The sequence below is a fragment of the Prionailurus viverrinus genome, chromosome B2, assembly GCF_022837055.1.
Source record: "Prionailurus viverrinus isolate Anna chromosome B2, UM_Priviv_1.0, whole genome shotgun sequence".
Taxonomy (NCBI): Eukaryota; Metazoa; Chordata; class Mammalia; order Carnivora; family Felidae; genus Prionailurus; species Prionailurus viverrinus.
The window spans coordinates 131998207-132119294 of record NC_062565.1 but is presented as its reverse complement, the minus strand read 5'-3'; the positions used below and the strand labels follow the sequence as shown (position 1 = coordinate 132119294).

Genomic DNA, 121088 nt, shown 5'->3' with positions numbered 1-121088 from the left:
TTTCTTCCTTCCTCCCCCCCTTTTTTTCTTGTTTTGTTCCTTCTTTTTTTAGCTCCAGGCATTCAAGGAAAATTCTGCCAACACAGCGGCTAAATGTAAGCTAAACAGTACAGAGACTATACACATAAAAGAGTACAGATGTTACAAAAATACTTTAGAAAATTCATTCAACAGAGGCCGGGGACCCGATCTGAGGCTGCTAGTGTAGATTCGAGGTTGTCTGGTCTAGTGGTCGGCAGGGCCCAGCCCAGCATAGCACAGCCCAGAGCAGCCCAGCACAGCCCAGCACAGCCCCTCCCAGTACAGCCCAGCACAGCAGCGGAGCCCGGGCTGGGAGAGCAGCAGACCCGCCGCTGAGCCGTATTGCAGACCTCTGCCCACACCTGGGGACCCTCTCCCCGCGGTGCCTGCCACTACCTGGGGCGCCAACACTCTGTCGGCCCACCTCTCTGCGCTGTTCTTGTGCCTCTGCTTCTTTTCTTCCTTACCATCAGTACTTGATCAGAGGGAAAGGAAAGTTTTAAGAAATGCCGATTGCACAGTTGCTGGAGCTATGGAAGAAGATCGCGGTAGAGCCCATGGAAATAGAGACCACCGAGGAGGATCTTAACCTGGACTCGGAGCCCACCATATAAGACACCGTTGAAGAAAGCAAATGTGACTCCGCCTTGCCTGAGACAAAGTCACTAGAGGAGGAAGTCACCGTCAAGGAAATCGACGTCAGCCACCATGTGAGAAGGGTTTGAAAAGGCAGACCCTTTCCAGTTTGAACTGCTGAAAGTTTTAGGACAAGTGTCCTATGGAAAGGTGTTCCTGGTGAGGAAGACCAAGGGGTCTGACACGGAACAGCTGTACACAATGAAAGTCCTTAAGAAAGCTACCTCGAAAGGAAGAAAAGCCATATTGTGTAAATACCATTTTCCCACATATGTTCTGCTGTGGTGTACCATTTGGGAAAAAGAACATGGAGGAGGAAAGCAGAAGCAGGTTGTATGGCTGCAGATGGACCACGAGTCATTCTGAATCTTCAGTCACACAGGATTGCTCAGTTTCCATTAAAACGTAATTGGTGGCTGTATTACATCCCAGTGGCTGGGTGTTAGAATAGAGTCCGACACCTGATGGTAGAACTCTGTACCCCTATCCCCAGGGAAGCGTAAGCACTAAACACAAGGTCAGAATAAAATTGCATCCAAGATTCCCCCCCCAAAAAAAATTCATTCAACAAATGAACAATTACAACCTATGGCAAACTATAAAAGCAAGCCCTAAGGAAGGGGAAATATCTAATTCCCAGAGGTATCAAATTATATTATTTTAAATGTCCAGTTTGCAACAAAAATTACAATGTATGCAAAAACAAAAAGAAAGCATGACTTAATCAGAAGAAGAATTAACTGATAGTGTCCCTGAGAAGTATAGACATTGGGCTTACAACAGTAAAACTTTAAATCAAGTAGTCTTAAATACCTTTAAAGAACTAAGGAACAGTTGAAAAAAAGCCAAAGGAACCCTTAATAACATTGTCTCAACAAATAGAGAGTATTAATGGAGATAGAAATTTTCTAAAAAGGAACCAAATAAATTCTAAAGCTAAAAAGTACAATAACAAATAAAAATTCACAAGAGGGTTTCCATAGCAGATTTGAGCAGCCAAAAGAAAGAATCAGCAAATCTAAACTTAGTTCAGTTGAAATGATTTAGCCTGAGGAGCACGGAAGGAAAAAGGTAGGGAGGGAAGAAAGGAAGGAAGAAACGAAGGAAGGAAGGGAGGAAGGAAGGAAGGAAAGAGAATTAACAGAACCTCAGAGACCTGTGGAACACCATCGAATGTACAGTCATATGAATAATAGGAGTCCCAGAAGGGAGACAAAGAGAGAAGGGCCAGAAAAAATTTTTGAAGAAATAGTGGTCAAAATTTTCCCTAATTGATAAAAGACACAAACCTACATATCTAAGAAGTTGAATAAATTCCAAGAAAGACAAACACAAGAAGATTCACGTGAAGTCACATCAAGTATGAGATACTATTCTGAACTGAAGGATGGCAAACATATGGTGCTATTGCTAAATCTGATCAGTTAATATCCATCACTGTTCTGAGAATTCTATGAGGTCAATCACTATGTCTGATTACATCCTTAGTTTCGAGCAACATGTCTGGGAGGAAATGGTGAAGTAGAGCATAAGTAAAGTTGAAATACCACTGAGATCAATAGAGAAGGAGCTGGATAGAGGAATTTAAAGACAAAATGGGGATTCAACTGAGGGTAAAGTTTTTGAAATTTGTGGCACCAATAGACATATTTTTCTCTATTATTGGCCAACAATTTAAGTTAAGGTGATGAAAAGGAAAATAGTTAGAGAGGCAGATGGAGCAAAATGAAGAACTTTAAAATGTACAGGAATTAGGGCATAGGAAGTATAATCGATAATATTGTAATAATGTTGTATGGTGACAGATGGTGACCGCATTGATCATGGTGAACACCGAGTTGTGTACAGAATTGTTGAATCACTATGTTGTACACCTGAAACTAAAATAACATTATATGTCAAGTATATTTCAATAAGTAATTAATTAATTGACTTCTAGTGTCTAATTTTACCAGAAGAATAAGATCAACAAAATTGAGTTTTTTTAAAAAGTGCAGGAATAACTTTATTTGGTACCTGAAGCCACTCAGGATGATTGAAATGATATGAAATATGAGACTGGAAATTAGTTCCAAATTCTTGATAAGGACAAAAAGGCTAAGCATATATAATTATTTATTATGATAATTTATACAATTTAAAGCTTCAAAAGGGGGAGAAAGAACTTGTAAAGAAACCAACTCTGTTAAAAGAAAGTTACATGTGGAAATATAGCCCCACTCCTGAAGCTTAGGTACACATAACCTAAGACTGAGGATGATCCAGGAGAACTGAAGAAAAATGGTTACTACTACCAAGAGCCTTGCATCAAGTAATGAGACAGCAGTGTTCTGCTGAGGGGGGAGCATGGAGAGTGACCTCCTCAGAGGCAGAAGTGTTCCAGGCCTGCTGAAAGCTGAGGGCACAGCCGTAATACAGAGAAAAATGCTCCCTCATTCCAGGCCTCACAACAATCACAAGAAAAGACCAATCCCCCCTGAGCAATATGGAAACTGTAGTTCACTGAAGATAACTAGGGCAATAACAAACCCAAATCTGGCTTAGCTCCTGACTAATTTAACTCAGTCTTCTGTTGACAGAAAAATAAGTGTGCCTGTTCTGGGTAAAAAATTACTTACCTTAGTCTCTGCTGTTCTTTTACCTATAACGTCAAGTATTCAATAGAAAATTATTAGACACACACATAAAAGCAAGAATTACCCAGTGTCTGCCAATGAAACAGTAAAAAGAAAGGCAACATAGAACAAACAAATTAGAGCCTTGGTGGCTCAGTCGGTTAAGCATCCAAATTCAGCTCAGGTCATGATCTCATGAGTTCAAGCCCCACGTTGGGCTCTGTGCTGACAGCTCAGAGCCTGAGGCCTGCTTCAGATTCTGTGTCTCCCTCTCTCTCTGTCCCTCCCCCATTTGTGCTCTGTTTCTGTCTCTTAAAAATAAATAAATGTTAAAAACAAATTTTTTTAAAAGAACAAATTAGTATGCATTCTGTGTTTAGGCAGTTCTGTTTTTGAATCCTAGATTTTCTGCTGACTTACTAGGTAATGTTGAGCAAGTTACATGCATCCATTTCTCCAACCTCAAAACACAAATAAGAACAGAATGAAATGATTTTCAAGATTAATGAGACTGTGAGCGAACAGTGCCTCAGACTGCCTGTCATATAGAAGGCACTAAAGATGTGATCGTTGTTATAATAGAGAAAAAGGTTAAAGTTATATTTTATTCTTATGGTTATATTTATAGAAAACAATAATTAGATTGAAGTATTTTTTAATATAAATTATCACATATGGAATACCTAAGTATAGAGTATCTTCTACCTTTAACAAAGTCCTAAAAAGGATCTATGCAAATCATAACCAATTCTTTCATAACCCAGAATGGTAACCAGTCCTTTTATATTCTCCTCATGGATGCAAAGAGTTGAAATGCTTTACTGACAACAATGCAAAATTATGCTGTTGAATTGATATAACCTAAGAAAAAACCAAATAATAATAATAATGATGATGGTTTTATTAGCCTAAGTGGCCTTACTATAGGGAAACAAAATCCCATTAGACTTCCTTAAAAATATTAAATTTTCTAGTAGTCCTTGAAATAATCTTTGAGATCTTCTAGTGTTCCCCGGATCCCTGGTCAAGAACCACTGCTCTAATAAACTCTAAGGAGTATGCGTTGCAAAATCAAGTCATTTTAGTGCTAACCAAATGATAAGATAATCCTAGAAAACTAAATTATATAAAGGTGATACCATTACTCTGTTTAAAACTTTTGAGGTTTGCTATTCAAAAATAAGTAAAGACTCCAAATTTAAGAATGAAAGGTTTAAGAACAATGTGAGGGAACATCACCACGAATGATGATGGGTAACTACACAAATAAGAACTGAGATGATACCTAAGAGTGGATTATGGTCAGTCAGAGACTACCTGATAGGGAGAACAAAATTTGATCTTGGTTTGAAAGGATAAAAGGAACATGAATTGGGGCGCCTGGGTGGCGCAGTCGGTTAAGCGTCCGACTTCAGCCAGGTCACGATCTCGCGGTCCAGGAGTTCAAGCCCCGCGTGGGGCTCTGGGCTGATGGCTCAGAGCCTGGAGCCTGTTTCCGATTCTGTGTCTCCCTCTCTCTCTGCCCCTCCCCCGTTCATGCTCTGTCTCTCTCTGTCCCAAAAATAAATAAACGTTGAAAAAAAAAAAAAAGGAACATGAATTAGTAAAAAGACATAACAGAAATGCCTTCCAGATGGGCCATAATATATCTGGGGGCAAAGAGGCATTACAGAGCTGAAAAATAAGATTAGCTCAGAAGAAAAAGAAGACATATATTTGGGAATGAAACCAAGTGTTTGTATGACTGGATAGGTCATCAGTACTCTCTATTGCTTCCCAGAACGTTTATACCTAAATCATCATAACTGCTTTTGTTTGTTTATTGTTCATTTGTTTATTGTTTAGGAGTTCCAAATCAGAAGTTTCACAATATGCTAGGAGCCTGCTCCAGGCTTTATAACAAAAAGGCAGTGAATGTCTCTGAGGTACAAAGGAGTTGCAGTTGGCTATTTTCCCCCATACGTGTAATTTTGTTCTGCTTTGTTTTTACCAATTACAGATTTCAACACAGAAACAGCCTGCTAAAGAAAACAGCTTGGGGATATACGTTGTTCTTAATGACTGGTTACTAAGTATTTTCAGATCTTAATGTTGGGTCAGGTCCTTAATGTAATTATTGATTTCACTTTTAAGCTTAAAAATAAAAGGATTACTGTGCACTTACATATCCATCCTGTATCCAAGTTATTAAAAATCATGTTATTTTATCAGCCATGTTTTAAAGCATTCTACTAATATTTATAAATGTTTCAATAGGAAATGTTCAAATTTTGTCTCAGACATAATAAGGCATACCACCAGAAATTTCAGGAATCAGTCCAGTAAATGACTAAAAGGAATATATTTATCCATTCATTTATTCTTTCAGCAAATATTTATTAAAGGCACACACACACACACACACACACACACACACACATAAACACACACATTCACACTTACACACACACACATGTATATTCAAAACTTTTGGCAGTGATCATTCACTATCAAACCACGTTTTCAGTTTTAATATGCTGATCTTGAAGAACTAGAAATAGCAAATAAGTGGGTATTTAACTCTGACTAAAAGCCAGTTGATCTTCACTCTTTTCAAAATTAGGTTATACATTATATTAACAACATACATCATTCCCCTTCAAAACAGGAAACTACAATGGAAATGTCAACTTAACTTGTGATTGCATTATTCTCAGATAACCCTTACATTCAAACACAAAGTTAGGAACCATGAGAAAAATCCTAAGGGTACTTTGTAAAAAAATAGTGTAATGTTTATCATAGATGATACTCTTCTTTTGGTAATCAAAATGGCTACTGTAACTTTATTTCATCCAAATTTTCATTTTTTATACAACCTCAGGAAACTTATCATTGGCTCTTCAGCAAGGATGTTGAGGATATTGTTGCTATAGTACACAGTGTTCTTTTGAGACACTCAGGGGACATCTCTTTATGGTTTTAGTATTAGTGATGGCCATATTTTTCAGCAACTACTTAACTTCTATATTATAATTCCTTTTCTTTAAAGTTTATTATTTGAGAGAGAGAGAGAGTGGGGGAGGGGCAAATAAAGAATAAGAAAGAATCCCAAGCAGATTCCATGTTGTTAGTGCACAGAGCCCAATGTGGGGCTCAATCCCATGAACGATGAGATCAGGACCTAAGCTGATACTAAGCATTAGACGCTTAACCAACTGAGCCACCCAGGCACCCCTGTATTATATTTCCTTGAATCACAAACAGAAATATGCTTCTGCTTTGCACTGGCTTCTAGAAAACTCAAAGTTAAATCTGTTATTGACTCATAGCAAGTATATAAGGAGAATATATGCTCCATAAGAATAATGCTTACTTCATGAGTAACGTTCTAGAGTATTTGGCTAAACATTGGTATCCTACTAACTACATCAATTCTCCGTAGTTAAATTCTCTGGTGCCTTGCTTTTACCATTGACCATTACTGGTTTTAAATAATTTGCTGTACTTTACTATCAGTTTTATATTTTCTATTTGAGCTCATAGCTAAAAATAAATTAATTCATATGTATCTAAATACTTTCATAAATACACACACACACACACACACACACACTATAGTGCAGACATGACAACTGTGTACTTGATATACAGTCACAAACATATCTATGAGACTAGTTTATTAGACAGTTCACTGAGTTACAAGATGACATAGTTGTTTTGTTTGTTTTTCCAAAAAGCTATACCAAATCTCTCCCTCTAGGCTTGCTTTTTCTTCTGAGGAACTACTCCCTCACCATAATAACCAGATTATATAATTTTTTAGCTACTTTAGTTAGTAGAAGGGTCTAATCTCAGGGTTTTTGAATTTTATTTTTTTTTTATTTTAGAAAGAGCACATAAATGGAGGAGATGGTCAGAGGGAGAGAGAGAGATTGAGAATCTTGAGCAGGCTCTGTGCTCTGCACAGAGCCCAATGCAGGGCTTGATCCTACAATCCTGGGATCATGACCTGAGCCAAAATCAAGAGTGGGACATTCAATTTACTAAGCCATCCATGCACCCCTCTAATCTCAGCTTTGTTGACTTAGTCTTCTTAGTTTTAAATGTTTAATTACATATCTGATTCAAAGACCTTCTTATACCCTCATCCTAACCCAAGTTAGAGCTATGACTCTAGAGGCTTAGATTTGGAGCAGAAGTATCTGCTTTTCACATGCCTCTCACTTCTCTTGGCCTTTTCACTATTCTGATTCCTCCATCATTGAATATACATGAACTAGGTGAGGAATGGAGCCAAATCACATAGGGTCACTGCTTAGGGCTTGAGTCTAAGATACATGTTCCAATTGTACTTTACCAGGAGTTATTGAAAACCTGTATGATCATTGATAATGTGGTTCTTGGATGCTTATTCTGCTAATGTTTCTTAGATGTATCTGTTACTTGCACAGACACCTAGGGAAGGGGGGGAGGTGAGAAGAGATAATCTGGATTTTTTGAGGCTCCTAGCTGAAGGACCACCAAAATAGCACCATTAACCTCTAACAATGTTCATACAACTATTCAGAACCATTGGGTACAGGAGTCTACAAAACCGACCTCCATAATAAGAATCTATGCAACAAGAGCCGAGAATAAGTAAATAATGACAAGTAGTTTCTGTGAGTTCACCTGATCACTTGTGCACATGCTACCAAATAATTCAAGAATTCAAAGAAGCAGATGTGAATGGATATCATTCAGGAAACCAAATGCCAAGCTCCTTCTTGCCGCCATCACAATCTTCAGGCATTCTCTCCCCCCGCCCCCGCCCACCTTTTCTTAGCCTTGAGGAGAATGCAGGACAGCCTTTCTTCACAAACACTGCATTTTTCCAAATCCCACTACCTACTCCCTTATAATGACTATGAGTGATAGGACAGGTGGGGGCATCAGAGCCTCTTCTCAGAACTGGCACATATCAACAAGCCCTAAAGAACGACAGCTAGCTCCAACTGCTGATGAGTATGGATTGTAATAGGTGGAATACTTTTTGTTTTTATTGCCAGCTTTGGGTCTTAGCCATAATTCCAGGACAGCAGAAAAAAATGTTTCTCAGTATCATCTCAGGTCTTCCCTAACAGAATCTTAGTTGTATTCAGATAGTTGGTTAAGATTCCTTAATTTCAGGAATGATAGGCCTTTTTGCTAACCTTAGAAAATGTCTCATGATTAATATAAACTTGTCACAGAAATCCCATTATTCCATTCTCCTTCATTGGGTACTCTTCCCTATATTCCTTGGAGATAGAGGTGGCCATATGACAACAGTCATATTTAATGAAGCATAAGATAAAATCTTCTGGAAGGCTTTGACATAAAATGTTGTTCCCAGTGGTGCCTGGGTGGCTCAGTCAGTTAAGCATCTGACTCTTTATTTCAACTAAGGTCATGATCTCACAGTTCATGGGATTGAGCCCAGGGTTGGACTCCATGTGCTAACAGCATGGCGCCTGCTTGGTATTCTCTCTCTCTCTCCCCCTCTCTCTCTCTAGCCCTCCCCAGCTCTGTCTCTCTCTCTGTCTCTCTCTCTCTCTCTCTCTCTCTCTCTCTCTCTCTCTCTCTCAAAAAAAAAAAAATGTTGCTCCCAGATGAAAAGATAGTCCTTACAAGAAGTTTGCATCCCAGCCCCTTCCTTTCTACCCAGGATACTGGTTGTGTGGCCCTGCTTCCTAAAGCAGTGGCAACCATCTTGAGATCATGAAAGGAAGGCCAATGGAAGCATGGAGATGCTCACAAAGTGCAAGGTTACCCTTGGGCTGTTGTAGCTGCTATAGCCAACCTGTAATTATCTTTTCCAGATTTCTTGCCTTTATTATTTAACCTAGGCTACAATCCATCAGGAATTGTTAATTGCATATCAAACCCCTGATATCTGATAAAATTTATATTTTAAAAATGTACAAATTGTTAATGGCCATGAATTTTTTATTAAAAAAATTATATTTACCTCCGGACAATTTCCTCCCAGATATTAGGACAGTCTGTCTTGACGACAATCTCTCTACCAGTGTGAGGGGCTTTTAAATACTGCTTTCTAGAATAATTATTCATTGGTCTCATTATTTTTAATAGCTATGATTTCAAAAGATTGGGAATAAAGTATTATTTTTCTTTAAAAAAAAAAACTAAACAGGGCCACCAGGGTGGCTCAGTCAGTTGAGCGTCTGACTTCGGCTCAGGTCATGATCTCGCGGTCTGTGAGTTCAAGCCCCGCATCAGGTTCTGTGCTGACAGTTCAGAGCCTGGAGCCTCCTTCAGATTGTGTGTCTCCTTCTCTCTCTGCCCCCACTCCTCCTCTCTCTCTCTCTCTCTCTCTCTCTCTCTCTCTCTCTCTCAAAAATAAATAAACATTAAAAAAAATTTTTAAAAAACAAACAGTTTCTTGTCAACTTATTAGACATCTAGTTCCTATGGTTGGAGCTAGATATGCAATGAAAAAAAATGAAGCAAAATTTAAAGGGTGTTACAAATAGAAAAATTAGAGATAAACATTATAGATTCATTTATTCACTCATTCATTCATTCATTTATCTTTTTTAGGTAGGCTCCATGCCCAACACGGGGCTTCAACTCTTGACCCTGAGATCAAGAGTCACACATTCCACCACCTGAGCCAGTCAGGTACCCCAGAGCTAGACTAACTTTTAGATAAACATATCACATTTTTAAAATCCTATAATTTGAACATCTGTCCTTGCAGATATATATAGATGGTTAAACTTGGGAGAAACTGCTACATGGCATTAATTGCTGTTATTATTTGCTGAACAGGTAAACTTAACAACAAAGTCTTTTAGAATAGCTTATAAGAAAGTTTCATGCCATGTATACTTGTGCAAGGAAAAGCTTTTTTTAAAAATAAATGTAGTCCATCATATATGTGAAGAGAACAATAGAGTTGTTAATTTGTTATAGTGATGATATATTTTCAGCTTATGTTATTTTCCATGTTCTCAGTGATTATTTAAATATATAATTAATATCTTTCTGGCAAACAATACATCTTCTATATCCAGATTTACTTTAGAGACAGAGGAGCATATTCCTATAGCCTGAAATCTAATTCTTTTATATTTAATCTTCCATTTACAACACACATTTCAGATACAAATGAGGTTTATTTGATTTTCTTAAGCTGATTAAATGTTACAGATGACCATAGTTGAATTTACAAAACACAGCTTTCTTCTCTTTCTGCCCAAGGGAGCTATCTATGTCCTTCAGTTGCTCCATAGTCTAGTCTAGTTATTGTAGCTAAAAGTAAACCGTTATTGCATGGTGGGAGATTTGATCTATTCAGGGAGAAATAAAATATTTCTTTGCTTACACAGGTTCAAATAGCTTTGTTTCCACAGATTTATAAGACAGATATTTTTGATGCTATTAATCTCATGCTAAATTTGCTAATATTTCAAAAACAAAATTGGTTTGGTATTTTCTTCTATTACCACTAAGGAATCATTAGGCTGTGCATCACAGGATAAATGTGCACATTCCAAAAAAATGCCCCTAGTCTTCCAGTATATCTATTCCCATTCATTGTCATTCTCAAATTGCTTGCATGGGATTTTCCCTATTGGACACTCAATGCATAAACCTCATATACACAAATCTGGGCATGACTTAAAAAGTAAACCAATTTTTCTCTTCCTTAAGTGATGCCTAACCAATCAAACACTATGTTCTCTGATTATAATGATCAAAAAAGGAACAGACATAAATTGTGACTTAAGGCAATGCTCATTTTTCAATGCCTCCTTTATCTCATCTCTGAAATCATTCTTTCTATTTTCTATACCCCCAACCAACAAATCACTAATACAACTGGTCACTTGCACAAACGCACCTGAGTATAATGGATTTTGCAGGGTCACTGATCATCAAATATGTGTCCCTTCTCTCCCAGTCCCTTACGGTTCTACTGTCCCTGGAGAATCTCTTGACACTGGTTATGGAAGAGCTCCCGGGCCATTTCCATATTATTAGAACCTCCTAAAAACAAAGTAAGTGTATTTTAAAAATTCTAAGTTGTTATGGAAATATAAGCAGCCATTGTCTTATTCTGTTGGCTTTCTGTAACAAACTACAAGAGACTAGGTAGCCTATGAACCATAGAATTTTATTTCTCTTAGTTCTGTAGGCTGGAATTCCAAAATCAGGGTGCCAGCACAGCCAGGTGAGGGCCCTCTCCCAGGTCACAGACTTGTGATTGTATCCTCACATGGCAGGAGCAGTGAGAGATCTAAGTGGAGCCCCATCTATCCCTCCGTGAGGTCTTCACCCTCATGACCTAATCACCTCCCAAAGGCCCCACTTCCTAATATCATCACCTTGGGGGTTAGGTTTCAACACATGAATTTTGAGGTCATACAAACATTCAGACCATAGCAGCCACTGTTGTTCTTAATTCAACAACAATCGGTATTTACTGAGTGACTACTATGTGCCAGTCACTTTTCTAAGTGATTAGAATACGTCAGTGAACTAACTACACACAAAAATCTCTGATTTTACCTTGCCATTTTGCAACAACATGGATGAACCTTGAATAAGTCAGACAGAGAAAGACAAGTACTATATGATTTCACTTACATGTGGAGTCTAAAACACAAAATAAAAGAATAAAGAAACTAGTGAAAAATAGAAACATATCCATAAATACAGAGAACAAACTGATGGCTGCCAGAGGGGTGGGGGAATGGTCCAAATGGGTGAAAGGGAGTGGGAAATACAAGATTCCAGTTATGGAATGAATAAATCACAAGGGTGAAAGGTACAACACAGGGAATATAGTCAGTGATATTGAAATAGCATTGTATGGTATACACCTGTGGTAAGCATAGTATAACATATCAACCCGTTGAATCACTATGTTGTACATCAGAAGGTAATGTAACATTGTGTGTCAACTACACTTCAATTTAAAAAAATAAAATAAAATAATTTTTTAAATCTGATTTTTTTTTACCAGGAAGAAACAAAATAAATATTAAACACAATAAGCAACTAACTTATACACATCACAAGTGCCCTGGTGAAAATAAGAACAGCAGATTAGGGAACAGAAGTGTAAACTGAAAATAAAGAGTGAGATTTAATTTTAAATGGGATAGTCAGGGGTGCCTGGGTAGCTCAGTTGGTAAAGCATCTGACTCTTGATTTCAGCTCAGGTCACCATCTCACAGTTCATGAGATTGAGCCCCATATCAGGCTCTGCACTGATGGTGGAGACTGCTTAGGATTCACTCTCACTCTCTCTCTCTCTCTCTCTCTCTCTCTCTCTCTCTCTCTCAAAAATAAGTAAACTTTTGGGGCGCCTGGGTGGCGCAGTCGGTTAAGCGTCCGACTTCAGTCAGGTCACGATCTTGCGGTCCGTGAGTTCGAGCCCCGCATCGGGCTCTGGGCTGATGGCTCAGAGCCTGGAGCCTGTTTCCGATTCTGTGTCTCCCTCTCTCTCTGCCCTTCCCCCGTTCATGCTCTGTCTCTCTCTGTCCCAAAAATAAATAAACGTTGAAAAAAAAAATTTAAAAAAAAAAATAAGTAAACTTTTTTTAAAAAATGGGATAGTCAGGCGTCATTGTAAAGATGACATTTAAACAAAGGTTTCAAGGAGATGAGCCCTGAAGATACATAGGAGTATTACAAGCAGAGGAAACGTCCAGCAAAGGCCCTAAGGTTTGAGAGTTCTCAGTATGACTGAAGACACATAAGGACATAAGGCTGGGAAAAAAGTGAATGAGGGAGAGATAAGTAGCAGATGAGGTCAGAGAACAAACAGAGAACCAGTTTATATACAGCCTGAGAGGACCTTATAAGGAATTTGGTTTTAATTCTGCATGAAATGGGGAGTCATTGAACAGTTTTGAGCAGAGAAGTAGCATGACCCGACTTATGATTTAATAAGATTACTGTAGCTACTTTGAGAAGGAGTAGGGAGGCAAGAGTGGAAGCAGTGAGACTAGCTAAGAGACTACTGCAATAATACAGACAAAATACAGTGGTGGCTGAATAGGCCAGGCTGGTAGCAATAGAGATGGCAAGAAATGATCAGCCTCTTAATGTATGTAGAGGCAATATGATTTTCTGAGTGAATGAATGGAGGGTGGAATTAAAAAAAAAAAAAGAATCAAGGACGAGTCTAAGATTTTTGGCTTGACAAGCAATTCTTGAAAGGATGGAGTTGTTATCAATAGTGACTCCCAGCAGGCTTAAAAAGTTGCCTCATTACCAGGGTTTGGAACAACTTTTGTTTCTTATCTAGCTTCTCATTTCAAACAACATATGGAAGAGTCAATTCTACACGTGGAAAATGTAACAACATGGAATAATTTCTAGAGTGACAGGAAGGTACAGTGCCCTCCAAAATCCCCCACCTATTGTTTGTATCTGGAATCTACACTGTTAGAACCCTTCTTAAAGGTTTTGAATACTATTACAACACAAATGACCACAAAGACAGATGCCATTTAAGTTATCAATCAACAAATATGTTTATAGCTTTGTATGCAAGAGTTATCAAAGAAATACGAGAAAAAAAACACTGGAAGGGGCCTTCTCAACTGTTATAGTTTAAAAATAAGTAACCTGAAAAACAAATTATGGGACTTGTATAGGTTCATAAAACTTGTTGGGACAAGACATGAGACTAGAACCCAAGTCTCCTTGTTCCTAGTTCAGTGCTTGTTCTGGGTAGATTTGTTAGAGGAACAGAATGAGTAGTGCAGAGTGGATCCCTATTTGGGAAGACAGTGGTGCTGAAGGCAGGGATGGGCACCAAATGCAAGACAAAAATGATTACAAGTTGTACACTTTGAATATACACAATGCATATATGTCAGTCATACCTCAATAAAGCCATTAAAAATAAACAATAAGAGGAAATAAAAATCCCTCCATCTCTTAGTGTATCTCTCCACTTACAAACAACTCCTAAAAATAAATTACACTGGATGATCATTTCTCATCACTGTATTAACTCTTCAGCCCACTGAGAGCAAGTTCCCCTTTCACCACTACTTAAATTCCTCAAGCAAAGTCACTAAAGATCCCTGAAAAGATCCAGGGGATCTTTTTAGTTCTCGGCATATTTGATCTCTCTCCAGCATTTCAGTGCTGCTAACTCCTCCCCCAACAATAAAACTCTGTCCTCCCTTGGTTTCTGTGACTTTAAGCTTTCTGGGGTCCCCATCTTACCACTCAGCCCACATATTCTCAGTCTCCTTTGCAGCTCTTGCTCCTACACTTGCTCTTTAAACAGTGGAGTTCCCCAGAGTTCTAATCTTGATCCTTATCTCTTCCTCCTTTACAAGCTACCTTGGAGGATTCCATCCTTTCCCTTGATTTCATCTACCACCTATGTGCTCATTTCTGTCTCCAGGCCAGACTTTTTCTCTAGCCCCATGCTCATGTGGCCATTCACTTAATCATTCAACTCATCTAAATTAAGTACCCCCTATGTGCATATCTATCCACAGGCATCTGAAACTCAACAACTGAAACTGAAATCATCTTCCTCTTCAAACTGTACCTGCTGATGTACTCCTTATCTTTATAAAAGACACTACCCAACTCACAGATACTCCCCTCCTCTCCATTCCTACTGATATTGCCTTAGTCAAAGGCCTTACCATATCTGAACTCACCAGCTGCAGTGGTGTTCTAATGGTCTCTCTACCTCAAGTCTCCCATCCATTCCATTCTAAATAGCATGACTAAAATTACCCAGTACACAAACCTGACCATATCATTTCCCTTACTGCAATCATTATATGCCCCCCATGTTGATAATGTAATAAATTCCAAATGCCTTATCCAGGTACAAAATGTTACCGATAATCAAACTCTTGGCTACTCCCCCATTTTATTTCACTTCTTGTTCTTCCCTCATCACTTCTTCACTTTCTCTTTTCATCCCATCTATGGCCAACAATCTGCAATTTCTTCAAATAACCAAATCTGCTTTACATTTCCAGGACTTGATACCTAAGGGGCTCTTTTGACTTGAGGATACTTTATCTCTTTGTCTACCTGGGACATATCCATTAATTCTTCAACAGTCTATTATCCTTTCCTCTATGAAGCAATTTCTAACCATCCCAACAAGTAAAGTTTGTCATTCATTCACTTGTGCCCTCACAATAATCTACACTCTATCATAGTACATGCAAAAGTTCATCACACTATTTTTAACATATGTCTGTCCTTTCTTACTAGACAGTGAGAATATTGGCAAGGATTCTACGTCATTCATTTTTATATTTCCAACAGTTTAAAAATCTTTTGACACACAATTCTGTAAAATTTTCACTAAGCAAAATTTATCATATGTAAAATTTTTAAAAAATGAGGATTCCTGCATACGTAGCATCTTTATCCAAAGAAATAAATGCTGAATTATATACTCTTAAGAACCAAGACAGATATGAGAAGATATTTTAGACATGGAGGAGTTGGGGTGGGAGGTGGTGATTTCTATACCCTTTAAGTTATTCTCACATTACTAGTGCTCCTACTGTGTCTGCCCAGGATATATCTGCCTCATGGACTTCATAAATTTTCCTTCACATTATATTGGCAGTAATGTGGCAGGCGAGAGAAGTCAACTCTGTACAGAAATTGGCCTCTGTTCTGACCTTTTCTGTGGATTATTTTTTTTTTTTTTATTTCAACGTTTATTTATTTTTGGGACAGAGAGAGACAGAGCATGAACGGGGGAGGGGCAGAGAGAGAGGGAGACACAGAATCGGAAACAGGCTCCAGGCTCTGAGCCATCAGCCCAGAGCCTGACGCGGGGCTCGAACCCACGGACCGCGAGATCGTGACCTGGCTGAAGTCGGACGCTTAACCGACTGCGCCACCCAGGCGCCCCGTTCTGTGGATTATTTGAAACCTCATTCAAAGTAGCAAAGCTTCCTGTAACTTTCAGACAGGGTCTCTACGAAGCCACAGCATTTTCCTTCAAAGTGTGGGTGAGGACAATTTTCCTATGACTTGATCCCACAATAGCAAGGCACTCAAGTTATTAAATTGTAAGGAATTTAGACTGTTAGAAAACCTGTCGAGACTGACTTTTTGATAACTGCCGCAAATGATTTTAATGCCTTTAAAAAACACTCTGAAACAGCAAAAGAACCCATAAAGAGATAACGCAATAAAACACTTTTTGTTGCTTCCATGTTGTTATATTTATCTCTAATTAGAGATAAATACAGAGAATCTAATTATCTCTATCTATTATCTATTATCTATTTATCTAATTAGAGATAAATACAGAGAATCTAGAAGCAAGGTTTATTTACATCTTCAAACATAGTTTTTTTCCCAACATTCATTTCCATATCTTGGATTTTCTAATGACTGTACAGGCAGTAGTCACTATAGAAATATTCCATTATATTTCCTGTAAGTGTGCACCATAAAAAGGATGAAGACGATGAAAAACCTATTAACTAAAACCGGTCCTTTAGAGCAGAGGAACTTCAATAAAGCTGAAGAGTTTTCTAAATGCATATCTGTACTCAAAATGATTGAAAACACACGTCCATAAATTTCTATTTTACATAAGAGGATGCCTCTTTTGTAATCAGGGCAATAAGCACTGATGATTTAAATTTATTTTAAATACTTGATTAAATATCTCACTTCTGACAACACATCCATTATAAATTACCCTCCTTAATGATAAAAAAAAATTGTACTTTTCAGTTTGATTTTAACATGAAAAATTAAAATCACACTCATCTGGAAAGAAATTGAAGAAATATTCTGCACAGGAGAAAAAAGACATTAAAGTAATAGGACTCCTTCATTGGTTTCTGTAAAAACAGGGAAAACACTACTTCCCATCCCTTTGTCAAACAAAACATAGAAAACAGCTTCTTGTTCGAAATATTAGGGGCAGGCAATGCATTATTGCTATTGTCATACTGTTTGGCTAAAAATTTCTTCTACATAGAAAATTATCTTTCAAAGGATCAAAATATAATGAAATATATAATACCTAGTTGATTACAAATGAATCATTTTTTATAAGAACAGTTCAAATCGGGGCGCCTGGGTGGCGCAGTCGGTTAGGCGTCCGACTTCAGCCAGGTCACGATCTCGCGGTCCCTGAGTTCGAGCCCCGCGTCGGGCTCTGGGCTGATGGCTCGGAGCCTGGAGCCTGTTTCTGATTCTGTGTCTCCCTCTCTCTCTGCCCCTCCCCCGTTCATGCTCTGTCTCTCTCTGTCCCAAAAATAAATAAACGTTGAAAAAAAAAAATTAAAAAAAAAAAAAAAAAAGAACAGTTCAAATTGTTAAAATTTCTCAATGATCAGTCTTTTTCTTCAGTTTTATTGAAGTGCTGACAAATATAACATATGTATTTAAGGTGTACAACCTAATCATTTACTATATATATACATTGTAAAATGATTACTACAATCAATTTAATTAACATAGTTACCATATTTGGGGGCAGTGAGAACAACTTAAGATCAACTTTCTTAGCAAATTTCAAGTATACAATATATTACTCATTAAAATGACCATGCTCTGCACTAGATCTCTAGAACTTATTCATCCTGCATAACTGAATCTGTAAACTCTTTGAACATCTCCCCATTTTCCCCATCCCCCAGTTCCTGGAAAACACCTTTCTACTCTCTGCTTTTAAGAGTTCAAATGTTTTAGATTCTATGTATAAGTAAGATTATGCAGTATTTGTCTGTGTCTGGCTTATTTCACTTACCATAATATATTTCAGGTTCACCCATGTTGTTGCAAATGGCAAGATTATCTTCCATTTTAAAGCTGTGTATACACACTTAGGTTGTTTTCGTACATCAAATATTGTGCATAACTACAATGAATGTAGGGATGCAGATGTCTCTTGGAGACACTAGTTACATTTCTTTTGGATATATACCCAGAAATAGTATTGCTGGATCATATGGTCGTTCTGTTTTACATTTTTTGAGCAACCACCATACCGTTTTCCATAATGTTTGTACTAATTTACATTCCCATCAACAGTGTACCAGGGTTCCTTTTTCTCCATATCCTTGCCAGCACTTGTTATCTTTTATCTTTTTGATAATAACCATTCTAACAAATGTAAGATAATATTTTATTGTGGGTTCAATTTGCATTAATCTTATGAATTGTGATGTTGAGCACCTTTTCATATACCTGTTGGACATTTGTATGTCCTTTTGAGAAATAAGGTCCTATTCAGGTCCTTAGCCCACTTTAAATTGGGTTATTTGGGTTTTTTGCTGTTGAGTTGTTTGAGCTCCTTATATATTTTGGATATTAATCTCTTATCAGATAGATGGTATGTAAATATTGTCTCCTATTCTGCAGGTTTCTTTTCTGCTCTCGATCATTTCCTTTGCTGTGCAGAAACTTCTTAGTTTAATGCAATCTTATTTGTCTATTTTATTTTTGTTACATGTGCTTTTGGTGCCATATTTTTTTAAAAAGTCATTGCCCAGACCAATACCAACAAAAATTTTCCCTATGTTTTTATCTAGTAGTCTTACAGTTTCAGGTCCTATGTTTAATTCTTTAATCCACTAAAGTTGATTTTTTTACATGGTGTGAGAGAGGGGTCCAGTTTAGATCTTTTCCGTGTGAACACCCAGTTTTCCCAACACCATTTATTGAAGAAACTATCTTTTCATCATTATGTGTTCTTAGCACCTTTGTCAAAGATCAGTTGACCATAAATTCATGGATTTACTTTGGGCTGTCTATTCTGTTACATTGGTCTATATGTCTTTTTTATGCCAGTACTATACTGTTTTAATATAACTTTGTAATATATTTTGTAATCAGGAAATGTGATGCCTCCAGCTTTGTTATTCTTGTTCAAGATTGCTTTGGATATCCAGGGTGTTTTGTGGTCCCATATGAATTTTAGGATTGTTTTTACTATTTCTGTAAAGAATGCCATTGGGATTTTTATAGGGATTACATTGAATCTATCGATGGCTTTGGGTAGAATGGACATTTTAACAAAGTTCAATCCATGAACCCACAATGTCTTTCAATTTACTTGTGTCTTCTTTAATTTCCTTCATCAGTGTTTCATACTTTTCAGTTTACAAGGCTTTACCTCTTTGATTAAGTTTATTCCTAAATATTTTATTCTTCATCTTGCTGTTGCAAATGGAATTTATTCTTTCATTTCCTTTTTGGATGGCTTATTATTTTGTGTACAGAAATGTGATTGCTTTTTGTATGTTGATTTTGTATCCTTCACTTTACTAAATTCATTTACTAGTTCTAATAGTCTTTTGCTGTTGAGTCTTTAGGGTTTTCTACATATATGGATCATGTCATCTGCAAAGAGAGATCATTTTACTAATTCCTTTCCAGTTTGGATGCCTTTTATTTCTCTTTTCTTGTCTCATTGCTCTGGCTAGGATTTCCAATACTACATTAAATAGAAGTGGTGAGAGTGGGCATTCTTGCCTTGTGCTGGATTTTCAAGGGAAAGCTTTATTAAATATGGTGTTAACTATTGGCTTTTTCAGCTGGCCTTTTTGTGTTGAAGTAAATTTCTTCTGTATTTATTTCCTTGAGAGGTTTAATCATAAATGGATGTTGACTTTGTGAAATGCTTTTTCTGCATCTATTGAGAACATCAAATTATATTATATATTTATTATATTATTAGCAGTAGTGTTATATATTATTAGGTTGTTTATTTGAGGATTTTCTTGTTTCTTAATGTAGGCACTTATTACTATGAACTTCTCTCTTAGAATTGCTCTTGATGCATCCCATAAATTTTGGTTTGTTGCATTTCCATTGTCAATGTCTCAAGATATTTTTTATTTGTCTTTCGATTTCTTCTTTAAACCATTTGTGGTCAATAGCATGTGACATATTTGTGAATTTTCTGGTTTTCTTCTCTTATACTATCGTGGTTAAAAAATGTTTGATATGATTTCAATCTTCTTAAATTTATTAAGATTTCTTTTGTGGCATAATATATGATCTGTCCTGGAGAATGTTCCATGAGCATTTGAGAAGAAGGTATCTTTTGTTGCTTTTGGATGGAATGTTTCTGTATATATCTGTTAAGTTCATCTGGTATAAGGTGTCATTTAAGGCCAATATTTTCTTACTGATTTTCTGTCTACATGATCTATTCATTGATGTAAGTGGGGTATTAAAGTTCCTTACTATATTTTACTGCCATTTCTCCCTTTAGGTCTGTTAATATTTGCTTTCCATATTTAGGTGCTTCTATGTTGGGTGCATATTTATAAATGGTATATCCTCTTGTTGGATTGACCTCTTTAGTCATCATGGAATGCTCTTTCTTGTCTCTTATTACAGTCTTTGTTTTAAAGTCTATTTTGTCTGATATAAATGTAACTACCCAACTTTTTGGTTTCCATCCGCAAATAAGATCTTTTTCCATACCTTCACTTTTAGTCTGTGTGTGTTCTTACATCTGAAATGAATCTTTCTTGTAGGCAGCATATAGATGAACCTTATGTTTTCATCCATTCAGTCACTCTATGTGACTTGATTGGAGAATTTAGTTTATTTAAATTAAAGTAATTATTGGGGTGCCTGGGTGGCTCAGTCAGTTGAGCATCTTACTTCAGCTCAGGTCATGGTCTCACAGTTCATGAGTTCAAGCCCCACATTAGGCTCTGTGCTAACAAACAACTCAGAGTCTGAGCCTGCTTCAGATTCTGTGTCTCCCTCTTGCTCTCCCACTCCCCTGCTCATGCTCTGCCTCTGTCTCTCAAAAATAAATAAATGTTAAAAGAAAGAAAGAAAGAGAGAGAGAAATTATTGACAGCTATGTACTTATTGTCATTTTGTTAGTTGCTTTCTTCGTTTGTAATTTGATTACTTTCTTTAGTGATCTCCTTATTTCTTGTGTACCTACTATAGGTTTTTGTTCTGTGGTTCCCATGAGGCTTATATATAACAACTTATAGCTATAACAGTCTATTTTAAGTTGATAACAACTTAAGTTTGATCACATTCTAAAGTTCTAGTTTTACTCTGTGCCCCCCCCCATGTTTTACATTTTTGATGTCATATCTTATATCTTTTTATCTTGTGCATCCTTTAACTAATTGTTGTAGTTACAGTACTTTATCAGATGGGTCTATTGCAAATATTTTTCCCAAGCTATGGCCTGTCTTCTAATTCTCTAGATATGTTATTTTGCAGAGCAGGTTTTAATTTTAATGAAGTCTGGCTTATCAACTATTTATTTCATGTACGTGCCTTTGGTGTAGAATCTAAAAAGTCATCATCATATCCAGCGTTATCTAGGTTTTCTCCTGTTATCTTCTAGGGGTTTATACTTTTGTATTTTACATTTAAGTCTATGATTCATAGAGAGTTAATTTTTATAAAAGTAATTTTGGTATTTCTTTTTTGGTTTTTTTCAATTTTCTTTTTTTTAATATTTATTTTTGAGAGAGAGAGAGAGAGAGAGAGAGAGACAGAGTATGAGCGGGGAAGGGACAGAGAGAGGAACATAGAATCTGAAGCAGGCTCCAGGCTCTGAGCTGTTAGCACAGAGCCCGACGCAGGGCTCAAACTCCCAGCCCAGAGACTGTGACCTGAGCAGAAGTCGGACGCTTAACCAACTTAGCCACCCCGGCACCCTGACTTTGGTGTTTCTAAGGTATAAAATGGGTTTCTGGGGTTCAACTCCCAGTTTATAACATCATGGCTAAAGGAAGTAAGGGTTTGATTTATGTGAGCTTGCTTTTTAATCATCCAGAAATCAATTAGGTCATATGTTGGAGTTTATCTACTCAAGTGGTTCCTAAATATCTCTCTTTATTTAATTAGTTTCACTAGAATTATATGAGATAGTTGGATGGATTGGTTTGTTGTTTAAAAATTAATTCTCAGGAGCAAACAGTCAACACAGGAGCAAACAGCTAACAGTTACAGCATGTGGATATGATTGATCATTATATACTATTACCGTGTAGTATTTAAGGTTTTAATTATGTAAATTTCTTTAAGGGCTCAAAGAATACATAAAAAATTCAACAGAGTTTAAAGGAGGTGAAACTCAGATCTATTTTCGACATTACCTCAAGAACTGACCTAAACAATACACCAGTGGTAAGGTCTGAGCATGGTGCTACCCTTCTGGTGGATGGAAGCTTTGGAAAGACTCTATTCTCTGTTAAGTATCATTTTATGCTACTATGACCAAGGTTGAGATTTTAGATTCATTCTGAAAGTGTCTCATAACTATTTTTGTACTTTACAATGACACCTAATAGTAACCCTTGAAATATTCAAAAGACATTTATTTGTATTTTTCCAAAACTGCATAATAAATATTACTTGTCATAAGCATCAGTAGAATCATCTACAATATTCCTGTTGCTTAATGCCTAGAGGCCATATTGAAAAAAATCAATTGGAAAAGAATATTAGAACAAAAGTAACAGTTGGGAATGGAGAGTGGAAAGGGCCATGAAAGGGATCAATGGTACTGATTATGTCATCCTCATTGAGAAACACTGAATATAATCTCACATCTTTCCTTACCCAACAGACTCCGCTTCAGCCTTGCTTTTACTGCTCCTTGCTTTTACTTAATTTATAAGCATTGCTTTATTGACAACAAAGACAAACAGAAAGAAATGATGAATTACCTTCTCCTTAAGTCACAAGTTCATGTCCAGTGCAGCTTTTTGTGTACAGTCTACAAATTTTGTTTTACAAATTATGAGAGGCAGAAGGGACACAGCTTGAGTTTTCATTTTTCAGGTTGAGTTTTCAGCAGGGGAGACAGGACAAACTTTGCAGTTTGAAATAAATCCAACCTGCAAATCATCGTGGGAAAATTAAATTGAAAGTTAATAATTAGACTTATCCACAGCCAGCCCGAGGAAAAGCTGTGAGGTTCTACACATGAAGATTTGTGTTCAGGTCACACACCGCCTGCCCTTCAACATATCCTGTTCACACTACAGCAAAGCATGCATAATCCCTCTGATACCAGTTTTTGTTTGTTTGACCTGGCATCACTCCCTTGGTCACAGCTGATCACCCCTGCCAGAGCCAATTTTGCAAGACTGTGTTTCTTTCACTCTCTGTTAAAACTACACAAATTTTTAACAATGGCCTTCGGCCCTTGCAATTCACTCTGGAATAGTTACTTTGACCCTACTACTTTCATTTGGTCAGGAGGAGAAAAAGTAGTCTGAAGACAGGCTGGTAGTGGAGGAAATGGCAAAAAAGAGTCATCTTTGGCAAGCCTCAGTCATACTGAGTGGCCTTTATCTTCACTTCCAGAGAGCAGGCAATGGTAAGTAGAATAAGGAATAAAGTTCTCAAGCAATTTTATTAGTGATCTATTAAGGAGAAACAGTCCTGGACCCGAATGATCCTTATTGTTGATATACATAGCCCTGTGTCAGCAAATGATTACAAACTTTTTGCCTTCATTTTTTGCAGGCCAACCCAGGAAGTCTGGTGATAATTGCTTATTTTTATCTGATAGCCAAATACATGACTTAGTAATAAGAGGCAACGGCCTACACAGAATAGTCAAGGGAGCTCTATATCCTCTTGTCTCTCAGAGCTAAACAGTGGCAAATCACCAAATTTCTCTGACTCTCAGATTCCTCTTCTGTAAAATGAGAATTTTAAATATTTTAAATTTTAAATTAATTTTAAATATTTCAAAATTCATGAAATTTTAAGTATTTCATAGAAAAACGAACATGAAAGAGCTTTGCAAAATAGAAAGTTCTACTCATAAATCATCAGTTACCTTGTTTCTACCCAGAAAGGGAGGTAAATTTGTTTTAACCCATCTATTCTCTCTCCACCAGTCTTCCTCCTTAAGAGCAACTTATTCAGGGGCTCCTGGGTGGCCCAGTCAGTTAAGCATCCAAATTCAGTTCAGGTCATGATCTCAAGATTGGAGTTCCAGCCCTGCATAAGGCTCTCAGCTGTCAGCACAGAGCCTGCTTCAGATCCTCTCTCTCCCTCTCTCTCTCTCTCTCTCTCTCTCTCTCTGCATCTCCCCTGCTTGTGCTTTCCCTCTCAAAAATAAATAAATGCTCGCTCTCTCTCCAAAAATAAATTAGCATTTTATTTTTTTAAAAAGGGGGAGGGGCATCTGGGTGGCTCAGTTGGTTGAGCATCCAACTTTGGCTCAGGTCATGATCTCACCTTTGTAAGTTGGAGCCCTACTTGGGGCTCTCTCCTATCAGCACAGAGCCAGCTTTGGATCCTCTGTCTCCCTCTCTCTCTGTACCTCCCCCACTTGTGCTTTCCCTCTCAAAAATAAACATTTTTTTTAAAAAAGAACATCAATTTCCAAAAAGATGACTTTAATTAAGGATATGGCTATAATAAAGCTACTGTCCCCGAAAGGAACTTGATGTATAGCTTTGGTCTAGTGAGACCACACGGGAAGCAAATGGTCTGACTGCCATCACATTTATAGTTTTAAGAAGAAGTAGTTGAACTCTACAAACACTGGGTAGTTCATTTATTGGTTTGTATCTGGGTTATACTTGTGAAGTGGCATTAGATCATTAGTATCTAAAAGGTGGATGAACTCAGTTTTGTAAGGGGCAAAAAGGTGTTTCACAGCTGGGAACTTCCAGATACCTAAATGCAAAAATGAACCATGTTTTCTAAAATTAGCTCTGGTGATTCTGATATTGCAACACATTACTCCATAGAGAACATTTTTCAAAGAATATACAGGACACTCTGCAAATATAGGATTGAATATACCATTGGAATATTCAATAGGAAGAATTTTGTTTAACTGTAACTACTGATAGTGCATAGATTCCATCTCTATAGTTAAAATTGAATTTCTGCACACTTACAACTGAATCTCTGTAGTTTAATATTTGTACAGGCTAACAATAATTATGTCTGTAGAGATTCATTACCCCAATTAAGGTGAACAAAGATGAAATGGTGCTGTGTTTATTTTCACATGTTTCTGCCTGGCACCAGTTGGACTTAGCCAAAGTATGAGCTTAATTCTCTGCTCCAATGGTAAGAAGTGACATAAAAATACCAAAGATGACCTTTTACAGCTCAATATACATTTAAACATGAGTTTCAGCTTGCACGTCCAAAAGAAAGGGCCCATCTTTTTGTATTTAGTAAAATGATCGGTTCTCCAAAGAAGTCTGCTTGCCAGTACAAACGCTCCAGCATTTGTACTCCTTTTTCAACTTGCCTCATGAAGCCTGGGAGAATGTAACTGATTTCTACCTAATTTTACCGGGTTTACTTTATGTAAATGGCTTCTTTCAGGCTTAGAAGTCTGTGATGAAGTTCTGTATTGTGTAGGATACGACCACTCTGAACTGTCTGCAACCACAACAGATGTTTTCTTAGACAAGCACTTACTTCTGTGCTTCTGACCACACAGGCCGAGACTGCCCTTTTTGAGCATTATGCTGAATCCTCATTAGGTACTCACTAGTCATTGAGTGCCTGATGTTTCCTGACGGTCATGTTACAAGCTCTTGGCCCTGAAGCCTCTCAGAGTTATTCCAAAGTTAACTAAACGTACGCCTTCACTCATGAGAAAGAGGCTACCTCTCGGAGAGAAAAAGAAAAAAAAAAAGAAAAAAAAAAAACTAAGATATTGGAAGGCCTGCTTCAGTACAATACATGTAGTTTTTCTCTCCTCTTAAACTATTTACTCACTTTTCCTGAGAAGCCTTTTAAAATAACTTTTCTGACAGAGATAAGGTTCATCCATACCTAGATAGCAGCTGCTTTCTAGAAGCAATAGCAAAGGTGCATTTGCAGAACTCTCTTCTGCCTTTTTGTTAAATCCACCAATCACTCCCATCACTAGCTTCAAGCGGAGTACCGCCCCTTCAGCGGGGAGCCCCGCCCACATCTAATACCTGCTTAGAGCCTCGCCTCCTCCTTAGAGGTTCCAGCCAATCCTGTACTCCTAATAGCTTGGGGCAAAGATATCGCGAGATCCCAACGTATCCTCTGCGAGACTTTAACCGTGTGGACTTGCGCAGAAGCGACGTATGAAGCTATTGCTGGAGAAAAGGGGCGGGGCGCTCCGACGTGCGCGTTCACTTTGACCCTACGCTCCAGCGCGCACCCGGTAGCTGGGCGCTCTGGTTTCTGGGCCCCCCGGGAACCCCAACACAAACCAGCGTAAAGCGCGCGTGCCTATCTCAGACGGGTGTTCGGTGGGTGGTGAATGCTTGCCCGGGACTTGTGGGGGGCTTTAGTGGAGCCCCGAGCCTTGGTGCAGAGAGTCTCAAGAGGCTTGGAGAACCAGGTAGGCTCTTGGGTGGTGGGGGGTCAGGGGTCAGAGGTTGGGGACGGAAGACGTCTCCAAACGAAGACGGAGGTCCCTGGGAGAGACGAAGTGGTTGTCTGGAGTCTAGGAAGCTAAAGGGCTGAGAGAGAACCGCAGCGCGAGTCTCCCCGACCCTTTCCCATCCCAGACTTGGGGGCCTCTGGACCGCCACGGCCCCCCCGGGAGAAGGTAGGGCCGTGGGAAAGGAGGCTGTGCTTCTCCCCGGGGGCTGGGGCCAGCGGTGTTTTTAGATCGAGCGCCCGAGGGGCTGTCGCGCTCCTCGGCCTCGCGGTAGCTTGTTTGCCGGGCCTGCTGGGAGCGATCTGGCGCTGACAGCCCAGCTTTGATTCCTTGAACCGCTTTTGAGTTTTGGAGGAAAACGGAGTAGGTATCGCCATTCCTAACACAAACGCCCCTGGAGGCTGCAACTGGGCAGCTGACTACCTAGCTTCTAGGTGCGCGGGGTTGTAATGTGGTAAACGGGAGGCGAGGCTTCTAAGTTAGTCTGAAAGTTCTCAGCTACCTTTAGAGTCAGATTAATTACATTCGCACTCACGACCACCCTTGTACGTTGTACATTTTGGCTCCGTGGTCGCTGCTAGGTTTATGAACAGAGATTTGTTATCTGATGATTGACTGTCATTGTCAGATATACAGTGTTTTAAAATAATGGCATTAATCTCGTGACTTTTTTCTAAGTGACTGGACATTAGCCAGGAGTTAGAAATCCTAGATGTTGGTTTATGATCAGAAACCATGCTGGAAGCTGAGTACTATTGAGCATTAGCGAGATAAGTGTGCCTGTACTGGATAACCTGCTCTTTCTAGAGCTTCCCAGGTCGAGTTAACCAATAAGCTAACAGTGGAGAATAAAATAGTTTACTTTTTAAAGATGCTATTGTGTATATGTCCTCTTTTTGCCCAAGCCTAAAAGAACTGCACTTGTAGAATTATTAAAACAAATCTTTTATTAAGAGTTCAGCCTACAAAGATTTGTGGGAACAGAATGTGCTGGTGAAAAAGCTTCTTACCGGGGCATTTTTTAAGTTTATGTGACATATATTTTGGGGTTCGGTAGATTAAAATACTCTCATCTTGTTGGAGTTATAACTACAGAAGGATCGTGGTAATGCTAGATCATTAAGAGCTTTTCACTAATCAGCAATGATTGGGCTTTGCTTACGTAAGGCTTACCTTGGGCAGCAGGGTGACAGATGTATACTTTTTGCTCCTAATAGCCTAAACCTGGGTCTACCACGGATTTGTCATAATTTAGGATTTGTAGGTGTCTTTTAATAGAGAGATAATAATTCGGAGAGGAAAAAAATCTGAATTTAAGTTTAAGTGGTAGTCGTTTGTTACAATGTCATAGTAACTTAACATTTTATGCTTATTTTTCTAACAGCTGTCTTTGTTTTCTGTCGAAGATATGGGTCAGTCAGTTTTCTCTGTCTCATTCAGGGCCAGAAATAGTAAAGAATAGTTTCACATTACCTATAATCTTCTAGAATGTGGTTAAGAGACTCTTGTCCAAAAAGAAACATGGCACTTAAAAAAGAGGGAGGATATTCGGTATTCAGGGAGTTCAAGATAACTTGTTTCACCTTGTTTTGGAATATCATTTCCATTCTGGCACTGACCTGGCATTGGGTGTACAATGGGGAATAGGATACTGTTTCTGCCCAGCTTTCACGTCCTTCAAGCTAGAGCACTGTAGCAGTTGGGATCAAGGAGGAGAGGCCCTTAACTCAGCATGCCCACTCATGGAAAGTTTTCTGGGGAAGATTGGGACAGCAACAGACAGAAAAGCGTAAAAGGGCATTTCAAGCAACAGGCTTTTTACATTTAAATGCAGGACTATTGTATAAAGCGTGGCCCGTATTTAAAAAACTGTATATAATGTTTTACCCAAACACTGATATTTAAGGGGAAGCGATAAGAAATACAATGACCAAAAATGGGATTCGTGTGGTATGAAGAAAACCAGAAGTATTTGGAATATGATTAGAGATTTATAGAATTTTACCAGTACTTGGCTTCTTGGCTTCCAGTTAACATTATGGTTGTAAGTAGTTTCATCAAATAATATCTTCTTTGGTTCAAGAAATTATCCCTGGATAGAAATCCCTTAGAAAAAGAGTCGACCAAAACAATTTTTTTTTTTTTTTTTTAAATCATGAATGTGTGCTGGGTTCTGGTTTAACGGGCTGGGGTATACATGGGCATCAGTATTTTTTTTAAGTTCCCCAAATGATTCTAACGTGTAAAGTTTGAGACACACAGATCTATGGTCCCTGCCACATTAAAGTTGGATTATTGTAATATATAGCTTACAGTTCTGAGGGTGATGATAATAGCAGCTACCATTCACTGAATATATGCCAGATTTCCGTTAACTATACTGTTGCATTTACAGTATTTTTTTTACATTTATTTATTTATTTTGAGAGAGAGAGAATCGCAAGCAGGCTTTGCACTGCCAGTGCCGAGCCCAGTGTAGGGCTCAAATTCACAAACCACGAGATCGGAACCTGAGCCAAAATCAAGAGTGGGACGCTTAACCGACTAAGCCATCCAGGCACCCCAATATTATTTCTAAGCACAGTCCTATCATCCCCATTTTAGAAATGAGAAAACTGGCACAGAGCGGTTAGATAACTATTCCTCTGCCACACAGTCACTCGATGCCAAAGCTAGAATTAGACTCTTTTCTCCTGTAAGCCACATTGTTTTACAGATGTGAGACTCTATAGCCATTTGTTTTGGGGCTTTCAGGGTTAACAATTCCATAATTACCATGTTATTAATATTAGAGTTGGTGTCATAGATTGTGTAACCCCTACCTCGTATCCACACTCTTTGTCATGAGCAGTTCTACCCAGTAAAGAAGTATGGTATGTTTCCCCACCTCTTGACTTTGGGCCCATTCGTGTGCCTTGCTTTAGCTCGTGGAACCTTGTGCTTTTGCTATGACCACACTTTGAAGAGTACTTGTGTGTTTGGATTTACACTGTTACACCTCACCCATGGCCTTATGCACATTTGTGGGTTGCTTTGCTGGTCCTAGGAGGATTCAAGCCGAGCTGAACTGCTCCTCCAGAAACCTAGCCTAGGTCAGCCAACCCTCAGCTAACCTGCAAATCTAAGAGAATAAGTGATTGCTCTCTCGAAGCATTGAGCTTTGAGATGGTGTGTTATACAGCATATTTGTGGTCATCGTTAACTAATAAGCTGATGAGCAGAACTTTTCAAAGTTCCAGAATAACCAAATTCCAGTATTCTAGCCTGTGTTCTGATGAGAATTGGGCAAAGATAAACACATAGGTTATTAGGGGCTTCCTGTGTTGTTCTTCCAAGATAATAGAGGAGATATGATGCTTATAGTTAACCATAGTAAGAGATTGATTTTTAGTCTATTACCTGCACATTCATAAAGCAGTCACTAGCTAAGGAAATGGAATTCTCATGATTGACTTCGACCAACAATACTTGATAGCCTTTTTGCAGTTTTGTGAAGGTTTTATATTTGCCCTGTCCAGTGTAGTAGCCGCTAGTCACATATGGCTATTGAGCACTTAAAGTGTGGTTGGTGAGACTGAGCAGCTGAGTTTATGGTATTACTTAACTTTATTTAAAGTTAAAAAGCCACATGCAGCATGGCTACTAAGAAAATAAATTTTATTCATTTATATTTTGTTAGTAAATTGCTCACTTTATGTAGATTTTTCAAGTTTATTAGAATAAAGCTGTTCTTAATAATCTCATAATTTTAAATCTTTCCTGTATTTACTTTTTGTGCTTTTAAAATCAGATTTATTAAGGGGTGACTGGGTGGCTTAATTGATTAAACTTCTGACTCTTGATTTTGGCTCAGGTCATGATCTCATGGTTTTATCTGAGTTTGTCTCTGCACTGATAAGGAAGAGCCTGCTTGGGATTCTCTCTCTTTCTCTTTCTCTCTCTCTCTTTCTCTCTCTCTCAAAATAAATAGCTCTCAGAAGTATAAATTATATATTACAGTAATCCAACTTTAATGTGGCAGGATGGGGACCAGAGATCTGAGGCACTTCCTAGCCTCTAGTAACCACTAACCTGCTTTCTATCAGTAGGTGTTTGCCTTTTCTAGAATTTCATGTAAATAGAATCCTACAGTATATGGTCTTACACATCTGACTTCCTTTGCTTAGCATGATGCTTTAAAAATTCATCTATGTTTTATCAGTAGTTGATCACAGAGTAGTATTCCACCGGTTTATCCATTTACCACGTAATGGACAATTGTGTTGTTTCCAATATTGACTGCTAATAATTGACTGCTATTAACATTCAAATTTAAATCTCTTTTGTGAATCTGTGTTTTTAATTCTCTTTGGTAGATATCGAGGGGCAGGATTACTAGACTGCGCAGAACAGAACGTTTGTGTTTAATTTTATAAGAAATTGACAAATTTGTCCTTTTAGAATGTTTGAGAGTTCAGTTCTGGCTGCTGTACATCCTGTCTTTTAAATTTTAACCATTCTAGTGGATACATAGTTTCCTATTGTGGTTTGTAGGTTGAATTTGCATTGGCTTAATGACATGATGGTGAAGATGTTTTCATGTACTTATTTGCCACTTGTAGATCATCTTTGGTGAAGTGTGTGTCATTTTTTCATAAGGTTGTCTTATTGCTGATTTGTAAAAGTTCTTTTTATATTCCACATACAAATCCTTCATCAGATAGTGTTTTACAAATACTGTGCCCTGTCTGGCTCCCCTCTCATTTTTATAACAGTATCTTTTGAAGTGCCAAAGTATATAATTTTGTTGAAGCTTACTTTATCAATTTTTTTATATTCTCTGCTTTTTGTAACCCATTTAAATTAATTTTTTTTTGCCTAATCTAATGTCACTTAGATTTTCCCCTGTTTTCTTCTAGAAGTTTTATAGTTTTAGCTTTTGTAGTTCAGTTTTTGATGTATTTCAAGTTAATTTTTACATGTGGTATAAGGTAAAGATCCAGGTTCATTTTTTTTTTTTTTTTGCATATGGCTGTTTATTGAAAAGGATACTTTTTGCCTGTTGACTGCCTTTGAGTTTCTTTCAAAAATCATTGACCATATGTGTTTCAGTCTATTCCAGAACACTTTATTTTGTTACATTGCTCTATATATCTATCATATACTATTACCATACTGTTTTGATTACCATGTCTGTGTACCGTTACCACACTGTTTTGATTACCATCATTGTAAGTCCTGGAGTCAGTGTAAGTCTTTCAACTTTATTCTTTTTCAAAATTATTTTGACTTTTCTAAATCTTGGGCATTTTAATATAAATTTTGGAATCACTTGTCAGTTTCTGCAAAAATTAAAAAATAAAAAAATAAAAAGCCTATTGGGATTTTGAATGGGATTACTTTGTGGATCAGTATCTAGGAATTGACATCTTGAGTCTTCCAGTCCATAAACATTCCAAATTGAAAATATTTCTGAAACTATCCTGAAGCCAAATTTTAATTGTTTATACATCCTTTTTTTTTTTTTCCCCAACTACATTGTTGGAATAGGTGGAATAGGCATCAGCCATCATTACAACTTTATGATTTAATCTCTGTGAGTTGGTTTGTGTTTCATATAGGAAGGAATTGGCTATTATTTTGGGAAAAGTTTAGTTTGGGCCTACATAATACAGGCTGCTGTCAGACCAGTTCCTCCTCTCAGATGACAAAGCTTTCTTTTTCTTTTTCTTCCTACATTTTTTTTTCTCTTCTTCCTTTATTGTCTCTGCTCCATTTCCCCTGGTTGCCATCACCACCTTATTCCTTCCCAGCTATTCCTGTTACCTTTTTATCTGCTGATCCACAAAAAGAAATACATTCTGGATTTTCATCTTCCTCTTTTAAAAGAGAAAATATTTTTTCGGAATTTTTAAAAATTCTATAAACTCCTTGGAATTATAAAACAAAAATGAACTTTTGTTGTGATGATTATGAGTTCAGATGTTACTAAAACTCTTCAACTATGCATTTCCAGGATATTTGAGAGATTTACCTTACTGTCTTACTGCTCATTAAATGTGTTTTATTTTATGCAGCATGTTAACTTTATTAAATGTATCCATTAAAGTACTGTTATGACCATTAGAATTTCTATGATGTGTGAGATTATGGTCAGTGTGGTCCTTACCTGTATTTGACTTATTTAAAAAAAAATTATCCATTGCTTTATCTCTCCGAAGAGTTCATATTGTGTATGTGGGCTGTTAGTTTGTGGTGAATTCTTCATCTGGGAGCACTTTATTACTAAAATCCTCTGTTGGAATGCTCACTTGTTGCCTTTGTCTTCTAGAGTTCACAGTTGCCAACCAAGAAAACTTGAAAATGAGCAGCCGACGGAAACGTGCTCCCCCAGTGAGAGTTGATGAAGCAAAGCAACAGCAGCTTCGCTGGAATATGCATGAAGACAGAAGGAATGAGCCTCTCATTCTAACTGATGAGGAGCACCCCTGCTCGGGTTCAGATTTCTCTTCTGCTGACTGCATCATCCTCGGTGATAGCCTACAAGAAGAAGTGGCTCACAGAGATAAGAAGAGGTGTTTGGAAGCAGTGAGCATCGCAAAATCGGTTGATAAAGAAGAGACCGGTGGCATTCTTTCTCCTCTGTCTGTAAAGCTGAATATTGTGATTTCTCCCTATCACTTTGATAATTCTTGGAGGGCATTTCTAGGAGAATTCACTCTTCAGCTCCTTCCCGAACAGAGTTTAACTGAAGATTTTTCAGAAAGGAGTTTTACACTGATGAGTTCAGAGTCAAGCGGTCAGTTCCTGATCTATGTTAATTCAGAAAGCGAAGATGCAGAGAAACAAGAAAAAGGACTCAACGAGCCAGTCAGTATTTGTGATAAGGGTATTCGAGTGGAATCATCTTTCAGTGGTGAAATGCTTGAAGATTTGGGGTGGCTACAAAAGAAGAAAAGAATAAAACTTTACCAAAAACCAGAAGGGAATCACATTATTAAGGTACTCAATTTCTGTGGTATCTCTTAAAGTTCTTCTGCATTGGGCAGTCCCATTTTGAAGTTAACGTAGAAGGAAGGTGTAAAAAGCCAGCAATAAGCCTTTCATCATTAAGTTTCAAAGTGTACTTTATTTTGGGCTTTCAGTAGCTATAAGAAATATATACTTCTAGCTGATCGTTTCCAGGCTGTCCTTCTTCAAGACATCCCGGATTCCTCCCTTCCAGCTCTACTCTCAGTGTCTTCTTTTGGTCTTCCTCATCTCTCCCTCTTCCTGTAGCCGTTCTTGATTGCCCTGCTGGCCTTTTCACCTCCATCTGCTTTGTCTCTGGGATGGTATAATATGAATGAAATGAAATTCTGTTCTTTACTGCCTACAGAATTAAGTGTAATCTTGTGTGTAACTCCTTTCTTTGATAGACCCTTGTGTACTCTCCAGCCTTATCCTTTATCACTCTCGTTTTTATTTTGTTCCAGAAATTCCGAATTGATTTGTGTCCTGCACATTTTCTGGCTCTATTTCTGCATCTGTGCTTTTGCTTTCACACTTCCCTCGGCCTGGGTTGTTCCCTTCCTGGTCCCTAATAACTCCTGGACATTCTTTAATATTCGGCTCAGAGTTTACTTCTCGAGGGAGATCTTTTCTTAAACTTCATGGATGGTATTACATGCCCTTCCTCCACAACACTGTACAGATGTTTATTTTTGCCTTGGCCACTTGTAGTGTACTTAGATTTAAAATTTTTCTCCTTCAGTAGACTATGAAGTCATTTTATCTTCACAGCCTAGTAAAATGCCCCATACTGAACAGATTTTCAGCAAATGAATGAGTAAATTTGTAATTCATTTCAGGCTCTTCTGTTTACTAGCCAAGTAACTTTACGTGAATCATTTAATTTCAGCATCTTTCTGTATAAAATGTAAATAATAATCATTCCTTTTACCTCATACAATTGTGTTTGCAATCCGGTGAGACAATGTAAGTAGACGTACTTTATAAACTGTGAAGCAGGTTAATATGCCTTCATACCAAAACTTGAAAGGATAAGAAATTCTAAAATGTTAAGTTCAGGGACACCTGGGTGGCTTAGTCAGTTAAGTGTCCGACTTCAGCTCAGATCATGATCTGATGGTTCACGTGTTCAAGCCCTGTGTAAGGCTCTGCGTTGACAACTCAGAACCTATAGCCTGCTTCAGATTCTGTGTCTCCCTCTCTCTCTGCTCCTCCCCCACTTGCATGAGCTTGCTCTCTCTCTCTCTCTCTCTCTCTCTCTCAAAAATAAATGAACATAAAGATTAAAATTATTAAATTCACCTTTGTTCGATTGAAAACTGTGTCTTTTGTGTCTTTCTCACATTAAAAAACAATTGTATTGGGGGCGCCTGGGTGGCGCAGTCGGTTAAGCGTCCGACTTCAGCCAGGTCACGATCTCGCGGTTCGTGAGTTCGAGCCCCGCATCAGGCTCTGGGCTGATGGCTCGGAGCCTGGAGCCTGTTTCCGATTCTGTGTCTCCCTCTCTCTCTGCCCCTCCCCCGTTCATGCTCTGTCTCTCTCTGTCCCAAAAATTAAATAAAACGTTGAAAAAAAAAAAAAAAAACAATTGTATTGTAGCCCTATCTGTAGTTTCAGAATTGACAAAAGGAAAGGAAAAAAGTTGGAAGCATTAGATTGTAATTAATTCTTCCCTGGACAATGAAACTTTGCAACCACGTATTCCCTCTCCTGGTTGATCATGAAAGCCCAAATTGTGGCTCAGTGATAGGAAGTATGTAAGAATTCATGGCTTGTTTATCTGTGTTCTGTCTATGTTCCCCATAGGCTTGATCTCTTCTGTCTTCTTATCCCAATTTGTATAAATATTTAAACATTTCTTGCTGCTATAGTAAGCTAACTTTAGGTGTATACAAGGCAGAGTACAAATATATACAAAAATACATTCTTTGTTACTTATTCCCATATAATGCTGGTTTGGATTCTTGTTCTTTAGTAAAAGAATATGAGACTCTGCATGATTATGGAATCAGGTCCAGGATAATTTAGGGAAAAGAAAGAAAATGCATTTAGTGAGTATATACCATTAGGAAGTTTAAAACTGTATTACCTAGGCTATCTCATAATAGTCTTCTCTCCATTTTGCAAATGACAGTGCTTGGGTCAAAATAAATCGATTACTTTGCCTGGTTTTTTTTAGCTCCTAAATACCAGTGCTAGTATTCAACTTCAAGTCTTTTGACTATGGAACTTCATGCTGCATTGTTTTACCAGAATTAAGCTATCTTACATCAATCAAGATCTGTTTTCCTATACATTGTAGTGTTTGATCTAGTAATGGCAATTCCCACACCAAACTGTGCTTAAGAATCCTGGCATGTGCATCAGAATCTTCTGGGGCAATCTGCATTTTTAACCAATGTAACTGATTATTCTGATACTCATCAAATTTGGAAATCTTTCGCTTGGTAGGTGGAATTGGTGTTCTTATCACCTTATCTCAGGTTTGGTTCCAAGTTGGGAAGTATTTTTTTCTAGCAACTTGAATGGTGCCTTATACATAGTAGGCACTGCATTTGTACAATGAATTTGTTATTGAAAGTAAAAATTTGTGACGGAGATTTGGTGGGTATATATTTAACGATTGTGGGGCATATACTGTGAATACCTTTAAAAACAGTATTAAAAAACTTTTTTTAATGTCCTCATGAAGAATGTAATAGTACAATTAACACTATTTTTGTGTTGATTAATCCTTTGTAGGTTGGAATTTATCTTTTGGAAGGTGGCCTAGCAAAACTAGACTTTTTGAGTGATGCAAATTCAAGAATGAAGAAGTTTAATCAGCTTATGAAAAGAGTGATGGAAAAGTTGTACAATTTTATTATTCCAGGTAAACTTAAAAGTTGCTATTACTTAGGACACCTGGAGCTCAGTCCGTTGAGTGTCCAACTCTGGATTTTGGCTCAGGTCATGATCTCATGGTTCTCAAGATCAAGCCCCACCATAGGGCTCTGCGCTGACAATGCAGAGCCTGCTTGGGATTCCCTCTCCCCCTCTCTCTCTCTACCCTTCCCATGCTTGTTTATGTGCACACGTGCTCTCTTTCTCGCTCTCTCAAAATAAATAAATAAACTTAAAAAACTTGACATTACTTGAGAGTTGTGGGTTTTTCCCAAGTCCTATACATAATAATCAGAAAAACTATAAAACCATCATAAAATTAAACAGCCTCTGTAAAATCACTGTGTGACAAAATTACACGTATCTGAAATGCCCCCACTAATTTGTGTCTTTATTTGCTAAATACCGTGCTTAGCCCAGACTAGGTTCTCAAGAAATGTTTGCAGAGTCCATAGAGTCCAAAGGGATCTGAGCTGATTGGAATTTTTGCATTATTCTTGTGCTTTTATTTTGTTATGGCCAGAGATTCTTGGCTGGCCTTATTCCACCTCTCCTTTGCAGTCTGACAAATAATCTCAAGAGCCTGCTTCCCATAAAGACCAGTTAACTTTGCTACTGTTTCTTGCCAAGATGTTGCATCCTTGGTCAGGACTGCAGCTTCAGAGTTGTCTGCCATTGGTTCCCAAGGGGAGAGTGTGGATGGCTTGGTGCAGCCCATCAACACTACTGGAAAAACGGCTCAAATTCTCCAAGCCCTGCTCATGGTGGGTCAGCATTATTTCAGATGCAAATTGTAGAACATACTGGAATATTTGGGAAATCCCTTTCTAAGCTTGACTGTTGAGTTGTTTCTGTAGTACATTCTTTGCAAAGCTTAATAATACTAATGAAAGTAGGGGCGCCTGGCTGGCTCAGTCAATAGAGCCTGCAACTCTTGATCTCAGGGTCATGAATTCAAGCCCAGTGTTGGGGGTGAAGCCCACATAATTAAAAAAATAATAAATTACTAATAAAAGTAAATCATTTTGCATGTTGAAGACTTTAAAAGGAGGACAGTCTCTGGTTTCATGATTGGAAGGGATGCTTTTAAGTACATCTAGAATTTTTAAGGGTACGGTAAGAATTATTCTGCTTTTTTAAAAATACTACAAGTTGAACTGTTCAAAGGAAAACATCAAAGGATTTCAAAGGAAAACTTCCAATTTAGTTATCAATACTAGATTACACAAGAATAGTAAGAGTAAATCTCACATGGAATATTTTTTATTGAAAAAAGTAAATTAAGTATTTTGTGGTACAATCTTCATTCTAGGGCATATGAGGTATGTTCTTTAAAAGTGTATAGGTCTTTTTGAAAGAGTTCAGAAATAAATCATAAGCTAAAATGGGTTTGTACATTTATTCAAGATTTTGAGAGTTCTTTTTTTCATGTTCTAGTAGGCACAAAAGTCTCACAGGGCAGTTGTGCCCAACAAATGAATCTGATGTCATTACAAATTTGTGTTAATGGCTTACGCCCTTCTCTCTTAGTTGGCTCCTGCTGCTACCAAATGCCTGTCCTTTTTTAGAATAAGAAATAAAATGGGAACCCTTGTCTTACTAGACAGAAAAATTATGTCTGCATATGGAGTTTTTTTATGTCAAGATGTAAAAGTGAAATAGATTATCCTTTTATAAACTGTAAAAGATATTCACATTCAAATGTTTATTAAATATCTGCACTGAGCAAAGCGTATGCCAGCTACTCTGAGGAGATATAAAAACAAAAGACAGCCTTTGCATTACAGTTCAGTGCACAAGGAAAGAATACACATAAATGATTGCACTACCAGACAGATTGCAATATATTGCTATATCCAAATAGAAGGATATTACATGAACACAGGGGAAAACATTAATTCTAACCAGGGACAACAAAAGAAAATGCCATGGAAAAAATTGAACTATCTTGAAGGATAGATGGGTAGGTTTTCGATCAGTGAAGAATTAACGATAGGGCTTTCTAGTCCCAAAACACACTGAGCAGGACCCCAGAGTTTGGAAAATGCATAGTATGTTCTTAGAATAAGAATTGCTTATAGTTATAAAAAGTGGGTTGTTTTGAGTACATTTGTTGTTGGATGTACAGATGTGTTGGAAGAGGATGAAGAAGATTCAGAGAGTGAGCCAGAGGGACAGGACATCGATGAGCTCTATCAGTTTGTGAAGCAGACACATCAGCAAGAAACACAGTCCATCCAAGTGGATGTCCAGCATCCTGCATTGATTCCTGTGCTGAGACCATACCAAAGAGAGGCTGTCAATTGGATGCTACAACAAGAGCATTTCAGAAGCGCTCCTGCTAGTGGCAAGTATAAGATGCTCAAAGACAAATTGATCTGAGGGATTTCATGAAAGATAATTAGGAATTAATTATAATTGAATGAATTTTCCTGTGAACAAAATGGTAGTCTAAGAAATTCTTTAAAATTGAAAGGCAGAGAAATTCATTTGTAAGTTCCCTCAACTATAAGCGTTTAAACTAATTTTTCCTGCCGAATAAAGACTGCCTTGATTGGAATTTTTTAAAACCAATACATTTTTTACATGCCTTTCTAACTAAGAATTGCTTTTGGAACATGATCAAATGGGAATCTTGCTAATCATCTGCGAGAGGCTTCACAATTTAATGATGAATATTAGCAACAGAAAGCAAATTTACAGAAGTGGGAGACTGGTGTGTGACTAATTCTCCTAGGTTTGCATTTATTTTCTTTACTCCACAAAATAAATAATAAAATAAGATGTTATCTATGTGAAAGTAAGTTTATCGGAGTCATTTATGCCTTTTTATCACTATCTTTAAAGGAACGGGCAGAAGATGAGATTTTTGCATGATTCTAGGAAGTGAAGTGTTGACCATTTCTCTTCCATTCCGTATAGATTTATTTTAATGAGGTATAGCTCTTACTTGTTTCTCCCATAGATTCCAGTTTATACTTTTTTAATCCAGCAAACGTCACTTTTTAATTTTTAATTTTAGAAAATATTCATTTATAACCAACATTATTTCTTCCTACTTCTCATCCATACTCTAAATTATATTGAAGTAATAATTTCACATATCATATAATTTAATCTGGTAATGTCACAGTTTATTTCAATGAAAGAAAGGATTGCTTTAAACAGATATAAAACATATATGTTATGATGGATTTTTAAACCCAGTAATTCTTTAATACTGCCAAATCTCTCTCCTCTCTTCCTTCTTTTTTTCTCCCTTTCTCTCTCTCTGTTTCTCTTTCTGTCTTGCAGTTGATTCAGATTTGAAACCAAATAGCATTCATACATTGGAATTGTTGTCACTTAAGTTTCTTTAATCCATAGATTTTATCTCTTCATATTCTGTATTTTTTTTCTTATAATTTATTCATTGAGGAAATTGTTAGCTCTGTAGTTTCCTACAGACTGGATTATTTTTTCTCCAAAATGCAGTAACTTTTCTTTACATAATTTTATTAAGGTATAACTTACTTAGGGTAAAATGCACAGCTCTTAAGGGCACAATTTGATATATTAGGCTAAATCTATGCATCTGTGTTACCAATGACCCAATTAAGACATAGAACTAGATTTTCTCAGAAGGTACTAGCCACACGTGCCTCTTGAGACTTCAAATGACTGCCCAGATTATGTGTTGTAAATTTAAAATATATACCAGATTTCAAACAGTACAAAAAAAGAGGCCAAGTATCTCATTCATAATTTTATATTGATTACATATGGAAATGATAAGGTTTTGTTTATGTTAAGCTAAATAAAATTGTTAAAATTGATTTTGTCTTTTTATATCTATGATACAGTGCTAACATGAAATATTTCCCTCACCTCAGAAAGTTCCCTCATGGCCCAGTCAATTCTCCTACTTCAGCCCCTTCAGGAGGCAACTACTGCCACCATAAGTTAGTTTTGCCTGTTTTTGAAACAATTAATAGAATGGCAAAACGCGGACACTTGAGGCGGGGGAGAAGTTGGCCTCTTTGAACATAATGTTTTTTGAGATTCATCCATGCCGCATATAGCAGTATTTCATTCTTTTTTATCCACAGAATGGATTTTGTTGATTAAATCCCATGTGCCATTTAGTAGTTATGTTCCCTGTGGTTCCCATAAATTGAAGCTTTTTAATCTTTTAATTTTTTTCATCTTATAAACCCTGTGTATCTATATTCCTACTTCACCTGTTAATCCCTAAAGCAGGCAGCAAAATCACTTGCCATTTCACTGGTAGATACAGACATTCTTCCTAATTTGGCAGTTGGTTTAAACAACTTAAAATATTAAGGGAAAGAAATATGGAAGACTCGGGTTGAAATACACTCAATACTTCAGTGTTTAAGATATTTTTTCTTCAGTTAAATAAGATTTTCCTCCTGCTATCAGACCCCTCTAAAAGGTTAGGTCTGATTTGAGTTAATGTATTAGCCCACAAGCATATGTCTGTTGAGTTATTTAAAGATTTTCGGCAACTTTTTGAAGGAATTATAGAGGATAAGCTATTTTCCTTCGTTGGGTAGGAGTTGTTTTTCTGTATTCATTCTCTTTTCCTGTTAATTCTCTGTGATATGCTGTACTTCGTTTTCTGCATAACACTTATGTGGAAAATATTGGTGCCCAAAGCAAAGGAAGAATAATTACAAGAATAGTATCTGAAAAAAAGAATGAGATCCTAGCCTTTTTCCATGTGTATGTGGCTTCCCGGAGTATTTTGACTATTAACTTATTTTTATTTTAACGTGATTTTCTGGCAGAAAGGAAAACAAACAAAAACTTGTTCTTATGGTTATATTTTTCTTTAGAGAATACCCTGCATTTCTTATGGCGAGAGATTGTCACATCTGAGGGTTTGAAACTCTACTACAATCCGTACACAGGCTGGTAAGGCAAACTTTATGTGCTAGGTATTAAAAGTAAATGTTACAAAAACCTGTATGACATTGGTCGCATATGTCTTTAGCCTTGGCAGTACCTTAGGAAGGAATACTAAGTCGAAGTCTTACTAGACTTTATATTTTTATCATTTTATAGGTAAGACAAATATGAAATTAATAGTACTTGTCATTTTCTATAATGAATGGAAAATAATGGATTTAAGAAGCTTAGTTACTCATATTTAAAGAGATTATAATTTTAAATAAAAATGTCATCTTTCTATGGACCAGTTCTCATATTTTCATTAGATTTGTTAATTTCTATTATTAAAGTCATAGGAATCATTAAACATAGCAACATCATAGGTGAATCAGTAGTTATTTTCCTCGTTTTTTTCTTCACAGACACAGAAAGAAGGCAGACACACCTCCTTTTATTTAAAGAAGAGAAAAGAACGATGTTATTTACCAGTACCACTCCTGTTTCTGCAGACTCACTTGTCAGCTCAGGCAGTTTTTTGATTATCATGGTTCTTTATTCAGTGACCTAGCATTTCAGATTGTTTCACACTAAAATGTAGTTTAAAAAAACTTTGACTTTTATGGATTTCTTCCAGTTTTCTTTAGAAATAGTATAATTTTTACTTGCCTTCCTGTGATATGTTGTTCTTGTTTTCTCCTTCAGCATCATCCGTGATTACCCAAATGCTGGGCCACAGTTGCTTGGCGGAATCTTAGCAGATGAGATGGGTCTTGGAAAGACAGTGGAGGTTTTGGCTCTGATTCTGACACATACCCGACAAGATGTCAAACAAGATGCTCTCACTCTTCCTGAGGTAGGAGTAGTACCATAGGGCCAAGAAAGCAGGGGACATATGTTCTCAAAAAGCATCATATATTGAACATTTGCTTGGCACTTAAGCCAACACTTTTAGTCTCCTCTGAGGCTAATTAATTGTACTAGTTATTAGTTAACCTCAAGTGGGCACAGAGAATAGGATGTTTGTGACCTGGCAGGGTTTTTGTTAAGTGATGTTGGCCAACTAGGAAAGGGGATACGCTGTCACCAAGATTCCTTCTCGTTGGCAGAGAAACTCATAGGAAAGTACTGTTACTCCCTCAAATGTTTTGTCACTACTACAAGCCTCCATATTACCAGTAAATATTTTTGAAAGTAACTTTTTTTAATTGTACAAATCTCAGATATTTAAGTCATAGAATCTAATACTTCAAACTTTGTTAAAGGCTAAATAGCTTTGTAATTAGATTGCTAGATGAATCAAACTCTGAGTCCTTGTTCTAAAATAGATAATTGTGTTTAGAAATACAAATTTTAGAGTTTATGGAGGAAAAAAAGAAACAGCTCCACTGAAGCACGTGCAGCTCATAGTTTATAATTTCCGGTAATAAAACCTAAAATCAACACACTAGGTAAGAGTATCATTACATGTAGGGCTCACTGTGCCCACAACTTTAGGGATAGTGTGATCTTCTGATAGGGTCAAGTTTGCAAAGTTAACCTCGTAGATTTGAGTAGGGAATAGAAAATATCTATTTCGTTGTTAAAAAACAAATGAGTTGGAATATATAGTTTTACAGTAACTTTTTTTTGTTTTAATGTTTATTTATTTTTGAGAGAGAAACAGTGCAGGCAAGGCAGGGGCAGAGAGAGGGGAACAAAGGATCCAAAGCAGTGTCTATGCTGACAGCAGCAGATGATGGGGGGCTCGAACTCATGAACTGCAAGCTCATGACCTGAGTTGGACACTCAACCAACTGAGCCACTCAGGTGCCCCAGTGTTACAGTAACTTCTATATTAACTATATGATTTAACTCTCGGTAACTTCTATGTTAATTCCATATTTAAACAAGCCTTTGAAAAGTTAATTTCAGAAGGGGCACCTGGGTGGCTCAGTCTGTTAAGTGTCTGACTTCGGCTTGGGTCATGATCTCACGGTTTGTGGGTTTGAGCCCTCCGTCAGGCTCTGTGCTGAAAGCTTTGAGCCTGGAGCTTGCTTCAGATTCTGTGCCTCCCTGTCTCTCTGCCCACTCACACTCTGTCTCTCTCTCCCTCTCAAAAATAAATAAAGATTAAAAAAAAAATTTTTTTAAGTTAATTTCAGAAGTTTCACACTTAACATTTAGGTAATTTAAGATAATATGCACAGTTTTCAAGTGATAGCTAGCGGTAGCCCTGAAATAAAACATAAGGTTTGTATATATGAATAGCATATTTAGCTCTTTCTTTCATCATTTTTTTACAACTCTTTTGCATCTCCTAATAGAAGGGTTAATTTTAACAAGCAGCTCCAATTACTGAAAGCAAAGCACTGGGTGACTGTTGAATGTTGTTTATATCAGGGAAAAGTGGTGAATTATTTCATTCCATCACATCAGTCTGGAGGAAAAGTAAAAAACACAGAAACCCCAAATACGGAATTTGAACCAAAAGAAAAAGTTCAGTGTCCCCGTAAGTATGAAATCTCTGAAAGAAAATACCTTTGTACAGTCATCTTTGTCATAGTTCTTGCATTTCTTATAGGGAGAGATCTTGTAGTTGTTATGAATAATTGTTTTCATGGTTTATACTTTGTATAAATGGGATCAATTACAAGTCATATTACCTTAACAAAAGTAAAGATTTATTCTTTCATTTGATTGATTCATTCTTTCTTGGTATAGATCTTGTTCAGTCTGTTGCATTTAAATTTCTTGAGCTTACAGTTTACACCAGGCTTTGTTCATTCTCCAGCATAGCCACTTCAAATTCTGCTAACCAACAAATGTTTCCTTTACTGATGGTAGCATATACATGGACAATTGTGATAAGTTTTTTTTTCCCCGAATATAATTTTAAATGATAGTTGCTTTGGTAGATTAACAAATTAATGAGCAATTCTTCTTTAGGTTATTTCCATCATAGTATATTATTAATACATTGAGATAATTTTTATTACATATTCTTCAAAATGATATACAGACAACATATCTTCAATAAAAATCTTTTTTTTGTCTTAGTTCTCAGTGCATATTATTAATATGTTTCTGGTTTTTTTCTAATTTCAATTATTCTAAGTTAGCATATCCTTTTGCATGTAGCTACACGTGTGATGATCCTGACAGCTGTGAAAGAAATGAATGGAAAAAAAGGAGTTTCCATCCTTTCCATCTATAAGTATGTCAGTTCTATATATAGATACGATGTTCAGCGGAACAGGAGTCTTCTGAAACGGATGCTGAAATGTTTAATTTTTGAAGGTCTTGTGAAACAGATCAAAGGGCATGGTTTTTCTGGGACTTTTACATTGGGGAAGAATTACAAGGAAGAAGATACATATGATAAAACAAAAAAGCAGGTAACAGAACATTTATTAAGTTGCTCTGTGTGATGCCTTATAGAGGGAGTGGACAGATCCCACTTGACACTAAGGCTTTTAGAGACTGAAGATAAAAACCAAACTGGGAAAATCACATATGCCTGTATCATCTCTTTTCTACCTCCTGAGTAGAAGTTTCATCAGAGTAGAAACTGTATTTTACTAGTCCCAGAGAAGAGTGCTTGGCACATAGCAAGTACTCAATAAATATTTGAATGAATTATTTTGGTGGGTTAAGCATATTAATTTTTTAACGTTTATTTATTATTATTGGGAAAGAGAGACAGAGCATGAGCATGGGAGGGACAGAGAGAGAGGGAGACACAGAATCTGAAGCAGGCTCCAGTCTCTGAGCTGTTAGCACAGACCCTGATGTGGGGATCAAACTCACAAATTGTGAGATCATGACCTGAGGCAAAGTCGGACGCTTTACCAACAGCCACCCAGGCACCCCCCGGTGGGTTAAGCATATTAAAGAGTTTAAAATAACACACAAAAAAAATCTTTTTTTAAAAAAGAGAAAAAAGTAGGGGTGCCTGGGTGGCTAGTCAGTTGACCGCCTTACTCTTGATTTTGGCTCAGGTCTTGATCTCAAAGTTCATGCTCAAAGATCCAGCTCTGCATTGGGCTCTGCGCAGAAGCCTACTTGGGATTCTCTCTCACCTTTCTCTCTTCCTTCTTCCATTTGTGTGCCAGCACTCTTGCTCTCTCTCAAAAAAATAAACGTTAAGAAAGGAGAGAGAAAAAAAATAAAACAACTCTCTCCTTATCCTAATGTTGTCAGCAGTTAAAAACCTGTTCTGTAGTTTAAAAATATTAATGAAATACCTTACATTTGCTTAGCTTTTTATATACATTTTCAATCTTTTATGTAAGTTCTCATTTTTCCCATGTCATCTTATAAAATTTTTACATTTTGTTATAAAACTGCTTTTGGGGGCTATTAATTTCAAACTTGCTTTAAAAAAAATAATTACATAGCTGTGCAAACATAAATCAGGTAAATGGGGCACCTGACTGGCTTAGTCAGATGAGATTCTTGATCTCGGGGTTGTGAGTTTGAGCCCCAGGTTGGGTATAGAGATTACTTAAAATAAATAAATAGACTTTAAAATCAATCAATTAATCCAGTAAAGACTAATGACAGTAAATCAAAGTGTGGATCTACTAGCTTATCTACTGTGAAGGAAATGACAGATAAAAAAGTTCATTTTCTGGAGTAGGGAGTCTCCCAACATTTTTCCCCAGCCAGGGTAGAAAGCTGCAATGAACTTCTATGCTTCTAATAATCCTTCTGTCACCAAAAAAGGAAAATCTTCAATTAGTGCCATTCATGGCAAGTGTCCCAGCTCATCTGTTCAACCTCAGGTCTGACATCACTTCTAGGAAGCTCATGCTGGCACCTACCTCCCCATCCCAGCCCCTGTCTGTTTTGTTCTCCTCTTAGGCATTCTTGTACCATTGTTTCACTTTTTATTGTTCTTTCTTTTCCAATAGACTTCGTGGAGACCAGGAACTAAATATTCCCCATATTTGTATTGCCAGCATCTAACACTATGCCTGGCACAGAATTGTTATCCAGTAAATAATTTCAGGAGGGGTACAGGTAGAAAGCAGAAAGAAAGAAGGAGTTTATTTGCTAATTGCAGTAACTAGTAGATTTTCACTTTCTTTAAGTGCTGTATTTTCGTACTTGATATGTTAATTGCCCGAGTTTGTATATTTATGTATTATAAACTATTAGTCTTTTATTGATTTAGACAAAATATGAATTATAAGAGGTTAATGTCAAAATATTAGTAGCTTCCTATCTAATTTTTATTCTCTTCAGCTTTTACTTATACAATAGTAGAGCCTTCCTTTTTAGACCTGTAGACCACAGAGAGGCTTCTTACAGAGGGCAGATTGAAAGCCAGTGATCAGGAGTGATTCTTCTAGTGGGAAAATGATAGCAAGAGTGGCTATTGGATTTTTATGGAAAGCTATAAATAAGGTTGGGGATTTAATTTCAGTATTGTAATTATATTGATATAAATTAATTAAATAATATTTTTCATAGGCAATAGGGAGTCCAAGGAAAATTCAGAAAGAATCCAGAAAATCAGGGAACAAAGACACAGATTCTGAATACTTGCCATCAAACACATCTGATGATGATGATGATCCTTATTATTATTACTATAAGCCTCGGAAAAATCGTAGTAAATTCAAGAAAAAGCCTGTTCTATCCACAAAAAAGGGAAAAGGTCAGCCTAATATCAATCTCAGTTCACAAGATCACTGTCCAGCTACCAGTGACTCTGGAATTACTGATGTTACCACATCTAAAAGTACATGTATCTTTGAAATCAAGGAAGAACGTGGAGCAAAGGACCAAGCTGAATCTTTAAACCCTACCGACGGTGATGTGCCACAATCTAATATCAGGAGTCCCTGTAATTCCTCAGATTATCGCTTTGAGTGCATATGTGGTGAGCTTGATCAGGTAGACCGTAAACCTCGTGTTCAGTGCCTGAAATGCCACCTATGGCAACATGCAAAATGTGTGAATTATGAAGAGAAGAATCTGAAGATTAAGCCTTTTTACTGCCCCCATTGCCTTGTTGCAATGGAGCCAGTATCAACACGAGCAACTCTGATCATCTCGCCCAGTTCCATTTGTCATCAGTGGGTGGATGAAATCAACAGGCATGTGAGGTCATCATCTCTTCGAGTCTTGGTAAGGCAGTTTGGACTCTTTAAATGAATAGGAAAATCCCAATTTTTGCTTCCCTGTGGTAATTTCTACAACCTTTATCACTTTGTTGTTTATTCCAAAAATTAATAAGATAGTTATGAAATCAGAATTTGAAGAGGAAATTGAGAATGGGAAATGAAACAGTAGTCTCTGTATTCTTTTCTGACATCAGAAGTTTAGAAGTTAAAGTGCTTTGAGTTAAAAGATGTGGAAGCTTTTGAAAAAATCCATCATGTAAATGAAAAAGACTTCATATACACATTTACACTCTCAGACAGAAAGGCAGCATTGTGTAATAGTAGCTGCCTGTCTCATCTCTACCTCTTAGATCCAGAGTCATCCTTTGAGGCCTCAGTTACATTATCTGTAAAATAAGAATTTACTCATTCAGCAAATATTTATTGAGCACCTGTAACGTGCCAGGAACTGTGCTAAGTTCTAAAATTAATACCCCTTCATAGACTTACTGTGAAGGTTAAATGAATTGATAAAGTGCTGGCACATAGTCCATTGTAACTTACTAATGTTAGTATTTTGTTTTTAACTGAAGTATAGTTGGCATACAATGTTATCTTAATTTCAGGTGTATAACAATGAATCGACAATTCTGTACATCATGCTATGCTCACCAAGACAAGTGTAGTTACCATCTGTTATCATGCAATGTTAGGACAGTATTATTGACTACCTATGCTGTACTTTTCATCCTTGTGACTTATTTATCTTATAACTAGAAGTCTGTATTTCTTAATCCCCTTCACCTATTTCACGCACCCACCCCCTCAATTCCCTCCCCTCTGGCAACCACTATTTGTTCTCTGTATTTATGATACTGTTTTGTGTTTTATGTTTGGTTGGTTGGTTGGTTGGTTTTTTTAGGGTTCCACATATAAGTGGAATCATATGGGATTTATCTTTCTCTGTCTGACATCTTTCATTTAGCATAATGCCTCTAGGTTCATCCATGTTGTCACAAATGACAAGATCTCATTCTTTTTTGTAACTAATATTCCACTGTTTATATATACCACATTTTTTTTATCCATCATCTATCAGTGGACACAGGTTGCTTCCATAACTTGGCTGTTGTAAATAATGCTGCAGTAAAAATGGGTGACTATATTTTTGAGTTAGCATTTCCATTTTCTTTGGGTAAATACTCAGTAGTGGAATTATTGGATCATATAGTATTTCTATTTTTAATGTTTTTGGGAACTTCCATACTGTTCTCCACAGTGGTTGCATCAGTTTACATTACCACAAATGGTGCATAAGAGTTTCCTTTTTTCCACATCCTCACCAACACTTGTTTTTGTCTTTTTGATACTAGCCATGCTAACTGGTGTGAGGTGATATATCACTGTGGTTTGATTTGCATTTGTCATTAGTGCTGGTGAGCATTTTTTTATGTGTCTGTTGGCCATCGGTTTGTCTTCTTAAAAAAATCCGCATTTTTTTAATTGATTTTTTTTTTTTTTTGGTGTTGAGCTCTGTAAGTTCTTTATATATTTTGAATATTGGCTAATATCCCCTAAATGGATAGATCACTTGCAAATATCTTTTCCCATCTACTAGATTGCCTTTTAATTTTGATGGTGTTCTTTGCTATGCAAAATCTTTTTATTTTCACTGGTCCTAGCAGTTTACTTCTGTTTTTGTTTCCTTTGCCCAAGGAGACATATCTGTAAATATTTGGCTAAGGCCAGCATCTGAAAGTTGACTGCCTATGTTTTCTTTTAGGAATTTTATGGCTTCAGATCTCACATTTAGACTTTTATTCCATTTTGAGTTAATTTTTGTATGGTGTAAGAAAGTGGCTCACTTTTATTCTTTGGCATATAGTTGTCCAGTTTTCCCAGCACCATTTGTTATCTTTTCTCCATTGTACATTCTTGCCTTCTTTGTCGTAGATTAATTAACTATATAAGCATCGGTTTATTTCTCGACTCTATCCTGTTCCATAGATCTGTGTATCTATTTTTGTGCTAGTGCCATATACTTGATTAGTACAGGCTTTGTAGTGTATCTTGATATCTGGGATTGTGATATTTCCAGTTCTGTTCTTCTTAAGATGGCTTTGGCTATTCAAGGTCTTCAGTGGTTCCATACCAATTTTAGGAATATATGTTCTCGTTCTATGAAAAAATGCTAATGGTATTGATAGGGATTGCATTGAATCTGTAGATTACTTTGGGTTCTATGGACATTTTAGCAATATTAATTTCTCCAGTTCATGAGCATGATTTATCTTTCTATTTGTCATCTTCAATTTCTGTCACCAATTTCTTACAGTTTTCAGAGTATAGGTCTTTCACCTCCTTGGTTAAATTTATTCCTAGGTATTTTATTCTTTTTGGTATAACTGTAAATGGGATGATTTTCCTAATTTCTCTTTTTTATTAGTGTATAGAAGTATAACAGATTTCTGTACATTAATGTTATGTCCTACAACTTTACTAAATTCACTACCGGTTCTGATAGTTTTTAGGTAGAATATTTAGGGTTTTCTTTATATACTATTATGTCATCTGGTAATAGTGACAGGTTTTTCTTGCCAATTTGGGTACCTTTTATTTCTTTTTCTTATCTGATTGTTGCAGCTAGGACTGTTCAACTATGTTGCATAAAAGTGGTGAGAGTAGACATCCTTATCTTGTTCTTGACCCGAGAGGGAAAGCTTTCAGTTTTTCACTGTTGAGTACGATGTTAGCTGTGGGTTTGTCATATATGGCCTTTACTATGTTGAGGTATGTTCCCTCTAAATCCATTTTGTTGAGTAATGTTAGTATTCTTCACTCCCTTTGTTTTTCCTTCCTTCTTTCCATACAAATGTTATTTAAGGTGTTCAATATTTCATCTACTACCATAGGAGAGAGAACAGTAATAAGTGAAACCTCCTCTTGGCCATTGAGGAGCCTGAGCTTGCTCAGGCTCTGCAAGTTCTGAGCAAGTCACTTCATGTTTCTTATGTGTGGGATAGGAATAAAAATAACCACTAATGAGATTGTTGCTGAAGATAGGAGATAAAGTGCAGCATAGTGTCTGAAATATAAAAGGCATTCAGGAAATTATAGCTCTTCTTGTTCTACTTCTTCATACCTCTGTGCTTTTGTACCTACCTACCTACCTACCTACCTACGTACCCTTAAGTCCTTTTCCCCTTTCTCCACCTGTGAGAACTCCTAAATGTTCTTTAAAAGCCAGCTCAAATTTTAACTCCTCTGAATTTACCTTCTCAGCCATAGCATTCGTCTTTCCACTGTGCTATCACTTTCACTTCTCTTACATTTCCCTTCATGATGCTTATGGTACCGGTCTTCTACCCTAACATGGCTTTCTCTAGACATGTATCTAGACACGTGAGTCTAGATACACATGGAGTGTATCTCATAGCATGTTTTGTACTAAACTAAACAATGGAAAGAACTCAGTAAGGGTGTAAGAATGAATATTTCCATTATCTTTAATGAGCCTTTCTGCAGTAACTGTGTCTGTGATTGTTTCCTAGGTATATCAAGGAGTGAAGAAAGATGGTTTTTTACAGCCTCACTTTTTGGCTGAACAGGATATAGTTATCATTACCTATGATGTCCTTCGTTCAGAACTTAACTATGTAGATATCCCACATAGCAACAGTGAGGATGGGCGTCGTTTGCGGAACCAGAAGCGCTATATGGCCATTCCCAGCCCCCTAGTAGCTGTGGAGTGGTGGAGGATCTGCCTTGATGAAGCCCAGATGGTTGAATGTCCTGCTGTAAAAGTGAGAGTTTCTGCAGAATCTTCTGAGGGCTGGGGAGTAAAAAAAGGAAAGAGATTGAGGAAGTTGTCCATAAAAATATTAATAATCTAAGTGTAATTAACCTACAGTGTTGACATTGGCCAAAAGTTTGTTGTTAAACATAGTAATTTGCTTTTCTCTTGTGCTCTGAACTACATAACCCTCAGGAGTTATTTTGGTACTGTAGGAATTACTGCTTTATATGCAATGCCCATATGTATTTGAATAAGATGGCAATTTATGTGTGATGCAGATCAAAGTAAACTCTGTTTAGGGACTTCTGCTAGCATCTCTGCTAAGTGGAAAGTTCATTGTGTAGGCTCTGATAACTTTGGGCCAAAGTTGACCTTTTTATCAGAGAGATCATATCATAACAGAAAATACTACTTTAGAAGATAGAGTTTGATTTAGCCTTTGTTCATATGTCTTTATTCCATTTTCTTTGGCCAGTTTGTAATCTGCACTCAATTTATGAATCTTACCTGTTAGTACATTGGTTCACATCTTAAGGATGGGTGGCATTGGGGATGTCTCAGTCATTCAGGGAGCCTTTTCATTCTATACATACTTGAACTACTCTTCCTCTTTTGGGGAGGGCTCATGGCAGCCTTCTGCTAATGAGAACCACTGTACTAGAAGATGGCCCATTGAATATGACCTTCAACTTTGAGTGTGATAACTGTGAATAAGAGAGAGTGTGCCTGACCTGAAGTATAGCTTTTCATGGGCTATTCTCAGGAATAAACATTCCTAATTTCCCCTGCCTTTTTTTCCTTCTCTTTTTATTGCATATTTCTCTCTCATTAGGCTGCAGAAATGGCTCAGCGCTTGAGTGGGATTAATCGCTGGTGTATCAGTGGCACTCCAGTACAGAGAGGATTGGAGGGTAATGTATGGTTTCTTCACATTTTGCATATATTTGAAAAGCTTGCTTGTTTTTAGGAACAATTATTTTCAGCCTTTGTTGAAATCCTTACGTAAGTGATTGTACATATATTTCACTCCTAGTAGTATTAAGCATCCATCTTTTTAAATGCAATCGGATGGTTTTTGTTTTTATGAGAATGGATAGATGGTGAGTAGTCCCATTGTCCTAAGGTGAATGGTCATTGTGCCCTCCTGAGCAGTGTAGATGCAGGTCTAAACTGAACTCAGAGCTCCAAAGTGGTAGGTAGAAAACAGAAAGAAGGTAGCAAGAGAGAGAGAGGAGAAGGAAAAGATGCATAGTCACGATGTTGTAGTTGAAAATGAAAGTCTCATTGGTTTTCTTTTGGTGTTAGAGCAGGATTACTCAACCTTGGCCCCATTGACATTTGGGCCTGGATAGTTCTTTTTTGTTGGGAGCTGTCCTATGCATCTTGGGATATTTAGCTTCTCCCACTAGATGGCAGTAGCACTTCTGCAATTGTGACACCCACAAATGTGTTTTAGACATTGCCTATTGTCCCCTGGGGGACAAAATCATACCACTCCACCTCCACCTCCATTGAGAACCACTGTGCTAGACTGATAGAGATAAACCAGATTTGATGATTTATTAATTAGCAACAACCAGAGATCTTGTGAATCCCAGGTTGACTACACACTGAGCAAGGACATGAGGCTAGGATGTTTTCATTCCATAATTTGTGAGGCCTTTAGTATGTTTCTACAGGCAGGCTGAAATAAAGCCAGGTAGCAAGAATGACTCCCTCTCCTCCCATCCTCCCCACTCCATGTCTATGTAATTATACTTCTTTGTATAGTATACAAAGCACTGGTTTTCAGGATATACGAACCATGGTGACATACTGACTTTTCAGTTGTATGTCCATAAAGAAATGACATAAACATTCAAATTTTTATTTTCTTTATTTGCGAAGTAAGATGTTTTAAGATTAGTTATAATAAAGTATGCAAAGCATTTAGCATGGTACCTGGCAGGTATTAAATATTCAGTGAGTGGTAACTGCTTCCACTGCTGCTTTTGTTGTTCTTATTTCCCATTTATATATTTGTGTATTCATTTTAGCTTCTTCGAAAGTGTTGACTCTAAATTACTTAAGTACTTTGTAGTACACTTATTGGTTCATTTATTCTTTGTGAAGTATAATAAAAAAAAAAAAAAGATTCGGTTCCTGACCTTCTTGAGCTTACAGCTTAGAAGGGGAGATGTATTTATTAAGTACTTAAGACAAATGTTAAGACTGTAGTCAAGGTAACTTTAATGTATAAGAGAAATGTAAAATTCAAACTATAATAGGCTTCAGAAAAGATGTCTCATTCTGTGATATCACATAATAGGGATGTCGAAGGAAGGGACAGCTGAGCCAGGATCTGAAATATTAATATGAGTTAAGTAAATAGGGAAGAATTCTCTATCGTAAAGGAAACAGAAAATACAAAGATGATCTGGCAGGAGGAGCATGGAAGGATATTAGTGTGGCTAGAATACAGAGAGCTGGAAAACCCAGTAGATTGAATAGGTGGATATAGATCAGACCATGGAGGACTCTGTAGGCCATGATGAATAATTTTATTTGTTTATTTTCTTAAGAATAGTAGGAGCTATTGGAAAGATTTAAACAAAGTGGTTGGGGATCATCTCGTGGTTAGATTTGGATTTCAAAAACTCAATCTATTTGCAGTGTAGAGAATGGTTTAGAAGTGGGACAGAGTGGATACTAGGATCTCAGTTGGCTACAATAAGTAATCTAGGCAAGTTGATACTGACACCCTGAGTTTTAACTAGGATTGTCCTGAAGAAATGCAAAAAAGTGGATAAGAAAAAAATAAGGCTTATTCAGTGATGGGGAGATGCCAGGACTTTGAAGTAGCATAACTCCATGTACAGTGACTGTATTTCCTGGTGAATAACACTAGAGGAGAAGCATGTTTGGGCAAAAAGAGTATGAATTTGATTTTGGCAAGTTGAGCTTGAGGCACTTTTGGGACCTCAAAGAAGAGATAGCACATAGGCAATTGGATTGATTTAAACAGAAGTACAACTCCATTGATATCTGCATGTAGGCAGTATTTCTTTTTAGATGTTAATGGACTCTCAGAAAGTGTCAAAGTAACTTAATTCAACCTAAATATTTGTTAGGCATCTTCAGAATAAATGTGGGTAGGGGCATCACGTTTTTGGAAAAAAAAAAAATTTCATGGTTTCTAAAGAGAATATAGCCCAGTGTGAACATGTTTAATGCAGAAAAATATTTAAAAAATTACACTGAGCCATAATCTTCATTTAAAGACATAACCACTATTCCAATCTTTTTTATATAAATGTTTGCATGTTTGTCCTCATACTGCATGCATAATTTTATACCTTTTTTTTCACTTAACATTATATTCTAAGAATTTTTCATGTTTTAAAAATCCATCATAAATGCAAACACTGTAAGGTATAATGTTAAGTGAGCAAAACATGGACTATAATATTGATTCCCCAATCATAAAACATACAAGTACAACGAAGTAAATCTAACAAACACAAGGCCTATTGGATTAGAAGATCAGTTTTATCTTAAATACCATACGATTTCCCTCATATGTGGAATTTGAGAAACAAAACAGATGAACATAGGGGAAGGAGGGAAACTAAGGAAGGGCTGAAGCAAACCATAACTATAGAGAACAAACTGAGGGTCGAGGGAGGGAGGGAGGTGGGTGAGGAGATGGGCTAGATGAGTGATGCACATTAAGGAGGGCCCTTGTTGTAATGAACACCAGGTGTTATATGTAAGTGAATCACTAAATTCTACTCCTAAGATGAGTATTTTTTGCTAACTAGAATTTAAATAAAAATTTGAAAAAAAAAAGGAAAAGAAAGGTTTTGTCTTATGGAGAGTACTATATGATTTATTTAATCATTTCTTTATTTGAGTCATTTTTATTCTATATGTTGTTGGCATGAATGTCACTGTGTGGATTAATCTTGTCTCTGGTTTTTTATTATGGTTTTAGTCTTATTTCCCAAAAGTAGAATTACTAGACCAAAAAATGTAATGAATATTGGATCAGTGAATATTCTTCATATCACCTATGTCATTCAGACTTCTTTCCTAATCCAGCAAGCCTTAAATTCAGTAGTCTCATGAGAGTGCCTGATTCTTCTTATGTATCTCTTGATCAGGTGCACACAAGTAAGTCATTTTCTAGTTTTACTTCTGATGGAAATTTCAGACTTTTGAATTAAATACGAGGTTTGTGGAATAGTTACACATTTTAGCTCCTAGCACAAAACCTAGTGCAATATCAACAAACGTAAGTCAAAGTGGAATTAACTTTCAGATTCAAGAGTCTATACAATCTGCATTTTAATTCATGGAAAGTACTATGTGCTGTGTAATATCTATGAAAGTGGTTATTCAAAATAGTAATGTAGAAATATAGAAACAGTTATTCTCAATGTGTTGTTGTTGTTGTTTTTTCTTCTCAGATCTTTTTGGGTTGGTGGTCTTTCTTGGTATTGAACCTTACTGTGTCAAACACTGGTGGGTTCGACTTCTCTATCGCCCTTACTGCAGGAAGAATCCTCAGCTCCTCTACAGCTTTATTGCCAAGATACTATGGAGGTCTGCAAAGAAAGATGTGATTGACCAAGTCAGTAGCATAAGTTTTTACTGATTAAGGACATTCCAAGAAAAGGGAAGCAAGAGCTGGGATGGAAAGTTAAATTTTCAGGTGAAATCCTTTTTTTCTTCTCCCTACAGATCCAGATTCCCCCTCAGACAGAAGAAGTCCACTGGCTTCACTTTTCTCCAGTGGAAAGACATTTCTATCACCGCCAGCATGAAGTGTGCTGCCAGGATGCAGTAGTAAAGCTCAGGAAGATTTCTGACTGGGCCCTGAAGCTCAGCAGCCTGGACCGAAGGACGGTCACCTCCATTCTGTATCCACTGCTGAGGCTCAGGCAGGCCTGCTGCCACCCACAGGCCGTTCGTGGGGAGTTTTTGCCACTCCAGAAAAGGTTTTGTTTTCAATTTCCTTACACTGCAATTGACACTATATTAGTGATAGACAGTGTTTAAGCTATTAGCTTTCTAGCCCCCAGTTTCATTCAGGGTCTTATAAATGAGCTGTTGTCAGTTATTTTTAGCAGTGCGGTTTTTCTTTGGCATGAACCCCATTTATGAAAGAGAGCCACATTCTCAAAATTATTTTCATGGTTTTAAACGTTTCTTTTAAAGTTAGGACTATTTGGGGGTTTTATTGTTTTATTCTGTTTTTTTGTTTTGTTTTGTGTATTTTTTGCTGCACTTCAGATATGAAAGGCTTTTGTTCTTATTCTAATTTTTTGTTCCTACATCAGGGACTTAACTGAATTAGATTACTATATTTTCTTTGTAATTTGTGTCCACAGTATCTAGTCCACTATTATCCCAGAAATTGTTTGTTCATCAGTCTGTGACTCAGCAACTGGCGTGTTTTGTTTTGTTTTATTTTATTTTAGCACCTGGTGTTAAAAAGATAAGGTGTTATTAAAAATATATAGAAAGAGGAATTATATTTTTGTCTTTGCCTTTAAGCAGTTTATAGACAAATAAGGGAAATGTAGTGATTCCTATAAAATAAGGCAAACCTACTTCATAAGAGGTACTTATACATGCCTGTAGACAGTTAGAATATGGAAATAATTTCTATATAAATGGTTAACGTTAAACAGACTTTTGGCAGAAATGGCATTTGATCTGATCCTTGAAGAATCCTCATTTTTTTTTACAGATTAAAAAAAAATTCAGGCTTATGGAGATTCATTAAATTACAATGCTAGAGATTCAGACTTAATCTTATCTTCTAACACCCATACTGTTTCAAACATATCGTGTTGGTACTTCATATTTTGGGAAGATTTTTCTACTTCCCTTCTCCATTGACCTAACTGGGAAAAAGTAAAGGAGGATGGGATCAGGTAATGGAATGCTTGCCAGAATAGTAAGAGGCAATTGAGTTGAAAGTGACAGTGGTAAAATGGAAGTGGAAAGAAAGATCCCGAAGATATACAAAGACTCTGTGAGAGGCTGATACTCTTGATCTTATGTGATGTAATATTGGCACTTAGGATTTTCTCTTCAGGAACAATTTACCTTTTCTTTTAGCACCATGACAATGGAAGAGCTGCTAACATCTCTACAGAAGAAATGTGGAACAGAGTGTGAAGAAGCACATCGGCAACTAGTTTGCGCTCTCAATGGCTTAGCAGGCATCCACATCATTAAAGGTAGAAGGTGATTGTTTTGTTATCTCTGATTCTTCTAAATACTTAATGAGGCAGATTAGGTAGAGTAGAAATTAAAATCCCCCAAGGAAGACATTCTTATACACTACTGATCTTAGTTTAGGTAGGCTCAACCTAATGGAGAGCACTTGTGCAGAACATTTGAAACACCTTCAAAGTTTGCATATGCTTTCACCATACATTTCCACTTGTAGAAGTTTGTTGTTGTTTGGGAAAGGATGTAAGCAAAGATTTGGCAATAAATTATTCACCTTAGTCTATAGTAGTGAACAACTGAAAATGAGTAAAATACCTAGAAATAGAAGAATGGTTAAATTCTGACATTCAAGGGAATGCTAGTCATCAATTGACAAAATAAAATTATTTGTAAATTCATTCTTTCATCAAATATTAGCATGTCTGCTCTGCACCAGGTATGATCTCAGTACTAAAGATAATAGAGTAAAGCAAAGTAAGTCTTTGATCTTTTGGACCTTAAATTCTTAGCAAGGAGAGATAGACAAATACACACACACAATGTGTATGAATATAGTTATGGTGTTATACATTATACACAAAATTTAAACACATTAATAGAGAATCTTTTATTTCTTTTTTTTTTAAATTTTTTTTTAACGTTTATTTATTTTTTTGAGACAGAGAGAGACAGAGCATGAACGGGGGAGGGTCAGAGAGAGGGAGACACAATCTGAAACAGGCTCCAGGCTCTGAGCTGTCAGCACAGAGCCCGACGCGGGGCTCGAATTCACGGACCACGAGATCATGACCTGAGCCGAAGTCGGTCACTCAACTGACTGAGCCACCCAGGCGCCCCAAGAATCTTTTATTTCATGGAAAGATATTTAATTGGTATTTCCCATCTCTGAGGGATACTGTTTTTTATTGCCTAACATCCGGTGTCTTATAGTCTATTATTTCATATATTTTGCACGTTTCAGAAAGGAGGGTAAATTCATTCTCTCATTTTGTAATGGCCAGAAGCAGCATATCAGTGGTTACATTAAATGCAATGGTCTAAATGCCCCAATTAGAGATTTTCAAGATGGATATTTTAAAAAAACAGTATCTAATAATACACTATCTACATGAAACCCTCTTTTTATTTAAAGATACAAATGTAACAGGATGAAAAATGATATGCTATATTAATACTAATCAAAAAAAGCTGGAGTGATTATATTACTGCCAGGCAAAGAGTATTACCAAGGATATAGTGTTATTTTATCACTGGAAAATAAACCTAAATGTTTATGCACTTAAAAGCAAGGCTTAGGGGCTCCTGGGTAGTTGCTCAGTGTATTGAACATCTGACTTCGGCTCAGGTCATGATCTCACGGTTCATGAGTTCAGGCTCCGCTTCGGGCTCTGTCTGACAGCTCAGAGCCTGGAGCCTGCTTCGGATTCTGTGTCTCCCTCTCTGTCTCTCTGCCCCTCCCCTGCTCATGCTCTGTCTCTCTCTCTCTCTCTCTCTCTCTCTCTCTCTCTCTCTCAAAAATGAATAAACTTAAAAAAAATTTATTTAAGAAAACAAAAAGCAAGGCTTAAAAATAAATAAAACACAAACTGATACAACTATAATTGGAAATAGACAAATTCATTACTATAGTCCGAGATTTCAACATCCTTCCTCCAATTATTGATAGAACAAGAAGACAGAAAATAAGAAGCATGGAAAACTCAACAGTAGCAACTAATTGACATAGTCAACAGTTATAGAACACTTTACCCCACCAAAGAATACACATTCTTTTCAAGTGCACATGGTATGTTTACCAAGACAGAGCATGTTCTGGGCTATAAAACAATTCAGTCAATTTAAAAGCATTCAAGTCTTGAGGCGCCTGAGTGATTTAGTCAGTTAAGCATCCATCTCTTGATTTTTGCCTCAGGTCATGATCTCACGGCTCATGAGTTTGAGCCCTGCATTGAGCCCTCTTGGGACTCTTTCTCTTTCTCTTTCTCTTTCTCTTTCTCTTTCTCTCACTCTCACTCTCACTCTCTAACTCTCTCCTCTCTCCACTCTTCTCTCTCTCTCTGCCCCTCCCCTGCTCACTCTCTCTCTCACTCCCTTTCAAAATAAATAAACATGAAAAAAAATTAAAAGGATTCAAGTCTTAAAAAGTACATTCTCTGACCATAATAGAATTAAATTAGGTATCAAAGATAACTGGAAAGTCCCCAAATAATTTGAAACTAATTAAAATAATTCTGAGTAACCCTTGGGTTAAAGAATAAATCAAAAGGGAAACTGGCAAATATTTTCAAGTGAATTGAAATGAAAACATCAAGAGCTGTGGAATCTTGATCAGTGATTAAAGAGAAATTTATAGGACTGAACACTAACTTAGGAAAAAAGTTGTATGTCATTGATCTCAGCTGATACCTAATTAAGAAACTAAAAAAAGAAAAGCAAATGAAATACCAAGTCAGGAAAAGACAGAAAATAATAAAGATCAATGCAGGAATCAATTAAAAAGAAAACAAAACCAGTAAAAAGAGACCATGAAATCAAAAGCTGATTATTTGAGATCAGTGGGAAGTTATAATCCTCTAGTCAAACTATTTAGGAAAAAAGAAAAGACACAGATTACTGTCAGTAGGAATCGGGAATGAGAGAGGTAACATCACTAGAGAGTCTACAGATCTTTAAAAAATTGTGAAGGAATCTTATGTACAACTTTATGCCAGAAATTTGACAACTTACATATATGAACAAGTGCTTTAGAAGACACAAATTCCCAAAACCAACTCAATAAGAAATAGATAACCTAGATAACCTGCATAGCCCTGTATCTATTCAAGAAATTAATTTTACTGTTAAAAAACTTAACCACAAAGTGAATTTTAGATGACTAGAAGCCCAGGTGACTTCCTTGGTGAATTCTACCAAACATTTAAGGAAGAAATAATATCAAATCCATGTAAGCTCTTCTATAATATTAAAAAGGAAAAAATAATTTTCAACTTACTTTGAGGCACCAGTATCCTGATTACAAAACTAGAGACCAGTGTCACTCAAGAACATAGATAGAAAATTCTTTAAAAATGTTTAACAAAGTGAATCTAACAATATATTAAAAAAAATAATACTTTATGACAAAGTAGAATTTATTCTGGGAATGCAAGACTGGTTTACTATTTAAAAATTAATTACCGTTCCCTATCAAAGTAACACCAGCATTCTTCACAGAGCTAGAACAAATAATCCTAAAATTTGTATGGAACCAGAAAAGACCCCAAATAGCCAAAGCAATCTTGAAAAAGAAAACCAAAGCAGGAGGCATCACAATCCCAGACTTCAGGCTATACTACAAAGCTGTAATCATCAAGACAGTATGATACTGGCACAAGAACAGACGCTCAGATCAATGGAACAGAATAGAGAACCTAGAAATGGACCCACAAACGTATGGCCAACTAATCTTTGACAAAGCAAGAAAGAATATCCAATGGAATAAAGACAGTCTCTTCAGCAAGTGGTGCTGGGAAAACTGGACAGCGACATACAGAAGAATGAACCTGGACCACTTTCTTACACCAGACACACAAAAAAAAACCTCAAAATGGATGAAAGACCTCAGTGTAAGACAGAAAGCCATCAAAATCCTTGAGAAAGCAGGCAAAAACCTCTTTGATCTTGGCCACAGCAACTTCTTACTCAACACGTCTCCGTAAGCAAGGGAAACAAAAGCAAAAATGAACTACTGGGACCTCATCAAAATAAGCTTCTGCACAGCAAAGGAAACAATTAGCAAAACTAAAAGGCAACCGACAGAATGGGAGAAGATATTTGCAAATGACATATCAGATAAAGGGGTAGTATCTAAAATCTATAAAGAACTTATCAAACTCAATACCCAAAAAACAAATAATCCAGTGAACAAATGGGCAAAAGACATGAATAGACACTTCTCCAAGGAAGACATCCAGATGGCCAACTGACACATGAAAAAATGCTCAACACCACTCATCATCAGGGAAATACAAATCAAATCCACAATGAGATACCACCTTATACCTGTCAGAATGGCTAACATTAACAACTCAGGCAGCAACAGATGTTGGTGAGGATGTGGAGAAAGAGGATCTCTTTTGCATTGTTGGTGGCAATGCAACCTGGTGCAGCCACTCTGGAAAATAGTATGGAGGTTCCTCAAAAATCTAAAAATAGAACTACCCTATGACCCAGCAATTGCACTACTAGGCATTTATCCATGGGGTACAGGTGTGCTGTTTCATAGGGACACATGCACCCCCATGTTTATTGCAGCACTATCAATAATAGCCAAAGTATGGAAGGAGCCCAAATGTCCATCCATGGATGAATGGATAAAGAAGATGTGGTATATCTATACAATGGAGTATTACTCAGCAATCAAAAGGAATGAAATCTTGCCATTTGCAACTACGTGGATAGAACTGGAGGGTATTATGCTAAGTGAAATTAGTCAGAGAAAGACAAAAATCATATGACTTTACTCATATGAGGACTTTAAGAGACAAAACAGATGAACATGAGGGAAGGGAGACAAAAATAAAAACAGGGAGGGGACAAAACAGAAGAGACTCATAAACATGGAGAACAAACAGAGTTACTGGAGGGATTGTGGGAGGGGGATGGGATCAATGGGTAAGGGGCATTAAGGAATCTCCTGAAATCATTGTTCCACTATATGCTAATTAATTGGATGTAAAATTTTAAAAATTAAAAATAAAATTTAAAAAAATTAACATGATTCATGAAATTAACTGAGAAGGAAAAACTTTGTGAGCCTCTCAATAAATGTAGGAAAAGAATTTGATAAAATCCAACATCCATTCCTGAAAAAAACTTTCTGCAACCTAGAAATCAAAGCTAACTTTCTCACTTTGTTAAAAGGCATCTCTGAAAAATCTATAGCTAATGTTATACTTAAAGGTTGAAAACTGAATGTTTTCTAAGATCATGAACAAGTCAAGAATGTCGCATCACCATTTCTGTTCAACACATTACCTGAATTCTGTCCAGTGCTGCAAGACAAAAGAAATAAAAGTTACCAGTTTGAATAGGAAGAGTAAATCAAACTGTCTTTATTTGCTAATATGATTATCCATGTAGGAAAATTACTAGAACTAATAAGTGAGTTCTGCAAAGTTGCATTATACAAGATTAGTATATAAAAACTGATTTTATTCCTATATGCTAGGAATGAATAATTAGAAATTACGATGATACTGTTCATAGTAGTGTCAAAAAAATATGAGGTACTTAAGCATCAGCTTGAAAAGAGATGTGTAAGATGTTTACAAAAGTCACGAAAACACTGAAAATTACAAACATTGCTGAGAGAAATTAAAGAACACCTAATTATACCGTGTTTGTGGCTCAGAAAACTCTTCATTGTTAAGACTAATTCATCCTGAATTGATACATAGTTAATGCATTCAGAATTTTCCAGTCAAAATTTTAACAGGCTCTTTTATAGCAGGTGACAGGATGATTCTGAAATTCACCTAGCCAGAACAACTTTAGAAAAGAAAAAAGTTTGAAGATTTATACTACCTGAGTCAAGACATGTTTTAAAACTACAGTAATCAAGACAGTGTGACATAGGCATGAAGATAGGCAAGTAGACCAATGGACCAGAATAGAGTCCAGAAATAGTCCCACTTATTTATGTTCATTTGATTTTTCCACAGAGATGCAAAGGTATTTCAGTGGAGAAAAAATATTTTCAGTAAATGGTGCTGGAACAATTAGATATCCATACTCAAAAAATAAAACTTTAACGTTGCATTGTATAAACAGTTCATAATACAGAAGATATGAAACAAATTAAAAATTCAAACTATAAAACTTAGAGAAAAACACAAAGGATAAAAAAATTATGACTTGGGATTAGGTAAAGATTGAGGGATGACACCAAAAGCACAATCCATAAAAGAAAACATTGATATATTTATCTTCATCAAAATTAATAAACTCAACTCCTCAAAAAGCATTCTTTTTTTTTTTTATAAAAAATATTTTTTAATGTTTATTTTAGAGACAGAGCCAGAGACAGAATCTGAAGTAGGTTGCAGGCTCTGACTGTCAGCACAGAGCCCGACACGGGACTCGAACCCACGAACCATGAGATCATGACCTTAGCCAAAGTTGGACACTTAATGGACAGAACCACCCAGGCACCCCACAAAAGGCATTCTTAAGAAAATAAAAAGATAGGGGCTCCTGGGTAGCCCAGTTGGTTAAGCAACCGACTTTGGCTCATGTCATGATCTCATGATTCAGTTCCTGATTTAGAGCCCCACGTTGGGCTCTTTGCTGTCAGCATAGAATCTGCTTCGGATCATCTGTCCCTGCCCCTCTCTTTGCCCCTTCCCCGTGCTTGCTGTCTCTCTCTCAAAAATAAATCAAAATAAGTAAAGATTTAAAAAAAGAAAGAAAGAAAGGAAAGAAAAAGAAAGAAAAGATAAGGCATTGAATAGAGAAAATATTTGCAAATCACATATCTGAGAAAGGACTTCTATTCTGAATATGAAAAGAACTCTTAAAAACCAATAACAGAAAGCAGCCCAATGAAAATAGACAAAATGTTTGAACAGAGACTTCAGTGAATATATAGAGATGCCAAATAAAACATAGGAAAAGGTATAGATATTCATCATCATTAGTCATTAGGTACATGCACATTCAAACCACAAGAACACCCCTATATGCCTTTATTAAGATGGCTTAAACAGATCACATGTTGGCAAGGATGTAGAAACAAGTGGAATTCTCATTCATACAGTGCTCTTGAGAATATAAAATTGTAAAATCAGCGTTCTATTTCAGTTACTCACTAGCCTCATTTCCATGACCTCAGCTTTTATACTAAACTTACACTAAGCACAGTGCCTCTATCTTTGTGTTGGAAGCATTCATTCTTTGAGAAATTTATTCTAAATTTTTATGGTAATTTTTCTGGCTATCTAAACTAAAGTGTTATTTTTTTGCACCTGTAGTGAATCACTGAATATTCTGTTCAACAGAGTCTATTGTTATTAATCTGTTACTGTATTTGTAATATAAGATTGCATAGTTTTATAGCTTTTATACCATGATGTTTAAGAGCTTTCTTGTAAGTAATGAGAAAATTACTGATGTAAATGTGCCTTTTTACAAAACTACCTTTAAAACCTCTCTTATAGCTTTGATTTAGATCATTTGATTTTATTCTCTCCAAAACTAAGTAGAATATAGTTCTTAAAATCATACAAGTATTTCATAATGGTCAGGTACAGTTTTAAGCACTTTTATAATGCAAGATAATGTAAATGCTTCTTTATTTCTACCTTCCTCACAAAAGTCATGTATATAGCTCTTCACTGTTAGAACTAAAAAGGCATATTGGAATAAATTCCAATTCTTTTGACCTTCCCACAAAGATTGCTAATCAGTTAGTCTCTTTGGGTACACAGTCATGGAGAGAATTTACCATTTTTCTTGTTTACCTAGTAAGACCTTAAAGAAATTAGTTGCCCAGAGAAATTTGTTTCTGTCTAATACAAGGAAATGTTCTAAGCCTCTTTGAACTGAGTGGTCTGTCTTTGGTTATTAGTTTTCAGCATAACAGAACCAGCACTAGAAAGTGTCTCTTGTCCTGAATACTTGCGTAGAGTTCAGAAGACTCACAGAAGATGAGTAGAAGTAGCTCTAGACAAGAACTGTGAAAAAGATGGGCCTTCTTACTTGCTATAGTTTTTGCACTCTGAACTTAGGTATATTGTGCAAAGTTTATGGATCTCCGTTTCCTTATCAATAAAATACAGATAGTACCACTCACTTAGCCCCCCTTGAAGTATTATTGTTCTTAATGTGAAGTGTTGATGTACATTGGAAACTCGATAGAAACATAAATGAAGAGTGGTGTTAGTAACCATGGTAATACGAAGTAACCTCAGATTCTTACCGCTTCTCAACATGTTCATATGCAGATTTTTATTATCAATAACTAATAACAGGAAAAAGACATTATTACATATTTCTTGTAAGTTGTACAAATATAGTACATGCAACTTTATGTACAAATCTTCTCTCAAGGACATTGCCTGAGAAATACTTAATTTAGCTAGCAGTGTTTGCAAATCTGGATTTTCTCAAATTATTAATCATCACCATCATTGTCATTGCCCTCTCAATTACTAAGTGTGCCTGTGATTATAGTTTTCTGGAATCGATCTAAAATCTTAAACGATCAGTCCTTTAAAATGCGTAGTGAAAGAGTATCAGGCAGCGTTTTTGTTTTATTTTGTTTTTTTTAATTAAACCATAGTTGAAACACAATGTTACATTAGTTTCAGGTGTATAACATAGTAATAGGACGGCTCTATATGTTATGCTGTGACCATCACAAGTGTAGCTACCATCTGTCACCATACAACTTTTTAATAGAAAAAAAAATTTTTCAAAAAATTTAACTTTCCTTTATTTCAGCTTAGAAGTAATTAGGCAAAAATTGGGAAATTATGTGTCCTACCTAATAATATTCTGTCACAGTCCCAAATTATTTGAGTGGGATAATTGTGACTAAAATCTACAGAATACTTGAGTGTCACAGATAAATACATAGGCCTCTTCTTAGAGATATGTGAGTAATCAATGTACTATTTAAAATATTTTCAAGTCTTTAAAATCTAGCATCATATCTGAGAAATGATCATTATCTATAAGCATTTTGTATTATACCTAACACCTTTAAGTATATATTGTTTTATCCTCATTATTGCCCAATGATTAAAGTATTATTCCCATTTCACATAAGAAAACTGGTATTCAGAAGGCTTAGGTGGTTTCTCAAGATTATGGGTAATAAACGACAGTGAATTTGCCCTGAATCTTTTGACTAAAAATTAATTTTTTATTATACTATGTCTGCTTGTTTATCAAATGGACATTTTAAACCTCAATATTATGCTATCTACAGTAAGTTGAAGCTCTTCATCAAAGATTTCTAAAGTCACTAGGGGCCCCTGGGTGGCGCAGTCGGTTAAGCGTCCGACTTCAGCCAGGTCACGACCTTGCGGTCCGTGAGTTGGAGCCCCGCGTCAGGCTCTGGGCTGATGGCTCAGAGCCTGGAGCCTGTTTCCAATTCTGTGTCTCCCTCTCTCTCTGCCCCTCCCCCGTTCATGCTCTGTCTCTCTCTGTCCCAAAAAAAATAAATAAACGTTGAAAAAAAAAAAAAAAGATTTCTAAAGTCACTAATATATTACTTGCAGATTATCACAATAATAAAAATAAATTTCGTTTTCCCATCTTGATTCTAAAACTGCAATCATCATTTTGTTCTATTTTTTTATGACTCAAGCTCAGAGAGTGAATGGATTTCTTCCCTTGGCCTCTTTTCTAGTTTCCTTTTCAGATTTATTACCTTCTTTTCCCTGCTATGAAGTTATGTGTGGTAAAGGATTGTAAAAGGAATGATTCATCTGATTGTTTCTAAGCACTTATATGTAGCACTCTGGAAGGCTCAGTGTGCAGTGGGCTGTGAGGCAAAATACCAAGCTGAGGCCTAACGGGAGGTGTCTTACTGCTCTTTTCCAAAAGCTTCGACTGCATTCCCATTAGAGTTCTTTGTCTTTCTGTGCATGAAAACTTGGTTGATTAAGAGAAATTCCTATCAGAAAGTGCATTAATAAAGGTTATGTCCATTCTTAATTTAATTGTAATTAGTAATTACATTTACTACTTGTAGTTTCCGTGGCTTAATAGTAGTATATTAACCATTTTTGGAGGTAACATTACATATTTGACTTAGAGATTTAATATTTTCCAATATAGAAATCAGACAGTGGAGATCTGACTTCTAAAAGAAATCTGAAATTAACTGCAAATTTGAGGGATTTGCTTATATTATATACAAATATGTATGATATACAGGGCATATTCTAAGGCCCTCACTGATCATGCTATTAAAAACGTGTTATTCCAACTTTGTACAGTATGTTTTCCGGACATATTTTTTGGAGAAAATTAGCTTGGCAAGTATCAAATTCAGTACTATTTAGTTTACTTAGAAAGGTTAGTGCCATCAAGTGGCAAAGAATGGGTATTTCTAAATTTGGTTTAAACTTGTATAACTTCTTGAACGTGCATATTTTTGGGTCTTTCCTAGAAAGCATTTTTTTTTTTTAAGTTTATTTATTTTGAGACAGAGCAGGAGAGAGGCAGAGAGAGAGGGAGAGAGAGAATTCCAACCAGGCTCCGCACTGCCAGCACAGAGCCCATTGTGGGGCTTGAACTCATGAACGATGAGATCATGACCCGAGCTGAAACCAAGAGCAGACACTTATTGACTGAGCCACTCAGGAGCCCGAAAGCATATATTTTTTTAATGAACGTTTTAAAAAGTATTATAGCGAATAGTTAAAATTCAACTGCTTGTATTATAGGCTAGCCACCTTTAAAAAGTATAGTAATTAAGAAAGAATTGTTAAGTGAATTATTCTTTATAAATAATAGTGTAAATGCTAATAGAATCTTTTGCAGTCTTTTGAAAAGCTTCACAAGAATCTTCAAAACTAAAAAGAGAGAGCTTCTTGTGTGAAGATAATTGAGTGTTACTCCTACATTATGATGTGATAGTAATTTTGCAAAAATAATATTCTCCTTTATAAAAGTCAATAGAAATTGACTGTAAAATACTATGAAATGTATGCTTTAGAAAACTTTGTATTTGGTAGCTTGTAGAACTAAATATAAAGCAGTGGTATAAAAGCAAATGTCTTGCACAACAATGTGAATGTACCTAATGCCACTAAACTGCATACTTAAAAATGGTTGATATGGTAAGTTTTATGTTAGGAATATTTTATCATAATAAGTATATATATTTATGTATATAATCAGATTTAACAAAAAGAGAACCAACATAATTTATATATATATAATATAAATATAATATGAAATATATAAATATAGTATTTATATATAATAATTTATATATGTATATAAAAGTATCTTACTGTGGCTGTGACCAAAGTCCTAAATCCATGATATTAATAAAACTAGTTTGAAGTGAAAAGAAAACAATGTATGTGATGATTATGAAAAAAGTTCTCTCAGCAAACAAAAGCAAAATCCTCTTCTTTTTTTTTTGTATCTTGTGATTTTCCTGTTAGATTTTTATTTTAATTACATTTCTCAATAATCAGTTTTGAGGTTTTCCTCAGGCAGCAAATAGGATAAGTTCTATTATTCAAGCCATTTAAAATGTTTCCTGTCTCCTTTTTTTGAAGCATCAGAAAATTTTTACTGAAAGAACCAGATAATAAATATTTTAGGCTAGGGACGCCTGGGTGGCTCAGTCAGTTGAGCGTCGGACTTCGGCCCAAGTCATGATCTCACGGTTCTTGGGTTCAAGCCCCACATCAGGCTCTGTGCTGACAGTTTAGAGCCTGGAGCCTGCTTTGGATTCTGTGTCTCCCTCTCTCTGTGTCCCTCCCATGCTCATTCTCTGTCCCTCTCTGTCTCTGAAAAATAAATAAACATTAAAAAAAATTTAATAAAAAAAAAATCTTTTAGGCTTTGAGCCAGAAGGTCTGTTGCAACCTCTCAGCTCTACTGTTGTAATGCAAACGCTGCTAATGCTGCTACGGACTGTACATAAACAAATGAGCATGACTGAGTTCCGATACCCTACAAAAATGCAGAGGGTTAGATATGACCCATGGGCCTGTACTTTACTTGATACTTTTAAGTTACTTTATTTGAGTGAGTTGCTAGTTATGAATAATAATTTAAAAAATCATTAATTTCAGACTGATTGAGATTCATGTGACCAGAAATGGAAAGAATCCCTAAGTTTTGGAAATGTGGTTTTTCATTGCAAATCATTTGGCCACCAAGAAGAACAATACCTATTAAGAAGAATATATGATTTATCTGAGAATTATGTGTAGGTTGATCATAGTGTTTTGAATATTTATAAATTTATCCTTAATTTCAAACATCAAAATGACTACTAATTGGCACCCTTTAACTTTAGTAAGAGGAAAATCATTTGTCTAAATTGAAAGTTAATTTAGTTTGTTTTTCAGTATAATTTTAAAACATAAATATATCTGATTGGTGTTCTCTGCAATGGAGTGAACAAGAGCAGCTATCGTCAGCTTTTTTATTGGGACGTTCATATTAAGTGAAGTTTCTTTTCTTTAAAAAGTAGTGAGTTTTAATCATTGTTACATTTCTATAGTAGATCTTTTCAGATACTAGATAACCAGATCACATTGGGAGCGAAATAGATGACTTTCTTGTGCTTTAAATCACCTTAATTCATCAGGTGAGTATGCTGTGGCAGCAGAACTGTACAGAGAAGTGTTGCGTTCATCTGAGGAACACAAAGGAAAACTCAAAACCGATTCACTCCAAGTGAGTAAAAACTAAACAATTTCAAGTATATCATCCATTTGTTTTTTACAAAATAATTTTTCGGAACATTTAAGAAGATAAAGGGTAACAAAATGGATGGACTGAGCCATAATCTCTGAGGATGAAGTTTTGGATTCAGTGCTTTCAACAATAAGCACTCAAGGTGATTTGTAGATAGATGAAAGTTTGAAAATCACTACTATTCCGTACGTTCAGGCCATTATTGGCACAAGGCTGACTAGATAAATCTAACCTACGTTAGAAAAACAGGTTAAAGTATTTGTGCTTAAAAGAACGGGGTGAGGTTTATCACTTTTGCATATAAATGTTAACACAGTGGCATAGTTTTGACTGAAAGAAGAAAAATGCTGTAAACTAAGCAGTGGAACTTAGTAATAAAACCTTCCCACTGATCTGATTTAATTTTTGGAGGTTTTTTAGGAAGAGTTGAATATTTGAATTTCAACATTTATTTAAATTTTGAATCTCTTCCCTTTCTTAGTTCTGTCCAGTGGGTCATATAGACAAGGCTCTCTAGCTAAATGGTAAATAAGGACTACTTTTATTAGTCTTAGTAAGTTTAGATTTGAGCCCCTAATGGGACTTCTTTATCATTCAGAATCTAGACCTTGGGACCCATATGTTCACCTGTGCCTCAGTGAGTATTAGGAAGAGTTTGGGGGGACAGAGGAGAAAATTAAATACAAGCCTTCTGTGTGGATAAGGATTATAGAATTCAGACCTTGGGTCAGAAGCAAACGTGTTTGCCTCGTGGAAGAAGGAAGAAGTACAAAGATAACATGCTCCTGAATAAAGGAAATAAAAGTAGAAAAGTGGGCAAGAAGACAGTTAAGTCCAGTGTGCCTGATGGTTCAAGAGTGAAGAGTAATCAATCAGCCTGTTTCTTCCTTTTGGTCTTAATAATCCCATCTACTGGTAAACCGTGGCCCACTGAATGTTTTGCTCTATTCAGTCAGATTAGCCACTCTGCTCCCTTGGAATAAAATGTGGAAGGGGGTGGAAAGAGGTATTCTTCCCAGTCCACTCCTCCACCTTGTTCAGGAAGCAGTAGAAGTCCTCTTCCACAGACACACACAGAGAAGAGGAGCTGAGTTGCTACCACTTTGTTTCCATAATGTTATTTACAGGTTTGTTGTCGCTACTAAATCGGATAGTGTTGCTGATTGTATTATTCATGTGGCCATGCTGAAAAGACCTAAGACATTTGAAGTGACTCTTCAGAGATGAACTCTACAAAGATCTCTACCATGGCCTGTAATCTGTAGCTAGACAAAATAAACCTTTATAGTCTCGAATCACTGGCACCAAGTCAGATGTTACCAGGACTCTTTCTGATAATTCTTTAGCCCTTAGCTGTCTTCCCAAGTAAAGAGTCAAGTTAACAGATAGAAATTACTTTCACTTTATTTCTTCTCACAGCCCTTGCTTGACTCCAGGGGGAGCCTTTAACCAGCTGCAAACTCAGTATCATAGTGAGAAGCCTGGTTTATACTAAATACAGAGATAAAAGATACAGTTTTCTCCTTCTTCCAATAGTCTTTACCTCCAGCTTCTCCCCTTTCCAGCCCTTCAGTTCAACAGATCTAGGTCACAGCTGTGTTTTCCTATGGATTTCATTATGATAATATCATAATATAATTGGTAGGTTCATGCAGACTCATTTCCCAGAAGAGGAGTCAAGTCTGCGCAGTCAGCCTTTCTACTTTACTGGACTGACTTGGCATAATCATACGTAGTTCCATATGTAGACATATGCACGTATAATAGAAGACATGTACCTGTATCAGACATCCTGCTAAATGCATAGATATATTTCATAAGACTGCATATTTTTAAATGAAGAAAATTTATGCCATTATGAATTAAGACCTTTACTATGAAACTGATTTTGGTTTTCTCTGAGGAAGTTGGTGCTCAAATTGTGTTAGAGGAAAAGTTTTCAGTGATCTGATCTTAATGTGTTAGTAATCTATATGCTGTATGAATAGTGGATTCGCCCTTTAGAGTCCACTGCATTGGCTCTCAAAATTACTGCCTTTTGTGTGTTTGTAGAGACTTCATGCCACCCATAACTTGATGGAATTGTTGGTAGCCAAGCACCCAGGAATACCTCCTACCTTACGAGATAGCAGACTTGAAGAAGAGGTAATTACTTTTTTATTCAGTCTATAAAAGAATTTTTTTCAGACTTTATCCATCTCAACATTTATCCATCTCATGTAATGTTAATAATCCATCTCATTAACATTTCCTAGGGCATACCACATCTAAATAAAAGTAATGATATTTTTTTTCTTCTGCTTTTATGTTCCAAAGTTTGCCTCGGTTGGTAGAGAATTGCATAGAGATTTTGGACGGTAGACAGTTGCAACACTCCGTATTATGTTGTTTCTCTTGTAATCCACTTGCAGTTATATGGTAACTGCTTTTGTAGATATGGTTGTTGGTAGCCAGCAGCACATGGAAAGAAAAAGGGAAGGAAGGAAAGGAAGGAAGACCTTGTTGATCTCGTGACAGATCTGCAAAAGATGTGGTTTAGTAAAAATAAAAAGCTTTACACTTCCTCCACCTTTGTGTGTATTACCTAGGCGTAAATAAATTCAATATTTCGGTGGTGTTTCTTGTGTCCTCTCAAAGAAGTTACTTCTGTAGTGAGTCTTGCTGCATTGGAAAGAATGGTACAAATTATTTCACTGTAAATTGTTAATGAGCCTGATATGCTAGTGGCCCCATGGATTTTTACCTTTTTAGAAGTCAGAGATAGCAAAGCTAAAATCAAAAGAGTAGTAGATACTTTTGAAATGAATTGAACCTGTAAATGGGACCTTTTTTATTTGAATTAAAATACAAAGTGAGATTGTAGAAGTGTGTACAGGCCTTTCTTGATGTTAGATGGCAATCTAAGTGTTGGAGATTTTGGAGTGAAATCTTCTTCCCTGTGCAGGCGTCTCACCTTACATACATCAGGAATTCTTTGCTTAAATGCCTTCAGTGACAGGAAGCTCTGAGAGGCCGTCGAGTCTGTTGGTAGATAGCTGTGATGATCAAATAATTATAGCCAAGGAATTTTAACAGAAATTAATTGGAAGGTTGTGACAGGAACAAGAAAAATGCATCATGAGAGAAGGAAGAAGAAAAATGTATCGCACTGTATAGATATATTTCCAAGGAGACCATAGTATCAGTTTTGCCTGACTCCTATAGAATGTGAAACCACAGATCCAAGAAATTATCTACTTCAACCTCCAGCTCTTGCAAATGAAATAACAGAAGCCCAGGGAAGTGGCTAATCCAAAGACATGTATCTGTTCAGTTGAATCTCATGAAATTGCCATCTTTGTAAGTCCAAGGGTCTAGTGTTGACAACTTCACATGGCTCAACCCACTTCTAAGTGGAAACGTTAGGATTTCCTGTTCAGTAGTCTTTCTGGTTTTCCTCCTACTATCCCATATCACCTTTGATCCCCTCTCTTTATTCATAAAGTAGTTTCAAGAACCAGTTAAATATTTCAGTTAAATGGAAGAGAGTAGAGAACTGTATAAGTTTCCTAGTGGGAATTAATAAGGACAAAATTTTTCATTATTTCCTTTGCTTGCAAGTAATGTGATCCTTCTTACCTGGGAAAGTTGAAAGGGGAAGAATTTTTAAATCCTTTTGTATTAGTCAGCTAGGGCTGCCTTAACAAAATACCACAGGCTAGGTGGCTTAAACAAGAAGAATTTATTTCTCACACTTGTGGAGGCTGTGAGTCCAAGACCAAAGTGTCAGCAGCAGTGGTTTCTCCTGAGGCCCCTCTCCTCAGCTTGCAGATGGCTGCCTTCATTTGTGTCCTCACATGACATATCCTGTGTGTGCTTGCATCCTTGATGTCTCTCCTTTTTTTTTTTTCTTTTTTCTTAAGGACACTAGTCATATTGGATTAGGACTCTACCTTTATGATCTCATTTAACTACATTTACTAATTTAATTACCTCCTTAAAGGGCCCTATCTTCAATTTGGGGGTTAAGGCTTCACCGTGTGGTTTTTGAGGGAACACAGTTTAGTCCACAACGCCTATGTTACTGTATATTCTCAAGTGTTATTTCTAAGCTGAAGTAATTCCAAGAAATTGAAATAAGTAAGTCAGACAAATTCTAAAATGTTGTTTTGTCTCATTTTGAACTACTACTGTTCTTCCCATTCCCCCCCCCCCTTGCTTTTTTTTTCTGGTTAAAAACTTAGATAGAAATTTGGGAAGCAGACCTTGGGATTTCTTAAATTTTGTGACTTACAGGTAGATGTGATCTCTTTCATATATATCCTAGGAATTACTAGCATGGTTTTTATGTCCTTGACAGCATACTTGGAAGTTTTGTGCTTAAACTGTGTTAAGTAACTTTACATATATAAAATAACCACATTGTTCTTGCAGCATTGTACTGAATTCTTTTCTAGGCCTGGAATGAAAGTTTATATTTGTTTCCTGTTTCAACACAGGCCAAACAGCTGCGAGAGCATTACATGAGCAAGTGTAACACGGAAGTTGCAGAAGCACAGCAAGCTGTGCAGCCGGTGCAGCAGACGGTGCGGGAGCTGCAGAGAAAGGTGCGTCCCCAGAAGGACTCCCCTTACCTGTGCTTGTCTCGGGGAGCATTTCGGGTTGTGTCTTGCTTTGGAGAAGAACTTGAACTTTCTTACTCATCTTGGAATTCTTAGCACCTAGGATGATGCCTATCCCATAATAAACATATATTTGCTGTTAGCAGTGTTTGTTGATTGAGCAGATGCGTAGAGTCCACGGCCATACCACCCTGAACGCGCCCGATCTCGTCTGATCTCGGAAGCTAAGCAGGGTCGGGCCTGGTTAGTACTTGGATGGGAGCAGATGCGAAGATAAATCATCCATTTGGAAGTTGTTCTCTTTCATTTTTTTTTTTAAGTTCTGATGGGTTTTCTCTTATCTGGTGAGATAACAAGTTGTCTTTTCGAGAAAGTAAAGACTTGCCTCACCTCCTTCTGATCTTAGTATGTATATTTACAAAATCTTTTCTTTTAAGATGTCAGAACATTAGAAACATGGGTATTTTTCTTATGGAACACGTGCCATTTGTCATTTCTAATTTTTTTTTATGAAATCAGTAGCAAGCCTGAAGAGGAGGCTACACAGAACACACAGTCTTTTTTATTCTAACCAGTCACTCCCCATTTTATTCTTCCTAGTGCATTAATTATTTAGTATTCAGGCATGTAATTTTGCCAGTTATCAGAGTATTACGGAGTAGAATCTAGTTCAGTTGGTTGAGGATTAGCAGGATGTCTTTATTATGCTGAGAAAGAGACCTGCCACCTTTTCAAATATATACAGTGAATACTGAGTTTTCATTTTGATAATGTATTTTGTTAGCACAACTTTGTTACACAAGTATATATATACAGTAAATTCTCATTTATCCACAGTAGTCAGGAGACAGGTAGGTATTCTCTTTATGTATGCAAAGGTAGTACACACCCATTATATATAGAGTATACAGTCTATATATATTTCCTTATAATTCCTTGGAAAGTAGCATGCTGTTGTTTCCTTTGATTTTTTTCACAGCACCTTTCCCAGTGACAGAAACATAGTGAGTAATGGGATGCCTGGGTGGCTCAGTCAGTTAAGCGTCCGACTTGGGTTCAGGTCATGATCTCATGGCTTGTGGGTGCAAGCCCCACATCAGGCTCTTTGCTAACAGCTCAGAGCCTGGAGCCTGCTTCAGATTCTGTGTCTCTCTCGCTCTCGCTCTCGCTCTCTGCCCCTCCCCCACTAGTGCTCTGTCTCTGTCTTTCCAAAATAAATGTTAAAAAAAAATTTTTAAAAACCAAAAACATAGTACTGAAAAAACATGAACTGATCAGCTGTTGTCTTTTTTACAGATTTATTCAAATTCTCCTTGGTGGCTGAATGTGATCCACAGAGCAATAGAATTCTCTATTGACGAGGAACTTGTTCAGCGAGTGCGAAATGAAATAACCAGCCACTACAAGCAACAAACTGGGAAGCTTTCTATGTCAGAGAAGTAAGGAAATAGTACAGAATAGAATAACTTTATGAGTAGTGACCCCAAATATTCAGATCATTTGATATTAAGAGGTGCAATTAAATATCAGAACATACTGTGGTTACAAACATCTGGATTTTACATATTGTTAAGAGTAGATTTCAAACTAAAACATTAGGTATAAGTCTGAAAAAGGAAACCTGTTTTCTATATCTGACTCATCTTAAAATATTCCCTTTTTAATGCTTTTTTTCTTTTAATATACTTAAAGTATATTCTTTGTATCTTCATTGGACACACCCAAAGCCAACTCTAAGCAAAGTCTTGAAATAGACTTTGTTTTGGAGAATTGAGGTAAGGCATTCATGCTTCCACTGTGTAACTCAGCCCCACAGACTAATAACCATCATAGCACCACAGGGGCCCAGGTTTTGTGTTCTAGAGTTTCCTGCGGTCTCCCCCATCTTTCTCTCTTCTCATCAACGCTCACCATTCTTCAGAGTCATTGTAGGTAAGTTGCATTATTGCTCTTGATGTAGAAATGGTGAATAATTCTTTCCAAAGACCAAAGTTATTTTTTTTCTCAAAAATAATTCAATGGTTTAACCCAAAGGAATGTCGGTCTAATGTGAGGAATTGAGATGTTGTGGCAGGACTGTTGATTCTAGGGAGGGGACAGAGAGAGGATCTTTTATTGCTTCTCAGATCATATCCCAGTATAAGGTCAGCCTTGGGATTAGTGTTAGTTTTCAGCATAAGAATATCTTTAAAACGTTTTAAAGTGTTTTCTTTTACTCTTTAAAAAGCCCTTCCAAATGCCTACTACATTTTCCATGTTCCATTACTAATTCAGAGGTACAGTCATCCTCTTTTTCACCATACAGAACTTGACGGCTTCATTTCTGAGATATATGCAGGACATTATACTCTTCACTGCACTTCGTTTTTCTCTCTGAAACCCAAGAGTCACCATTCCAGGATAAGTTGTCATTTAAGTCGTGATTCATTTTATCCAGTTTTAGAGCTATATACTAATGTGTTCTGCCAGCGTTGTGGAATTAGCTGATAAGAAAATATTAAAATTATTTTGAAGGTTTTTTTCTTAAATCACATAGAAACTATTTAAATGTTGCAAATTCCTGTATATGTGAACGTAGTCCTGTTAAAAGTAGGTCCCAGGGCTATAATGGGACCTATAGGTAATGTAAAACATACCATTTATTACACATTTTTCTCAGAAACATTAGACGTCAATAGAAAGTAAGAAAACACTTCCAAATGTGTAACTTATGCTGTATGCTAACTATACTGGAAATAAAATTTAAAAATTTTTAAATGTATAGCTTACATTACCTCTAGGTGAGTTAATGTTTTCTATATTAAATATACATTCAAAGATTATTCATTCACAGCACTGCTGCTGTGTTTTTCAGTGAGATCAGAGTCTCAGAGTCAAATTATTCATGTTTGCTTCTTAACACTTCTTAGGAAAGGAAAATTTTAGTGATTAAGAGCACAGGTGGATTCTTGAGTCAGGGTGCCTGTGTTCATATCCCAACTCCCCCACGTACTAGCTCTGTGACCTTGGGAAAGTTATTGAAGCTCTTTGTGCCTTATTTTCCTCATCTATAAAACCACACAGCATTGTCGTGAGGATTAGTAAATTAATATCTGCAAGGTGCTTGCATACTTAGAATAGTGCATACCATTTAGTATAATGTTATTGTTATGTGTTCTTTTTAACTTAAAGTATTTACAAGAGAGAATATAGCTAACACTGTTAAATGCTGATCTGTGATCATTTTTTAGTCCCTAGTTGCATAATTTGTGAATAATACTGATACCTAACCTAATTGTGTTCTTGTATCCCTGTGCAAATTCTTTTAGAAATTATTGAGCACCTGTTCTGTATCTATTACATATTTTTTACAATTTTTTTTTTAATTTTGTTTTTAACATTCATTTTTGTGAGACAGAGTGTGAGTAGGGGAGGGACAGAGAGAGAGGGAGACACAGCATCCAAAGCAGGCTCCAGGCTCTGAGTTGTCAGTGCAGAGCTTGATGCGGGGCTCAAACTCACAAACTGTGAGTTCATGACCTGAGCCGAAGTCTGACTCTTAACCAACTGAGCCACCCAGGCGCCTCAGTATTACATATTTTTTAAAGATACGATCTAATTCTTATCTTCTAAATATTAGCTTAATGAGAAGACCAACCCGTGAACAATTTGAGAAATATGAGTATGTGTAAAAACTTGAAGATGACAAAGGACTAAAATGAATGATATTCTCAATAAACTTCATGGACAGAAAGAAATATCGATTAGTGTTGTAAAATACTGAGGAAGCCTTCAGAAAGGAGAGTGGACTCTTTTGAACAATTTGGAGAAAAGTGTCTATGGCATTTTAGGAAGGAGAAGGATATACTCTTAAGCCAACAAATCCAATTTGTATTTTCATTTTCTGATTTATTATTCTAGGCTTGCTTTCTTGTTTCGTAAACCCATTCATACACACCCATACATTTCTTTCCTTAGCACATTTTACTCAGTTTATCAAAAACAGTTAAGAGCATTGTGTTTGGGTGTAACTCCTAACTGCTACATGATAACTTTTAACTTTAATTAAATTATTTTGATTCATTAGGCTTCATCCATAACATGAGCACAATAGTATCTGTGGAGATTATATAGGGAAAGAGCTTGGCAAACTGGCTGACATCATATAGTGAATGCTTAATAAAATGTATATATATGTAAATAATATAAATGTATGTGATAACATACATATATACACATATCACATATATATGTGTGTACGTATTTGTAAACTCTTTGTAGCAAGGAATAGAACTCTTGGCTGTTTTTCTTCTTTTCAATTTTTCTTTTTATTTTTCATCCTATAATTCCTTCTCCGTATAAAACAAGAATTTCAGGAGGGACATTTGTAGTAAACAGCATTAAAAAAGAAAAAATGTGGCAATCTTGGTCTTTCAAAGACACCTGAGGCAGAGACAGATTTTGCAGACTCTGTTTTAGGTCCTGAGGACGGACTATCGGAATTTTGGTATCTTTTACAGTAAATAACCCAATGTTGTTATACCTTGTCTCCTAGTAGATTGAACATACTACTAAAGTAAATTCACTCGAGGTAGGCTACGTAGAATGTTGCACAATTTCTTTGACACTTTGACGATCATTTTGTGAATTTGAGGAAATTGACCCACAGTTCTTTTGTTTGCCTTGTGTGGTGATGCTGGTGATGTGAATCAGGTTCCATGACTGCAGAGGTCTTCAGTTCTTACTTACAACACAAATGGAAGAGCTGAATAAATTCCAGAAGCTAGTAAGAGAGGCTGTAAAAAACCTGGAGGGACCTCCATCTCGTAATGTTATTGAATCAGCAACAATCTGCCACCTCCGACCAACCAGACTTCCTCTCAACTGGTAGGTGACAGGAGACGTCATGCAGTGAAATGGCATCACTCCATTATGCTAGCATTCTTCTGAGAGAAGGAACAGTGGCTCATCTAATAAAAGTTTCTTCATTTAAATTCAGACAAAAGTGGAAAGAGATGTATTATTAATGTACTTTTTAAAAAATTCTCAAGAACCACATACTGAAAACTGTGTAATATTTTTTAACGTTTATTTTTGAGAGAGAGACGGGGTGGGGGGAGGGGGGCCCGGGCAGAGAGAGAGGGAGACACAGAATCTGAAGCATGACTGTGAGATCATGACCTGAGCTAAGTCGACTCTTAACCGACTGAGGCACCCAGGCGCTTCTGTAATTTTTTTTCTTAAATGGCCTATTTGTTGTAAAGAAAAAGTGAAATATAAAATTCTAATAAGCCTCTTTTAGAAATTACATTGTTGTTATGTTTGCAAGTTATTTCTCTGATCATTTTTTTTCTTTTTCAGTTGTGTCTTTTGTAAGGCGGATGAATTGTTCACAGAGTACGAATCAAAGCTGTTTTCCCACACGTGAGTTCTCTGATTACCATCAGGAACGTGAAACCATTATAAGACTTGGTGTTTCGATTTATAAGACTGTGTTTTCCTCATGGAACCTTCCTGTGTTTTTTTTTTTTCTTTAATTACATCAATTCAGTAAACTTTGGCATGTGATCATTTAACATGCTCGGTTTTACTTACATAAAAGTTATTTCCAAATACTCATGTCATCTAATAATGTGTGATGGAGGGACAGTTTAGAGGAGTGACAGATTCTCAAGTCCAACACATTGTAACTCAGATCCCTCCCCACTATTGTGGGCGGATTACCTCTCTAAGCCTCAATATCCTCATTCATGAAATGATAATAAAAACAACACTTACCTCATTGAGTTGTTTATGAATATTAAATTTAAAAATGCACATAATTGCTTAGCATAGTACATGGTAAGAGTTCTATAAAAGGTTAGTTTTCAATATACTTTCTCCAACACAAATTTGAAGTTTTCATCCCGTGTCAAGGATTAAGGTACCCAGTGAATCATAATAGCTATGGTATAGCAAAATTATTCCTATTTTACAAACAGAAATTGAGAAAAGGCTAAGTTCTGGTCACCTTAAATAAACAGATCAACAGTGTACTTTGAGATCATCTTATCATTTTGTTGTGTTTGTTTTTCCATGGTTGGTGGTGGTGGTAGTTTGTGTTTTATATTATGGTAATTCTCATAGCTAGATTTTAGCCTGAACTTTATAGCCATTTTTTATGATGTCAGACTGCTGGTCAAGACCCTGGACAAATTTATTATTATGCCTCCAGCGTTTTCAGATTTGCTGCAGTTTCCCAGAGACTTGAAGGCATGATCTTGTAGACATGATATTGAAAGTTATTGATGAAACGTTATTGACCTTGCTACTCGATTGGCTCTGCCAGTAGGACTTTTACCATGCTCGTTACCCACTGACAGTAGTTACTGTTGTTTTGTTCTCGTTTGTTTTCAGAGTGAAAGGCCAGACTGCAATATTTGAGGAGATGATAGAAGATGAAGAAGGACTGGTGGATGATCGAATACCCACCACCAGCCGGGGTTTGTGGGCAGTAAGTGAGACAGAGCGATCTATGAAAGCATTGCTATCATTTGCAAAATCACATAGATTTGATGTTGAATTCATTGATGAAGGAAGTACTTCAATGGATCTTTTTGAAGCATGGAAAAAGGAATATAAGGTATAGTATTTTAATATTTTTTCCAATATTAAGAATTTTTCTTCTTTATATTATTACTATTTTTCTCTCTTCAGTTTTTAAAAATCTGCCTCAGAGACTTGAGGTATCATAATTTCTCTTTCCCTAAAATGTAATGGTTGTTATGAAGAATAATAAATACAATAGTACTGAACAAATAAGGAACTTCTATATATTAAATTACTAAAAGAAAGTCATTATTAAAATGAAATTGATATGAAGCCTTGTAATTTAGCTGTGAAAGTGTTTCATTCTTCTTAGCTTGATCTTACACTGCAATTCTGTGAAAGTAGAGTTTTGTTTGTTTTTGCTGTTTTGTTTTGCTTTTGCTCTGTGAGTAATAACCAAACACCAATAATTTCGAAGATTGAAGAACACAGTAAATATTTCTCACCCTACACCACTGGAAACCATTGCAGTTGATAAAGTAGAAAGTGACCCTTTATGTTTATATTTTGATAATTTTGTCATATTACAACTTTGCTTGAAATGAGATTCCAAAATTCATTGATTTTGAATTATTCTTTATATTTGGATTTGTTATCCATTATCCTGCTTTGAAGGTGAAATCTGTGAGGAAATGAAAGAACAGTTTTATTTATAATATTATAATTCCTTTTATATATTTCTTTAAAAATCTGAAGATCTTGACTTTTAAAGCAAGATAATAATTTCTATCCAGAAAGAGAAAATATGTGGTCTGTAATATCATTTCATATGTTTGGTAAATTGGGGGATAATACCTTTATAGTTGAAATCATTGATTCATAGTAAATTGTTTCTTCTCACATTACTATTCTAAATGCAAAAGCACATTAACATAGTTAATTATAGCAAGTGATCGGAAGAAGACAGTACTCTGTACAGTATCCAATTGCCCCTGCATTTTTCCTCTGCGCTTGTTTTGATGACCTCCTATGTCTGTTTTCTCAGATCTTTGTGAATTTTTTCTCTGTAACACTGCAGACTGAACTCTCGTACAGCAATGCAAATTAATAAGCTACTGTTATACACGTCAGTTGGGGTCTACCTCAAAGCATAATGTTAGTGAAGAAAGCATATCAAAGATTTTACACTGATACATTTCCATAATTTGAGAAAAATGTATAACCAAATTATTAAGAATGCGTAGATTAGTATAGCTCCAGTGAAAAGTACAGAAGAGGGAGTCCAGTTCAGAACAGTGGTTAGTCCACTGTAGGGATGAGGGAAGAATATGTGAGGGAAGGCTCGCCAAGGCATTGATATTGCTCTTTCTTAAATCGGATGTTGAGTACTCAGTTGTGTATTTTAGTAGTCTCATTATCTCATATATATATATATATATATACACACACACACACACACACACACACACACACACACACATACATATATACACACATATATGTATGTATATACATATATATATATATGATTTTGAAAATGTGAAATAGTTTATAATAAAAATATTTCTTAAAAAAATAAAGATTCCACCAGGCTAACAATGACCTACGAAGATCTATGGTGCCACCAAGATATCTTTGGGTGTTCTGTTTCTAAGATTCTAAAGACACCGTATTATTCTGTGGCCTATGGAGGTTATTCCGTCATATGTCCTCATCTTAAAAAATGGCCCCAAAATTGCTTGTGTCTTAGACACAACTTAACGAAAAAATGTGTATGTCTTAGACTTCACTGAAGACTTTTGATCATGGCACTTTTCGGTGGTTTTAACCAATCTTAATTATGTGCATTAAATACCACTGTCTTGGTGTTTTCTTTCAGTTGCTTCATGAATATTGGATGGCTCTAAGGAATCGTGTATCTGCTATTGATGAACTTGCAATGGCTACAGAACGACTGAGAGTGCGTCATCCTAGGGAGCCAAAGCCCAACCCACCTGTTCTTCATATCATTGAACCACATGAGGTAATTTGCAAGTAAATCACAGAAAAGAGCACAGCCAATAAGTGTCACAAAAATCCAAGGCCCATAGAAGAGAGAGTCAAGGCAGTGATCTCTTCTTTAAGAAAGCGTTTAATCTCTGCTCTTAGTTTAAACCATATAAAAGTGATTGGTTTTGTAGGTTAAAAAAGACAAGGAGAGAAATATCCTATCTAACATATGCGTAGAATTTACTATTTTGGTTTGTTTCTCTCCAGATTGCATATTTGTGTTTTTTTGAGCACCTTCTGTATGTCAGAATCTTAAGGTGGTCTCAGTCAGTTTTTAGACCTGTGTCCTTGCCTCAGTTTTTTCAGAAACAGAAAAAGCTTCTGTAAGAACAATCAAAAACTTTTCTTTTGCGGGGCCCCTGGGTGGTTCAGTCAGTTAAGCGTGCAGCTTCAGCTTAAGTCTTGATATCATGGTTCATGAGTTCAAGCCCACCATCAGACTTTCTGCTGTTAGCACAGAACCCGCTTCAGATCTTCGGTCTGCCTGTCTCTCTTCCCCTTCCCTGCTCACATGTGTGCAGGCGTGCACACATGCATATGCGCTTTCTCAAAAATAAATGAACTTTTTTTTTTTTTTCAACGTTTATTTATTTTTGGGACAGAGAGAGACAGAGCATGAACGGGGGAGAGGCAGAGAGAGAGGGAGACACAGAATCGGAAACAGGCTCCAGGCTCTGAGCCATCAGCCCAGAGCCTGACGCGGGGCTCGAACTCACGGACCGCGAGATCGTGACCTGGCTGAAGTCGGACGCTTAACCGACTGCGCCACCCAGGCGCCCCAAAAATAAATGAACATTTAAAAAAAACCTCTTTTTGCAATTTTCCTTTGTTAATGATGAACAGTAATAAGATAAGTAATAACTTATCTTCTAATAAATCTCTCTTTATATCCCAGGAATAAAAAATGACTCTTCCAACATTTTCTCTCCCATATTTAAAATATTATTTCCTTTATAATTTTATTCCTTGTATGTGTTTTATCTTTTAAATCTTTTTGCTTTTCTAAAGCTTGGAGACTATACCTTAGTTAAACTTAGAAATACTCATTTTTTTCTGTGTCAGCCTTTAAACCATGAATTGTAATTTTTTCCTGTGTAACCAAATTCCTCTTATTTTTATAATCTTCTGTCTGCTATTTTCTACGGGGCAAAAGAAGGACGGGGTGGCGGTGGGGATATGAGTGTGTGTGTGTGCAGGGAGAGGCTGCCTGGGTTTCATAAAATTGCTCTGACCAAAGCAGCAAATCACTTAGTTTTTCTTTATCTCATGGGTATTACTGAAAAATGGTACATAAATAGAATTTGGGTTGATTTTTATCCAACTTCAAGTTTATGGGGAAACTTCGTATTTATTGAAGTTTGTCTTCTGTAGAGCAACATATAGAGAGAGAGAGATGCCCTTTTGAAATATCTAGTATCCGTTTTTGCAAATTTGAGTTTTCATATGTCAATGGATTTGCTTAAATAGGACACCCTTAAATTATTGAGGAAGAATTGTGCATGTTTAATAGAATAAAATCTTTCTAAGAGACAGTAAAGAAGTTGTTTTGTTTTGTTTTTTTTAGGTAGAACAAAATCGTATAAAACTACTAAATGATAAAGCTGTTGCTACATCACAACTTCAGAAGAAACTTGGGCAGCTTCTTTACCTAACTAACTTGGAGAAGGTATTGTGTTTAAAAGATGCTACTTTTTCCCATGCTGTATACCTGTAAACCTTAGTGACTCTTTCCTTTTAATCTATTAGTCCCACAATTAATGGTACAGCGTTTTGTTTTTAATCAGTCTTTTTTGTGTGTGTTAATTGTATCAGTCAGAACACAAGTTATATCTACACTAGCTACACAGATCACAACAGATGATATTGTGTTATACAGATTCTACAAAGGATGTGTACTGTAGAGTATAGAAGAATGTAAACAGATTGTAGTTCAAAACCTTGAATAGTGGAAGTATTACAACATACCTCTAGGCAAAGATTACATTGTATAATCTCTCTCCCTCTCCTCTTTTTCTCTCTCTCTATATATATCTATATATATACGTCTATATATAGATGTATATATATGTCTGTATATAGATATATATACACACACGCATTCCTTAATACATAAATAGATTTTTAATTTGTTATTTGGAATTATAAAATGTTTGGAAGGCTACTAAATCAGAAAATATAACAATGAATTATTTAATGTAATTCAAAACACATTTTCTCAGTTGTGAGCAACATACTGTGTTGGACATTGATGAATGTAATTCCATTTGATTGTGAGAATAAATAGCTTTTGACAGTACCTTCCAGAAAGAGATACAATAGATTTTTGGATAGGACAAGTGAAGGAAAGCAGTAGACTAGAGTTGGTCCTGAAAACTGATACAAAATACATTTAAGTGGATCTGTAAATCCCAGTGGTGATAAAATGAAAAGTTGAACATTCATTATAAGTAAAACAGCACGGTGGCTAAGAAGATAGTCTTGGGATCCAGACAGTTCAGGTTTGGTTCTTGACACCACTATTTTCTACATGTAGGTCTTTTAAGTTATTTACCTCACTTTGCCCCATCGTAAAATGAGAATAATAACATTATCTTGCAGGACTTTCTTGAGGACTGTGTAAAGTAATATAGGAAGAGTGCTAGAGCAGTTCCTAATTTATTAAGCACTTACTAGGTCTTTGCTATTAATATTATTATATTATTACTAATATTACTATGATGACTGCTGTTATCCTGGCAGGAGAAAAAAGATGGGAGAAAACTTAAAAGTCGGTCTCATGCAAAATGCTAGCACTAGAGAAATAACATTTGGAAAAAATTTCTTCTTATTCATAAATGTGAGTTTTTTTAATGTTAGATTTCTACACTTTACATGTGAAAGTCAAAACAAAGAAATAGGTAATAGTTATAGGATATAAATCAGGATATCGATTTGTTGAATGGGTTTTTTTTTAATTAAAGTTCTAAGTAAGAATATATAATCTGCCTAGAAAACCCAATTCAGCTAATAATATAAGAAAAAAACATTTAATCTATAAGTGAAGGAAAATCAAATTAAGCTCATACCATTTCCTGCCACCAAATAGGGAAAGATTTTTAAAATAACATTCCACAGGGGCGCCTGAATGGCTCAGTTGGGTAAGTGTCAGCTCTCGGTTTTGGCTCAGGTCATGATCTCATGACTCATGAGTTCAAGCCCTACATCGAGCTCTGTGCTGCCAGCACACAGCCTGCTTGAGATTCTCTGTCTCCCTTTCTCTCTGCCTGTCCCCCACTCATGCTCTTTCTTGGTCTCTCTCAAAAATAAATAAACCAAAAAAAAATCTTTAACACTCCACAGTGGTGAAAGGGCAGTGAATAGATATTTTGTGTATTACCAATGGGAATATAAATTTATATAGCCCTTTCCCGAAAATACTTGGACATATATTAACAATTTTAGATAATTCATATCTTTTGACTCAGTAATTCTTAGAACTTTTCCTGAAACAGAAATTTGGGGGGTAAATTAGTTATGAGGATATTTATTACAACATTACACTCGCTCTCTCTCTCAAAATAAGAAAGTTGAGAGAAAAAAATAACAATTAAACAAAAAATAAAACTATAAATGGAGTATAATCCCAATTTTATGTGACTGTGTTTAGTTAAAGTAAATAAAAATAGTAAACTAAACAAATTTTCAAAATTTTCTGGCAGTCAGCAGGGACTTACTGAGCACCATTTAACATATATGCATTATAGTAGCAGTTTGAGATAGACAGAGTTGGTCCTTGGCCTCAAGGAACTTAATGTGATTTGATGTAATTTGATGTAGACAGATCATAAGCACTGATCAAATAGTGATTTAATAAGATGTTAGTTAGCAAGTCAACTAAACTTGGGAAATAAAATATAAATTAATCACTTAAAGCAGAGCGGTATACATTTAAGAGCTCTGAAGAAATTTAAAGATGAACGTGTTACACTGATGATCAGCAGTTCTCAGTATCAAGTAAGAGAAAACTGGTAAATTTCCAATAAGATTTCAAAGCATAAAGAAGGTCTCCAGTACATAAATATTGAGTCACTGTGTTGTACACCTGAAATTAATATGTGTCAATTATCTCAGTTAAAAAAATAAGTTGTTCAGAAGAAATTTTCTGAATACTAAGCAACCACATGATATCTTTAGTACCCTATTTATTTGAGGACTGCTACTTCTGTATGGGAATAGCAGTGATGTCCTGCCATTACCTTAGTAACATTTTGTTTTTAAAGACAGTAGAGACCTATAGAAGCAAAAAGGTTGAGTGAAATGACGTTCTAGGAAAGGAAGAGCTCTTTCTAGGTTAGCTGAGATTGCTGGCCATTGTCTTGCCTGAAAACATTTGCCATACCTGGGTACAGACTGAGATTAAGGTCAGTATTGCAGAGGGACTCAGACAGGAGAAAGAGAAATCAGTAGTACTTTTGATGGCCAGGTGAGTTAGTATTATATTTTGAACCTAGAGGAGCCTCAGATGCACAACAAACTTTACTCGTTTGCTAAGTGACACTTGACAGTTAGGCCTGAAGTAGAAATGCACAGTGAAATCTTAGTTTCACAGCACTCAGGAAACAGTTCGTCCCCAAGAGAGCAAGGAGCCAACAATGAACATAACAGGTCTTAACCACTGAGACATTTGAAACCATAGTGGCCTGCGTTTTTAACTAAACTTAAAACAGATCCCCAAAACCAGCTAAGTTTTTTATTGGATTGAGTAGCCACTCACCCCTTAACCTAACTGCCTACTGGGGGAGGGGTAATCCCTGTGAAGGAAAATAACATCTAATTTTGTCAGTTTGTTGTATCTCAGTTTGTTGTATATAAACAAACTAGAAAATGTAGCACACAATAAGAATTTCCAAGAAATGTGCAAGGCAGGAGAATGTGACCAGTAATTAAAAGGTAATAAGTGGACAGTCAGAGCAGATCTATAAATAATCCAGATTGTGGACATAGCAGGAAAGGACTTTAAAGTAATTATGATTAATACATTAAAGAGAGGAAAAGCTAGACAACATAGATAAAATGAACTGGAATATATACAGTAGAATCAAATGGACATTTTGGAATGGCAAAATCCAGTACCTTAAATTAAAAACTCGTTGGATGGTGACCAGACACAAAATGACAGAAGTAGTGAAATCAAGTATTGTTCAACCAATAATACCCAGTTTGAAGAAGCATATAAATAAAAGAGCAGCATAAAGTGAAAGATGTGGGACACAAGTCATATGATTGGCATACATGTAATTGAAGCTCCAGGAGAGAAAGAGATGAAATGGTACTAGAGCAACGTGAAGAAATAATGGCTAAGAATTTTCCAAAACTGAAAGGTAATATGATAATATCTTACAGATTCAAGAAGCTCAGAAAACCCCAAACAGAATAAATAATTTTTTAAACACCTACGAGTATCCTAATCAATCTGCTAGAAACCAAAAATAATGAAAAAAAAAAAAACAAAAAAACAAACTAAGCAACTAGAACTGGGAGAAAAAAAGAATAATACTTTCAAAGTAGCACCATAAAAATGGTGACTGTATACCTTCTCCTGTTGACTACACAGGGAAACTGTTTTCTTTTAGCATTTTAAAGATGTCATTCCACTGTTACCACGTTTCCATAGCTTTGCTGTGTAAACAGATAACAGTGGAAGAACATCTTTAAAATACTGTTTTAAAAAGTGAAACAAAGGGGTGCCTGGGTAGCTCATTGGGTTAAGCATCCGACTTCGGCTCAGGTCATGATCTCACCGTTTGTGAGTTTGAGCCCCATGTCAGGCTCTGTGCTGACAGCTCGGAGCCTGGAACCTGCTTCAGATTCTGTGTCTTCGTCTTTCTCTGACCTTACCCCACTTGTGCTCTGTCTCTCAAAGATAAATAAATGTAAAAAAAAAAAAAAATTATGTTAAGTAAACAAAAAGTAAAATAAAGATGTTTCTAGATAAAGACTGAAAGAATTCCTTCCCAGTAGACTCACACCACAACCGATATTAAAGGGAGTTCTTTGGACTGAAGGGAAATTATCCCAGTTTGAAGGGAACTACAGGAAGGAACACAGGTTAAGAGAAAGCATAAATATGTAGGTAAATAAAAAAGAATATTGACTCTGCAAAGCAATAGTACTGTTGTATAGGATATACATCATATACAGAACTCTGAAAGCTATAACTGTAACACAGAGGAAGAAGGTAAGCAGAGCTAAACTATTACAAGATTCTTCCATATGTTAGAAAAATGGACAAAAAAGTCAGTAAGGATATCTAACATTTGAACACTGAACAACCATGACCTAAATGACACAGACCAGTAATACCCAGCAAATACAAAGTACACTTTTCTTAGGAGTACATGGAACACTCACCAGAATAGACCTTCTGCTGATTCAAAGAACAACTCTTAAGATTCTTAAAGGATTAAGATTATACAAGATTATGTTTTCTAACTAAAGAGGAATTAAACTAGAAATCAATATGGAAAGATAACCAGGTAAAGAACCAAATATTCAGAGATTAACGACACACTCCTAAATAACCCGTGAGTTAAATAAGTCACAATGGAAATTAGAAAACATTCTGAACAAAAATAAAAATTAAAAATTATGGGGGCGCCTGGGTGGCTCAGTAGGTTGGGCGTCCGACTTCAGCTCAGGTCACGATCTCACGGTCCGTGAGTTCGAGCCCCGTGTCAGGCTCTGGGCTGATGGCTCAGAGCCTGGAGCCTGTTTCCGATTCTGTGTCTCCCTCTCTCTCTCTGCCCCTCCCCCGTTCATGCTCTGTCTCTCTGTCCCAAAAATAAATGAACGTTAAAAAAAAAAATTTTTTTTTTTTTTTTAAAAATTATGTGACAATGTGCAGCTAAGGTGTGCTTAGAGGAAATTTATAACTTTAAGTCAGGATCTGCAAAGTACTATACGTGGGACAAATCCAGCTCAGTACCTATTTTGTAAATAAAGTTTTGTTGGAACCCAGCCACACTCATTCCTTTACATATTGTTTATGGCTGCTTTCATGCTACAATAACAGAGTTGAGTAGTTGCAACAGAAACCACATGGCCACAAAGCCTACAGTATTTACACCCAGGCCCTTTTTCTTTTTTTAGAGGGAGAAGGATCATGCATGAGAGGGGGAGAGGGGCAGAGAGAAAGAGAGAATCTTAAGCAGGCTCCACGCTCAGTGCAGAGAGTGATGCAGGGCTCAATCCCACGACCCTGGGATCATGACCTAAGCCAAAATCAAGAGTCAGACGCTCAACCAGCTGAACCAACCAGGCCCTTTATGGAAAAATAGTAATTGTACTTCAAATCTAAAGAGAAGAGATGTTGTAAATTATGATAAATTATTTACAGAATGCTACATAATGCCCTTTATTATATGCATGCCTGTGGATAAACTCCCGCACTGACTTTTGGCCACGTGACACAAGCATAGAGATTTGCAAAGTATGTGCACATTAGAGTTTTCCCAACCTTGTTGCTCTTTGGAACTCTGAATCTATGTGAAGCAGCACAAGTTATCTTTCTTGAGGAGCAGAAACCTCAGCTCAGCCCTCTCTCCAGACTAGCTAGTCTTCTGGCTTCTAGACATCAACATGGCGCCATAGTGCACCATCCAGTCCCAGAGCACACAGGTGACCTATGGAATCATGAGAAGTTCATGTTTGTTTTAGCCACTCAGATTTTAGGTGGTTTGTTATATGTTATCTGAAACCAAAATCAACAAATAGAAAAAAAGAATAATTCAGCTTTTTAAAAAAATACTTATATTTTAGTTAAAGGAATTGTTTTGAACACATTCAGTTGCTGAATCTATGCACAATTTACCTTTTTTTTTTAACTACTTGCAAAAGTCAAAGGATAATCAAAAATAATTTTTTTTTAAATGTTTATTTGGTCAGTGAAACCACAGACTTACAACTTCAGTGATCTGTGAGTCATTTACTTTCTTTTATGGTTTCCTCAGCATTAAAACCTGACAATTTGGTGACCCTTTTGAAGCTCAAAAATTTTTGAAATAGTTATAAAGAGATTTTGAAGAGAACTATTATACTTCAGTATAATTTCCAGGTGAAATAAGTCTCAAATCAAAGATATTTTGCTTTGCCCTAATGAGATTACAAAAGATACTGAAAAGAAACCTAAGGAGACCTGTAAATAAATGCTGCCTCTTCCCAAGTCTATGATCACAAACCCAGTGGATGTACAGAATAAATACTATCTTTCCAGTTTTTAAGGAGCCTTTATTTCAGAATTCCAAATTACATTTTTTTAAATAATACATATTTATTTATAACAAAATTTAGCTTGAAAATAAAATTTTGAGAATTTACCTTTTATATCACATTGTGCTTTTCATTTTGCCTGCTATAATAGTCACATATATAGTAATATGATAACTTTTAACAAACTTTAATGCAATTTATTTCCTTTTTGTTGTTGTTGTTGTTCCTTGAATGTTATTTGTAAAACCTGGGAATATTAGTATTAAGTAGTTTTTTTTTAATGTTTATTTATTTTTGAGAGAGAGAGTGTGAGCTAGGGAGGAGCAGAGAGGGAGAGAGAGAGACAGAATCTGAAGCAATCTCCAGGCTCTAAGCTGTCAGCACAGAGCCTGACACGGGGTTTGAACTCAGGAACCCTGAGATCATGACCTGTGCTGAAGTCAGTGCTACCCACTGCACCAGTGCACTGAGCCACCCAGGCACCTATAATAATATATTATTAAATCACCTTAATTACTAGATTGTTTAAATAGAAATTGCCAGCATCTGCTTTTATAAATGAGTTATAAAATGCATATCAGGTTTTAAAATGCAACTAACCTAGTTTTTATTTTTTTGAACAGTCTCAAGATAAAACATCAGGAGGCATTAATCCAGAACCTTGTCCAATCTGTGCTCGGCAGCTGGGAAAACAGGTGAAATAATAATAAATATCATATGCATTTATAAAACACTTTACACTTTCAAAGGCATTTACCTACAATCTTTTTTTCTCATAACAGTTTTACATTCAAGGCAAAAATTCCCTCCATCTTAAGACAGGGCCAAAGGTTAGGTGATATGCTTTAGTGCTGCATATGCTTGAGCAGTGTTCCTCCTTAAGTGATAGGTAAAAACATGTTTCTAGAATAACCCCATGTTTTTCGTTAAAGGTGCATAGTTTTGCTTATTGTTTCCAGTCACAAGATCAAGTCTAAGTAATTTGACTTTGTCAGTTTAACATGTTTATTTGGTAATCGTACAGAAATATAGCATATATAGATTTACGTAAGGTATTACAAGGGTATAGTAACATGGCATTTACTTGGGATTATTAATATCTAGTAATACCAGGCTTTAAAGTATAAATAATATCTCTCCTGGGGGAATTTAGATGTGATTTTTACAAGCCCATTATGTCAGTTAAGAATATTTCTTTTTGAATGTTGGTGTACAAATGTCTATAAACTTAATGGCACCGTATTAGCTTTCCTCAGATTCTTTTATCCTACCAACTGTGATTTTTGAAAGTATAAATTTCTACTTTGTATGATAAATCAATGTATGCAATATTAATTTTAATTGCTCCTCAAAATTTGAAATGAGTAAAAGTATTTTTGGCTGTTTTTCTATGAACTGAGAGTAGAAAGCTAAATATATGAGCTCCACATTCTGTCCAGCAATAATCAGGAAAAAAAGTACCTTTTAGTTTACACAAGTTATGCAGAAAGTGAGATTTTTTTAAAGGACATTTTATTGATAATAAATCTTAAATAGATAGATGCTACTTCGGAAACTGAGACTAGAAATGTACAGACCCTGGTGATTTCTGAGAAAAGTCACTGGTGAAAATGTGATAAAAGTGATAAAAATGGAAAGAATCATGATGTAAGTAGTATCTTTTTTACTTTTAGTTTTGATGAGATTCATGCAACTGGATGAATCAGAAATTTTGTTTAATTTATGTCTTAAACATTTCCAGTTTTTAAAGTTCTTTCATATACATTATTTCATTAATTTTAGTACAGCCCATATTGTAGTATAAGCTGTATTTCCTACACTTAGGAGAACATTCTGGATTATAATAAGAGTAACAAAACTTTACTTTTTTAACTCTGTTCCTAGCCACAATCTGTAGGAAATCTAGATTAGCTTCCTGGTTCTCCTGTTCCCCTCCTGATTTAGAGAATCGGTCAGAGATAACTGGCTATCCAGATAATCTTTGGTTATCCAGAGATAATCCCTGGAGCCATTGCCAATTGTCTGGTCTTGGGTTTGGGCTGGTTCAGTCAACTTCCAGTCACCCCTGAGGCCCCAGCGCCAGGTGTCTCTGGTGTCTCCTGATTTGCACATATAGGTGAACTTGTCTTGTTCAGCTGTTCATGCGAAGCTGTCATGAGCCACAAAAGCTCTCTTATTGGAGGAAGTGCCCTTCACCCCCACTGGCAGTGGAGGCACACAGGTACAGCAGAGTGCTGCTGTGTCTACAGAAATGCGCATGAAACAGCTCTTTAATTTTACTGCAGCTTCAACTCCTGACGAATGACACGAGTCCCTGAGAGCACGTGTGCAGCTGAACAACGGCATGAACAGCATCAGCCAGTAAAGCCCCAAACAGCCCCTCCCCCTTGGCAAAAACTATTTTAAAAACAAGTTGATATGCCTCATTTTTCTCTTCCCTGACTGTGAATTCTTTCCTAAGGGGCTTCTTAGTCTGTCCTGCAAAATTCCTCAGGTGGACCCACCCATGCACCTTCTTTCCATGCACATCCATATGTGTCCAAATCCTAGAAAAATACAGCTTAGTGCTTAGGGACCTAGTCACTCATAACACTGCTCAGTTGTTGTTGTTGTTCACCAGGGGAGAAAGTTAAATAACTTGCATAAGATGTACAGCTTTCAGAACTGACATCTCACCTAAAGCCAACAGACTTCTGCATCCCTCATGGTGTCTCCATGGTATATTCCAAGAGTCAGAATTACTGTACTTTTCTTGAAATAGGGCAAAGGGGTATCAAAAACGTCTTTTTATTTATTTATTACGTTTTTTTAATGTATCCAGAACCACTTTTATTTTATTTTTTAAATGTTTTCTTTATTTTTGAGAAAGTGCAAGTGGAGAGGGGCAGAGAGAGAGAGAAAGGGACAGAGGATCAGACGTAGGCTCTTTACTGACAGCAGAGGGCCCCATGTGGGACTTGAACTCACGAGCTGCGAGATCATGACCTGAGCCAAAGTCGGATGCTCAACCAACTGAGCCACCCAGGTGCCCCCCAGAACTGCTTTTAAAATAAATGTGAGAGACTAGCCCATCTCATTATCAATATAATGATTACTGTAACATGTGAAGTTGTAAATCCATTTAATGAGTTATATAGAATATACTGATGATGATATTATCCCCAAATTAATGTTGTTCTCAGTCCTTCCATAATATCTGCTGTTACAGTGCTAAAAGAGTAATTTGCAGAGGCGCCTGGGTGGCTCAGATGGTTAAGCGTCCAACTTTGGCTCAGGTCATAATCTCACAGCTCGTGAGTTCAAGCCCCACATGGGGCTCTGTGCTAACAGCTCAGAGCCTAGAGCCTGCTTCCAGTTCTGTGTCTCCCTCTGTCTCTCTCTGCCCCTCTCCCGCACTGTTTCTCTCAAAAATAAACAAACATTTAAAAAAAATTTTTTAAGAGTAATTTGCACTCTTCCTAAATACCGAAATGAGAACACCAACTTAGAAAATAATGGTTGACTGGCTGTTATGCTCACAGTTAGTGTGAGTGGAACTAAAGACTATGGAAGCTTACTCTTGTTGGACTAAAAAATAGTTAATTTTAATTTTTTTTTTTTTTCAACGTTTATTTATTTTTGGGACAGAGAGAGACAGAGCATGAACGGGGGAGGGGCAGAGAGAGAGGGAGACACAGAATCGGAAACAGGCTCCAGGCTCTGAGCCATCAGCCCAGAGCCCGACGCGGGGCTCGAACTCACGGACCACGAGATCGTGACCTGGCTGAAGTCGGACGCTTAACCGACTGCGCCACCCAGGCGCCCCAAAAAATAGTTAATTTTAAAGTACAACTTAGCATTTATGACTTAAAGAATATTAATGTCCTAAAACATTTAGGAAGTGAAATGACTCCCTTCTCCTTTTAATATGTTTATACATTGGAAGACATCTTTGATAGCATCTCACTGAGGTATGTTCTGTGTGTTTTCTTTTCCAGTGGGCAGTACTGACCTGTGGACACTGCTTCTGTAATGAATGCATTTCAATTATTATTGAACAGTACAGCGTAGGGTCTCACAGAAGCTCCATTAAGTGTGCCATCTGCCGCCAGACCACATCTCACAAAGAAATCTCGTACGTCTTCACCTCAGAGAAAGCCAGCCAGGAAGAGGACATCCCTGTGAAGGTACAGTAGGTTAAGAACGTGTAGAAGCATAGTCAGAGCAATGTAATAGGAATCCGTAACTAGCAGTGAGAGCATCAAAATCAGAACAAGGCTGGCAGAGTGACTATGTGGAAACCACTGTTCCTGTCCGTAGGAACACTGCCCAAAAGCCTCAGCTTTACCATCTTTCCTTTCTGTGTGGGAGAAACACAAGAACACTTTTTCAAACATGGCTAGCCATCGTCAGGTCCACTGTGGCAAGCAAGTAACATTTTAGAATTTCAGTTCTCCATCATCTTCAATAATATTTCTGTCTACTACAAATATAGCTCTGATTAAATTAGAGATTTACTTAAAGAAAGCTTCTTCCTCATTCTTTCATTTACCCTAGATAGCAGGGAAAAGGGGTGAGCCCAACATAATTGGAAGAAAAAATACAGTGGTTGCTAAAATTAAGACTGTCACAAGAAGGAGATAGTATACTTTTTTTTTTCTTTTTCATGTTTATTTACTTATTGGGGGGCAGGGGTGGGCAGAGGGGAGAGAGAGAATCCCAAACAGGCTCCTTGCTCAGCGCAGAGCCCAATGCCAGGCTCGATCCCACGACCCTTGATCATGGAAGCCTCTTGGGGACTCAGTCGTGACTTGAGCCAAAATCAGGAGTCAGATGTTTAACCGACTGAGCCACTCAGGTAACCCAAAAGGGAGATAGTATACTTTCAAATGACATGGATTGGTATTTCATGATATAGCCAAAACTTGGCTTTATTTTCCTAATTTCTCCCATGCTTCATCTAAAATTTTAAGAAAGTGACGAGAATTTGAAATCCAAATAGGATCTGTACTTGGATTTTCTGTCTAAGGGGCATCTATTTGGTAACAAACCTTTACTAGAATTCTTTGTTCTTTGTCTTCCTTAAACATGCTTTTTTTTCCTCCCTAACCAAACTTAGACAAAGAACAAATCAATATATGATTGTAGCAGGGAATAGGGGCCTGAAGGAGTAGTTGAGAGTTGAAAATCCTTATTTTTAAGGATTGTATTTTTTGAAGAAAATTAACTACAGGTTGAAACTATGAGGAGTTAGGCAGGTGGTAGGATTCCGCCACGTGAAAAAAGTGTGGTTGAATTGAAGAATATGTAATTGCTGTTTATTCCTACTATTATTTGAGTAAAACCTGAAAATGTCAGTCACGTTGCTCTCTAGTGTGTTGAGATAAGCAGAATCCCGACGTTGAAATGAACTTCCTTTCATTCATTCATTGATTCATTCATTCATACCATATGTGTTTATTGGATACATTGTGTGTGCCAGGCAGTGTACTGAGCCTCACTGATACAAAGTACATTTCTGAATAAAACGGACATGATTGCTGCCCCCGTGGATTTTACAGTTTGGCGATGTTGGGGAAGGAATTTGAGTTGGAGCAGGAAGCACAGACAGTACACAGATAATTGATATATTAGAATCATGATCAGCCCTACAAAAGAAAATCAAACCTGGCTCCTCTGAGGGAATGACAGTTAAATAGATGTCCAAAGAATGAATGAATGAACCCAGCTGGGGTGAGGAGAGAAGTGAATTAGTGGGGAGGAGGCTGCAGCCAGAAAGAAACCAGCAAAAAACAATACATAGAACGTCTATACACAGAATTCTATACATAGAATACATAGAATGTCTGAGACAAGAAGAAACTCGGTGGAAGTCAGTGGCTGCAGTGTAGAAGGCACAAGGGACAATTGAATGAAATGCGTCTGGAAACCAAAAAGGGGCCAGAGGCTGAGGGGCCATCTGAAGATTTGAGAATTTTCTTTTCATATGAACAGAAAGGCATTACATGTTATAAGCAGAGAAGTATCATGATTAGATTTGAATCTTTAAAAGATGCCTTTCCTTGTAGTGTGGAAATTAGATTAGCAGGAATAAAAAAGAATGAAAAAACTTTGGAGAGACCGGTTCAGGAGGCTGCGGCAGTAGCCGTGGTGGCTTTGATTAGGTTTCTGGTCGTGAAGACAGAAGGAAGCAGATCTAGTCATGAGATATTTAAAGTAAGGTGAATGGTAAGGTAGAATGCTGGAGGAGTTGATGAGGCAGACTTTGTAGGTGACCCCCTGGTTTCTGAAGTCAAAAATCAGGTGGATAATAAGTAGTACAGTTGCCAGTAGATGGTATTTGGAAGAAGGTATATTTAAATATGCTGTGTTTGAAATGCCTAAGATACTCAAGTACAGCTGTGCAGCACAGCCACTGGCATAAGTGATGTTGGAGGCTGTGAAAGTGGATGAGATTACCCGAGAAGAGACACAGAAGTTAGCTTCAGACCAGGTCCTGTTAGGACTCCAGGGCTGTTTGAAAGTTGAGTAAAAGGGGAGGAGCAGAAAAGGAGACCAGGAAGGAACAGCTGGGGCCATGGGTAGCTGAGGAGCGTATGCTGTCCACAGAGGCCACAGGAGGACTGCTTCAGTGAGGAGGCAGCTATCAGCTGTATCAGTGATGTTGAAGGGGGCTCAGCCACTGGGGACCATTTTGGCTAATGAAGGGCATTGACAACCTCAGAAGGAGCTCTTTCCCTGGAAACGTAGAGGCAGAAAACAGTTTAGGAGGGAATGAGGAGTGAACAAAAAATGAGTAATAGAGAAAATGCCCAGATATTTTATAATAAATTTAGCTATGAGGTAGAAAAGAGAGAATTATAACCAGCAGGAGATACAAAGTGCAGAAAGGGGGGTTGTTTTGTTTTAGGGTTTTTGGGGTTTTTTTTAAGATAAATGTTCTGGAGTATGTTTAATCTCTGGCAAAGAAGGATAGTTTGAAGATATAAGAGAGAGAAGGGATAATCTGCAGTGTAAGTTTCTTGGAAAGACAGTGTTGACATAAAGAGAAAGTGGAAATCCCACTGAAATCAAATAACAGAGAGGTTGGGCTACTGAGCAAATAAGCTGTAAGGGCACTTGTCAGAGGATGGGATATTTTAGTCATTTCAGAAAGGACAGGTATTCAGTATTCCAGATGTGGCTGCAGAAGTAGGTGACCCAAGTGAGGTGGAGGAGAAAAGGTGCTAGAAATGAAGAGGTAACTTGAATGTTGAAGGGTTGTCCACGTGGACAGTGTACCCTATCTAGAGCTGAGGTATAGAGTTAACGATTTTGAGATAGGCCGCCGAATCCTTTCGTGAATGAGAGATAGTGTTCAGTAAATGATGGCAGCAAAGGGTAGAATTAGGGGATAACTGGGCTTCATGAGGCCCAAAAGAATGGAAATTTTTACAAAAGTGAGAGAGAATGATCTGAAACCTGCATCAGGGACCAGAGGATATACCAGAGCTTGTAGTGTAAGGAATATTAGAGTGGATGTCTCCATCGAGAGGCCTGCTGAGATAATGGTGTGCTCCAAGGACAGCCGTGTTCTAGTTAAAGCAAGGAAGTGGAGAGCAGCATTTCCACAAAAGGTTGAAAGCGTAGAAGAGTTTGTTGGCCATAAAGCCCTCATTCCTGGGGAACCACCAGAGTTCGGGAGTAGAAAGAGAAAAGGCAGGGCGGGGAGTGGGAGGGAACTGCAGAGCAGTAGGGGAGTCACAGAATGGGGCCGACTGAGTGATGAGAGGATCATGACTTACAGGGGTCATGTAGCCCTGATCCTGGTGAATCCCCTGGATAAATGTGTATTTTTAAGCCACATGCCAAAGGGTTACTGAGTGAAGGAAGACTAAGGTGGTCTGTGGTGCAATCTGCTGACCAGCCCTGAGGCATTTGATGGTTAGACCTGATCTTCCTCCCCACCCAAAGAAGTGCTTTCTGGGGCACCTGGGTGGCTCAGTCGGTTAAGCGTCCGACTTCAGCTCAGGTCATGATCTCGCGGTTTGTGGGTTCGAGCCCCACGTCAGGCTCTGTGCTGACAGCTCGGAGCCTGGAGCCTGCCTCGGATTCTGTGTCTCCCTCTCTCTGTTCCTCCCCTGCTCGCTCGCTCTCTCTCAAAAATAAAGATTTTTTAAAAAATTTTTTTTCTTTAAAAAGTGCTTTCTTCCCATGTTCCCTCTTTCCCTTTCTTCCCAATCCTGGCAGCTTCCTTCTCCTTCCCTTAAAAAAGTCTTTCTTAGCCCTTGTTTCTCTTCTAATTCTTTCTTTGGCCTTAGACATCCCAAGGCCACAGATGGCATTCGTGGCTAAGAAGGGCTGCTGACCCTTATTAGATAAAAGCGTTCATCACAGTATAAGGAATGAGTGTGAGAAAGAAGTGCTGTGTCAGGCTTCATGCCGTGAAGTTTAGGAAGTGATTGCTCTAGCTACCAGTAAACAGCACGGCCTCTATGAAACTGAGTCATTGAGCCCATCAAACCCAAACACCTGTTTGTTTTATGGCACCTTTCCTAGATACACAGGAGAGAGATCAAGGCAGTTACATTTGCTGTCCTGTTGGGACGGGAATATTGGCGTACAAATGCTGTTTATTATGCTCTGACTTCTTCCTGTCTTACCTCGGTACTGATGAACATACGAATTAATTGATGCATCTCATAAAAAGTTGTCAGATTACAGAATTTACTAAAGGTAACTTTTCTTTTGTCACAGATGCGTCAATGCTTGTATTCCCTTTTTATTAAACACAGTGACTGAATGAATATTGGACCCGATAGGCTTGCAGGTTTTGCTTCTTGCCACATTTACTTTTGCTTCTCACCGCCTTTTCTGTCACCATTTGTGTCTGCCACTTCTGCCTTCTGCTGCCCGCCCCCTTTTCTGGCTGTTGTCACATTTCTGCCCTACTGTCTGCCACCTTCTCTTTGAAGCATCTGCCTATTGTTTTTTCAGACTCCCTGCATCTGAAACTATCCTACTGAATAGTCACATCATCAGTTGTGAAGTTGAGGGAGTATTCATATATAAAATAAAGATGACTCCATGTAAATAATTACGGCATTATTTTGAAATTTTGTTAAGTATTACATCAAACTATTGCTAAACCTAGGGATTTTTTATTTTATTGTGGATTATCAAATCTCTGGCCTTTATTACACAAGACTGAGAAGTAAATTTTTTTATTTCATTGAAGTTTTTGTATTACCTGAAATGTTTACTTCACTCTTAAGTATTCATGTCAAGACTCTCAGTAGACAGTATATCATACATAGTGCTTAATCATGTAGCTGGTCTTAGATAAGAGATATTTGACAAACAAAAATAGTATTAAATAACATGACCTGTTTTCTACTGGTATTTCACAATATGAGGAATCCTTTTGATGGACCATAGAAACAAACTGAATTGGTGTTCCCTTTAGTGGATGCACTTAAGTTAAAGACTGTATCTACCCTAACGGCTTTGTGACAGTATTCCTAAATGACCCTTGGAACCTACTGGGCATTTCACAAAGTAAACAAAATTCCCCTTGCAAGTTCTGACAACTGCCAGGCATTTTGGATGGTGAAGTAGGCTTCCTGGCAGAACATATGCCCCACGTGGCATGTTCCCTGTGTTCTAAGTTTGGAGAGGTTTCATACAAAGCATTTTTGTCAGTGGAAACCCTGTCCCTATGATGGGCAAGGTTTTTATGTCATGCGAAGTTTCTACCCAGGAGAAAATACACTACATGGGTATTAGCCACAGCGAAACGGCAGCCTTCCCACCGTCCTGCACAGGTGCACAACCGTTTCAGATTCTCAAACGTTTGAGTGTCTAATAATTGGCCTCCTTCTTAAAAAAAAAAAAAAAAAAAAAAAGACATATTTATCCCGCCCCATTCCCATTTAAATTTTAACTCATTAGATCTGGAATCTGGTCCAGAAATCTGCATCCTTAACAAGTAAATTTATTGATAATAGAGATGTCTTTACACAGCTTCTTTGTAGAGAAAACAAAAATAACTATATTTCTACATTCAGACTCCCAGAGTATTTTAGCGATATCATGTGTGAAACTGTATGTGTAGAATTCTGTTGTTTCTTTTCTTCTCTCTTCTTTTCTTTTTTTCTTTTTTGAGAGGGAGAGAGAGCCTGCGTGAGCAGGGAAGGAGCAGATAGAGACAGAGAGAATCTTAAGCAGGCTCCATACCCAACACAGCCTGACACCTGACACGGGGCTTGATCCCATGACTGTAAGATCATGACCTGATCTGAAATCAAGTATCAGACACTTAACCAGCTGACTGAGCCACGCAGGCACCCCTCTTTTCTTTTCTTTTCTTTTTTTTTTTTTTTTTTGAGTTTTTGTTCAGTTTATTCAAGGATGAGTTGTGAAGTCTATCTTACACTTTCTTAATATAATTAAACATCTGGATGGGAAAAAACTGATTCCAGAATTCTGGCTGATCCTAAAATAATTTGGTGAATATAATCCACAAGCAATTATATTTCAGTATACTTAGCTAAATACTTTTATATAAGATACTTTTATATGAACATTAACTGATAATTTTAGAAGGCATTCATTTATTTTTGTTAGAAAATGTCATGAGTAAGTATAATTTGGTCATAAAAAGCAATTTATATTCACTGGCCAAGTTAGCATTTGTAATTCTGAACTGTTAGTGAGTCTTGTGTTAAAGTTAGCAATAGCTTACAAACATCAAGCACATAATAGAGACTTCTAAAATACAAATTATAAATTATCTTTATGAAATTACTGTTCTGAAAAACAACACTTTGCGGGGTATACACGTCATTAAAATGTGGAAAGGACACTGTTCATGAGGTAGGGACTTTTGGTTTATTCACTACTGTATCCCCAGCATCTAGAACAATGCCTGGTATGTTAACAGGTACTGAGTATGTAGGTGGATAGTGGGATGGATAGACTGATGGATGGACAGACAGATGGACATAAATGGTTGAATAGTATTTACATATAATATCCCTAAAAGCCTTTGGATATAACAAAATTCGTAACTTTTTTAAAAAAACGGTTTTTTTGAGAGAGAGAGTGAGTGAGCAAGCATGAGCAGGGGAGGGGCAGAAAGAGAGGAGGACAGAGGAGGATCTGAAGCGGTCTCTGTGCTGACTACAGAGAACCCAATGCGGGGCTCAAACTCATGTACTGTGAGATCATGACCTGAGCCAAAGTCGGATGCTTAACCGACTAAGCCACCCAGGAGCACCCAAATTTTTAACTTTTTTGCAGTTGCTAACCTATGTCTTTGAAATCCTTATGCAAAGTAGTTAAAGGGACAGAATGATATTTTGGTGGCCTAGTGCACTTGTAAGCTTTCCCACAGCATAGGTGGTGTTTCCATTGAACTTTATTGTAATATGTGAATGCTTGAAGAACCCAACATTTGCCCCAGACATGTGCTTGAGAAACACTCCTACTTCATGAGACCAATCAGACCAAGCTGTGTGTAACTGCACTAAATTATATCTGCCACTACCAACATGGGTTTTTAGCATGGTGAACAGGTGCAGACAGAAATAAAACAATGTTAACTGATCTTACTCAGCAGAAACTACTATGGACAGCACAGGTGCATTCAAAGAATTAGTTCTCTTTTAAAAAGAAACGTCCAGAATAAAAGTACTCAATGTCAGGCAATACCAAGACAGAAAGGAGTTTCTTTGTACTGAATATTCAGGTTATTTGCAAGTTACAAGCCCACCATGGAAACCTAAAGAAAAAAAATGTATTATTTGTCACCCTAACCATGTTGTAATCCTAGTTGGTCATATTACTGATTAGAGAACATAGTTCTTTTTCGTGGATGGTGGGGGTTGGCTAAGTAGTGTAAATTTGTCTTCTTTAAAGTGGTGTTTTTCAGTCAGATGAAATCTTCAAAAAATCTCTAATCTTAAGATTGACTCTTGCATGTAGAATGTTTTAAAGATTGCAAAAATCAATCCCATCTAATAACTGAAAGATGAAAATAAATCTGTGCTCTGTTTGGACGTGATTGTCTCACCTCTCCCAAAGCTGAAACCCCTCATCTGTGGCAGACAGCACAGGCTAGGCATCCATTTGGCCCTCGGGCAGGAAGAGGCCTGCAGGTGCAGTAGCACGCTGCACTAGAGTACTCACGTTCAGAGAGCCCGTTCGCTTGGATAAGCACAATGCTGATCATACTGTGGAGCGAACAAGTTAAAAAGGTCCCAGAATTACAGGTCTTCCTCCAGCCCCCTAAATCTCTTGTCCATCTGTAAGAAATAAGGGTAGGAAAGAAAGAAAAATCTATTCAGAATCAAGTGGAATGGCACACGGTGAAAAGCAATGCTGTCCTCCCTTCTCCCTTCTTTGTCTCACCACAGTGATCAGTTTCTGTTGTTCGTTGTAAAGGTCACCTATATGACTTCTGGTAACACACATAGATTTTCTTACTTAAAATACTAGCCGGAGACCATAGACAGTATATGCTCTCTCCTCACTTTACAATATGCGGAAATTAGCGCATCTCTTCCTCTTTCAATGTTTCTTCTCTTTTCCACATCCTAATTTCTGTTACAGTATCATGCACCTTTTATTACCTAATTGTAGATATGTCTTCCATATCAAAGAAAGTCAGTAAATAGTGAACAATATTTTCACTGTGGAACCAGGTAGAGTGATTGAAGACATGTGGAAAGGAATATAATTCTAATCCTGTAGATTTAAAATTTGCTTTTCAAAGAAAAACCTTCCAAGCACCCCAGTCTAATGAAACTTCGAACTTTTTTCTAGAAATCTTCCTTAATTTCTGTGTCAACTTCATCTGGCACCAATATCCATGTAATCGTTGTAATATTCTTTTTTTCACTGTGCTATACTGCTTCAAGAAATTTTAGCAGGATGAGTGTGTAAATGGCAAATTTCAAAAAATGACTTCAATTTGACTTCACTATAGAGTGATAAGTGACTGACATCACCCTTTGATGTAAGACATGATTGCAAATGTTTCACATAAACTAGTGTGTATGTATTTCACATATATGGAATACATATAATACATGTAAAATCTCTAAAGATATGCCCTGTGTGTTGACATAAAGTAGTCTCTAAACATGAATATTCTCTCTAATGTTTGATGAGAAATAAGACTGAGTGCATTCATCATCTCCACTGTTCGACTTTTTTCTGATGTTCTTCAGGACCCAGCAGCCACTTTAGCCCTTAATTCTACTATGGAGCAAACCATGACCATGAGAATCCATAGATATTGCAGAGAAAAAGTGGGAGATGAATGTGGAGAGATTACGTAAATAGAATATAGAGGGGCTCAAGGGAGAAAGGCAAGACTGATGACAAAGGAATATAATACAAAGCAATAATAACTCTCCAGTCATAGAACACTAGTTTTATTTATATTAAACCAAGTGCAAGTAGCACATTGCTGCCGTACTAGGGAGATCTCCTGTCTGTTCTCCTTCCTTTCCTACCTTCCCTAAATAAGGATTCTCAGCAACAGGAAATGGATGTGAAGGGAATAGACTAAAGCCAACCACTGCATATGTTCTACGCCATACTCAAGAATTTTACCTGTTCCCGCCTCTTTCCCCAGTAATAAGACTTCAGACAATGAAAAGCAGTATTTCACTCTAAGAATGACTTGGTGAGATATTTAATCACATTCTTGAGGGGAAGGGTTGATCAAAGTCTAAGTCAGATACTCCTTGGTTACTTTATTATTAGAATTCTTTCAGGGCACCTGGGTGGCTCAGTCGATTAAGTGTCCAAGTTCAGCTCAGGTCATGATCTCACAGTTCGCAAGTTCAAGCCACGCCTCAGGCTTTGCTGATACCTCGGAGCCGGATTCTGTGTCTCCCTGTCTCCCTGCCCCTCTCCTCACACTGTCTCTCAAAAATCAACATCAAAAAGAAAAAAAAAAAGAATTCTTTCAATCTAGTGAATATATGATAAAGAAACAAAAGTGAGTTTTCCATCCTTTTAACACATGTAACAAATTTTAATTCAAACTTTAGGTTCCCAGAATTTTAAAACAGGAACCTAAGACTATAGGGCTTCCTTACTCCATTGAATTTTAACTCTGTGATGAAAATAAGCTAGTTGCACCTACTTAGAGTAGATAAGAGGTACATGACATTTCTGATCTTTAGTTATGCTACTAGACAACTTCTAAGCCAGACTTCATAAGAAATAGTCTTTGTTGGCCTTTGGTGCAAATGGGTATCTGCTATGTTTTCATTGCCTTGACATCCTACCCAAAGTCTAGAACTTTAACTTTGCAGTTTATTTTCCAGAAAGTGAAAGTCCTCCTGTATATGTAGTTTAGAGACCTTATTTGATTTTGTTGGTTAAATTACAAGCAAGGGAGCAAAGATTTTCATAAAGAACATTTTGTGATTCTTTTGCTGTAAAGAAGAAAAATTCCATCCTTTTTCTTCATTAACTGTTATAATACTCTTGGCTGCTTATCTCATGAGTGGAACACCAGGAAAGGTACTGACTTGATCTGACTGGTGGTACTTTGTATGTCTCCCATCCTGGCTCTCCAGTTGATCTTAGAACTAGTGCCTTAGGGAGAGCAACCACGAAGATAAGGTCAAGGGAAGGCAGGGGACAGACAATGTATCTTTACTCCAAAGCTGGGCCTTCATCACTAATGTTTCAGAAACTTGATCAAAGCCAAGCATTGATCACAAAGTCAGGTTTGGTGGATATGTATCTGGAAAAACCGAAGAGACTATCAAGAAAGAATGGTAATGAGAAAAGGGACAAAAATTTCAGAAGAGGACAAAGGTGCTTATAATTAAATGCAACTTTATCAACCTAATATATTAAGTGATCTAGTAGTCTTGCGGGATTTCTCTCTCCATGTACCCTCCTCAAGAATACATATTCCAACCTATCTTTGCATCTGTATATTTACTGATATAGCTAAAAAAAAAAAAAAAAGTAATAAGCCAAGTTAGATTGAGGCTGCCATTTTACCTGGCTTGAGAATATTCATACTTTGTGAACACCTTGCGTAAGGATAGATTGGTGTCCACATCGCCTCATCCTTATCTCTTTTGTGCCTCTTCTGTGATCCCCTCCAGGCTTGCCTATCATATAACCCATCCCCTTCTTTTTGTTTTTACCCTTTTTAACAGATTTCTTTTCTGTAGCTGTGGCAACATTGAATAGTCTTCTCAGAAACTGACAGATTTGAGCCAAAGTTCGTTTATGCATTTGAGACAGAAACATTAAAAAGAGTAGTAGAGGGTCGACTGGGTGGCTCAGTCGGGTAAGCATCCGACTTTGTCTCAGGTCATGATCCAGTCATGGGTTTGAGCTCTGCATCAGTCTCTGTGCTGATAGCTCAGAGCCTGGAGCCTGCTTTGGATTCTGTCTCCCTCTCTCTCTGCCCCTTCCCCACTCATTCTCTGTCTGTCCCTCTCTCTCAAAAATAATCATTTTAAATAAATAAACAAACAAATAAATAAGTAGTAGAATATGTGTAGTACTCATTAAGACAGTATAATAAAACATCCACTTAAATTGCACCCAGGCCAAACCAGCAGTATAAACCATCTTTTTTTGTTTTCCTCTGTATTCTGTAACTTGCATTAGACTGTATATTTGGGAGAGTAACAGAGTGTATCTTTTGATATTTGTATATCCAGTGCCTAATATAGTTCTTGGAATTTTTGTTGAATAAATAAATGAATGATTTGAATAATCAATATGAACTGACTTTAAATGTTGGAGGGACTTGAGTTATGAGGAAAATGCAGAAGAAAGTCTGCCCTCTTTGTTCACTTCCATTGACTTTGCTCTAAGAACAACCATGGTCTTTTCAGTATTATTTTGGGACTCTTGCTTTTTCATTTGGAAGTAAAAAGCACAAGCAGGAAAGAGAAGAAAAGTTCATGAATCAGGGCATAATGTAGTGGGAATCTGAGATTCTAAAGATTGAAAATAAAAGCCTACTGGGGTCACCAACTTTATTAACCTCTCCTGTAGCTCCTGATAGTTCGGTTAAAAAAAAAATTTTTTTTTAGTGTTTATCAACCTATATAATGAAATGGTACCACCCTCCAGTTGCAGGCTTCTTTTAAGACCAGTTCCAGTGATTTCATTACCTAGTATCTAATACAGAATCCACCTAGAGCCTGCTTTGTGCTAGATCAAATCCCCCCTGTCTTTCTTGACTGCTCTTGTCTGAGTCTCTAGCTAGTGTAGGTGGGAAAGCCAGAGATTAATCACAAGATTTGGTTTGCCTATTGTTGATCATTCTGAACCAATAAAAACTACATTGGGAGTTTTAAATTGTATTCTAACCCCCTTTTAATTTTATTTTATTTATTCATTTTTTTACTCCGCATATTTGGGATTGAGAAGCCTATATGTAATTTGTGTGTGTGTGTGTGTGTGTGTGTGTGTGCATTAAATAAGCTGACTGAGTGTATACTGTTTACAAAGGATGATGCAGGCTCTAGGTGATATAAAAGTAAATGCCATTTGGTCCTTGTCTTCAAACAGTATATTGACTGATACTGACAAAGTGTCCTATACTCTGAGATATGATATAATATCATATGAAGTCATATAGAACCATGACAATGGCACCTGGCTGGTAAGCATGTGACTCATAATCTCAGGGTCATTAGTTCAAGCCCCACATTGTGCATGGAGCCTACTTAAAATAAAGAATAAAAAAAGAACCATGGCAGGGCAATTAATTGAGGAAAAAGCTGCTCTTCTCCAAATAAAATCTCTCATCTTTCCCTTATGAAAGACTAAGTAAATGTCAAGCATAGAAGAATCTAATAAAAGAATAAATCAAAGAACACCTCGTTTTTAAATCCAGTGGTCATTCATCAAACATTTGTGAGTTACTGTAACTAATGTGTATTAATATAGCACTTTTGCTGACATTAGTGCATTTAACACAACTGTGAACTACATACAAAGAGGTTGGAAAACATTTACAACATAAATTTAGCATGTACAATATATGAGAGGTACAAATCAGTAAGAAATGAAAACTTAGTTTTTTTTTAATTGGCAAAGGATATGAGTACAGTTCACAGAAGAGGAGTTCTAAATAGCCAATTAATGATATTCAAATTCACTCTTAGGAAATGTAGACTAAATAAAAATTTGACCCCTCATCTCACCTATCAGACTGGCAAAAAATTAAATTTTAACAAGCATGCAAAGAAGGAAGTATTTTTAACTGTTGGTTGTTAAAACTTCCAGCATTTTTAGAGGGCAATTTGATATACCAAAATCTACCGAAATCCAAATATCTAATTAAAGTTCTTTGAGCCTCTGACCAACAATTAATTCTACTTTGAAGTGCCTATCCAACAAAGTACTCGCACATGTACCCAAAGCTGTAAGCACAAGGATCATTAAAGTACTGTTTATAATAGTCAGAAAGAATGCATTAAATGTGAAGCCTAATGTGTACTGAACAAGAAGCCTAAATGTATACTGATAAGCAAATGTTTAATAAATTGTTGTACCCTAAATATTGTGCAGCCATTGAGGTCAGGTAAATATAAAGGTCCTACGTGAATAGATTGCTAAGATACAATGTTAAGTGAAAATGCCATTTTATAAAACCTTTACAAATATTTTGGAGTATGTATGCATTTTTATGTAGGCTTCTAAAATGCCTAAGTCTAAATTATCTAAAATGTGCCTGTGATAAATCTAATGGGTAAGATAGAAACCAGATCCTTATCTGACTTCTATTCAGTTTTTCTCCTACAGTTTATTGCGTTTCTCTGTTAACTTTTTAGCTCAGTAATCCTTCATTGTTCATAGTATTTTCTTTTCATTTAGCAACAAATTAGGAATTGTTATTGAAATAAACTCAACATATCCTCTTGTGACTTGAGGCAACATTTTCAATGACCATTTATGATAAATGTCTTCAAGTAGTCTAAAACATGAATCTTTCATCTTGACAGAAACTACCTTAACATATTGGCCTCACGTAAGGATTTTGCATTTATTGGATTTGGGTTTTTTTCATTATGCAGGACCTGCATGCTCAAACCAAAACCTGCCAATATATGTGGGCCACCCACTTCTTCCTCTATTGTTCTCATTCTCAGTAGCCATTTTCTATCCATCTGGAAGGAAAGGGTATTAAGGTAGTCTCACTTCCCATGTAGCTTTTTGCCAAGCAGAGTTTTGAATTTCTTAGACTTCCTTATTATTCTTCTTTAATAGTGGAAGTAACTGGACTAGGACCAAATGGTTCCAAGCTGTTTGCAAGGGCTCATTGAGAGCTACCACCGAACTGGCCAAACTTTGATCAAAGCGAAATGTTCTGGTCTTTTCCTTCAGAGAGTTAGCACTCCGGTTTAGAATGTTGCTTATAGAAGATTATTTTGTTTTCTTTTGAACTTTTCATAAAAAGCAGCTTAATAGATGGAAGGTTTTATAGTTATCATGATATTTCACTTGAAAATATTTTTGAACACGAGACCTTGCAAGGATATGGATTTTTCTGTCTAAGCTCGTTAAACACTCGCTTTATGCTGATTTCCTGTTTTCTCATATTTGAGATAATTTTGCTCTTGTTTAAGACAGTTTTTAGACTGAAACAGATCCCTTCTATTTTTTAACCCTTCGAGTATAATTGACAATCTGCAAACTTTTAAGTATAATTGAAAATCTGCATATGTAGACTTGGGATTTTAATACTAGAATTTTAAAACTTCTATAATTCTGTCTTGCTGACTTAAAAATGCTATGCCTTTCTTTCTTGATCTGTTCATATATTTTACCTTTGAGTGTCTCTGTGTAAAAGCGGTGAGTAGAGTCGGTTTACTCTTTTTGGTTAGCTCTGTGCCCTTGTGGGATTATCTATGTCATTATAGTGCTCATATGTAATGTCTTAGAAAGATAATAAGGTATTGAGTGCTCTTTGCCAGGTTTGAGTTCAATGTTATACATGTATTTTCTCATGTAACCATCACAGCAATCTTTGGAAGTAGGTAAAATTATTCCTGCTTGACAGATGATGAAACTATGGCTCAGAAAGGGTAGTCTGTATAACTAGCGAGATGCAGAACTGGCTGTTGAATTTAGATTTATCACGTTCAGAATCCTGTGCCCTTAATTTCTTCATGTCATGCCATCTCCCAGAACATTCCAGGAGGAAGTTTCTCTATGAAGGCCATAAAAACACTGGCTCATTTCCTCATTTTGTTATTTCCCCATTTTTATTTTTGCATTTTTCTACTTTTATGATGGAAATGGCTCCAGAAGATGCAAAAACCACTCGTTGAGTGTTTATCTAGCTTTGTAGAAATCTGCTGCTGTCCAGGTGGCTGTCATTTGTACCTCTGTCCCTGTCCTTTGTAATTCCCTTGCAAGAAAGGATTCTTCGCAGTTTGCTTGCATTGGAATTTGATTCATTGTATTCTTAACATTTCTAATGCTATAATATCTGTATAAATATACATATTTATATAAAAATATATATAAATATGTATATTTATATAAAATATATGTATATAAATATGTATATTTATATATATACTTTATATCCATATAAATATAGAGTGTTTTCTATGTCAATTCTGCTTATCTAAAATAACAAAATCTTACAACTACAAAACCTAACCACTTTAACCTAAGAATCTTCTCTTCAGGATCATATCACTTGTAACTTCCTGGTGTGTTTCATATTCCAGTTTTCTCTGGGTGTAAATTCTATAACTTCTACAATTTGAGGCTAAAGAAAACTTCCAGCAAATATAGAATAAAGAAGAGTAGACACATATGTACCTGATAGTTTGTTTTGATGCACCTGTAGTTTTGGTAATAAAAGTGTCTTATATTGGTTTTCCTTTCCATTATAAACTAGATTTAATTTGGCAGTGACGTGTTTTCTTCTTTGTGTTCAAAGGGCAGCCATTCTACCAAAGTGGAAGCTGTGGTCAGAACTCTGATGAGAATCCAGCTCAGAGACCCGGGCGCTAAAGCACTGGTCTTCTCAACGGTACAGTCAACCATGTTCTTCCTTGGTCTTGGCTCACACTGGCTTTCTGGCTCTAATCAGCTTATATCTGAGAATGCATGTTTAATGTTTACCCTCATATAGTAGAGATTTAGAATTACTGTTAGATTTTCCATGTTCATGTTTTATTTTCCTATGTCCATAGGATAGAATTATTTTTAGAGGAATTTGGTGATGCTTCACAAGGCAATTTCTACAGCTACATGTCCTGTTTGTGGTTTATGAGGATTTTCTGGTATTAATATGTTAAAAATTAGAACCTATAACCTGGAAAGTCTCATTTCACAAATGAAATTGGTTGTTTAAGAAAAAATCTGCTGAATAAAATATTGAGTAAAGGGGCGTTCACTTTTGAATGTCCCCTCTCTGTAAAAAGAGCGTTCATACTATTCTTCCTTTCTGTTCTTATATTCTAATAATTAAATTTTTGCCTGCTGCTCATTAAAAAAAATATGAGTAAAAATTCTAGTTTTCATTTCTAAAAGGTAAGCAACTATATCCGTTAAGCACTCCATTATTTATTTGATATTATTTCTCTTTATCTTAACTTCATTTCCCAAAGGCAGTCATGTTTTTTACCCTGTCTTTAACCAGCATTTGATCTCAAAAAAAAAAAAAAAAAAAAAAAAAAAAAAAAAAAAACTATAGAACTAAATAATATTGATGGTACTACATTTGAAGATTTTTTTTTCTGAATTCTGAGGTACAAAAGTTATTTTCATTTAGTCCCTTTTCAACTCCTTTTTATGTGAAAGCTATGTGTAAATATTTGTTTTCTTATTGTTTTATGTGTTCTAGTGGCAAGACGTATTAGATATTATTTCAAAAGCCCTCACTGACAACAACATGGAATTTGCTCAGATCAGCCGTGTTAAGACATTTCAGGTATGTCAAGAAGATTTTACTTGCGTTTGGGGAGGTGGGGATTTAGTTGCAAATTTAAACTGCTGCTAACTAGGTTACTTCCATTTATTGTCTTGTGTAAGGGTTTGAGTTATTGATTATAAAATTAACATTCAAAAGCAAGGTGGAGAAACTATAATTTTTTTATCTGTTCAGTTATACCTATAGCAAGATCATTTTTTTCTTTTTTAAGATCTTCTGACTTGAGGGTGTTGGCTTTAATAGAGGAGACAGCCTGGGATTCACCTTTTGAACGGACAGGGCCATCTTGCCAGGATTAAGTTCTCAAGACACTGCATCAAGCAAAACTATATGGCCCAAGTCCTCACATGACACTCAGCATGACAGGCACACACCCTGAGAGTCAAAAAACAAAAAGACCAAGTGAAAATGTAGCAGATTTCATACCTCTGACCTCATCCTCACTCTTAACACACTCCTCCTCTCTCTCTTTCCTGGAAGCTCATGTAGTTTAATCTGTATCCATCACATACATGTATCTTTTGCCTCCACCGTATCGCAGTGAACAAGAGGGCTTATGTGATACTTTTCCTCATGAAGTCAAACAACAAGTTTACATTTTCTAAAATTAATAATTTTACATTTACTTGTCTTAATTATGACATTTCACAATGACCTGGATACCACTAGTCTTCTTTAATATGAGCTATAATATACCACTCTTATTTTTAACTGATGCAGCTAAAATTTAAATGTACCTTTCTTTTTTTAGGAGAACCTCTCAGCATTTAAACATGATCCCCAAATCAATATTTTGCTGCTGCCCCTGCACACAGGTTCTAACGGATTAACTATCATTGAAGCAACTCATGTTCTCTTGGTGGAGCCCATTTTGAACCCTGCCCACGAGCTTCAGGCCATTGGGAGGGTGCACCGAATTGGACAGACCAAGTAAGGACTAAAATTAACATCACTTACTTTTGCTTCAAGTTTTTAAGATACAAATCAGTGTTTAAGCTCTTCATTTATGTTCATTAAACCTATTCATTAATTATTTCCTTATGTATTAAATTTTCCAAGTATCATTATATGACCAACAGACGTTTTGCGATTTCCAGCCCTCCCTACTCGAGCAAATCCCAAATTCTCCCAGTTTTTGTCTTCAAACTCTACCCTGATCACTTTACCAAAACAGTTTCTTAAAATATTTAAGACAGCTGCAGAGTTGAAGATATCCGTTGTGACTTTGAGAAGAATTGATTTTTGATTGTCTAAAGTAGCCTGTATTTAAAAAAGGCAGATCTCATTCATGACCCCTTTTAAATTCTTCCCCTTAAGGGGGCGCCTGGGTGGCTCAGTCAGTTGGGCGTCCGACTTCAGCTCAGGTCATGATCTCGTGGTCTGTGAGTTCGAGCCCCACGTCAGGCTCTGTGCTGACAGTTCAGATCCTGGAGTCTGTTTCAGATTCTGTGTCTCCCTCTCTCTCTGACCTTCCCCCGTTCATGCTCTGTCTCTCTCTGTCTCAAAAATGAATAAATGTTGAAAAAAAAATTTTTTTTTTTAATTCTTCCCCTTAGGGAAAGACAGTCCCATAGGTCCACTCTGAGAAATAATTAGATTTAGTTTAGACCCAAAGCAAACCTAATAGTGAATACTATGTAATATCTACTACTTTTATTCAAATATTAGAATAGAAAACTATCCTTCATAAGACCTCTTAGATGTATTACCTCCTAGATATTAGATGCCTTGAATGTTTAGAAAAAATCCATACTGAGTACTCATTAAATAAATGTTGTTTGAGCAGCAACTATATGTCATGCATTATTCTAGATACTGAAGACTCAAACTGAGTAAGACATAACCTACTCCCCCAAGGAAATCACTGTGTAGTACCAGAAACAGAAGATTTGACATACTGCAGTAGAATGTGCAAAAATACATTAGAAGTACCGTGTAACAAAAGGGGCTGATCGGTTGTGCCTCGAAAGTCACAGAAGGCTTCATTGGGTTGAGTCTTGAAGAAATAATTATTTCAACGTTGGGCTAGAAAAGGGTGATCTCACAACCAAAGAGAGTTGCATGTGCAGGAACACAGAGCAGATAAACGCCATGATATTCCTAGGAACTGGAAGGAGTTTGGGATTGCTGGGGTATAGAGCCTGCGGAGAGGAATGGCAGGGGATCTGATCTTATGTGCCCTACTCAAAACGCTGAAGAGCCTTGTAAGCAATAGCCAAGAGAGCAAATGAGGGCTTTTAACTTTTAGCAGGCAAGAGACATGTTCATCAAATAAACCCTTAGTAAAATATGGCAAGGTAACATAACTGATAAATGCATGCTTGTTCTAAGCCCTGTTGAGTATCATTTAAAATGCAGTTATGTCTTACTATGTTGTTTTTTTGGTTTGTTTTTTCTTACACTTTTAAACATTGACCTCTCATCTTTTCAGTGTTTTCCAAGGCATAGACTAGACGCAGCTCATATGTAAGACCACAGTCCAAAAAGACCGTTCAACACTACTTGACTCATCTTACTATGCTTCCCTAGTAAATAGATTTTTCCACTTTCTGAAGAGATGGTCGTAAAAGTCTTCTGTATCTTCCTGCTCCCCACTGATGGCAGTCTTGCCTCACATGTGCAAAACAGATATCTCAGATTTGAAGCATCTCATCTTTCCATCACCAACCTGAGCAGTCTGCCTGCATCGGTACCCACATACCTCCTTCAGCAAATTGTCATTGAGCACCTTCTGTGTGCCAGGCACTGTTCTAAGTATTTGAGATGCCCTTGTGGAACTTAAATTCTAGTTATAAGACAGCCGGTAGAGAGATGGTAAACAATAAGCAGAAGTAAAACATCTACTAAGTTAGGAGCTGGAAAAATAGAGCAGGGTAAGGAGGATTAAGAGGGCATTGGCTGGGCAGGATGGCATGCAATATTTTTATGGAGAAGTTAACATCTGAACAAAGAGTTGAAAGAGATGTGAAAGTCATGCAGGTGTCATGGAGAGTAATATTCACGTAGAAAGCACACTCAGTGCAAAGACCCTAAGTCAGAGGTGTGCTGGGTACATTTGAGGAATAGCAAGGAGCCAGGGTTGCTAAAGTAGAATAAGCAAAGCGGAGAGAAGTAGGAGATGAAGTCAGAGAGCCGGTAGGGGAGGAGATGGTCTGATTCGAGGGTAAGAGAGAATAGGGTTTTATTTATTTATGAACAAACACTTATCTAACACAGAGGGGTTAAGTCACTTGTCCAAGGTCACATAGCTAGCAAAAGTGGTGGCGGGTTTCAAACAGCTGCTCTGCCTCCCCAGTCCATGCCTGTAAGCACAGCACACAGCTGCCTCTGCATTGCTGGTAGGACTTGCAGCAACGTTTATTTATTAGAGAGACAGAGAGAGACAGAGCGTGAGCATGGGAGGGACAGAGAGAGAGAGACACAGAATCTGAAGCAGGCTCCAGCTCTGAGCTGTCAGTACAGAGCCCGACTTGGGGCTCGAACTCACAAACCTCGAGATCATGACCTGAGCTGAAGTTGGAAGCTTAACCCACTGAGCCACCCAGGCACCCTGGTAGGACTCGTATTTTGAGCAGTTTTGCTGCAAAGAGCAGAGAAAGGGAAGAGTATGAGATCAAGAGGGGTTTTTCGTTGTTGTTTTTCCTTTCATATGGGAGAAATAAAGGAATGGTTCATTAAAGACGGAACAACTAGTAAAGCAAGAGAGGAGAGAGTGTAAAACAACGCTCAAGTGCAGGCATTGGTCGTAGGTGGGCATTGGGATGTTTCCTCAGTAGCAAAAAGCAGGAAGGCACAGTATGTTCCCTCCCTTCTGTCACAGCCGGGGGAGTGTCCCTTTTCTTTCAAAAGCCAGCCTTTCCACTTGTCATGGGTGCCATCCGTTCTCCTACTCTCTCAAGGGCATTCCTCTTGTAACACATGACCACATAAATATGTCTTAGTATCACCCATCTGTAGAAACACACCCCTGTATTCCACCTCCATCCACTTCCTTACCCCTCCGCTCTCGGCCTTTCTGGTGGGGTTTTGGTCCTCACCGTGCCACCAAAATAAGGTTTCAAAATGCTATTAATGACCTACTTCTTGCCAGTGGTCCCTGAGGGCTCTTTTTTTCTCATCTATGCTTCCTAAATGAGTTCATCCAGTCGTAGAGCTCTAAGTAGCACTTACGCGCTGATGACTCTCAGACGCATGTCCCTGGTCCAGACATGCCCCTTCAGCTCCCGTCTCAGACCCGCACACCCAGTTCTGCCACTTCACACATATCTGGACTCCACCTCCCCTTGGATACCTAGCTTATGGAAAACTCCGGTTTCCCATAGGCTGCGCTCCCACCCACCCCAAGCCCTCCCCATCTTATAGTCTGCCTCTCTCATGCGTAGTTTCTCAGACCAGAGGTCTAGGACTCTTCCAGATTTGTCTCTTTGTCCACACGTCCACACCATCACTGAAGTCTTGCCAGTTCTACCTGCCAGCTCTATCTTGCCAGACATTCCAAATCTTCTGCTACGTACTGTTGCCACTGATCCAACCAGAGTACAGCCCACCCCTTACCTGGACTCTGACAGAACTCCTTAACTTTTGCTACCTAATAGTTCATCCCCCATGCAGGAGCCAAAGAGATGTCTAAAGTATAAGCGAGTACAAATGAAATCACGCCTAAAACCCATGGATGGCTTCCCCCCATAACCACAATAAAAATCCGGATTCCTGCCATGTCCCTCCAGACCCTACACGATCTGGTCCCTGCCTACCTCTGCAATCTCACTTCCACTCTCTACCCCTACATTACAGTACCCTTCCGCCACGCCAGCCTTCCTTGTGCCCTTCAGACATTTTAGGCTTGTTTCAAGCGTGTTTCAAGAGCTTGCATTTACTTATTGTTTCTTCTGTTTGGATGCTCTTCCTGCTTCTCCTTTGCTGAGTGGCCTCCTTCCCATCGGTCACGTTTTAACTCATATGTCTCAGCTGCCTTGTGTCATTATCTGTACCATCTGATTTATGTGTTTATTGTGTGTCTCCCCTTGTTCAAATGTCAGTTCATTAAGGCTAGTTTGTTTTATTCACCGCTGACCGCCCCCCCCCCCCCAGCACACTGATGAGTACCTACCAGGTGGCACTAAGTGACTGATGAATGTAGCATATAATATGTGAAATCTTGTTTGTCCTAATTAGTTTTAAGATGTTTTTGAATGTATCATTGTTATGTACCTTCTAGACCTACTATTGTACACAGATTCTTAATTAAGGCAACAATAGAAGAAAGAATGCAAGCCATGCTGAAAACTGCTGAGAAGAGGTAGGTAACGCTTTATCCAAGCCCCTGAGCGTTTCCTGTTTACATGACATCATGTGAGTGTTTGGGACTTCTTCACTTAGATGACCACTTAGTCAACCAAAAAATATTAAGTGCAAATACTTTTTAAAAGCAAGATGGGACATTTTACCCCGTAATGCTCTGGCATCCTATATTTGATTTAATTTGTTAATAGGGATTGTAATGTGTAAAAATATTTAAACGTCCTACTTTTCTTTGCCATATTGGATTACTTTTTAAAGAAATCTATCTTTATGCCCCACCTGACAGCCTTAGTCTGGTATCTGTGAAAGGAAACTTACAGTGTTTCTTTATACATCACACACCTTAGTTACATACACAGAGGAAGATCTGGACTTAAAACTCAGCTGGGAATTGTGAGATTAGTTCCAAAGGCACAACAGAAGCAGAGAGACCAGAGTAGCCTTAATTTTAAAAACTTAACTTTAGAATTATAAAACTTTCTAATATTGATTCTATAATTTCCTATAAAGTCATTTTGAAAATATAAACCAATGGCTTACTACATCCTTATGAAATAGGTAATGGTTGGAAGATACAAAAGAATAATTGCCCTAGAAGGGATGTCTCTACAGAGGTAGTGTGCATAGCAAAGAAACCATTTGAAACCAGAAGTTTCCTTCCATCTGTGGTTTAATGGGAAGGGAAGAGTCTGCCTTGAAAGCTGTTTGCATCAGACATGAAGGCTTTTTGTTCATGTTTCCATGTGGAACAGAATTCAGTGATTATAGTTAAGCCACTTAAATGACATACCAGTTAGAAGAGCTGTTGAAATTGTCTTGAAATACACTAACTTTTGATAGTAAGAAGGTAAATTGTAAGGTGAGAGCCTTCGTAGCTGTTGGCATAGGTTTTATTTCTTTGTTTTATTAATCATGGAGAGAAAAGACATTTTATAACAAAGCCTGAAAATACTGTATGGAAGTCTTCCCTAATTTTGACAAGAAGTAATAATGATCCTGTCACCAACTTTCTACTCAGAGTTTCTGGCTCACTTACAAACACTTATCAACAAATACGGTTTTACATTATAAGAATATTATATTCTTATCTCATAATGTCTTAGATTATTACAGGACTAGAGCAAAATATAAGACAAATATAATCATTTATTCCTTGGTTTCTTTCTGACTCTACTCACTTGGAAAATCCTGCAGTCACACGAACTCATCGGTGAAGCATCCAGAGGCCTCTGTCTTAACCTTGGCTGATCTGGCAGACCTGTTTACCAAAGAAACTGAAGAACTTGAATGAAGTACACTTGATTCAATCCACAGACTTTAATGTATTTAAATTTTTTCATAGCTTATAGAGCAAAGTTATAAGTAAAAACTCCAGTAGATGTCAGTAAATACACTGTTCTTCATTGAATGAATTTCTTTCTTTTTTTTAGTTGTACAGTGTCCTAGTAGTTACTGAGTCCTTTCCAATATCTTGTTTCCAAAAGATCTATAAAGATTTTTAATTTTACACTCCTAATAAAACATTTATTTTTTGCCCCAAAGAATATCTATATCTGATAAGGCGAGGGAATTAAGAGAGGTAACCTGTACTTTTTTTTTTTTTTATCAGTCTTAAAAAGAGTTAGAGGAAGGGAGAAAAGTAAAGTGATCTGGTTTTATATGACCTAGTATATCTGACCCACATAAATCTCAGTTTTGGAAGGGCCTTCGGTATCTTTAGCACATGATTCACCAATATGTTGCTAGTAGTATTTAAAGTACATGGTAAATTATATTAACTCCTAGTTATTTGAGTAGTTTTAGACTGTAACTCCATGCATAGTAACTTTACAGTAATACAACTCCTAACAATAAGTTAATATTAGGCAAGTAATTTCTTTCTCTGTGTGTTGCTACTAAAAATTGAAACATTGAACACTTCTTATTTCTATGATGTGTTAGGTAGTGTCAGCGTAAGCAGTGAACTTTAGCATTTTAAGTATATTCATATTTACCGTAAAATGATCTAAACTGCTTTCTCTACTTTTAATTTTTCTTATCGTTAAGTTTTTACTTGTTTTAAGATCGATGTGTCTGTAAATATTGCAAGTTTTATAATTTTAGTTCTTAATCATTATAACATGGAAATTATGGCAGGGTTTTGTGGGGGTTTTTTAGTTTTTTTGTTTTGTTTTTTATCATTATTATACTGATGTTTTGGGTTCTTTTCCTTTCCCGTGTTCTTGGGAAACTAGACTTTTAACCACTGGTATCTAACTTTGTGATAATTTGTTATTTTATTTCACTAGGACTTCTCTCAAGGACTAGTATTTGATCTTTGGAACAAGAGAATGTCATATTTACATAAGCAAATAATTGCAACTGATAACAACTGAGTGTTTCTTCTTCTGTGAAGAATTAATGGACTTTGAAGTCACTAAAGAAGGAGTAGCTTGTTTTATCCTAGCCATTTGATGTAACACAGAGGTTCTTGTTTTGTTTTCTTTGAGCCTTCAGAGTTTTAAATGACCCTCAGGACTCATTAGCTCCTACTCAGCTGCCCAGAAAACTGTAATAGAAATATCCCTTATATCATATTTGTCCAAGAAGCTTTGGTGCTTAGTTAAGGTGCATTTTCTTATTCTAGGTTTATAGGGTGACATAATTCAACTGAAGAAAACACACACATGTTTTTGGTGCTTATTCCTCAGTTGAAGGAAGATATGCATCAATTCTTTTATATGAAATTAAACAAAACTATTATTTTTGTAGCTCTTTACATATTACAAAGAGCTTTCCTATACATTCACATTCAGCTTTAATTTGCCCAATAATCCTGTGAAGTTGATATAACTATTATCATTCCTGTTTTGAAGTTGGAGAACCAAGGTTCAGAAATACAGAGAGCCATGCTTGTGACACGTAGCAAGGAAGCAGTGGAACCCAGGTCCCCTACTCCACATCTCATGGTCTTTCTGTAAATCCTGTGTCATACTGAGATTCAGAAGGTCCATGGTTGTAATTTAATGATGAGCATGTTTCAGTATTTCTGTTTGTTTCCTAGTATTCCTTTTTGAGCTAAAGTTTTAGGGAAAACAATTTGATATGCTTCAATTTTGTAAAAAAAGAAAAAATATATATATATAAATATACCTATCTGTATTAGAAAAAAACCGTTCTTATTTATTTCTGTAAGATATCATTAATTAAATAAATATTTTAGTGGAAATTGAAACTTGGGGATTTATTAATTTCCGAGCTGCAGAACATACACTATGTTTTTTGTTTTGGTCTCTCAACAAAAGATGTCAAAATTGTTTATACTATGGAATTCCATATTTTATAGACATTTATTTCTTCAAAACAGTTGTGGAAATTCTTCTAGACAGTTGTTCAAAAGAAATACATATTTAATCCCCACGTCTTCTTGGCTGCAAGCAAAGGGCTTTTTTGCTTCCATCCTCTTTCATTTTGTTTTCTAAACTATCACTGTGCTCACAATAGTTGTTCTTTAGTGGGTGCTGTACTAATGAACCAGCAAGAAAAAATGAGATAGTACCAATCCT

At 36.9% G+C, this 121088-nt stretch overlaps 1 protein-coding gene across 3 annotated transcripts; it reads left to right on the top strand.

The window, feature by feature from the left end:
- Nucleotides 1-26383: 26383 nt before the first annotated feature.
- On the top strand, nt 26384-120729 carry SHPRH (SNF2 histone linker PHD RING helicase). 3 transcript variants are annotated; one of them, XM_047858414.1, is made up of 31 exons: nt 26384-26574; nt 32927-33597; nt 36349-36478; nt 38618-38836; nt 41328-41406; nt 42085-42235; nt 43762-43870; nt 44500-44756; nt 46837-47496; nt 51023-51274; nt 52100-52178; nt 55716-55879; nt 55990-56246; nt 57376-57497; nt 69818-69906; nt 71980-72072; nt 74406-74513; nt 75825-75967; nt 79221-79394; nt 79869-79931; nt 80904-81129; nt 82915-83058; nt 84649-84750; nt 91955-92026; nt 95309-95497; nt 111247-111339; nt 112156-112242; nt 112994-113172; nt 117461-117541; nt 118738-118865; nt 119832-120728. In XM_047858414.1, the coding sequence occupies exons 2-30, from the start codon at nt 32959-32961 to the stop codon at nt 118832-118834; spliced, it is 5058 nt and encodes a 1685-aa protein (XP_047714370.1). In that variant the 5' UTR covers nt 26384-26574; nt 32927-32958; the 3' UTR covers nt 118835-118865; nt 119832-120728. The 3 variants fall into 3 exon arrangements, with proteins under 3 accessions (XP_047714370.1, XP_047714368.1, XP_047714369.1); XM_047858412.1 differs by having other exon boundaries at nt 118738-120729; XM_047858413.1 differs by lacking the exon at nt 26384-26574 and adding an exon at nt 26633-26784 and having other exon boundaries at nt 118738-120729.
- Nucleotides 120730-121088: the final 359 nt, after the last annotated feature.

Bases quoted from the DNA above. Each gene is read 5' to 3' on its own strand.
- SHPRH (XM_047858412.1), top strand. From the start codon at position 32,959: ATGAGCAGCCGACGGAAACGTGCTCCCCCAGTGAGAGTTGATGAAGCA. The intron at 81,130-82,914 runs GTATAGTATTTT...GTTTTCTTTCAG, and splicing joins CATGGAAAAAGGAATATAAG to TTGCTTCATGAATATTGGAT. The intron at 84,751-91,954 runs GTATTGTGTTTA...TTTTTTGAACAG, and splicing joins ACCTAACTAACTTGGAGAAG to TCTCAAGATAAAACATCAGG.